Genomic DNA, 127,061 nt, shown 5'->3' with positions numbered 1-127,061 from the left:
CACGTATTCTCCGTCTCTCTTGGTTTGAAGGTTCTGGGGTCAGTGATGAGCCCCCTTGAGCATCACTGTTCCCTGCAGCCTTCAATTTCGAAGGCTTCTTTCCTTTTGTCTGCCTGTAGCCTTGGCTGCCACCTGGTGGCTACATACTCTGTAAAAAGGGCAGATTCAATAGTCTTTGAACTTGTGCTTCAGGTGGGGCTCTTCTTCCCAACTGCTGGGCCCAGAAACCTCTCTGTGGCATGGCCCCAGGCACTCCTCAGGTTGTACCAGCACCGCTGGTTGGTCTTCTCTTGGGCTTCAAGAGTAGCTGGGTCTGCAGTGTCCCCTCCTTGTGGCCCAGTGGTCAAGACATGAATATCACAGGACTATTTAAAAAAAAAAAAAAAGTTTTTTTTTATTGGTGAGGGCCAGGCTTGTGGGGGCTTAGGCATCCTGGATCTGATATCACCTCTCCTCTTTTCTCAGAAGTGTTCTGGGATTCCAGTGGCTTCTGCCCTGAGCTCTGGGACCCTGTTTCCTGGAGAAGGTCCCTGGGTAGCACAAATGGTTTGTACCTGCCTACTAACCTAAGTGTTGGCAGTTCAGATCCATACAGTGGCACTTGGAAGAAAGGCCTGGTGATTTGACACAGTAAAGTTTACAGCCAAGAAAACCCCATGGAGTAGTGCTACTCTGTAACACGTGGAGTGGCCATGAGTCAGAATAGACTTGATGGCAATGGGCTTGGTTTGGTTTTGGTTCCCTGGAGAGCTGCCTCCCTCCCCGGCCACCCCCCACCCCTCCCCACCCCTGTGGAGAAGTAGAACGGAAAGATCTTGATGAGAGAAGGGAAGGGCCCAGTATGATCCCTTATTGCTCATGAGCAAGTAGGAAGATAGTGGAGCCGGGGACACACGTTGGGCGTGCAGGTGCAAAGGTGCCCAGCTTGCTCTCTGCCCACCAGGCTCTCCCTGCATCCCGGTTTGGGGTTGTATCCGCCTGGAGGAAGGGGTGTCTTTTTATAATTCTCACAAAGGCACTGTATGGACTAGTGGAGGCCTGGGTGAAGCCATCACTGAGAATGGCGGCTGCCAGGGAGGCACCAGGAGTGCGGGAGGATGGTGGTACATTTGTGGCAATGTGGAGTTTAGGAGGAATTTGTGGGTGGTGCAAATGGTTGACGCACTTGGCTGTTAACCAAAAAGTTGGAGGTTCAAATCACCCAGAGGTGACTCCAGTGAACACAGCTCTGCTCCAACTCACATGAGGTCCCCATGAGTCAGATCTGACTCAACAGCAGCTCGTTTTGGGGGTTTAGAAGCACGTGGGACATCCTCAGGGAATGTACTAGAGGTGCAGTTCGATGTGCAGTTTAGGTCTGAAGCTCGGCTGAGCAGTGAGCAGCTGAGCCAGAGATTTTGCCTTAGAGTTAGGTGCCCACTGGGAGGCCATATAGCAGGGAAGCTAAGCGCCCAAGCCTGGGTCAGGCTGCCTGGATGCAGCACAGCTCTGCCACTTAATACTGTGTGACCTTGGGTAAATCACTTCAACTAGCAGAACTCCAGCTTCCTCATCTATAAATTGGGGCAATAAATGATATCTATTTAATAAGAGATGTTGTGAGGATTAACAGAGATAATACACATGAAACACATAGAATAGTGCTTAGCACACAGTTGTTGTTAGGTGTTGTTTTTGACTCATAGGGACCCTGTGTAACAGAGTAGAACTGCCAACCTTTGCTTAACTCTTGCACCACCAGGGTTCTTAGCACACAGTTTGTTGTTGTATGCCATCGAATAGATTCTGACTCATAGTGATTCCACATTACAGAGTAGAACTCCCCCATTGGGTCCCTTAGGCTGTAATATTTATGGGAGCAGATCCTTAGGTCTTTTCTCCCTTGGAGCCACCAATGGGTTTGAACTGCCAATCTTATGGTTAGCAGATGAGCACTTAACCATTGCACTACCTGGACTCCTAAGTACACAATGTTAGCTGCTGTTTCTGTTATTACTGCTACTACTATTATTATTACAGGATGAACTGAATTGGATGCAAGACTACAGTGTGTCAGAGCTAGCATGATCCTTAAAATCATTTAATCCAATTCACTAATATCACAAGGAATCTGAGTCCAAGGAAGGAATGATACCTGCCCAAACCACATAACCAGTTGGAGTGAGAATCACGCTAGAGGCTCTTTGTGGCTGATGGGTACAGAACATCCTGGGTTTATGTGCTCTCCTGGACCTCCCAAGGCACCAACATAATGGAGCTGGTTACACCAGTTAGTTCTGCATTGTTGAGGTCGGGAGAGTTATACACATGGACATTGTAAATGAATAACTGGACACTTGGCTTGTCCTGGAGCCCTTGTGGGGTAGCATTTAAGAGCTATGGCTGCTAACCAAAAAAGGTTGGCAGTTCGAACCCACCAGCCGCTCCTTGGAAACCCTATGGGGCAGTTCTACTCTGCCCTACAGGGTGGCTATGAGTCAGAATTGACTCAATGGCAACAGGTTTTGGTCTGGTGGCTGGTTCTAGCTATGAGTTTGGGGGTGTAGGTTGGGGTTAGTGAGGACAGGTGCTAGAAATGTGGGAAAAGGGTCAGGGAGAAAAGGAAGCTCCAAGGAGGAGATGGAAAAGGGAGAGAGAGGCATGGGGAGAGGCTGGTAGAACGAGAGAATCCTCCAGGCCCAAGAGCTAGTGAGCTGGAACACGAAGCTGGGGGAGTGCCTTTCCTCAAACCCAAACACAGTGGAGATTGGGGTGGTTGGTGCTTTTTACATGGAAGCTGACGGCCTACAATATGGCATACAGGATACCTTGTGATCAGAACCTCACAGTGAATCTACCAGGTGATATAACTGGGTCCATTTTTTAAGAGGAGAAAATAAACGCAGACTCAGAGAGGGAGGTGACATGCTCAAGGTGACATAGCCAGTTAGTTGCAGAACTTGGATTTGAACCCTGGTCTTCGGTAATTCTATGCCAACACGGGCTTTTCTGTGGGGTGTGTGCATGTGCACGTGTGTGCGTGTACATGTGTGTACAGAGTGGGTGGCTGAAGAAGGAAATAGAGTGTTGGCCATTGTTGCAGAGCTCACGATCTATTTGGAAAGATATATCTGGGAAGATGGAGAGGGAGTCCATCGACTATCTAAGAGGAATGGTAGACCTTTGCTGTTTCCATCCTCATCCTTCCCAGTAGCTTCTAAACCAACTGCAGCCTTGTTTTGACCCCAACATTCTGTTGAGACTATTCTGACCAAGGGCCCTGAAGTTCTGTCTTCTTGTTGTGAAATACAATGGTATATTTGACCCTTCTGCTCTCAATATAATAAGATAAGAGCCATTATCTCTGACCACTGGCCCCCAGCTCACCTGGATCCCACAGGCCTGTGGGCTTACCCCAGAGGTCACACCACTCTGAACTCCACAAAGCAGAGGCCACATCCTTCTTGTTTTATCATAGTGACCAAATGTCCAGTAGGCCTGGAATATGGGAGATGCCCAGTATTTGTTGAATGAATGGCATGGAGATATCACAGGGTTGATGTGAAGATTAAACAAGTTAGTACATATAAGAATGTGTATAGTAGACAACGAATGAACAACCGAAAAAAACCAAAACCTGTTGCTGTCAAGTCGATTCCAACTGGCTGCTAACCAAAAGGTTGGTGGTTCGAATCCACCAGCTGCTCCTTGGAAACCTTATGGGGCAGTTCTACTCTGTCCTATAGGGTCACAATGATTTGAATGAGCAACAGCTGTCATAATTTTCCCCTTTGATTTGCCTGCAATTTCTTGAGAAGTCACAAGATGACCACACTTGAGGCTCCCTGTGACTTGGTCTCATTCTTCCTTTCCAGCCCCTATTTGCCTAGTTCGTTGTCACACACTCGTTTGTGGTGGCGGTCAGGTGTAAAGCCATCGTATGAGGCCCGGCATGCTGTAGACCCAGGACCGTCGTGAACAGTTCATGTTCTGTCTACCGACCTCCGTCAGCTCACCCCTGCCATCTGGCCCAGCTGACAGCATTAAAAACTGGTTTGTTGTGGTTCGTTGCTGTTGAGTTGGCTCTGACTCATGGCCGCATTATGCATAATAAAACAAAACGTTGCCCTTTCCTGCGCCACCTTCATGAGTGTTGCTCTGCCTGAGTCCCACATTTCGGCCATCTCATCAAATCATCATCTCATTGAGGGTTGCCCTCATTTTTGCTGATCCTCTACTTTACAACTATGATGTTCTTTTCTAGAGACTGGTCTTTCCTGATGATGACTCCAAAGTAAAACAGCTGAAGTCTCACCATCCTCGCTTCTAAGGAGGATGGTTGTATGTCCTCTAAGACTGTTCTTTCTTTTGGCAGCACACGGTATATTCATACTTTTTGCCATCACAGTTTGGATGTATTTACTCTTCTGTCTAAAAACCAGTTTACCTTCCCAAAGATGCTTCTTTAACTGGGAGAGTCTGGAATTAGTCAGCAACCTGGCTAACCTGGGTTGGGGCCTAGTCTTGGTTGATGGATCACTTGAACCCATGGGACTCCCGTTTGCCTAGAAAGCACAGTCTCAGCCTCTCCTTCGCTGAAGCCCCTCTGTGCCCTTGGTCCTCTTTTTCTCTACCCCAGTTCTCACATCCCAGCTTGGGCTGGACTGTGACTGAGGGCCTGGTTCCTGGCCACTTCCTTGGATCCTTGCACTCTGAAATAGCCTATAGTTGGGTGACCCTAGCCACTGTGCCCCTTCCATCAAATCTCTGAAGCAATTAACATTCCTTAGGACAAACTCCCAGGAGTGCGCTCACTTCATTGAAGAATATGAGCTTTCTGGGGCTCTTATAAGATACATGCTGTCTGTGTGTTTCCCTAAGGGTTAAATTCATTTATACTCCCTCAAATCCACTACAGTTTAAACAGTGCAGGGGATTCTGGTTTGCTTTGAGGCCAAACACTTTCCAAAAGCTTGCCCCTAAAAGTATGTATTCCTGTTCCTTAGCCTTTTCCTGCATTGCTTGGAATGTCTACAATAGCCACCAGATGGCAGAGCTTATACAGCCCCTGAGAAGATCACCGCCAGGCCAGCAACTCCCCCTTTTCCTGGGCAGAGGGGAATCTGCCATGGCTGGGGGCCTGAGTAGAGTGAACATTGATGGAAGCCCTGGAGAGATGTGGGGGTGACCCTAGTGGATAGAGCCCTGGGTGGAAGGTCGACTGGGGCTGCTTGTCCAGGGCTCATTGCTCAAGTGAAGGGTTCTGAAAAGGGGAGCCAATAAAATAAATTCAAGAAGGGGATGAACTATGTAACCTTGGGATAGTTGGTTTTTCTCATGGAGCCTCAGCCACAGAGGCTGCGTTGTGGGGAGGGTGTACTGAGAGAATGTGGTGTGGCAAAGAGGAAGGAATGGATGAAGGCTTTGGGCTGAACAGACTTGAGCTAAATCTCAGCCGTGCTGCTTAGTATGCAAATGATAGATTCCTCTTTTTAAAATAGAGTCACACTAGCCCAAAGCATTAAACCAACGTTTGCCCTTAATCACAGGTCCACGCCTCTCTTTATAATGGCGTCTGGTGGAAACCACAGAGACCTGAGATTGAATATGATCAATCCTCAACCCTTTAAGTAGCCAAAGGATGAAGAAGAATGAATATCTTAGGTGCATATTGCTCTTTTGGGGTTGCTTCTTTTTACCTCTATAGCTACACTTGATGTTAACTTTAAAGTCACGTGTAAATGCTGATGGGAAGAAGGGGTGGGTGGCCTAGAAGGTGCACAATATGATTTGTTCTGGGATCCCAACCAAGCCCTACTCCATAATTTCCCATTTTTGCATTCTCAAGGAGCCCCCAGACACCTCTGACTTTTGACCCTTAGGCTCAGAAGACCAAGGTTCAATCTTACCTTTGCAACATGGTACCTGTCTGGCCTTGAGCGAGTCACTTCTCTCCTACGGCTTATCTCTGAAATGGTAATAATAATAAATATCCTAACCCTGTCCTAAAACTAGAGACTGGGTGGTGCAAGCTGTTTGTGATCGGCTGCTAAAGGTTGGCATTTCAAATCCACCCAGGAGCTTGGATGAAGAAAGGCCTGGTGAGCTGCTTCCACAAAGATTACAGCCAAGAACACCCTATGGAGCAGTTCTACTCTGTAACACATGGGGCCACCATGAGTCTAAACTGACTCGATGACAGCTAACAACAACATCATAGAATTGCTGTGAGAATTAAATTAAGATCATTTGTGTAAAAGCATATTGTAGATTTTAAGATGTTCCTCAAAATATGAGGTGTTTTAATCAACACCTCCTTTCTCCATGACCTTTAGAGTCCCCTAACCCTGTGCCTCTTCCTGCCTCCTTCTGCTGTCTGTAGAATCATATATTAAGTTACCGTGTACATTGGAACCAATGTTTGAATTTCCTGATTTTTCCCACTGCTATATTTATCTGAAACTACAGAGGTTGTTTAAGCTTTTTTTTTTTTTCTTATTAAACTTTGTTTTAATGGGTCTAAAAATTCTGTGACAGATTTTTAGTTTTCTTGTTTCTGTTTAAAAAGTACTGGTTTTAAAAACTAATAACTTAAAACTGCCACACAAAAAAAGAAACAAATTGTCCACAAAACATTCCTTTCCTTCTGAAGGTTTTATGATGTGTTATTGTCATTAACCAGTCTTTCACTATTAAACTTAAATGGCCAATTGAGATGAACAGTTCTGAGACCGTTCTTCCACCACTGATTAAGACTGGGGTGGCAGATGTTATGGGTAACATTCATTTAGCCTTCTGAGCTTTCTGAGTAGGCTTGGTGACCTTGCCAGCTCCAGCAGCCTTTCTGTCCACTGCCTTGCTGACACCTACAGAAACTGTCTGTTTCATATTACGAGCAGCAAAATGACCCAGAGGAGGATAGTTAGAGAAACTCTCAACATACATCGTGCCAGGAACCATGTCAACGATGGCAGCATCACCAGAATTTGGGGCCATCTTCTAGCGTCTTACCAGAACAGTCATCAATTTTCTCTTTGAGCTCAGCAAACTTGCAAGCAATATGAGCTGTGTGACAAGCCAGCACAGGTACATAGCCAGCACTGATTTGGCTTGGGTGAATCAGGATAATCGCCTGAGCAGTGAAGCCAGCTGTTTCCATTGGTGGGTCATTTTTGCTGTCACCATCCACAGTGCCACAAGGAACATCTTTGACAGAGATGTTCTCGACATTGAAGCCTACATTGTCCCCATGCAGAGCTTTGCTAAGAGCTTCATGGTGCATTTCAACAGACTTCAGTGGTGATGTTGACTAGAGCAAAGGTGACCACCGTGCCAGGCTTGAGAACACCAGTGTATACTCTGCCCACAGGGACAGTGCCAATACCACCAATTTTGGGAGGGGCAGATGCAGGGCCTTGTCAGCTGGACGTGTTGGTGGCAGGATGTAATCCAGAGCTTCAAGCAGCATGGTTCCACTGACATTGCCATCCTTACAGGTGACTTTCCATGCTTTGAACCAAGGCATGTTAACACTTGGCTCCAGCATGTTGTCACCATTCCAACCAGAAAGTGGTACAAATGCTACTGTGTCAGGGCTGTAGCCAATTTTCTTCATATAGGTGCTGATTTCCTTAAGGTTTCCTCATCTCTCTTCTGGCTGCAGGGTAGCTCAGTGGAATCCATTTTGTTAAGACCAACAATTAGTTGTTTTACACCCAACATGTAAGCCAGAAGGGCATGTTTATGGGTCTGCCCATTCCTGGAGATACCAGCTTCCAATTCACCAACACCAGCAGCACCAGTCAGGACAGCACAGTCAGCCTGTGATGTTCCTATAAGCATGTTTTTGATGAAATTTCTGTGTCCTGGGGCATCGATGATGGTCACATAATACTTGCTGGTCTCAAATTCCACAGGGAGATATCAATAGTGATGCCTTGCTCACTTTTTGCTTTCAGTTTATCGAAGACCCAAGCATACTTGAAGGAGGCCTTTCCTACCTCAGAAGATTTCCTTCTCAAATTTTTTGATGGTTCTTTTGTCGATCCCACAACATTTGTAGATCAGGTGACCAGTAGTGGTGGATTTGTCTGAATTTACCTGTCCAATGACAACAATGTTGATATGGGTCTTTTCCTTTCCCATTTTGGCTTAGACTTTTCAAGTTTTCACCAACACCTGTGTTCTGGTGGCAAACCCATTGTGAAAAAGCAGATTGTACAAATTTTAACACTTGGTTACAAAACAGACCATTCCTTTTTTACTAGACTTTCTTTTAGTAATTTTCTTAATACTTTCAGATATCTATTCTTCCATATGAATATTTTTTACATTGACTTTATATGTATACTTTCGAATAATATTATTGAGGTATAATTTACAACCAATAAACTGCACACATCTAAAGGATAGCATTTGACATATAAAAACAAACAAGCCAGTTGCCGTTGAGTCAATTCCAACTCATGACCACACCATGTATGTCAGAGTAGAACTGTGCTCCACAGGGTTTTCAATGGCTGATTTTTCAGAAGTAGGCCTTTCTTCCACGTCACCTCCAGGGGGATTTGAACCACTAACATTTCAGTTAGTAGCTGAGCTTGTCAACCATTTGCATTACTCAGGGACTTCGTTTGAAGTAAACACCGGAGCAATCACTGCATAATCAGAATACAGAACACTTCCAACCACCTGAAGTTTTCCCAGCTATTTTTCATTAAAAATTTTTATTGTGGTAAAATATATGTAATAAAATCTCCATTTAAACAATTTTTATCAATTTTATTGGGTTTTAGGTGAAAGTTTACAGTGCAAATTAGTTTCTCATTCAAAAATTTACACACAAATTGCTTTGGGACATTGGTTGCGATCTCCACAATGTGTCAGGACTCTCTCCCTTTTTCCCTTTCCACCCAGGGTTCTCTGTGTCCGTTCATCCAGATTTCCTGTCCCTTCCTGCCTTCTCGTCTTTGTTTTTGGGCAGGTGTTGCCCATTTGGTCTCCTATTCATTTTTCTATTTTTTTAAATTAAAAGAATTTTTTTTTATTGTGCTTTAGATGAAGGTTTACAAAGTAAATTAGTTTCTCGTTAAACAGTTAATATACATATGGTTATATTGTTTTGTGACATTGGTTGCCAACCCCATGATATGTCAACACTCTCCGCTTCTCGACCTTGGGCCCCCCATTACCATCTTTCCTGTCACTCCTGCCTTCTTGTCCTTGCCCCTGGGCTGGTGCTCCCATTAAGTCTCTCTTTTTTTTATGGTCCTGTCTAATCTTTGGCAGAAGGGTGAAACTCAGGAGTGACTTCATTACTGAGTTAAAAGGGTGTCCAGGAGCCATACTCCTGAGTTTTCTCCAGTCTCTCTCAGACCAGTAAGTCTGGTCTTTTTTTGTGAGTTAGAATTTTATTCTACATTTTTCTCCAGCTCTGTCCAGGACCCTCTATTGTGATCTCTGTCAGAATAGTCATCGGTGGTAGCCAGGCACCATCTAGTTCTTCTGGTCTCAGGCTGACGGAGTCTCTGGTTTATGTGGCCCTTTCTGTCTCTTGGGCTCATCTTTGCCATACGTCTTTGGTGTTCTTTATTCTCCTTTGCTCCCAGGTGGGTTGAAACCAACTGGTGCATTTAAAATGACCGCTTGTTGTGTTTAAGACCCCAGGCGCCTCTCACTGAAGTGGGATGCAGAATGTTTTCTTAATACATTTTGTTATGCCAATTGACCTAGATGTTCCCTGAAACCATGGTCCCCAAACCCCCATCCCTGCAACTCTGGCCTTCGAAGCATTCGGTTGTATTCAGGAAACTTTTTTGCTTTTGGTTTAGTCCAGTTGTGCTGGCCTCTCCTGTATTGTGTGTTGTCTTTCCCTTCACCTAAAATAGTTCTAGTCTACTATCTAATTAGTGAATACCCCTCTCCCTCCCTCCCCACCTTTGTAACCATCAACGAATTTTTTTTCCTGCATTTAAACTTTTTCTTGAGTTCCTATAATAGGGGTCTCAGACAATATTTGTCATTTTGCAACTGACTAATTTCACCATGTTATGAGACGTTTCACAGGTTCAATGTTGTTCTTAATCATTGTGTAGTATTCCATTATGTGAATATACCATAAGTTATTATCCATTCATCCGTTGCTGGGCACCTTAGTTGCTTCCATCTTATGCTACTGTAAACAAATGTCTCACATACTTCTGACATGTTATCAGGAAGGATCAGTCCCTGAAGAAGGACATCATTCTTGGTAAAGTAGAAGGTCAGCAAAAAAGAGGAAGACCCTCAATGAGATGAAATGACACAGTGGCTGCAACAATGGGCTCGAGCATAATAAGGATTTTGATAATGGCACAGGACCAGGCAGTGCTTTGTTCTGTTGTACAAAGGGTTGCTATAAGTTGGAACCAACTCAATGACAAATAACAACAAAAAGGTGAATCAAGTATGGTGACAATTTTTTTTGGTGAAATCTTTTTGCTTTCTGAGGAAATGTCATGTTCAAGGTAATGAACAGACAGAGAGCAAAGTTGTATTTTATTCTTGGCCACCTTGTGACCCTTTTCTGCCAGAGCTCCAAGAAGATATTCTGTGTCCTTGATTGACTTGTAATAGCTGATGAACAGAGGAAACAGTCATCAACATTGTATAAGAGTAGAGTCACCTGGGAATTTTAAGCTTTTGAAGTTTGCCTTTGGGCTCTGGAAAAGCAGATGGGGGCTTTGGTCAAGCTCTGGGGTAGGGCTGTCCAAGTACACTGTTGATTGTTCCAAGTGAAAGCAAACAGGTATTCAGAGTCAGGTTGTAGTGGTATACTATTGAATGCTGAGTATAAGTCTATTACTGTGGAGTGGAATCAGTGGAATGGTAGACAATATAGTATTATGGTTTGGCACTAGTGGATATTGAGGTTTGACAATCTTGCTTATGACCCACAAGTCTTGGATTAATCAGCACTTCTTGCCATTTGTCTTCTTTACTGCTAAGATTGGTGTATTATGGGGACTGGAAGTTGGGATGAGGAGCCCCTTTCCTAAAAGTCCCTAAATAATGGGTCGTAGGCCATGTAGGGCTTTAGGCTTGAGGGGACATTTGAGGAATTTAGGAAGAGGCATAGAAGGATCCATTTATATTTTTAAAGGTCCTGCACCTCCAGTATGCCCTATATCTGCAGAATTTCTTATCCAAAGCGGAGTTTGAAATCTTTGCTACAAGGCCATAGAGAGAGTAATCTTGGGTGTTATCAGGAATAAGGGACATAAAAATAGTCAATGAACACAGAGTAGACAGAGAAAAGAGGGAGAAGATCAGAAACTTCATGCATTAGTCCCTCAGGGGTACATTGCATGTGAACGCCCCATTTATAAGCAAATTGCATCCCACCAAGTTTACTGGGGGTAGTGGAGCTGTGAAGAAAGTTGTGAGGAGCAGTCAGAGGTTGTAGGGAAATGCCAAGGGGTTCTAAGAGGGACAAAACATGTGTTAAATTATTAAATTCCACCACTGGCAAGGTGAGGAGGGGGATGAGAAAGGATGTTGCATTGATAGTGGAGTGGGTTGCTCCTGTGTCAATTGGAAAGGTGACTGGATGTCCTTTCAGGGTAATTTGTACCTGAAAATTTGAGGACTGAGGAGAGCAACTTCCGTGGAGGGGAGTCATTGTTATTCCTTGGCATTCAGTGTCTTTCTTTCTTCCCTTTCCTTAAGAGTGGGGCATTCCCTAATCCAAAGTCCCTTTTCCTTGAGGTATCTACAAATGTCTCTATCAATATGAGCGGGTGCACCTTGAGACACTTGTGATTCCTTTTCAGGTTTCTCTGTTTTAACTGTAGAACCATAAGCTTGTGTTGTGTGTTTTTGGACATGTTATCCTCATAATGTTGGGCCCAAACCTGAAGTTCTATAATGGGGGCATTTTACTAATTGATATTATTTTTCTGGGGCATGTCTCACAATTCTGATATTAATTCTTTGTTAGTCATTTGCAGTCATTATACTTTCTGATGCTTGGTTTAACAGCCGTACTTTAATTTTTCCTCCAGCTTCAGGGATGCATGAAGAAAATTTGATCCTTAGTATAGCTCCTTGAAATAATAACTGAGAGAAGGTGTCCACTGCAGATAAATGAGCATCGTTCAGGGGCTGTCATATGTTGCTTGCTAATCTAAGGATGATGCTGGCATGCTGGACGAGGTTGTTAGGACTGTTCATTGTATAAACTATAATTTAAGACCTGCAAGTGCACGGAAGAATGGGGGCTAGGCCTGTATTACCTTTTTGCTATTGATTCCTGACTTAACTGCATTGTTATTTGAGACCAGAACCTGTATAAAATCAATTTTTTGAGATATTTTGAAAATTGCTTTGCAGTATAGGATGTGCTCAACTTTTGTGAATGTTAATTGTACTTTGATAAGAATGAATTCTTTCTAATTTTTGGATACTTTGTTCTATATATGTCATTAAGTCAAAGCTGTTAATTTTGTAGTTCAAATCTTCTACATCTTTACTAGTTACAGGTCTAATAATATTTCATCGAGATGCATTGAAATGGTGGATTTATTTCTGCAGTTTTATCAGTTTTGTTTTATATTTTGAGGCTATTTTTAATTTGCTTACATATTTAGAATTGTTACATCTTCCTGGTGAGTTGAATCATTCATTTATTTATTTTTAAATGCAATGACAGTTTTTTTAAAATAATTTTTATTGAGCTTTAAGTGAATGTTTACAAATCAAGTCAGTCTGTCACATATAAGCTTATATACACCTTACTCCATACTCCCACTTACTCTCCCCCTAATGAGTCAGCCCTTCCAGTCTCTCCTTTCGTGACAATTTTGCCAGTTTCTAACCTTCTCTACCCTCCTATCTCCCCTCCAGACAGGAGATGCCAACACAGTCTCAAGTGTCCACCTAATACAAGTAGCTCACTCTTCATCACCATCTCTCTCCAACCCATTGTCCAGTCCCTTCCATGTCTGATGAGTTGTCTTCGGGAATGGTTCCTGTCCTGGGCCAACAGAAGGTTTGGGGACCATGACCGCCGGGATTCCTCTAGTCTCAGTCAGACCATTAAGTCTGGTCTTTTTATGAGAATTTGGGGTCTGCATCCCACTGATCTCCTGCTCCCTCAGGGATTCTCTGTTGTGCTCCCTGTCAGGGCAGTCATCGATTGTGGCCGGGCACCATCTAGTTCTTCTGGTCTCAGGATGATGTAAGCCTCTGGTTCATGTGGCCCTTTCTGTCTCTTGGGCTCATAGTTGCCGTGTGACCTTGGTGTTCTTCATTCTCCTTTGATCCAGGTGGGTTGAGACCAATTGATGCATCTTAGATGGCCGCCTGTTAGCATTTAAGACCCCAGACACCACATTTCAAAGTGGGATGCAGAATGTTTTCATAATAGTATTATTTTGCCAATTGACTTAGAAGTCCCCTTAAGCCATAGTCCCCAAACCCCTGCCCTTGCTCCACTGACCTTTGAAGCATTCAGTTTATCCTGGAAACTTCTTTGCTTTTGGTCCAGTCCATTTGAGCTGACCTTCCGTGTATTGAGTATTGTCCTCCCCTTCACCTAAAGTAGTTCTTATCTACTAACTAATCAGTAAATAACCCTCTCCCGCCCTCTCTCCCTGCCCCCCTCGTAACCACAAAAGTATGTGTTCTTCTCAGTTTATACTATTTTGCAACATCTTATAATAGTGGTCTTATACAATATTTGTCCTTTTGCCTCTGACTAATTTCACTCAGCATAATGCCTTCCAGGTTCTTCCATGTTATGAAATGTTTCACAGGTTTGTCACTGTTCTTTATCGATGGGTAGTATTCCATTGTGTGAATATACCACAATTTATTTAACCATTCATCCATTGATGGACACCTTGGTTGCTTCCAGCTTTTTGCTATTGTAAACAGAGCTGCAATAAACATGGGTGTGCATATATCTGTTCGTGTGAAGGCTCTTATTTCTCTAGGGTATATTCCGAGGAGTGGGATTTCTGGGTTGTATGGTAGTTCTATTTCTAACTTTTTAAGAAAATGCCAGATAGATTTCCAAAGTGGTTGTACCATTTTACATTCCCACCAGCAGTGTATAAGAGTTCCAATCTCTCCGAAGCCTCTCCAACATCTATTATTTTGTGTTTTTTGGATTAATGCCAGCCTTGTTGGACTGAGATGAAATCTCATCGTAGTTTGAATTTGCATTTCTCTAATGGCTAATGATCGAGAGCATTTTCTTATGTATCTGTTAGCTGCCTGAATTTCTTCTTTAGTGAAGTGTGTGTTCGTATCCTTTGCCCACTTCTTGATTGGGTTGTTTGTCTTTTTGTGGTTGAGTTTTAACAGAATCATATAGATTTTAGAGATCAGGCACTGGTCGGAGATGTCATAACTGAAAATTCTTTCCCAGTCTGTAGGTGGTCTTTTTACTCTTTTGGTGAAGTCTTTAGATGAGCATAGGTGTTTGATTTTTAGGAGCTCCCAGTTATCTGGTTTCTCTTCGTCTTTTTTGGTAATATTTTGTATTCTGTTTATGCCTTGAATTAGGGCTCCTAACGTTGTCCCTATTTTTTCTTCCATGATCTTTATTGTTTTAGTCTTTATGTTTAGGTCTTTGATTCACTTAGAGTTAGTTTTTGTGCATGGTGTGAGGTATGGGTCCTGTTTCATTTTTTTGCAAACGGATATCCAGTTATGCCAGCACCATTTGTTAAAAAGACTATCTTTTCCCCAATTAACTGACACTGGGCCTTTGTCAAATATCAGGTGCTCATATGTGGATGGGTTTATATCTGGGTTCTCAATTCTGTTCCATTGGTCTATGTGCCTGTTGTTTTACCAGTACCAGGCTGTTTTGACTACTGTGGCTGTATAATAGGTTCTAAAATCAGGTAGAGTGAGGCCTCCCACTTTCTTCTTCTTTTTCAGTAATGCTTTACTTATCCAAGGCTTCTTTCCCTTCCATATGAAGTTGGTGATTTGTTTCTCCATCACATTAAAAATGTCATTGGAATTTGGATCGGAAGTGTGCAATGACACTTTTTTACCATAGATATTAGTTTGTCTAATATTAATATAGCCACTCAGATTGTCTGCAGTACTTTTCTGGCATATATTTATCATCCTTCTACTTTCAATGGAGTTCCTGGGTGATGGAACAGGTTAAGCACTCCATTGTTAATCAAAAGGTTGGCAGCTCAAGTCCATCCAGAGATGCCTTCGAAAGAAAGGCGTGGTGATACACTTCCGAAAAAGCAGCCATTGAAAACTCTATAGAACACAGCTCCACTCTGACACACATAAAGTCATCATCATTTGGAATTGACTTAGTGGCAATTGTTTTTTTTTGGTTGTTTTCAATAATTCTGTGGCCTTCTGTTTTGTTGTTGTTGGGTACCGTTGAGTCAATTTCTGATTCATAGCAACCCCGTGTGACAGAGGAGAACTGCCCCGTAGGGTTTTCTTGGCTGTGTGTAACCTCTACAGAAGCAGATTGCCAGGCCTTTGTTTTGCAGAGCAGCTGGGTGGATTTGAACCGCCAACATTTTGGTAAGCAGCCAAATGCTAAGTTGTTGTGCCACCGGAACTCCCCCTTGTGTTTTACAAATATCTTTTTGTAGGCAGCCTGTAACTGATACTTAAAAAATCCAATTTGATAATCTCTGAGTCTTAATTTGTGAGTTTATTCTACTCACACTCTTTAATTATTGATATATTTATGTATGTTCCTATCACCTTACTTTATGCTTTGAGTTTGTCCTACCTTTTAAATGCTTTTTTTTTTTTCTTGTTTCATACATGTTTTTGTGTGATGTATTGAGGTTTTTGCTTTTTTATGTTCTACTTTTCCTCTGCAGGTTTGGAATCTATACATTTTATTTCTATTCTTTAGTATCTACCCTTGAAATTTATTTTGCATGCTTACAGAGTCTAAAGTTATTTTGTGTCTTCACCCACCTGCCTCTCAAAAGATACATAGTCTTAAAAAAAAAAAAAAAACCAGTTACCATTGAGTTGATTTGAACTTTTGGCAACCCATGTGTGTCAGAGTAGAGCTGTGCTCTCTAGGGCTTTCAGTGATTTTTTGGAAGTAGATTGCCAGATCTTTTTCCAAGGTGCCTCTGTGTGGACTTGAACCTCCAACCCTTTGGTTAGCAATCTAGCACTGTTACAGTTTACAACACGCAGGGATTCCTACATAGCCCTTAAAAAAACTTAACATAGCCCTTCCAAACACTTTAATTTCAATCACTTAACTGTTTAACTGCTTAGCTTTGCTTAACCCAATGTTCCCCAAATGAATTTTATTATGAAACCCTTTCCCTTTCTAACTTAATACTGTATTTTATGCAAATAACTTTGTCTTCTACATTTGTTTGCTGGCCTCGCCCTCCCCCATGAGGTATTTTCATAAGTGTGCTATGGTAAATTTTTTTTTTTTTTTTTTTTTTATAGCAGCTTGTGAAAGAGGATCGGCATGGTGACACTTGTATGGGTGCCTAGTGAGGGGAGGAAGTGGCCAGCAAACAAATGCAGAAGGTGCTCGTTATTTGCATAAAAACACGTTAATGACATTTTTTGTTCTTTCTTTAAAAAAAATGTGTGCTTCTGCATTTCTTTTCTTAATGCTTTGGCTTGGCCTCCAGAACAGCCTCACGGTTCTGACTGTGGGGGTCCTGCTTTGTGGGAGTCACGGATAAATATATTGTCAAAGGGTCAGCAGTTCAAATCTGCCAGGCGCTCCTTGGAAACTATGGGGCAGTTCTACTCTGTCCTGTAGGGTTGCTATGAATTGGAGTCAACTCGTCGGCACTGGGTTTGGGTTTGGTTTTGGTTTATAGGTGTCTAATGGGGGCAATGGTGGTTCAGTGGTAGAATTCTCACCTTCCATATGGAAACCCTGGTGTTGTACTGGTTAAGAGCTACGGCTGCTAACCAAAAGGTCAGCAGTTCAAATCCACCAGGCGCTCACTGGAAACCCTAAGGGGCAGTTCTGCACTGTCCTATAGGGTCACTATATGTCGGAATTGACTCGATGGCAATGGGATGTGGGACACCTGGGTTTGATTCCCTGTCAGCAGAGGCTTGAGTGTTGGTATGATGCTAAACAGTTTTCAGTGGAGCTTCCAGACTAAGACAGACTAGGAAAAAAGGCCTGGCAATCTCCTTCCAAAAATTAGCCAGTGAAAACCCTATGAATCACAATGGTTCAAACTGCAGTGGATCATGGAGAAGGTGCAGGACCAGGCAGAGTTTCATTTCACTGGGTTTTAATTTATTTCAACTCATGGGGTTGCCTTGAGTCAGGAGCTGACTGATCCAAAGCTAACGACAATAACACAATAGGTGTCTAGTGTACTCTTACACAGTCTAGAAATATTTCTTGCATCACTCACTCCTAAAGTGTTTTGAAATCAAGATTGACTGTTGATTCTTATTCAATTTATTTCAGCATATATTAATATCAACATTTGTCTTTTATACTTTAATCTGCTAATTAATACTGGATAATCTTTCCATGCCTAGGATAAAACCTATTTACTAATATTTTGTATATGTGTGTTTGTGTACTTGTATATTTATGTGTGTATCCATAAATAAAATCTGTACATTGTTATACGGTAGTTCATATCTGTGATTATAGTTGAAATTAGTATAAAACAAAATACTGAAAAGAAAATATCCAGCAATATATGGTAAGATAGTATACTCTTAGTTAAATTTTTTATTGATTTTTATAATTTTTCTTGTGCTTTAAGCAAAAGTTTACAAATCAAGTCAGTCTCTCACACAAAAACTTATATACACCTTGCTACATACTCCCAATTTCTCTCCCCCTAATGAGACAGCCCAGTCCCTGCCTCCACTCTCTCTTTTCGTGTCCATTTCGCCAGCTTCTAACACCCTCCACCCTCTTATCTCCCCTCCAGGCAGGAGATGACAACATAGTCTCAAGTGTCCACCTGATCCAAGAAGCTCACTCCTCACCAGCATCCCTCTTCAACCCATTGTCCAATCCAATCCATGCCTGAAGAATTGGCTTCGGGAATGGCTCCTGTCCTGGGGCAACAGAAGGTCTGGGGGCCATGACCACCGGGGTCCTTCCAGTCTCAGTCAGACCATTAAGTCTGGTCTTTTTATGAGAATTTGGGGTCTGTCACTACTCTCCTGCTCCCTCAGGGGTTCTCTGTTGTACTCCCTGTAAGGGCAGTCATCGGTTGTAGCCGGGCACCTTCTAGTTTTTCTGGTTTCAGGATGATGTAGTCTCTGGTTCATGTGGCCCTTTCTGTCTCTTGGGCTTGTAATTACCTTGTGTACTTGGTGTTCTTCATTCTCCTTTGGTCCAGGTGGGTTAAGGCATGAATCTTAGATGGCTGCTTGCTAGCGTTTAAGACCCCAGATGCCACTCTTCAAAGCGGGATGCAGAATGCTTAATAGATTTTATTATGCCAATTGACTTAGTTGTCCCCTGAAACCATGGTCCCCAAACCCCTGCCCCTGCTACACTGGCCTTCGAAGCATTCAGTTTATTCAAGAAACTTCTTTGCTTCTGGTTTCGTCCAGTTGTGCTGTCCTCCCCTGTATTGTGTGTTGTCCTTCCCTTCACCTAAAGTAGTTCCTATCTACTATCTAATTAGTGAATACCCCTCTCCCATCCTCCCTCCTCCCTCTTGTAACCACAAAAGAATGTTTTATTCTCAGCTTAAACTATTTCTCAAGTTCTTATAATAGCGGTCTTATACAATATTTGTCCTTTTGCAACTGACTAATTTCACTCAGCATAATGCCTTCCAGGTTCCTTCATGTTATGAAATGTTTCACAGATTCATCATTGTTCTTTATCGATGTGTAGTATTCCATTGTGTGAATATATCATAATTTATTTATCCATTCATCCATTGATGGGCACCTTGGTTGCTTCCATCTTTTTGCTATTGTAAACAGTGCTGCAGTAAACATGGGTGTGCATATATCTGTTCGTGAAAAGGCTCTTATTTCTCTAGGATATATTCCGAGGAGTGGGATTGCTGGATCATATGGTAGTTCTATTTCTAGCTTTTTAAAAAACCAAAAACCAAACCCAGTGCTGTCGAGCCTCATAGTGACCCTATAGGACAGAGTAGAACTGCCCCCATAGAGTTTCCAAGGAGCATCTGGCAGATTCAAACTGCCGACCCATTGATTAGCAGCCGTAGCACTTAACCACTATGCCACCAGGGTTTCCAAAGAAAGTGCCAAATCAATTTCCAAAGTGGCTGTACCATTTTACATTCCCACTAGCAGTGTATAAGTGTTCCGATCTCTCTACAGCCTCTCCAACATTTATTATTTTGTGTGTTTGGATTAATGCCAGTCTTGTTAGAATGAGATGAAATCTCATTGTAGTTTTGATTTGCATTTCTCTAATGGTTAGTGATAATGAACATTTCCTTATGTATCTGTTTGCTACCTGAATGTCTTCTTTAGTGAAGTGTCTGTTCATATCTTTTGCCCATTTTTTACTTGGGTCATTTGTCTTTTTGTAGCTGAGTTTTTGCAGTAGCATGTAGATATTAGAGATCAGGCGCTGATCGGAAATGTCATAGGTAAAAACTTTTTCCCAGTCTGTAGGTAGTCTTTTTACTCTTTTAGTGAAGTCTTTTGATGAGCATAGGTGTTTGATTTTTAGGAGCTCCCAGTTATCTAGTTTCTCTTCTGGTGTTTGTGCATTGTTAGTAATGTTTTATATACTGTTTATGCCATATATTGGGGCTCCTAGCATTGTCCCTATTTTTTCTTCCATGATTTTTATTGTTCTAGATTTTATATTTAGGTCTTTGATCTATTTTGAATTAGTTTTTGTGCATGGTGTAAGGTATGGGTCTTGTTTCATTTTTTTTGCAGATGGATATCCAGTTATGCCAGTATCATTTGTTAAGCAGATTTTCATTTCCCCATTTAACCGACTTTAGGCCTTTGTCAAATATCAGCTGCTCATATGTGGATGGATTTATGTCTAGATTTTCAACTCAGTTCCATTGGTCTATGTATCTGTTGTTGTACCAGTACCGGCTGTTTTGACTACAGTGGCAGTATAAGATGTTCTAAAATCAGGTACTGTGAGGCCTCCCACTTTGTTCTTCTTTTTCAGTGATGCCTTTACTTATCTGGGAAATCCTGGTGGCATAATGGTTAGGTGCTACGGCTGCTAACCAAAGGATCAGCAGTTCAAATCTGCCAGGCTCTCCTTGGAAACTCTATGGGGCAGTTCTACTCTGTCCTATAGGGTCGCTATGAGTTGAAATCAACTCGCCGGCAAAGGGGTTTTTTATGGGTTTTTACTTATCCGGGGCTTTTTCCCCTTCCATAAGAAGCTGGTGATTTGTTTCTCCACCTCATTAAAAAATGTCATTGGAATTTGGATTGGGATTGCATTGAGTCTATAGATGGCTCTGGATAGAATAGACATTTTCACAGTGTTGAGTCTTCCTAACCATGAGCAAGGTATCTTTTCCCAGTTATGCAGTTCTCTTTTGGTTTCTTGCAGTAGTGCCTTGTAATTTTCTTTATATAGGTCTTTTATGTCTCTGGTTAGATATATTCCTAAGTATTTTATCTTCCTGGGGGCTAGTGTAAATGGTATTGATTTGGTGATTTCCTCTACAATGTTTTTTTGTTGATGTAGAGGAATTCAGCTGATTTTTGTATGTTTATCTTGTATCCCAATACTCTGCTGAACTCTTCTATTAGTTTCAGTAGTTTTCTTGTGGATTCTTTAGGGTTTTCTGTGTATAAGAGCATGTCACCTGCAAATAGAGACACTTTTACTTCTTTCTTACAATTTGGATGCCATTTATTTCTTTATTTAGCTAATTGTTCTCGCTAGGACCTCCAGCACAATGTTGAATATGAGTAGTGATAAAGGGCATCCTTGTCTGGTTCTTGTTCTCAGGGGGAATGCTTTCAGACTCTGTCCATTTAGGATGATGTTGGCTATTGACTTTGTATAAATGCCCTTTAATATGTTGAGGAATTTTCCTTCTATTCCTATTTTGCTGAGAGTTTTTATCATGTATGGGTGTTGGACTTTGTCAAATGCCTTTTCTGCATCAACTGATAAGATCATGTGGTTCTTGTCTTTTGTTTTATTTATATGATGGATTACATTGATTGTTTTTCTAATGTTAAACCATCCCTGTATACCTGGTATGAATCCCACTTGGTCATGGTGAAGTTTTTTTTTTTTTTTTTTTGAGATGTTATTGAATTCTATTAAGCCATGGTATTTTCAATTGCAATATATGCATGCGAAAGCTAGACAATGAATAAGGAAGACCGAAGACGAATTGGCACCTTTGAATTGCGACGTTGGCGAAGAATATTGAATATACCATGGACTGCCCAAAAGAACCAATAAATCTGTCATGGAAGAAGTACAACCAGAATGCCACTTAGAAGCAAGGATGGCGACACTGTGTCTTACATATGTTGGACTTGTTTTCAGGAGGGATCAGTTCCTGGAGAAGGACATCATGCTTGGTAAAGTACAGGGTCAGCAGAAAAGAGGAAGTCCCTCAATGAGATAGGCTGACACAGTGGGTGCAACAATGATACATAGGATTGCTATGAGTCGGAAGTGACTCGACGGCACCTAAAACAACAACAAGAATTCTGTTCTACCCCATGAATTCTATGGATGACGAAATGTTTTGGTCTTTTCTCAGATAAACATTTGGTAACTCTTCTATATTTGTACTTTTTATTCAACAGCTTTCTTTTTACCATCTCATTAATATCTACGACGGGAGTCATTTTCACGATGATACTAAAACTTGCCTTTAGGGATGTTACTAATATTTACCCAAGTAGCTCAGACCCAACCCAGTGCCATTGTAGAGTGCTACTTAAATGCAATTGAGGGGAAAGTCGTTCTTTGGCAACCTTGCAGTCAATCTAATGGGAATTAAAAATTATCCCTCCTATGTCCTTTATGTGTGTTTTAATCAGTAAAGGAATGTTGGATTAGTAGAGATGAGCACTTAGCTACATAGTAACGGGCTGTAAAGATAAGTGTCACCTTCTCTGGGAAGCATTTTCCACCTGACTTACCCTCCCCATCACCACATGGCTGATTTAACAGGCATTTCTTTATGCTTCTATTGCAGACTGGACAAATCTGTATAGTAGCGATTTTCACAATATCTTATAAACATCTTCTTACCCACTACACTGAAAACTTCTCTTAATCAGGAACTACCTTTAATTAGCTTTTATATCCATCATTTCTATCATGATTCCTAGGCCCCAATAAAGAGTCAATGAATGAATTAATAACTGAGTGTGTTGGAAATAAAGATGGAGAGGAGTGATTGAATTTGAGAGGCATTTAGAAAGCAGACTTGGTAACTATCATAGATTAAATTATGTCCCCCCAAAATACGTGTCAACTTGGCTAGGCCACGATTTCCAGTATTGTGTCATTTTCCTCCGTTTTGTGATCTGATTATCCTCCATTTTGTTATGTGTTGTAAATCCTAGTCTCTATGCCTATGGTTAGGGTCCCATTTGGGAGTTTACTGTCTGTTTAACTGATGAAGCAGGATTAGGCTATGTTAAGGTGGATTAGGATATGTTCGTTATCTTAATGAGGTAGCATTAGGGTGGGATGTAGTCTTAGGCTGGGTTCTCTGGAGAAGCAAAACCAGTAAAGCATACATAGCCACAGGGGCTGGTGAACCCAAAATTGGCAAGCTGGAGAGCAGTGATGCCATAGGCTGTGAAGACTGACAATCAGCAGGCAAGACATGTGCAAGTTGTTAGCCCAAGTCCCAAGAACTGGAGGCCAGATGAACCGAAGACAGCTGCAGGATCTGGAAAAAACAAAAGATCCAGCAAGGTGAGCAGGAAGGAACTAGGCATAGGGTGGGGAACAATGAAGGCTGAGGGGGCGGTGAGCTGCCACAGGCCCTGCCCCCTCTGGCTCCTCTCAGCAGATTCCATCATGAGGGTGATCTTGTATCAAATTTCAACAGGGAAGTGATCACAACATTATACAACTGCCAAAACACTGAGAATCATGGACTAAACAAGTCAACACACAATCTTAACCATCACAGATGTATCTTGAGTCACCTCCCTAAAAGAGATAAAAGCAGAGAGAAGTGAACACAGAGAGAGGGACCTCAGTACCACCAAGAAAGAAGACCCAGAGCAGAACATAGCCTTTGGACTTGAGGTCCCTGGGCTGAGAAACTCTTATACCAAGAGAAAGATTGATGCCAAGATATCTGGAGATCTCTAAGTGACTCCTGGCCCACAGATGTTGAGAGGAGACGAGAACCTTCCCCCAGACCTGACAGAGAAAGAAAAGCTTTTTCTAGAGCTGGCACCCTGAATTTGGACTTCTAGCCTCCTAAACTTAAAGAGACTAAACTTCTGTTTGTTAAATCCACCCACTTGTAGTATTTCTGTCATAGCAGCATTAGATAACTAAGACAGTAACAGACTGGATCCGGTGAGCGATGATGGGGGAAAATAGATGACCGTCCTGGCTCAACCCCAGTGGTTGCTGGAAACATTAATCAAGTTAAGAAAAGTTGGTTTTGTTTTGGTGGGAGGGAAGAGGCGAGCAGAGAAGGATAGAAATGTGATTGTGTACAGTCAGTTTAATGTGACTGCAATATATCCAAATACAGAAGTTCAGGTGCAGAATTCAAACTGAGGGAGAAGTCACAATAGGAAATGTAGACTTGAGAGATATTAGTGAAGTGACCATAGCATTTAGCCTTCCAATGGGCATATTTTTGAGAGCGAAAGGGGTTCTATTAATAACCACACCAGGAGAAGTACACAATTAAATATATGTTCACAGTGGATACAAACGCATTATTTATTTATGGAAGTTAGGAAAAAAGGTGAGGTTAGGCTAAGGAGAATGTGAAAAATGATAAGAGACTGAGGTCATTATCCTGAGGAACATCTTTGAAGAGGCAGATGAAGGATAAAAGTCTAATGTAGGTGACTGGGTTATAATCACAGAGAATCAGGCAAGATGATGTTATGGAAGACAAGAAGAGCTTCAATGAATATGAAGTAATAATAGTTGTCAAACGCTCTAACAATCAAGTAATAAAAGAACTTGGCAACTAAAAGGACTTTGGTGAACCTAGAAAGAGCAATTTAGTAGTGGATGGTAGATGAGTCCTTAAAGTCAAATTCCAAAATACACAAGACAATTCAATACCATAAAAGGTAGTCAATAGACATAACAAATGGGATAATTTATAAGCAAGGAAAAATAATAGAATACTCTGAAAATAAATTAGAGCAAATAAATAAAAAGGCCACAAATTATTCCCTTCCCAGCATCCTCGTCACTGATATGTGATATTACAGGTCCTCCCACCAAGAGGTGGAGTCTATTTCTGCAAGCCATTGCATCTGGGTGGCCATAAGACACACTTTGGCCAATGGAACTTTGGCAAACGAAACAAATGCTGAAGGTGGAAATGTGTTTGTACATTAGAGGTTTTCTCTCCCTTGATTCTCTTATGAGCCCTGCAACTACCCCCATATGTAGAAACCTAGGCCAGCCTGCTGCAGGATGAGAGACATGTGGCCCAGGTGCTTCTATTGCCCTACCCAATAGCTTTGAACCATCAGACATGTGAATGAGCCATCCTATATCATTCAGCTGCCAGCCAATCCTGCAGCTAACCACAGATGCACGAGAATCCAGAAGATATCAACTGAGACAGCCAAGACCAAAAGGATCTTCTAAACTCTGATAAACAAACAGAAAACAACAAAAGTCAGCAAGGATGTGGGGAAACTGAAACCCTCATCCATTGCTCCTGGGACTGTAAAATGGTACATCCACTGTGGAAAGTAGTTTGGAGTTTCCTCAAAATGTTAAACATATAATTCCCATATAACCTGGAAATTCCATTCCTAGACATATACCTAAAAGAATTGAAAGCAGGAACACAAAAAAATACATATACACCAATGTGCATTGTAACATTATTCACAATAGCCAAAATGTGGAAGCAATTTAAATGTTCATCAACAGGCGAATGGATAAACAAAATGTGGTACATACATACAATGGGATATTACCCAGTCATAAAGAGAAAAGATGTCCTGATACATGATACATCATGGATAAAATTTGAAAACATTATGCTGAGTGAAATAAGTCAGCCATAAAAGGACAACTATTATACGATCACACTTATATGGAAATATCTAGAATAACCACATGTATAGAGACCAAAGACTACTAGTGGCTATCAGGGATGGGAGGAAAGGGGAAAGAAGGAGTGCTTGGGGACACTGAGCTTCTGTTAAAGGTGACAGAAAAATTTAGACATGGACAGTGGTGACCATTGCACACCATGATGAAAGTAATTAATGTCACTGAGTTGTACATGTAAAAAATGTTGAAATGGCCTTTTTTGGGGGGGGGTTATACATACTTATCACAATAAAAAAAAAAACAAGTTAATTAAAATAAAACAAAAAGCAACAAAACAGACCATGTCAATACCATGTCAGTAAAACATGTGCGTCGTCAAACTTCATGATAGAGGATAAGCCCTACCCAAATCTAGTTCACCCAAAATTCTGAAACTAGTAATGCTTGTTAATAATTAAGAAGGCAATATGTAAATATTATATTAATAGTTGTAATGTCTTTGGCGTCATATATCATTTCTGGTGCTTGGGAAACCGTTGTTTTTGAATTCCGTTTGTTCACACAAAGCCTTTCCTCTGTTGGACATTCTGGAGTCTGACTACACTTCATCCAACACTGCAAGCCAAGGAGAGGGACCTTTACTTGTAAAGCTGTGCCCTCCAATAGAACCACATGGCCCGTCAGGAAAATTATTTTTTTTCACTCTCCAGGACCTCAGATGGAAGCTGATGTCTCAGTTCTCAGTTTGTGTCATTGGCTGTGTTGCTTTGATTCTGTCCATGCATGTAAGGTTAGGGGCCCACACAAAGAGAGTTGGACAGAGTTATTGAATCATCCCCTGACTCTTGCATATAGGATTCTGTCAGGGAATTTTAGTGTTTATGGGCACAGGAGGGATTGACTTGATCTTGGCAGAGAATTACCCAGTGGAGAAGTGCTTGGGGATTATAAGATGCAGGGATTTATTCCTCTATTCCATGCAGATAAGTAGATAAAATACAATCAGGGCACGTCTACACAAACTAAAAACATTTATCAAATATTAATATATCCAATGTCAAATGAGGAAATGCATTATGTTGAAAATAAAAACATCTTGGAGCAAATATATTACAAAATTTTTAAATGGAAAATGACCATCTAGGTAACCCATAAAATTAAATCTGTTTTAAGCCACTAAGCTTTTAGATGATTTGTTATGCAGCAAAAGAACATTAAAGCATAAATTTAACTTAAGTATGCCTTAAAGAAATAAAGAAGGGATAGAATTATGTAAACAAGAACAGAATATTATTAAACAAGAATAGACAGACATGAAAAATAAAGCTCAACTGGAAATAAAAATATATAGTCAACTCTGACAGGGATCACAATACAGGGTCCCAGACAGAGCTGGAGAAAAATGTACAACAAAATTCCAACTCAAAAAGAAAGATTTGCTGGCCTGACAGAGACTGGAGGAACCCTGAGAGTATGGCTCCTGGACTCCTTTCAGCTCAGTAATGAGGCCACTCCTGAGGTTCATCCTCCAGCCAAAGATTGAACAGTCCCATGGAACAAAACTAGACTAAAGGGGTGCACCAGCCCTGGGGCAGGACTGGAAGGTAGGAGGGAACAGGACAGCTGGTAATAGGGAACCCAAGGTTGAGAAGGGAGAGTGTTGACATGTCATGGGGTTGTTAACCAATGTCATACAACAATGTGTGTACTGTTTGATGAGAAACTAGTTTGTTCTGTAAACCTTCATCCAAAGGCCAATAAAAAAAAGAAAAAAATATATAGTCATTAATACAGAACTAAAATGAATCTTACTAGACTTAACATGTCTACTAAGGCATAACATCATAAAACTACAGATATAAGGGAATAAAAATCTTAAAGCTTCCAGAGAGAAAAACCAAACCTTGTAACCAGTAGGGAATAAGTATAACAAAAACTTCTCAAAGCCTTGGACACTAGTATCTGAGGAAGCAATACTTTCAAAACACTGAGGGAAAAATATCTTCAAAATAGAACTCTATATAAAATCAAATTATCAGACAAATATGAAAGTATGATAAATTCAGTATTCAGAAATTTTTTCTCCCATACAGTCTTCCCTTCAAAGCCACTGAATATTTACCACCAAAAGAAGGGATTACACCAGAAAAGAAGAACTGGGACTTCCAGTTTTGGACATGATGGAGTAAACACATTTAACTCTATTTCTCTTGCTAATTACAGCTAACAACCCTGGACAAAATATATAATATAAACATCAGAAGATGGTAAAAGATGGAGGAAAGGAGGTAGACTAACTAGGTACCTTAGGACTCAAAGAAAAATATAGTGGTAAGTTCCCTGTTGTTACTGTTTCTGCTATTTTGTTTTTGTTTGACTCTTAAATGCTCTATTCTGGGCACTGGAGAAATCTGCAACATGAAAATGACAGTGGTGTAGACAATAAATAAATAAGGCCCCAAGTAAAACTTGCTCTTTCTGGTCATAGGACCAGAAAAAGGCAGTGAAGCAGGACAGAAGATTTAAAATACAGTGGATTTCTCATCAGAAACAATGGAATTTGGAAGGAATTGGAACAACAATGTTCAAGTGCTGAAGAAAAAAAAAAGAATTATTAGGAATGAAGACGAAATAGAGACGTTCTTAGGTGAAAGAAAACTAAGAAAATCTGTGGTCAGCAGACATGTCTTAAAAGAATTGCTAAAAGAATTTCTTCAAACAGAAGTAAATGATGACAGAAAGAAATTTGAAACATCAGAATGAAGAAAGCAATGAAAAGATAAATATGTGAAAATATAACAATCTACCTTTTTCCTCCTGACTTCTAAAAATTATCTTGAATGGTAAAAAAAAAAAAAAAAAAAAGAATGGTAGAAAGTCAAAAATATAGCATTGTGTGATGTGATTCTCTATGTACATGGAGGGAATATTTAAAACAATTCTTTTATAAAAGGGAGAGGATAAAGGGACATAAATGATGGTAGGTTTTCTATGATCCACTTGAAGTGCTGAAATGTTGTAGACAATGATAAATTACAGATGTTTATTGTAATGTCTAAAAAAAAAATTTTTTTTTTTTATTGTAATGTCTAGAGTACTTATTAAAATGATTCAAAGACATATATGTATACAAAAACACTGTCGTTGTTAGGTGCTGTCAAGTGGGTTCCGACTCATAGCCACCTTATGTACAACAGAATGAAACACTTCCCGGTAATAGCCCATCTTCACAATCCTTATGCTTGAGCCCATAGTTGCAGCCACTCCATCTCATTGAGGGTCTCCCTTTTTTTCACTGACCCGCTACTTTACCAAGCATTGCGTCCTTCAGTAGGGATTGGTCCCTACTGACAAACTGTCCGAAGTACATGAGGGTAAGCCTTGCCATCCTTGATTCTAAGGAGCGTTCTGGCTATACTTCTTCCAACACAGATTAGTTTGTTCTTCTGGCAGCCCTTGGTACGTTCAGTATTCTTTGCCAGCACCGTAATTCAAAGGCATCAATTCTTCTTCGGTCTTCCTTAGTCATTGTCCAGTTTTCACATGCATATGAGGTGACTGAAAATACCCTGGCTTGGTTCAGCCCCACCTTCCTCCTCAAAGTGACATCTTTGTTTTTTAACACTTGAAAGGGGTCTTTTGGAACAGATTTTACCCAATGCAATATGTTCTTTGACTTATTAACTGCTGCTTTCATGGGAGTTGATTGTGGATCCATGTAAAATGAAATTCTTGACAAATTTAGTCTTTTTTCCGTTTATCATGGCATTGCTTATTGGTCCAGTTGTGAGGATTTTGTTTTCTTTACGATGAGGTGCAATCCATACTGAAGGCTGTAGTCTTTGATCTTCATTGGTAAATACTTCAAGTTCTCTTCACTTTCAGCAAGCAAGGTTGTGTCATCTGCATATCCTAGGTTGTTAATGAGTTTTTCTTCAATCTTGATGCCGTTTTCTTCTTCATGTAGTCCAGCCTCTCAGATTATTTCCTCAGCATACGGATTGAATGGCATGGTGAAAGGATACTACACTGACACACATATTTGCTGACTAAACCACAAAACATTCCCTTGTTCTGTTCAAACAACTGCCTCTTGATCAATGTCCAGGTTCCTCATGAGCACAATTAAGTGTTCTAAAATTCCCATTCTTCGAAATGTTATCCACAATTTGTTATGATTCACAGAGTCAAATGCCTTTGCATAGTCAATAGAACACAGGAAAACATCTTCCTGGTATTCTCTGTTTTCAGCCAAGATCCATCTGACATTAACAGTGATATCCCTGGTTCCACATCCTCTTCTGAATCTGGCTTGAACTTCTGGCAGTCACTGTCGATGTACTGCTGCAACTGCTTTTGGATGATCTTAAGCAAAATTTTACTTGTGTGTGATATTAATGATATTGTTCAATAATTTCCACATTCTGTTGGATCACCTTTCTTTGGAATGGGCACAAATACAGGTCTGTTCTCATTGGTTGGCCAGGTAGCTGTCTTCCAAATTTCTTGGCATAGACAGGTGAGAGCTTCCAGCACTGCACTCTTTTGTCGAAACATCTCAATTAGTATTCCATCAATTCCTGGAGTTTTGTTTTTTGCGAATTCCTACAGGGCAGTTTGGACTTCCTCCTTCAAAACCACCCTTTCTTGATCATGTGCTACCTCCTGAAATGGTTGAACATCAATTATTTTTGATACAGTAACTCTGTGTATTCTTTCCACCTTCTTTTGATGCTTCCTGCATAGTTTAATACTTTCCCCATAGAACACGTCTGTATTGCAACTCGAGGCTTGAGTTTTTTCTTCAGTTCTTTCAGCTTGAGAAATGCCGAGTGTGTTCTTCCCTTTTAGTTTTCTATCTCCAGATCTTTGCACATGTCATTATAATACTTTACTTTGTCTCCCTAAGCTGCCCTTTGAAATCTTCCGTTTAGTTCTTTTATGAGATCATTTCTTTATTTTACTTTGATGGCAGTGGGTAGTCTATGTTCCATTGTCTCTTTCCACAGATGTAGTTGATTTAATTCCTAGGTATTCCATCTGAAGAGGTCCATATGTATAGTTGCCGTTTATGCTGGTGAAAAAAGATATTTGCAATGAAGAAGTCATTGCTCTGGCAAAATTCTAGTGTGCGATCTCTGGCATTATATTTATAACCAAGGTCATATTTTCCAACTACTGATGTTTCTTTATTTCCAACTTTTGCATTCCAATCACCAGTAATTGTCAATGCATCTTGATTGTATGTTTGATCAATTTCAGACTGCAGAAGTTGGTGAAAATCTTCATTTTCGTCATCTTTGGCTTTAGTGGTTGGAGCGTAAATTTGATAATAGACATATTAACCGGTCTTCCTTGTAGGTGTATAGATATTATCATATCACTAACAGCATTGTACTTCACAATAAACCTTGAAATGTCCTTTTTGATGATGAATGCAATGCCATTTCTCTTCAATTTTTCATTCCCTGCATAGTAGATCATACAATTGTCCAATTCAAAACGGCAAATACCTTTCCATTTCAGCTTACTAATGGCTAGGATATCAATCTTTATGCATTCCATTTCATTTTTGATGACTTCCAATTTTCCTAGATCCATATTTAGTACATTCCACATTTCAATTATTAATGGATGTTTGGAGTTGTTTCTTCTCATTTTGCATTGTGCCACTTCAGCAAATGAAGGTCCCAAAAGTTTTACTCCATCCATGTCATTAAGGTCGACTCTACTTTGAGGAGATAGCTCTTCCACAGTCGTATTTTGAGTGCCTTCCAAACTGAGGGGCTAATCTTCCAGCACTATATCAGACAATGTTTTGCTGCTATTCATAAAGTTTTCACTGGCTAATTTTTTCAGAGGTAGACTGCCAGGTCCTTCTTCCTAGTCTGTCTTAGTCTGGAAGCTAGGCTGAAACCTGTCCACCATGGGTGACCCTGCTAGTATTTGAATTACGAGTGGAATAGCTTCCATCATCACAGCAACATGCAAGCCACCACAGTATGACAAACCGATGAGTTGTGGAAGAAGAACTGATGCCTTTGAATTATGGTTTTGGCGAAGAATATTGAATATACCCTGGACTGCCAGAAAGAGGAACAAGTGTGTCTTGGAAGAAGTACAGCCAGAGTGCTCCTTGGAAGCAAGGATGGTAAGACTTCGTCTCAAGTATTTTGAGCATGTTATCAGGAGGGACTTGTCCCTGGAGAAGGACATCACGCTTGGTAAGGTAGAGGGTCAGTGAAAAAGAGAAGACTCTTAAGGTGGTGGATTGACATAGCGGCTGCAACAACGGGCTCAAACATAGCAACGATTTTGAGGCTGGCACAGGACTGAGCAATGATTCGTTCTGTTTTATATAAAGTCGCTATGAGTCAGAATCAACCCGACAGTACCTAATAACAACAATGACAGTGTCAAGTCTGAACTCCTTATTTGTGTCTACCAAGCCCCTCATGGTCTGAGTTTTGTTCCTTATATGTGGTCCTGGCACCCACGCTTCTCTCTGAGAGTTGAAGTCCAGCTATGTTGAACAGCACCCAGTATCCAGTCAGCTCTAGGCTGTCTCGTTCTCTTTGTTCATTCAATTTTTTTCCTTCTGTGGACTGCCCTTTCCCACCTAGTCTACCTAGGGGATACCTTCTGGCATTTTAGGGCACAGCTCCACTAGATCGTAAGGCATGTATGTCTTGCTCAACACGGCAACCCCAGTGCTCAGAGCAGTGCCAGGTACATGGTTAGTGCCCCAAAAGTATCTGCTGAATGAATGAATGAATAGATGAAAACATCACCCGGGCTATGAAGCTTTTTCTGCATTTCTGCCTCACCTGAATTCCCCTCCCCCTTTCATCTTAGTAGAGTTCATTACTCTCTTCTTTTCTTGGTATAGATATTAGCATCATTTTGTATGTTGACTGCCTTAACAGTAATTGTTTTCTTGTCTCCCCACTACATGGAGGGTTCCCAGTATGTACCCAGCATAGGGTCTGGTACACAGTGGAAATTCAGTACTTGTGTACTAACTCAGTGAACAAGCAAAGCAGAGAGCAGTGGATCTCTGGAATCCCACATTTGGTGGACTCAAGACTGTCCTGTGCGCCACGTCCACAAACTTCTAGATTTTTATCCCAATGGTTCCATGTTCTGAAATATTTTATCTTTCAAATTTAATAATTTTCATTTTTCATTAAGTAATCATTAATCTCCACATTTTAATGGATTGAATGTATGTATATTTATTTCCTTTCATCATCTTGAGATAACTAGTGTTGCCGTACTGACTTATAATTTTAGTCAAAAAAGAACATTGCCTTGCACTGCCTCATTTGTAGACAAATGTATGGCTTTCTTTGGGCTTTGTGCAGTATTGATGACTTCATTTCTCATCTCTTGTGTCTGACATAGCAGGGGTCATCAGGTGAGCACTGGAAGAGGTGCAGGGGCTACCTCTGGGGGCCTCATGGGTCTTGTTTCCACCATCTATGTTGCTGGGGCTTTTTCAGTGTCCTCTAGGACCTGTATTGCAGCAAAGTAAATTCAACACAGCAGACATCTGTGCAGGAATGCCAAGAGAAGGAAAGAGTCACTACTTTGTCTCTAGCACCCAAAATGGGACCTTTTAGTTGCAGCAAGTATTAAAAGCCAGTCTTCACCCAGAATAAACAATTCTCTGAATTTCTTTATCTGCCATTGGCATGTCTTGTTGGGGTATATGATAGACCTTCATTCTCAATCAGGGGTAAAGAGAACAGGCAACAACATAAGGAAAGTTTCTAGCACACAAGAAGGGGGGCTGTAGGAAAAGCTTGACTCCTCTAGCCTGCTGGACTAAGACTAGAAGTGGCAGGGGTCAGGTGTGTGAATCTGATTTTTCCCCTCTAGGATGAAATCCTGGGATGGGGGCGTTGGACAGATTGAGGGGAAAGTAGAGAGAAGAGGGGATTTTGTTTTGCTTCCTTTTTAGAAGGAACCAGAGTGAAAATGGTAGTGAAGCAGAGAGAAGGTCTGAGCTAGAACCCTTGAGCCTCTCTTAGGCTCCTGGGTATAGTGTGAAAAGTCCCAAGTTTGTTACCCCAGGAAGGATATAGAATGATGGATGGGGGCAAACCGGCCTTGGATCAGAGGGGTTACATGATGGACAGTCCAGGCCTCAGAGGGATTCATACCATTAGCTACAGCCTGGATGGGACTGGGTCAGTGAGGGACACCCCTCTCCTCCATGTCCTGACCCTGTCAAGAGAACTAATCAGAAGTTTACCAACCATACCTTACTATTCATCAGCACAAGACATCCAAGGACAAATCAGACTAGATACCACAAAGCGGAGACTAGCTGAGGGCAGAGGGCAGAATATGGACCTAAGTTCTTTCCCCCCACTCCCCCGCCTCACCCCCCTTCCCCATCATCTTGTGGTTGTATGAGGTCCATGGTACACGCATCCTATCTGGGGAAGGAGCGTTGGCACGGGAGAGAAATATGAAAAACTAAAATTTCATGAGTTACCCAGAGAGACTACATAAACTAGAAGATTCTGAGTCAAATAATGACTTCTGTCTGAAGGGTAGAGGTAGACAGTGAGCGGGAAGGTCTAGAAGAGGGGACGTGAATCACTTACTATGTGTGGCATTAACAGAACATTGGAGGAGGCCAGTATTCAGTCCAGATGAAGTCACTACCACTGAAGTATTAACCCCTTGTCCGATAACAAAATCTGGCTTGAGAGACTGGGGTGGGGGCTTGAGGAGTGGAGGGCAGTGATGGGGAGGAAAATAGGGAGCTGTAGAAGAGACTGGGTCTACTGTTCAGGGCTGTAAATCCAACATCTAGTATATGCCTGTCTTAGCATAAATAAGTGAATAAATTGTGGGCAATGCCCATAAAAGAAGGCTGGGGAGCGAGGGCAGCAGTTTGGGAAGGTCAGGCTTGTAGATTCTAGTTCACGATAGATAATAAATACTAAAAACTCACCACTTTCTAATTATTTTACTACAGTTTACTATTGTCTATTCTCTTGAGGTTATTTACATCTATTGTATGAAAGCCTGACCTCGTGGACACACAACCTGTGCAGTCACACAGGGCCTGGTGCTCAGAAAGGCCCCTGCTTGGTTTAATGCTCTGCTGAATGGACTCGGTGGCAGCTGGTACTGGTCATCATCTTGAAACTCTTAATGATTTTTGGCTTGGGGGCCCCACCTTTTCATTTTGCACTAGGCTCAGCAAATTATGTAGCCAGTCCTGATTATACCCAGTTGTGAAAATACTATTTAATGGTATGCTACTTTGCATCTCTTCCAGTTTAGTGTTCAGAACCCTCATGTTGGCAGCTTGTATTAGGCCATGATGGATATTGAAAATGCTAGTGAGAATCGGTTGTTAAATGGTTTACCAGCACGCCACTGGATGGGCCACACCAAAGAAGCATAATGTTTACACACCCACCACCAACCTTCAGGCCCCTGAGATTTTTGATAGAAATCCAGTCTTATGTAGCAATTTACCATTTATTTTTGACAAAAAAAAAAAGAAAGCAATTACCTCAGCCTTGGCATTTTTTGGCATTATTTCAAAATCTAGATTCAAATCTTCCGTGATTAAAAACTGTCACATTTGAAACATTACATTCCAGGAGAATATTTTGGTATTAGATGTTCCGGCGGAATGAATGCTTGCAGCAATTGATAACCGGTTCGAACGCGCGCCTGTCTCCTCGGTCCAGGCCTGAGCCGCCCCTCCCACCGCTCCTCCTCCTCCCTCTGCAAGCACGGAGCTGCCCCGAGGGACTCAGAGAAGCGGTGGGCTGGGGCCCCCGTCCGAAGAGCGGGGCTGGAGGAAGCTCATCCTCTCTCTGGAGACGGCCGGCGTTCGGCGCTGCGCTGAGCGATGGAGTCGTCCTGGCTTGAAGCGCGCTGGGCGCGGCCTTTCTACCTGGCGTTCGTGTTCTGCCTGGCCCTGGTGCTGCTGCAGGCCATCAAGCTCTACCTGCGGAGGCAGAGGCTGCTGCGAGACCTGCGCTGCTTCCCCGCGCCCCCGACCCACTGGCTCTACGGGCACCAGAAGGTAGACGGAAGGGAGGGTCGGAGGAGGATGCTGCAGAACAAACCGGCCGGGCACAGAGAGAGGCGATGGTTTCCTTCCCTTCTTCCTGACCACAGCCCTCTCGGCCCAGCCAGTGGCTCTTGGCATCTTTTCTTTACTCCCTAGAGACCTGGTCCCCTACAAGAAAAGGGAAACGCCCTGCTGTGGACACTGGAGAGGAAGCTTTGGCGGCTGGGAGGGGGCTGTTTAAAGGGCCAGAAAGTGAAGAAGGAAGAGAGGTGCAACTCAGATTTGTCTCTAATTGACTCACTAATCTCTTGCATTTAAAATACTGCATTTTAAAAGAGTTTTTCACATATGTTGTTTTTAAAATAGTATGTTATCCTACATAATATGTGTTAATTGCAGAAAATATGCAAAGTCTGGACATAATTGTTGCCACCCTTAATCCATTCCAACCAGTGAAAATTAACTTTCTTCTAAGATGCTTGTGAGATAGGGAGCAGCCCCCACCAACCACTCAAGAAATATTTTTGATTTGTTGATGATTGGAATTTGTAGAGGAGTCCCTCACCCTTTTTTTCTTTCCTGTTATCCAAATCCACCCCCACCCCATTCAGTTTTTCATTCATTCTACCAATTTTCGGTGGCAGTCTTATGATAAGTACTAGGATTACAAAGAGAAGATGGATCTCTGGCCTCAAGGGGTTCAAGTCAGTTGCAGACTTAGGCCACAAAGAGAAAATGAAAATGAAAACAAGTGTAATGAGTGCTTTAGCAGAGGTTTAGGGGCAAGGGAATCCTGGAGGAAGGTGCAAGTCTCTGCTTATGCAGAAAGTCCTGAAGGGCTGAGCCCAGTCTTAAAGAATGGATGGGGTGGGAAGAGTGTTCTCAGGAGGGCATACAGCATGAGTCACCATGTGAAGTGAGAAATAGCATGCTCTGTCCAAAGAACTAAAAGCTTAAGTTTGAGAGTTGTGGGAAGAAATGTTACAGTGGCAAACATTGGGGCCTTCAGTGGTAGACAGCTGGGGTAGACAGTGGAGGTCTGCCTTGGGGATTCTTCCCAAAGAGAAAGTACAGGTACAATTTTTACCATGTTAAACCCTGTGATTTAACCCTGATCTTGTGGGTCTCATCAGGTAAGTTTCACATTTAAAATAAAAACAGACTTCTAGCAATATACTTTTTAAAAAATAGATTTGATTTTTTTCAAAGAGTCACAAAGGGCTTATAACAACAACAACAAAAAAAAACAAAACAAAAAACTGTAGTCCTTTGGCTCTCTCCCAATACTCCCGCCACTTCCCCACTTCCTAATCCTTCTCCAAAGCAAACACTTTCAACTCTTTCATCTGTTTCTTCTGCTACTTAAATATTTGTAAAATAATATTATTGTATTGTATTTCTTAATAATTTTAGAGGCACTGGGTTGGGTCTGGGCATCACTTCCTTATGACAGTTACCATATTTTACACAAATAGCACGTACTTTATGCATTTTTGCCAACCACGCAATCCCCTCCCTCGTTATTTTCCTAGGTGCTATGCACTTTTTTTTTTATGCACATTATGTGTAGGAGAGTTATTTACATAGGCATGTTATTTTTGCAAGTAGTCACACCTTGACTTCCACTGTCACAATATAGTTATCACGTATTTTTGTTTAAAAAAATTAGTATTTATATTATTTTGACTATATAAACATTTGCTGCTGATTTAAGTGGTTCCCTTTGATTTTTTTTTTCTGTCATAGAGCCCCCCTCCCGTGCATGTTAACTGCCTCCTTTTGTTATCTGCTTAGTTTTCAATATTTATTTGTCTTCTTTTTTTCCTGATTCATTTCATAATTTCTACGGGTGGCTTCCTGATAACAAATGAAGGAATGTCAGGTAAATTTTTTGAGCTTTGACTGGCTATAAATGTCTTTATTCTGTTTTTAAACTTGAATTATAGTTTAGCTGGGTATAGAATTCTACTTCGCAAATTGTTTTCTCTCAAAATTTTGAAAGTATTATTCTATTTTCGTTTAACTTTTGGGATGACTTTTGAAACTTCTGATAACCTTCTGATTCTTAATTCTTATCATATGACCTTTTCTCTCTCTTTAGCAGCTTTAAGGGCTTTACCTTGCTCTGGTGTCCTGAAATTTAATTTTAATATATATGCCTAGATATGGGCCTTATCTCATTTATTGTGCCTGACACTTGGTAGGCAAGCCTTTCAATCTGGAAATGAATGTTCATTAGTTTGGGGAATTTTCTATGTAAAATTTTTCTTTGTTTTAGGTTTCCCAAGAATCAGACACTGAAACAAGGATTTGAGAGCAAGTAGTTTTTTCTGGAGACAACGCCAAGAAACCTTGATAGAGAGCAAGGTGGCGAGATAGACAAGGGAAGGCAGCCAACATAGTGTTGGTTCTCAAGCAAGTTACCACAGTGGATAACTGGGGCTTAATCCCACTGAGAAATCTGGCAGCCAGTATAAGAGCCTTAGGGTTATCCTGCCTGAAGAGCAAGGGAACTGGAGTATTTTTACACCAACTCCTCTCAGTTATTGGTGTAAGGCTGCTTTTGAGGGAAATTATTTTTCCAGCATGTCTGTCCTGTTATATGGGCAGCAAAGTAGGTTCCAGTGGCCAGGAAAAGCCCTCAGGTAAATAAATGTGGGTGCTGGTTATGGCGTGCAAAAAAGTGGTAAAGATGAAAGGTTATGGGCAGCCACTAGCAATGAATACTAAAATTTCTTTGATATTTCCTCCCCTCCCCTATCCCCAAATCTCTTTTCTGTCTTTCTGGAATGCCTATTGATTGGATATTGAACCTGAATTGAGCCTCTATTTTTTTTGAAATCCTTGTTTTTTTTAATTTTATCATTCTACCAAAAACATTAAAATTTTTCTGGCTACCGTAATTTTAATTTCCAGGAGCTCTGCCTTATTTTCCATTTGTTTTTGCATCAGTTACCTTATGATACATTAAAAAATCCCCCTGAAACTTAATGATTTAAGACCACAACCATTTATTTAGCTAATGATTCTGTGGGTTGGCATTTTGGGCCGGGCTAATTTTTTTTTTTTTTTAAGCTAGGAGGTTTTGCTTTTATGAGCCAAGATCAGCTGATTTTGGCTGGGCTCACTGATGCATCTGCAGTCAGCTGCTGGGTCAGCTAAAGGCTGACTGTCATCTTGGGTACCTTAGGTCTCTTCCACCTGGTCTATTATACTTAAGCCAGCTGGCGCAGCCTTGTTCACATAGTGTCAGGGTCCCAAAAATAGCAAGAGGGCAAGCCCCAATGTGTAAATGCTTTTTAAGTCTCTGAGTCATGTTTGTTGTTCTCCCATTGACCAAGCAAATTGCATGGCCAAGCCCAGAGTCAGTGTGGGAAGACACTATCAAAGTGTATGAACACAGAGAGACCTTAATAAATCGGAGCAATTACTGCAGTCAATTCACTGCATTCCTCTTTGTTGTAGAATCCTGATTTTGCTTCATGAAATGCCTTATCATTTAAAAATAATAATAAAAAAAACCCCAAACCTGTTGCTGTCGAGTGGATTCCAACTAATAGCGACCATACAGAGTAGAACTTTCCCATCGAGTTTCCAAGGAGTGCCTGGTGAATTCGAACTGCCGACCTTTTGGTTAGCAGCCATAGCATTTAATCACTATGCCATCAGGGTTTTTTTTTTTTATCATATCTTTTATGAAGTATTAATAACAGGCGTAAAAAAAATTTTTTTATGCCTTCTGAATTATCTCTGTTTTTTTCCAGTTTCTTTTCTGTTTATGTATTCGTTACCTATTACTGCCTAGCAAATTACCCCTAAACTTAGCAACTTAAAACAGCAAAAAGTTATTGCCTCACACAGTTTGTGAGGGTCAAGAATTTGGAAGTGGCATTAGCTGGGTGATTCTGATTCAGAGTGCCTCATGAGGTTGCAGTCAAGCTGTTGGTTGGGGCTGCAGTCATCTCAAGGCTAAATTGGGGCTGGAAACTCTGGTTCCAAGCTCAATTAGATGATTGTTGACAGGCCTTGTTCCTCACTGAATAATGGCCAGAGGCTTCATTTCCTCACCACATGGGCCTTTCCATAGGGCTGCTCATAACTAGGGTGACCAACTAATTCCAGTGTACCTGGTTGTTTCTGGTTTTACTACTAAAAATCCTGCCTCCTGGAAACCTCCTCAACCCCAGGCAAGCCAGAACAGTTGGTCACCTTACTCTCTACATGGTAGCTTGCTTCCCCCAGAGCAAGAGATGAGAAAGAGAGAGAGAGAGAAACACTTGAGAAAAGAACACATGAGAGCCTCAAACAGAAGCTATAGTCTTTTATAACCTAATGTTATGGTCTTGGAACTTTTATACCATTGCTTCTGCTATATGCATTTGGTCACACAGACAAATCTTGGTACGATGTGGGGAGGGGACAATACCAAGAGGTGGGAATCATTGGTACCATCATGGAGGCTGGCTACTGCAGTGTGTTTGTTTTGCTTTATGTCTTTCATGTTGGAGGCCGTCCTTAAATGTGTGATGATCTTTGGCTGTTGTTTTGCATTCTAGAATGAGACACTAAAGAGGTTTGGAAGCCTGTGTACATGGGGAGAACTTTCCTGAAGTGTGATCTAATAGCAAGCCAGTTGGAGGACCTGAATTGTCAGTATCTGTAGACCTTTTTTCAGTTTATCCAGAGAAGGATCTGCCTATCTTCTATAGACGACTGCTGGCATTCTGGGAACAGGGAAAAGAATGGAGCTAGGGGTCTAATAATTTGTTATGCAGAGTTTCATTTAATCCCCCTGTTTTTTTTCCCCAGTGCTTCAGCCCTGTGTAGTAAATAATTAAATTTACCCAAAGAAAGGTCTGGCCTTTGACCCCAGTTCCTGGGAGGTAAATTCTAAATCCTAGAATTTCCTGAGTGATTGGAGTATCTTTGTTATACATTGTGGAACCCAAGATCACATCTGTTTATGTCAAAAAGGTGACTTACGGTGAGTCCTTGTTGTTGTTAGGTGCCGTCGAGTCGGTTCCGACTCATAGCGACCCTATGCACAACAGAACAAAACACTGCCCTGTCCTGAGCCATCCTTAAAATTGTTGTTATGCTTGAGCTCATTGTTACAGCCACTGTGTCAATCCACCTTGTTGAGGGTCTTCCTCTTTTCCACTGACCCTGCACTCTGCCAAGCATGATGTCCTTCTTCAGGGACTGATCCCTCTTGACAACATGTCCAAAGTATGTAAGACGCAGTCTCGTCATCCTTGCCTCTAAGGAGCATTCTGGCCGCCCTTCTTCCAAGACAGATTTGTTTGTTCTTTTGGCAGTCCATGGTATATTCAATATTCTTTGCCAACACCACAATTCAAAGGCGTCAACTCTTCTTCCGTCTTCCATATTCATCGTCCAGCTTTCACATGCATATGATGTGATTGAAAATACCATGGCTTGGGTCAGGCGCCCCCTAGTCTTCAGGGTGGCATCTTCGCTCTTCAACACTTTGAAGAGGTCCTTTGCAGCAGATTTGCCCAATGCATTGCGTCTTTTGATTTCTTGACTGCTGCTTCCATGGCTGTTGATTGTGGATCCAAGTAAAATGAAATCCTTGACAACTTCAATCTTTTCTCCATTTAGCATGATGTTGCTCATTGGTCCAGTTGTGAGGATTTTTGTTTTCTTTATGTTGAGGTGTAATCCATACTGAAGGCTGTGGTCTTTGATCCTCATTAGTAAATGCTTCAAGTCCTCTTCACTTTCAGCAAGCAAGGCTGTGTCATCTGCATAACACAGGTTGTTAATGAGTCTTCCTCCAATCCTGATGCCCCATTTTTCTTCATATAGTCCAGCTTCTTGTATTATTTGTTCAGCATACAGATTAAATAGGTATGGTGAAAGAATACAACCCTGGCGCACACCTTTCCTGACTTTAAACCAATCAGTATCCCCTTGTTCTGTCCGAACAACTGCCTCTTGATCTATGTAAAGGTTCCTCATGAGCACAATTAAGTGTTCTGGAATTTCCATTCTTCACAGTGTTATCCATAGTTTGTTATGATCCACACAGTCGAATGCCTTTGCATAGTCAATGAAACATAGGTAAACATCCTTCTGGTATTCTCTGCTTTCAGCCAGGATCCATCTGACATCAGCAGTGATATCCCTGGTTCTATGTCCTCTTTTGAAACCGGCCTGAATTCCTGGCAGTTCCCTGTCGATATACTACTGCAGCCCTTTTTGAATGATCTTCAGCAGAATTTTGCTTGCGTGTGATATTAATGATATTGTTCTATAATTTCCACATTCAGTTGGATCATCTTTCTTGGGTATAGGCATAAATATGGATCTCTTCCAGTCAGCTGTCTTCCATATTTCTTGGCATAGATGAGTGAGCACCTCCAGTGCTGCATCTGTTTGTTGAAACATCTCAATTGGTATTCCATCAGTTCCTGGAGTCTTGTTTTTTGCCAATGCCTTCAGAGCAGCTTGGACTTCTTCCTTCAGTACCACCAGTTCCTGATCATATGCCACCTCTTGAAATGGTTGCATATTGAGTAATTCTTTTTGGTATAATGACTGTGTATTCCTTCCATCTTCTTTTGATGCTTCCTGCATCATTTAATATTTTCCCTGTGGAATCCTTCACTATTGCAACTCAAGGCTTGAATTTTTTCTTCAGTGCTTTCAGCTTGAGAAATGCCAAGTGTGTTCTTCCCTTTTGGTTTTCTATCTCCAGATCTTTGCACCTGTCATTATAATACTTTACTTTGTCTTCTCGAGCGACCCTTTGAAATCTTCTGTTCAGTTCTTTTACTTCATCAATTCTTCCTTTTGCTTTAGCTGCTCGATGGTCAAGAGCAAGTTTCAGAGTCTCCTCTGACATCCATGTTGGTCTTTTCTTTCTTTCCTGTCTTTTCAGTGACCTCTTGCTTTCTTCATGTATGATGTCCTTGATGTAATTCCACAACTTGTCTGGTCTGCGGTCACTAGTGTTCAGTGTGTCAAATCTATTCTTCAGATGGTCTCTAAATTCAGGTGGGATATACTCAAGGTCATATTTTGGCTCTTGTGGACTTGCTCTGATTTTCTTCAGTTTCAGCTTGAACTTGCATATGAGCAATTGATGGTCTGTTCCACAGTCGGCCCCTGGCCTTGTTCTGACTGATGATATTGAGCTTTTCCATCATCTCTTTCCACAGATGTAGTCAAATTGATTTCTGTGTGTTGCACCTGGCTAGGTCCATGTGTATAGTCGCTGTTTATGTTGGCACAACTCAAAATGAGAAGAAACAGCTGCAAACATCCGTTAATAATCGGAACCTGGAATGTACAATGTATGAATTTAGGAAAATTGGAAATTGTCAAAAATGAAATGGAACACATAAACATCGATATCCTAGGCATTAGTGAGCTGAAATGGACTGGTATTGGCCATTTTGAATTGGACAATCATATCGTCTACTATGCTGAGAATGACAGCTCGGAGAGGAATGGTGTTGGATTCATCATCAAAAAGAACATTTCAAGATCTATCCTGAAGTGCAATGCTGTCAGTGATAGGATAATATCATATGCCTACAAGGAAGACCAGTTAATACGACTACTATTCAAATTTAGGCACCAACCACTAGGGCCAAAGATGAAGAAATAGAAGATTTTTATGAGCTGCTGCAGTCTGAAATTGATCGAACATGCAATCAAGATGCATTGATAATTACTGGCGACTGGAATGCAAAAGTTGGAAACAAAGAAGAAGGATCAGTAGTTGGAAAATATGGCCTTGGTGATAGAAACAATGCCAGGGATTGAATGATAGAATTTTGCAAGACCGACAACTTCTTCATGGGGAATACCTTCTTTCAACGGTGAGTCCTGGATAGCTTATATTAATGAGGTGACTCAGATTGGGAGCTAGCCCTGCCAGAAAGCCTAACCATGTGATTAGAAGTTTGAAACTTTGAGCCGTGTGATATCAGCCTGACCTCTGAGGAGGGGTGGAGGGTTGACGATTAAGTTCAGTCACGTGGCTAATGGTTCAATCAGTTATTGAACCATAATGCATAATGGAGCTTCAATGAAAACTTTGGACACTGAGGCTCAAGTGACCTTCCCTGATGAACAATATTCTGCTGGGAGGGTAGCATGTCTTGACTCCACAGAGACAGGATAATAGAAACTTAATGTTTGGAACCCTCCCTGACCTCACCTAACTTTCACTCTTTGCCCCATAATGCTGTTGTTTTTGGGTGCCACTGAATCAATTCTGACTCATAGTGACCCCATATGACAGAGTAGAACTGCCACCAGAGGGTTTTCTTCACAGTAATCTTTACATTTTCACGGAAGCAGAACACCAGGCCCTTCTCTCTTAGAGCTGCTGGGTGAGTTTGAACCTCCAACCTTTCAATTAGGAAATGAACAATTAACTATTGCACCACCAGGGCTTAGAATACTTTAACTCCACTTAGTCCCTTCATTCATTTTAATCGTGCATCTGTTTTAACCCTACAAGACACTATTACTATTTGGAATGGTGAATATTCGTTTATATTTACCCACGTATTTAAACTTTCAATTGATCTTTGCTCCTTTGTGTATTATCATGCTTCCATATTGGATTATTTCCTTCTGCCTGAAGTATTCTTTTAACTATTTATTTAAATGTTAGTGGTAAATTTACTCAGGTTTTTGTCTAAACATCTTTTATTTCACCTCACTTATTAAGGTTATTTTTTCTGAGTTTGTTATTCTAAATTGGAAATTATTTTCTTTCAGCACTTTAATAACATCATTCCACTGTCTTTTGGCTGCCAGTATTTCTGTTGAAATATCAGCTATCAGTCTTATTGTTATTCCTTTGAGAGTAATAAGTTTTTTTTTTTCCCTCTAGTTATCTTTAAAATTTTGGTTTTCAGAAATATTACTATCATGAGCTTATATGGCTTTCTTTGATTTGATCCAGTTCGAGTTTTGAATATGTGATTGGATATCTTTCATCAGTTTTCAGAAATTCTCAGCCATTTTCTTTTTAAATAGTGCTTTTGCCTCATTATAACTCTATTCCCTCCTTCTGGTGTTCCAAGAACATGTATGTTAGACTTTTCATTCAGACCCATATATCTCCTTTGTTTTGTGTTTTCTATTCTTTCTTCCTTTCTGTACTTCAGGAACCAGCCTTCCAATTCACTAATGCTTTTTTATGCCTTATCTGAAAAAAGTAAATGGAATTCTTAATATCAGTACAGGTATTCTCTGACTTACAGTGGGGTTCCATCCTGACAACTGAGTCGTGAGTCGATTCTGATGTAAGTCGAATACCTCAATTTTTTTTTTTTTTTAGTTTTCATTATTATTGCCTTTTATTATCAGTACTTTTATAAATCAGATCTTTATTTGTCTTTGGGGGTTGGAAACCTTACATATAAACTTACATGTTTAAAAATATACTCTGGTAGTGAAGAAGAGTTGAACGACATTGGCATTTTGTTAGTTGTGGTAATAACTCTACTTGTGGAAGATTCTGGATCATCTGGATTATTCCTGAGAGTGGGGATGGTGTTCTAGTCAGAAAATTAGTGAGAATTATTTGTATGATCCTTATCTTTTTTTCTTCATATATTTCACGGTAACATCTCACTTCTTACCAAATCTGTCTGTCAGCTTTGGCAAAGTGATCAGCATTTGGCTCTATATTTTCAAGCAACTGAAACCCCTGATTAAATTTAGAAAACTAAATGTATACAACAGTGTTTTGAACAGTAAATCATAAAGTTGAACATCAACAAATGAACATCTGAGAATGATAACATGAGCAAAACTACACACTGCAACATTGTATGTAGTGCATGTTACTAAGGATAGGGTGTACACAAAAAAAAGGACAGTTGTAATTGCAGCCATTGTAACTTGAATACTTCCTAAGGCAGGGATTTAGCTGTAATTGTATTTTTCAGCTCTAGAATTTTCATTTGATTATTTTTATGGAGCCTAAGTCTCTGGGAAAATTTTTCATTTTTTAAATCATTGTATCCTTCTTGCCTTCTATTTCCTTTAACACCTATAATGGTTATTCAGAAGTCCTTATCTAATAATTTCAGTATCTGGATCACCTGTGAGTCAATTTCTATTGTCGTCTTCTTTTTTTTTTTTTAATGGTTTTCAGTCGTTTGGTCCTGTGTTTTGTCATGCCTTGTAGTTTGATTGAATGAGTGGGGCTCATTGGCTTAATCCAGTCCATTTAAGGCCTAAGTCTCCAGTGTTCTAGCTGAGAGGCTGGAGTCATTATGAGGGCTGTTCTTCCCTGCAGGGTCTGGAAGCCTAATCCTCATTTATGCAGCACTGCAAGGTGCCAGAAATTTCATTCCGATTCTCCAAGGCTTTCTTTCTGAATTTCTAGCTTCCCACCTAACCCAGCTCCCGAGAATTTGGCACATGTTTTGAGGGTAAAACTGGAAGAGTATTGGAGTCAATTTTCTGCCTCTCCCTTTTCACTAGGATCACAGATCCTCAAGCCTTTGTTTTTTGTTCCTTCAACCCTGTTAAATCCTGAAATTGCTGCTGGTTCATCTACCTCTTAGTAGTGGCCATCTGCCCTGTCCTATGCCTGGAACTGGCAAATTTTCTGAGGGAAAAAGCGGCTGCAGATTGATGGCTCTTCTCTCTGATAAGATCCCCCTGTCTCTAGCATTTTATCTACTTAAATCCTAGTTATCCCAACAGTTCTCTGATTTTTTCAAAGTTTTTTCTTCCTGCTATTTTACCTGACTATTCCAGTTGTTCTTGGTGATTGGAAATGGAAGTTTGTATATATCTCTCACACATAGGTGGAACATAGAAAAACATTTTTAATAGTTATGTGTTTTTCATGTGTACTAGAAAAATATAGATATCATATCAAATTTGTGATTTCACAGTGATATAAAATTTCCTTTGAAAATACATTTATTTATATAAATATGAATCAATTTAAATATTAATTAAATTAAATAATAATGCAGATTTAACTTGGCCCACAAATGACTAAAGTTTGGGGGACATTGAAGTGAACTATATTAACCCCTGCTTTTTCCCTTGGTCACCAGGTATTACTGTTTTTGCTGTAGAAGTGTCTATAAACAAGCCCCTTTTTGTTTCATGATCACTATTACTGTTGTTGCGTGCTGTCAAGTCAATTCTGACTCATAGCAACCCTGTATAACAGGGCAGGACTGCCCATAGGGTTTGCTAAGCTGTAACTTTTATTGGAGCAGATCGGCAAGTCTTTTCTGTCATGGGACGGGTGGTGGGTTCAAACCTGTGAGCATTAGGTTAGCAGCAGAGCAGTAAACCTTTATGCTACTAGAAATCTGCTTATCATCACTACCTTGAATTTATTAAGCACATCTATCCATTCAAGAAGCATTTGTTAAACATCACCTTTGTGCCAGTTGTCAGCACACAGTCCCCTGCCCTCGTGGGCTTATGAACCCTTGGGGAAGTAAAATAAGTGAGTAGACCATTATAATACAACACAATACATACAATTCAAAGGGCAATCATAAAGTTCTGTGGGAAAGGCACAGATCTGAGTAAAGTCTTGAGGGATTGGTTAGAGTAATCAGCCAGAGTGAAGATAGATTCAGGCTGAGAGTTAACACATTGCTGAAAAAGGAGAGGATAATTTTTTAAATATTGTTAAATTGATTGTCAGCACAGACCTTCTCACCATCTCCTGAATGTATGAGAAATTTCTATTTTTAGTTCTATTACATAATTTTGTTTCATTTTGAATTTTTTCCACATCTCCATTTGGATACTTTATTCATTTTCCAAAAACCAAGTTAAATATTACTTTTTCTATGAGGTCCTCTGGTAGCGTTGGTTCTCTGTCCTTTATGCCCTTGGAGATATGTTTTTCTTATCTGTATTATAGCATGAATTATTACAATTCTGTTATAATGAATAATTTATACATCATGTGTGAAAGAATAATAGCACCTATTTTATTAGGTTGTTCAGAGGATAAACTTGTTTAATATTTGAACTCACATAGTAAGTGCTATGTAAATGTTTCTTGAATAAAACATAAGTTCCACTATTTGGTCTGTACAGGGTTAGGCAGGATCCTGTCTTAGCTCTGTGTCCTCAGCAACTGGTGCCTTGCTTCTTCCTCGTTCTAGTTCTTTCTCTACTGTTTGGTTTGGCTTGTTAGTCACACACCCATCAGTCCATTGTTAAAGCAAATCCCATTTTTTGCTGAAACCACTACTCTATTCTGTCATCTGGTAGACAACTTGCTTCATCGTATATGTAATTTTTTGATTACAGCTTTATTGAAATATACTTCACATATGCAATTCACCCATTTAAAAGTGTACATTTCAGTAGTTTTTAGTATATTCACTGTGCAACCATTATCACAGTTTTAGAATACTTCCATCACTTCAAAAAGAAACCCCGTACCCATCACCCTTCAACCACCCACATCTCCCCAGCCCTAGGCCTCCACTAATCTACTATATACCTCTATAAATTTGCCTATTCTGGACATTTTATATTAATGCCGTCTTTTATGACTGTTTTCTTTCACTTAGGATACTATTTCCAAGGTTCATCTATGCTGTAGCATGTTTCAGTACTTCATTCCTTTTCATGACTGAGTATTCCACGGTATGAATATATCACATTTTGTTTATTCATTCATCAGTTGTTGCTCATTTGAGTTGTTTCTACCTTTTGGCTATTATGAACAATGCTGCTATGAACATTCATGTACAAATTTTTTGTGTAGACGTTTTCATTTTCGTGTGTGTGTGTGTAGGAGTTGAGTTGCTGGGTCAAAAGGTAATTCTATGTTTAACTCTATGTTTTAGTTTATTTATTTTTTGGGGAATTGCCAGCCTATTTTCCACAGTGGCTGCACCATTTTACATTCCCATCAACAGTGTAGAAAGGCTTCAGTTTATCACATATCTTAACCAACACTTGTTATTATCTGTTTTTACTATTATTATTATTTTCGACATCATAGTAGATAGGAACTGGTATCTCACCGTGGTTTTGATTTGCATTTCTCTGATGACTAATGATATTGAGTATCTTTTCATGTGCTTGTTGACTATTTGTATATCTTCGTTTGAGAAATGTCCATTCAGACCTTTTCCCTTTTTTGTATTTGGTTATATGTCTTTTTATTATTGAGTTATAATATTTCTTTATATGTTCTAGATGTAAGTCCCTTATCAGACATGTGACTGGAAAATATTTCCTCCCATCCTGGGGATTATTTTTTATTTTCTTGATAGTGTCCTTTGAATTACAGAAATTTTCAGTTTTAATGAAGTCCAATTTACCTATCTTTCTCTTTTGTTGCCTGTGGTTTTTGTGTCAGATCTAAGAAAAAGAAAAAAAATTTTTTTTTTTTTTTTATCTAAGAAAGCATTGCCAAAATCAAGGTCAGAAAGATTTAATTCTATGTTTTCTTCCAAGAATTTTATAATGTTACTTCTTACATTTAGGTCTTTGATACATTTTGAATTATTTTTTATATATGGTCTGTGGTAGGGATCCAACTTTATTTGTTTACATGTGGATAGTCAGTTGTTCCAACACAATTTCTTAAAAAGACTAATCTTTCTCCCTTGAATTGTTTTGGTACCTGTCTTAGTTATTTAGGGCTGCTATAACAGAAACTTCACAAGTGGATGGCTTTAACAAACAAAAATTTATTTTCTCATATCAGTCTTCCCCTGGATCTAGGATGTTCCCAATCAGGGATCCTGGGTCCAAAGGATGCACTCCATTCCTGGTTCTTCTTTCTTCATAGTTATGAGGTCCCTCTCTCTCTCTGCTCACTTCTCCTTCCTTTTATCTCTTGTAAAATAAAAAGTATGACTTAAGTAAGGGTGGTGACTTGAGTAAAGGTGGTGACTCTAGATACACCCGACACTAATCCTGCATCATTAACATATAGAAATTAGGATTTAAAACACATAAAATGGGAGAATAATTATATAATATTAAAAATGGAAGACAGCTACATCAGATCACAGAAAGGAAGACAGTCACACAATACTGGGAATCATGGCCTAGACAAGGTGACGCATATTTTGGGGGGACACAGTCCAATGTGTGATAGTACCCTTGCTAAAAATTAATTGACCATAAATGTGAGAGTTTATTTTTAATGGTCTACTATGCTGGAATTGACAAATTGAAGAGGAATGATGTTGTAATAACAACAACAAAAAAAAAATTCCGGGAATTATCCTGAAGTTCAAAGCTGTCAGTGATAGGATAATATCCATATGCCTACAAGGAAGACCAGTTAATATGACTATTGTTCAAATTTACACATCAACCACTTAGGCCAAAGATGAAGAAATTGAAGATTTTTAACAATTTCTGCAATCTGAAATTTATCATACATGCAATCAAGATGAATTGATAATTACTGGCGATTAGAATGTGAAAATTGGAAACAAAGAAGGGTTGGTAGTTGGAAAATATGGCCTTGGTGATAGAAATGACGCCAGAGATTCATGATAGAATTTTGCAAGATCAATGACTCCTTCATTGCTAATACCTTTTTCAACGACATAATCCATGACTATATACGCGGACCTCACCTGATGGAATACACAAGAATCAAATCAACTACATCTGCATAGAGAAATGATGGAGAAGCTCAGTGTCATCAATCAGAGCAAGGCCAGGGGGCAACTGCAAAACAGACCATCAATCGCTTATATGTAAGTTCAAGTTGAAGCTGAAGAAAATGAAAACAAGTCCATTTGAGCCAAAGTACGACCTCGAGTATGTTGTTGTTAGGAGCCGTCTATTCGATTCTGACTCATAGCGACCCTATGTACAAAAGAACAAAACACTGCCCGGTCCTGCGCCGTCCTCACAATTGTTGTTGTGTTGAGTCCATTGTTGCAGCCACTGTGTCAGTCCATCTTGTTGAGGGGTCTCCCTCTTTTCCCTTACTCTCTACTTTACCAAGGATAATGTGCTTCTCCGGGGATTGATCCCTCCTGGTAACATGTCCAAAGTATGTGAGACGTAGTCTCGCCATCCTTGCTTCTAAGGAGCATACTGGCTGTACTTCTTCCAAGACAGATTTGTTGGTCCTCTTGGTGTCCGTTCTTCTTCGGCCTTTCTTATTCATTGTCCAGCTTTCGCATGCATATGAGGCAATTGAAAACACCAGGGCTTGGGCCAGGTGGACCTTAGTCTAAAGTGACATCTTTGCTTTTCAACATGTTCAAGAGGTCTTTTGTAGTGGATTTGCCGAATGCAATGCACCCTTTGATTTCTTAACTGCTGCTACAATGAGCTTTGATTGTGGATCCAAGTAAAATGAAATCCCTGACAACTTCAATCTTTTCTCCATTTATCATGATATTGCTTATTGGTTCAGTTGTGAGGATTTTTGTTTTCTTTATGTTGATATGCAGTCCATACTGAGTGCTGTAGTCTTTGATCTTCATCAATAAGTGCTTCAAGTCCTCTTCACATTCAGCAAGCAGGTTGTGTCATCTGCATATCACAGGTTGTTAATTAATTTCCCTCCAATCCTGATTCCCTGTTCTTTTTCATATAACCCATCTTCTCGGATTATTTGCTTAACATACAGATTGAATAAATATTGTGAAAGAATACAACCCTGAAGCACACCTTTCTTGACTTTAAACCACAAGGAATCCCCTTGTTCTGTTTGAACTACTCTCTCTTGATCTATGGCAGCCAACATTTTTCACCACTTGTGAGAGCAAGAACAATCACATAGCAAATGCTGTGTGATTGGTCACACTATGAAGAATTGCCAGCCTCAGGGTTTTTTGCAGGTTGGGACACCCACTATCATGTCAATATGTGCAGATAGGCACATGCAGACACACATATTCAGGTACCCCTTCTCGAGAGGTGGATGTAAATGAATCTTATTTTCAGTGATGGAGAGGAACTGTTTAAATGAGTCATTAATAATCTGCTTATAAAAAATAAATTCCTTCTCTGATGGTAGTATTGTACTCTGATTTACAAATGTTGAAAACTGAGAGTTTTATATTTGGGTTTGATTCAAGCTTCACACCTCTCTGTTGTAGGGGAGAAGAATTGGATTTTCTTTGTAAATGGAGTCAGCAGATTTATAGAGAGAGGCATTTGCTGTTAAGTCATGGGCAAGAATCACTGATCAATAACTTGAGAGAGAAAAAGGAGATGCAACAGTGAGCTGAATATTGGGGATGTCATGCTTGATCTACCAACTACTTGGATTTCCCCATATGAAAAAAAATCCTGACCCCCTCCTAATCTACATATGTGATGTTGGTAGATGAGACTTAGGAGTGTTGGTGACTCAGACGACTTCACCTTCTCTGTTGGTAGAACAGCTCACTGTATATGCCACTCAACAGTAACTTGGTCTGGGGGTACAAATATATTCATATTGAAAAGATAAATACACTAGGCTTGTTTAGGAAATTATACCCCAAGCTTAGAAATCCCAAAGAAAGCATGTTGACCGACTTCCAAAACAGGGTTCGGGTCCCTCTGCTGGTGTGACATACTCCAGGCTCTGAGCTCAGCTTGTATCTGTAAGAGGGACAAGTTTCCAGACTGGTGGACTTCTCTAACTTCCTTTATTTTTCTTACTGCAGTTTCTTCAGGAAGATGAAATGGAGAAACTTGAGGAACTTGTAGAAAAATATCCTTGTGCCTTCCCTCGCTGGGTTGGACCCTTTCAGGCATTTTTCTATATCTACGACCCGGAGTATGCAAAGACCTTTCTAAGCAGAACAGGTAAGAAAAGGGTCAAATCTCAGAGAACTAATCCTCCTAGGAGTGGTATGCCCAAAACACACAGGCAAAATTCTGAAGTACGCAAATGGTCCCGAAGCAAAGATTAGTATCAGGCGTTTAAGAGACTTCAAAGGAGGGATGGGGAGATTTCCCACCAATAATGAAGGAGATTCCCACATCATCCCCAATTTCTTGTCTAGCTCAGGGCTCCCCTTAAAGTCCAGTTGGCCATCACCAGATTTCCCGGGCCAGGGACTTCCTTTGCATCTTGGTTTTGTGACTTCAATATCAGCAACAACCCCCAGTTTTGTCCCCTTTCTTGAGCATATGTCTCCAGTGGGTATCTAGAGTAGCTCTTCCTCTGCTGGTTCAGTATGTAAGCCTGAATGCTAGACTGCTAATTTATTAGTCTTGGCCCAATTTTTGTTTTTCTTTTCTGCATATTTCTCAACTATATTCCCTTTTGGGGTGTGAGTCATCTACCTTCCCCATCCAACCCTTTTCCATAGGTGAATTATACAGTAGCACAAAACTAAAATATCCATTTTTTGCTCTTTTGATTTTGTAAAACCAAGGTCCCATATTTGAATCTTTCTTTCCTAAGCCATTGTTTCCATCACGCTTAATAAAACATAGTAAAATAAAATGGCCTTTTCTTGAAAGTCTCCATGTTTCCCAGTCCTCTGGCTCTGACTGGTCTCTTGTCTACCTCTTGAAGGACAAGAGCTGTAAAACACTTCCAGGTTTGGGTTTACGAGACCTCCAAGAAGCATTTGTATCTTACCCTCTACTGTCTGCTGGCCTCTGCTCTAATAGTTAATCTGCTGTCCAAAAAGGATTTGATATGCTTGCTGTCCCAAAGGTTCCTAGATAGCACAAACGGTTTGCATGTGACTGCTAACCTAAACTTTGGCAGCTCAATTTTACCCAGCGGTACCACGGAAGAAAGGTCTGCTGCTCTTCTTCCACTAAGATTACAGGCAAAAAAAAAAAAACCCTGTGGAGCAATTCTACTGGGTAACACATGGGGTCACTATGAATCAGAATCAACTGGACAGCAACTAACAACAAGAACATACTGTCCCAACTTCTGTGCTGGAAACTTTGCAACCTTCTGGAAACCTCTGTTTCTGTTGGAGGGGTATAAACAAGGGAAGAATCTGGGTTTGCCTACTTGCCTGCCTTGTGGGGATTGCTGTTCTCCGGTTCCTAAACCAGAGCTTGTAGTTCCCCAAGCCTGCCAACAGCTGCAGGGGGTGAGCACTGGGCTTCCTTTTGGTCACCTTTTGTAGTTTGTACAGGCAAATGCAGACTCTGACTGGTAGTTTCCTCCTAATGCTGTCTTTTGTTTCCTGCAGATCCCAAGTCCCAGTTCCCGAACAGGTTCTTGAGTCCATGTATTGGTATGTATGTGCAAATGAGAGGTGCAGCCCAAATAAAAGTGGTTTTCTCCTCTTGCCACAGTATAGCATTCTGAAGAAACTCAAATCTGAATCCAAAAGTATTAAGAGTAAGGTAGATCTAGACTGAAAGTTATCTAGAGGAAATGCCAGAAAGAAGGGAGCTCTAAGGTGTTAAAAATAATCAAAATGCAAAGAAATTGAAACATAAGGCTTATTCTGAACAGTTATTCTATATGCATATAGGGAAACCATTCTGATTCCAAAAAAAAAAAAAAAGCAAATGGCTAAAGTAGGCTAGTTACAGTTAGGCTTATGAAGGGAAGAGGAGGGAGAAGTATAGAAGATCACCATTGGCTAATGACCTATTGAACTCTATACTCCCCATTTTACTGAGACCACCTGATAATCAGGTTACAAGATGGCCCTGGCCCTACACTCACCTGCAGCCAGGATACCTTTTGACATCTAAATTTAGTAAGCCTTTCTTCAAATAGGAAAAAAAAAAAAGATTAACAATTTACTTTGGGTAAAAAAAAAAAAAAGCTGCTGGCGGGATTAAATTTGGGTCAGGAATTTTTATGTTTAATATTTGCTTTTATGGTTAAGAAAAACCTTAAAATCAAAGTAAGATGTCTGTATTAATTCTCTGACAAAGGTCAATATTGCACAACTTCCTAGAAACTCTCTTCATCCATTTCTCTCTCCAAAGTCTCATTCTCAAGGCAGCAGAGGAGTGAATCTGCTCCCTCTCTTTAAACTGCAGCCTTGCCATCCCTTTCTTCATTCTGTCCTTCCTTCTCTCCTTTCCTGGATCTTTTCCTTTCTTTTGGGAGTTTTGTTTGTGTTTTTCTTCCATGAGCAAAATCAGTAAAGCTTTGCTCTAAAGTACATTTTGACAATACTCATTGATCAGATAAATTGAGCCCTGTAGTTACATAATGGTATTATGTTGGGAAGAATATAGACTTTGGATTTAGAGCCACTTATATGTGAATCCTGCCCCGCACTGATTAGTTGAGTGTGATCTTGGAGAAGGCACTTAATTTCTCTAAGCCTCAGTTCCTCAACTCTGAAAATGAGGATGAGAGTCATATTGCTGGACTGGTGTAAGGATTAAATGAGATACATATTTTCAGGACTTAGTATAATGTCTGGCATTGTACCAGCTTGCATCATGCATGGTGAGCCTGCCATGTTGTAAGCACTCAATGAATGATGGCAATTATATATTAATAAACTTTAGAAGTCTGTTAAAAGCCAAATCCTTAATGATTTCTCTAGCAATAGAAGGTTGTGAAACCTTGGCTTTGATAAGTGTTTCTGCTTTCTGGCATTCACAGGTGTGAAACTCACAGACCAGGGCTCAGGGAGAGGATATCTGGTGACAGAGTAGATACGCTTGTCTAGCTCCTTGAGTGTTTTGTGTTCACACTGTAGCTTATGTCTCAGTTTGGGGTGGAGAGGAAATTAATAATTGTTGTATTTCTATTGTGAACTAAAGACTCAGCTGAGTGCCATATATAAGTGTCATAATTTAATCTGCACAGCAAGCAGTGAAGTATTTATTTCATACTTTATAGCTGAGAAAACCAAGCTTCAGGAAGATTAAGTAGCTTACTCAATTACTACATAGATAGTGTTAAAAATAATCAAAACTCAATGAAATTTGAATATAAGGTTTATTCTGAGCAGTTATTCTATATGTATATAGGGAGACCATTTTGATTCCAGAAAAAGCAAATGGATCAAACAAGCTAGGTGCAATGAGGCTTATAAAGAGAAGAGGAGGGAGAAATATAGAAGACCAACCATTGGCTAATCTTAACATGACTGATTGAACCCTTCCCTCCTCCTTTTACTGAGATCAACGGATATCAGTTTACAAGATGGTCTCTGCCCCTTCATCCAGCTATTTCTTTTTAAATTCAAATTTAGTAAGCTGGCTTCCAACAGGAAAGAAAGGATTTGCAACTTTGGGTAAAAGGAAAGCTGATGACAGATTAATTTTTGGTCAGAGATTTTTTTTTTTAAGTGAATATTTGGTTGTAAAAGAAAACCCCAAAATCAAAGCAAGATATCTGCCATCAATTTCTCTCTTTGAGAGTAGCAATTGATTTTAGGATTAGCATCCCTGTTGTATCAGACTTCAAAACCTGGGGTATTTCTCACAATGTTAAATATACTCATGCCCAGATATAAAGCTCACCTCAATCCTAATATACCTACACTGCTCTGATATTTCACTACTTCACAACCACCCATGTATCATGGTCACTCTTTGCTGTCTGTGTTCTTCACCTCTCCTTCTTCATCTCACCTAAGTAAATGGCGTGAGGTTGTGTACCTTTTATTTCTCAAGGACAAGGACTATTGAATCTAGAGGGACCCAAGTGGTTCCAGCACCGCCACCTACTAACCCCTGGATTCCACTTGAACATCTTGAAACCATATGCTGAGGTGATGGTCCATTCTGTGAACACAATGCTGGTAAGTGAAGGGATGAGGGCACGCTGGTGCATTGCAAAATGCCTCCAAAAGGGAATGCATTAGGCATATGCTTAGTGGATAGTGAAAATCAGAAGAGAGTTATTTCTAGAAATTAATCAATGTACAAGTACTGATTGAGCAACAGGTGTCTATGATAGCTTTTGCCAAGTTCTTTGGGAGATAGAAATTGACGGTCTAGGTCTCTGTATTTTAAGATCAAGGCAGTAAACTGGTAAGATTCAGAAGGTAAGTGCATAGGTGAGAGGTAAGGAAATGAGGAACAGTATTGGCAACTTCAGATATGAGAGGAGACTCAAATTTACCACGAAACATGGGCAGGACTTCAATGCCTGGATAATAAACCCATTGCCAGCAAGTAGATTTTGACTATAGCAACCCTCTAGGACAGAGCAGAACTGCCCCATAGGGTTTCCAAGGCTGAAATCTTTAAGGAAGCAGACTGCAGCATCTTTCTCCCATGGAGTGGCTGATGGGTTCAAACCACTAACGTTTTGTTTAGCAGCCTAGAGCTTTAACCACTGCACACCAGGGCTCCTTGCATGAATAATATAGATGAGAGAATTGTAATTAGAATGAGTTGGCCTGAGCAAAGATTTGGAGGTTGGAATGGACACGGCTTCTATCAAGGCCGTAAAAGACCTAGCAAAGATTAAGTGTCTAAACCCCTGAGACCATTGCCCTGAGAGAATCTTTAAAACTTAAACCAAAAACATCCCCTGAAGTCTTCTTAAAACCAAACAATAGTTTACCGTAACTGGTAGAAAGTGTCTGCCTTGAGCGTTATGTTGTTTAAGAAGTATCTATACAGGATCAGGAAACCCTGGTAGCATAGGGATTAAGAGTTCGACTGCTAACCAAAAGGTTGGCACTTTGAATCCAGCAAGTACTCCTTGGAAATGCTATGGCACAATTCTACTCTGCCCTATAGGATCGCTATGAGTCAGAACCGACTCAACGGCAATGGGTTTGGTTTAGGTTTGTTGTTGTTAGGTGCTGTCGAGTCGGTCCCGACTCATAGCGACCCCATGCACAACAGAACTAAACACTGCCCGGTCCTGAGCCATCCTTACAATTGTTGTTATGCTTGAGCTCATTGTTGCAGCCACTGTGTCAATCCACCTTGTTGAGGGTCTTCCTCTTTTCCACTGACGCTGCACTCTGCCAAGCATGATGTCCTTCTTCAGGGACTGATCCTTCCTGACAACATGTCCAAAGTATGTAAGGCGCAGTCTCACCATCGTTGCCTCTAAGGAGCATTCTGGCTGTACTTCTTCTAAGACAGATTTGTTCGTTCTTTTGGCAGTCCATGGTATATTCAATATTCTTTGCCAACACCACAATTTAAAGGCGTCAGTTCTTCTTCCGTCTTCCTTATTCATTGTCCAGCTTTCACATGCATATGATGAGATTGGAAAAACCGTGGCTTGCGTCTGGTGCACCTTAGTCTTCAAGGTGACATCTTTGCTCTTCAACACTTTAAAGAGGTCTTTTGCAGCAGATTTACCCTTTGCTTTCTCGACTGCTGCTTCCATGGCTGTTGATTGTGGATCCAAGTAAAATGAAATCCTTGACAACTTCAGTCTTTTCTCTGTTTATCACGATGTTGCTCATTGGTCCAGTTGCGAGGATTTTTGTTTTCTTTATCATTTTTTTTTATGTTGAGGTGCAATCCATACTGAAGGCTGTGGTCTTTGATCTTCGTTAGTAAGTGCTTCAAGTCCTCTTCACTTTCAGCAAGCAAGGCTGTGTCACCTGCATAACACAGGTTGTTAATGAGTTTTCCTCCAATCCTGATGTCCTGTTCTTCTTCATATAGTACAGCTTCTCGGATTATTTGCTCAGCATACAGATTGAATGGGTATGGTGAAAGAATACAACCCTGGCGCACACCTTTCCTGACTTTAAACCAATCAGTATCCCCTTGTTCTGTCTGAACAACTGCCTCTTGATCTATGTAAAGGTTCCTCATGAGCACAATTAAGTGTTCTGGAATTCCCATTCTTCCCAGTGTTATCCATAATTTGTTATGTTCCACACAGTCAAACGCCTTTGCATAGTCAAGAAAACACAGGTAAACATCCTTCTGCTATTCTCTGCTTTCAGCCATCATCCATCTGACATCAGCAATGGTACCCCTGGTTCCACGTCCTCTTTTGAAACCAGCCTGAATTTCTGGCAGTTCCCTGTCGATATACTGCTGCAGCCCTTTTTGGATGATCTTCAGCAGAATTTTGCTTGCGTGTGATATTAATGATATTGTTCTATAATTTCCACATTCAGTTGGATCACCTTTCTTGGGAATAGGCATAAATATGGATCTGTTCCAGTCAGCTGGCCAGGAAGCTGTCTTCCATATTTCTTGGCATAGACGAGTGAGCACCTCCAGCGCTGCATCTGTTTGTTGAAACATCTCAATTGATATTCCATCAATTCCTGGGGCCTTGTTTTTCACCAATGCCTTCAGAGCAGCTTGGACTTCTTTGTTCAGTACCATTGGTTCCTGATCATATGCCACCTCTTGAAATGGTTTAACATCGACTAATTCTTTTTGGTATAATGACTCTGTGTATTCCTTCCATCTTTTTGTGATGCTTCCTGTGTCATTTAATATTTTCCCCATAGAATCCTTCACTATTGCAATTTGGGGCTTGAATTTTTTCTTCAGTTCTTTCAGCTTGAGAAACGCTGAGCGTATTCTTCTCTTTTGGTTTTCTATCTCCAGCTCTTTGCACATGTCATCATAGTACTTTGTCTTCTCGAGCGACCCTTTGAAATCTTCTGCTCAGTTCTTTTACTTCATCAATTCTTCCTTTTGCTTTAGCTGCTCGACGTTCGAGAGCAAGTTTCAGAGTCTCCTCCGACATCTGTGTTGGTCTTTTCTTTCTTTCCTGTCTTTTCAATGACCTCTTGCTTTCTTCATGTATGATGTCCTTGATGTCATTCCACAACTCACCGGGTCTTCGGTCACCAGTGTTCAATGCATCAAATCTATTCTTGAGATGGTCTCTAAATTCAGGAGGGGTATACTCAAGGTCATATTTTGGCTCTCGTGGACTTGCTCTGATTTTCTTCAGTTTTGGCTTGAACTTGCATATGAGCAATTGATGGTCTGTTCCACAGTCGGCCCCTGGCCTCGTTCTGACTGATGATATTGAGCTTTTCCATCGTCTTTTTCCATAGATATAGTCAATTTGATTTCTGTGTGTTCCATCTGGCGAGGTCCATGTGTATAGTCACCATTTACGTTGGTGAATGAAGGTATTTGCAATGAGGAAGTCGTTGGTCTTGCAAAATTCTATCATTTGATTCCCAGCATTGTTTCTATCACCAAGGCCATATTTTCGAACTACTGATCCTTCTTCTTTGTTTCCAACTTTTGCTTTAAAATCACCAGTAATTATCGATGCATCTTGATTGCATGTTTGATCAATTTCAGACTGCAGCAGCTGATAGAAATCTATTTCTTCATCTCTGGCCCTAGTGGTTGGTGTGTAAATTTGAATAATAGTCCTATTAACTGGTCTTCCTTGTAGGTGTATGGATATTACCCTGTCACTGACAGTGTTGTACATCAGGATAGACCTTGAAATGTTCTTTTTGACAATGAATGCAACACCATTCCTCTTCGAGTTGTCATTCCCAGCATAGTGGACGATATGATTGTCCGATTCAAAGTGGCCAATACCAGTCCGTTTCAGCTCACTAACGCTTAGGATATTGATGTTTATGCGTTCCATTCATTTTTGACAATTTCTAGTTTTCCTAGATTCATACTTCATACATTCCAGATTCCGATTATTATTGGATGTTTGCAGCTGTTTCTTCTCATTTTGAGTCGCTCCACATCAGCAAATGAAGGGACCGAAAGCTTTACTCCATCCACGTCATTAAGGTCAACTCTACTTTGAGGAGGCAGCTCTTCCCAGTCGTCTTTTGAGTGCCTTCCAACCTGGGGGGTTCATCTTCCAGCACTATATCAATGTTCCGCTGCTATTCATAAGGTTTTCACTGGCTAATGCTTTTCAGAAGTAGACTGTGGGGTCCTTCTTCCTAGTCAGTCTTTGTTTGGAAGCTCAGCTGAAATCTATCCTTCATGGGTGACCCTGCTGGTATCTGAATACCGGTGGCATAGCTTCCAGCATCACAGCAACACAGAAGCCCCCACAATACCACAAACTGACAGACACATGGGAGGTTTTGGTTTAGTTTGGTTTATACGGGACCAAGTGACAACAGCAAGATAGGAACCTTAGGGGGCAGTGATTTTAGTTAATGATGGAAGAACAACTCAGAAAAGGAGGGTGAGAATGATTGCACAACTGAGAGAATGTAATCAGTGTCAATGAATTATACATGTAGAAATGGTTGAATTGGTGTATGCTTTGCTTTGTATATTCTCAAAAACAACAAAATAAAAAAGAATAAATGTCTAAATTAGAGTCAGCAGATGCAAGTTTCCTCCCATAGGTGATGAAGGATCATTAGGAGCTGATCTGCACCCTCCAAAGGGAAAGGTGGACATTGCAGAGGAACATCCCCATGGGCATGTTCTATTCCAAAACTCCACTTGTATGTTAGTTTCAATTTTTAAATCGTATTTATTTTAAAATTGGGCAAGTGATTCATTAATATGAATTCATCATAAACATTTCAAACGTCACACACAAAGCCAAAGCCTCCCTCCACTCTTTTCCATTTTCCCAAAGAGAATCACTGTTGCCAGCTTCTTGACTGGGTTTTCAGCCAAGCTCGCAGAAGCAGATTTAACCTGAAGTCTGCTGGGTGGAATCGCAGTGACACTACCTGTGTGTATTCTCAATGCAGAGAGCTAGATGGTACAGGATAGAGAGGGAGGAGAGCATCCTCTTCCAATTCTGATGCTGTTCAACTCTAAGCACAATTTTAAAACATCCAGTGGTTGTATCTTTATTTCTATACCCCATTTCTGCCTTCCTCATTTCTCAGTCTCACACTTCTCTGAAATGCCTTTGACAGTTTCTTCATCTGCTGTATTTATTTCCAAGTGCCTCAAGCTTTAAATCCTGGCCTTTGCTTTCAGTTCTTCTAAACTCACCATTTTTATTCAATAAAACTTACCTAATTCAGGGTGAAAAGTATCTGATTAAACAATTGACATATGCTGTTGTTGTTAGGTGCCGTCAAGTCAGTTCTGACTCACAGCGACACTATGTACAACAGAACGAAACACTACCCAGTCCGGCGCCACTCTCATGATCGTTGTTGTGCTTGAGCCCATTGTTGCAGTCACTGTGTCAGTCCATCTTGTTGAGGGTCTTCCTCTTTTTTGCTGACCCTCTACTTTGTCAAGCACGATGTCCTTCTCCAGGGATTGATCCCTCCTGAAAATTTGTCCAAAGTATCTAAATCTAAGTTTTGCCATCCTCACTTCTAAGGAGCATTCTGGCTACACTTCTTCCAAGACAGATTTGTTCATCCTTTTGGCAGTCCATGGTGTATTCAACATTTTCCGCCAACATCGTACATAATTTAAAGATGTCAGTTGTCTTTGGTCTTCCTTATGCATTGTCCAGCTTTCACATGCATGTGAAGCTATTGAAAACACCATGGCTTGGGTCAAGTGCACCTTAGTCCTAAAAGTGCCATCTGTGCTTTTTAACACTTTAAAGAGGTCTTTTGTAGCAGATTTGCCCAGTGCAATTTGTAGTTTTATTTCTTGACTGCTGTTTCCACGGGCGTCGATTGTGGATCCAAGTAAAATGCAATTGACAGTAAATGTTTAAAAATATCTCTGCTTTTTATTGAGGGTCTCTGAGTCCTAAGTAACTAGCCAGTGCCTATAAGCCTTCAACGAATATAGGTTGAACAGAACATAAACATTTAGATTTATTTGTATTTTTACACCAAGTGCTTGTTATTGCAAATATATTTTCAACTGTGGACTTTATGGCAGCTTAATAAAGTCAAGCAAAACATTTCAGGTAGTATGAGTGAGTCTTTTTGTGGGTAGGTAGAATGGTCTTTACAGATTTCATTATAATACTTTCGTCTTCTTGAGCCACCCTTTAAAAATCTTTTCACCTCTCTTATTTCATCATTTCTTCCATTCACTTTGGCTACTCTTCGTTCAAGAACAAGTTTCAGAGTCTCTTCTGATATTGCTTTTGGTCTTTTCTTTCTTTCCTGTCTTTTAATGACCCTTTGCTTTCTTCATCTAAGAAGTCCTTGATGTCATCCCACAATTCATCTGGTCTTTGGTGATTACAGTTTGATGTGTCAAATCTATTCTTGAGATGGTTTCTAAGTTCTACCCAAGGTTGTACTTTGGCTCTTGTGTACTTGTTTTAATTTTCTTCAGCTTCAACTTGAACTTGCATATGAGATTTCAAAGGGTGGCTCAAGAAGACAAAGTAAAGTATTACAATGAAATGTAAGAACACGCTCAGCATTTCTCAAGCTGAAAGAAATGAAGAAAAAATTCAAGCCTCAAGTTGTAATAGTGAAGGATTCTATGGGCAAAATATTGAAGGATGAAGGAAGCATCAAAAGAGGGTAGAAGGAATATACAGAGTCATTACTGAAAAGAATTGATCGATGTTCAACCATTTTAGGAGGCAGCATACAATCAAGAACTGTTGGTATTGAAGGAAGAAGTGCAAGCTGCACTTAAGGCATTTGCTAAAGACAAGGCTCCAAGAGTTGACGTAATATCAATTGAGATGTTTCAACAAATGAATGCAACCCTGGAAGCATTCACTCAGCTATGCCAAGAAATTTGGAAGACAGTTACCTGGCCAACCAACTGGAAGAGGTCCATATTTTTGTCCATCCCAAGGAAAAGTGATACAATGGAATGTAGAAATTATTTAACAATATCAGTAATTTCTCACAAAAGTAATATTTTGCTAAACATAATTCAAAAACAGTTGCAGCAGTACATCGACAGGGAACTGCCAGAAGCTCAAGCCAGATTCAGAAGAAGCATGGAAAGAGGAATATCACTGCTGATGTCAAATGGATCATGGCTGAAGGCAGAGAATACCAGAAAGATGTTTACCTGTGTTCTATTGACTATGCAAAAGCATTTTGACTGTGTGGACCATAATAAACTATGGATAACATTGTGAAAAAATGGGAATTCCAGAACACTTAATTGTGCTCATGTGGAACCTGTACATAGACCAAGAGATAGTTGTTCAAACAGAACAAGGGAATACTGTGTGGGTTAAAATCAGGAAAGGAGTGTGTCACGGTTGTATCGTTTCACCATACTTATTCAAACTGTATGCTGGGCAACTAATCCGAGAAACAGGGCTATATGAAGAAGAATGCAGCATCAGGATTGGAGGAGGACTCGTTAACAACCTGCGATATGCAGATGACACAGCCTTGCTTGCTGAAAGTGAAGAGGACTTGAAGCACTTCCTGATGAAAATCAAAGACCACAGCCTTCAGCATGGATCACACCTCAACATAAAACAAAAATCCTGACCACTGGACCAATAAGCAACATCATGATAAACGGAGAAAAGGTTGAAGTTGTCAAGAATGTCATTTTACTTGGATCCACAATCAACACCGATGGAAACAGGAGTCAAGAAATCAAAGGACGTTTTACATTGGGCAAATCTGCTGCAAAAGACCTCTTTAAAGTGTTAAAAAGCAAAGATGTCACCTTGAGGACTAAGGTGTGCCTGACCCAAGCCCTGGTGTTTTCAATCACCTCATATGCGTGTGAAAACTGGGCAATGGATAAGGAAGACCAAAGAATTGATGCCTTTGTATTATGGTGTTGACAAAGAGTATTGAATATACAGTGAACTGCCAGAAGAACGAACAAATCTGTCTTGGAAAAAGTACAGCTAAAATGCTCCTTAGAAGCGAGGATGGCGAGACTCTTCTCATGTACTTTGGACATGTTATCAGGAGGGAACAGTCCCTGGAGAAGGACATCATGCTTGGTAAAGTAGAAGGTCAGTGAAAAAGAAGAAGACCTTCAACAAGATGGATTGACACAGTGCCTGCAAAATGAGTTCAAGCATATCAATGACTGTGAGAATGGCACAAGACCGGGCAGTGTTTTGTTCTGTTGTACAACAATATGTAGAATGGGCACAATAGTCCCTGGGTGGCACAGATGATTAAGTTCTTGGCTACTAACCAAAAGGTTGGTGGTTCAAATCCACTCAGAGGTACCTTGGAAGAAAGATCTGGTGTTCCATTCCAAAAAATCAGGCATTGAAAACTCTATGGAACACAGTTCTATTCTGACACACGTAGGGTATGTCAGAATTTACTTGATTGCAACTGTTTTTTGTTGTCATTGTTGGTTTGTTTAGAGTGGGTATAGGCAGTAGCTTGGCTTAGAACCAAATCCCCCAAGTTGCTCTTTTTCACAGCTTCTCTCTGTCCCCCATTTCTGAACCCAAAAATGCCTTTGAAATGTTGCAAATTTAGTGTGATTTTGGTGGTTGAAAGTAGTAATAGGGTTTCTAGCAATGTGGGGACTGAAGCTGGAAGAACCCCTGAGGAAACTCTGTATAATTACGGGTCTTGTATCAAATCATCCCTTGTAATGAACTGTTTTAAAGCAGAGTTATGATAATAATTGAAAGGCCACAGATCCTTAACTCAGCCGTTTATAGGTTAGACAGTTTCCTCCATGCTCTTTCCCATCCAGCTGGGTATATTTTCCCCTTCCTCATGCCCAAAGTAGGCAGCTGACTTATTTACTTATATGACCTTTGGTTCCTGATGGGCCAGGTTTGTCTTCTTTAAAGCATAAGGCAGAGAACGTGGAGGAACCATCAAAAAAAGGCAGTTTGATGACAGTGATGATGCTGATCTTGACTTCCTGTGCCAGGATAAGTGGGAGAAGATGTTAAGCACTCAGCACGCAACTGTGGAGGTCTTTGAACACATCAACTTGATGACCCTGGACATACTCTTGAAATGTGCTTTCACCCAGGAGACCAACTGCCAGATAAACGGGTTAGTGACAGGAGAACAAAAAAGATACTTGTGAACCATTATTGAAGTCACTTATTAACACATTGTCTCAACTCTCTCTTCTAGCACCAATGACCCTTATGTAAAAGCAGTGTTTGAACTCGGCAAAATCATCTTTTACCGCATGTACAGCTTCTTGCATCACCATGACAGAATTTTCAATTTCAGCCCTGAGGGCCACCGATTCCAGAAGTTAAACCAAGTGCTACATCAGTATACAGGTATTTCTTGGATTTGGGCTGCCCAAGTCCACACACTGTCACGGTCATAGTGTGTCTGTCTAGAGGGTTAGGCCTCCATGTGAAAAAAGAAATAATTGTTGTTTTTAATTGAGCTTTTATATGGACACTGCTCAAATGAAAGACAACTTGAGTCCTTTGGAAGAGGACGCTGCATCCAGGGTAGTAGTTAATCTTATCAGAACTTTTCTATATATTATAAAGTTTTGTTATCCACAATTGTTATTGATAGAAATATGATAAGTGGGCATTTAAGATTTCAAAACATGCATGACATAGGGCTTTTTGCACAGTGATTGAGGTAATAATGACAACATGGAATGAATAAGGGGACAGAGTAAACATGAAGGTGAATTTCAAAAGAACCTTGATTCAAAAATAGATTTAGCAAAACATAAACATAAAAATTGAAATAGATTAAGCTTTCCAAGCAATTCAACATTACTTTTCATGAATGCCATGATACATCCAGAGTCATCATTATTTATTAAAAAGCTCATCTATTCCAGTGATTTGAAATACTGTCTTTATCATATTCTAAATTGGCATATGTACTTGAATCTGTTTCTGGACTTTCTATTCTATCCATTGGTCTATCTATTCGTGTACTCAAATCACACTGCTTTAATTATAGAGACTTTGTAGTATGTTTTAATATACTACAGAGCTTGTTCTTTCCATTGTTTTCTTAACTATTTTACATATTTATTTTTCCATATGAACCTTAGTATCAACTTGTCTAGCTCCAGAAGAAAGTGTTTGGTATTTTTATTGGGAATACATTAACTTTATAAATTAACCTGGGAGAAACTGACATCTTGTTGATGCTGAGACATCCTATCCAAGAGCAAGGGTTATCTTTCATATACTCAAGTTTATTTTTGAATCTTTCAGGGTTTTTTTAGAAAATTTTCCTCATATAAGTATTATACATTAATTAAGTTTATTCCTATATACTTTATCTTTTTTTGTTGTTGTTACTGTTGTAAATTGGGCTTTGTCTTCCATTAGATCTTCTAACTGTTTATTGTGCATACAAAATCTAATAATATTTGCATGGTAAAAGAGTTCGGCAAGGTAACAGAATATAAAATTATTGTTTGAGGTAGTTCTGTTATTAATTCTCTAGGGTTTTCCAGGTATACTGTCGTGTCATCTGCAAATAAAGATGGTTTTACTTCTTTTCTAATTCATATGTTTCTAATTGTTCTCTCTTGTCTAATTGCATTGGCTAATACCTCCAGTAAAAGATTAACTAGAAATAGAAATCGTGGACAGCCTTGCCTTGTTATTGCCCTTAGTGAAAATATCTGGAATTTCCCCCCTTTAAGTAAAACAATGGGTTTGAACTGAGGTGTAAATGAATAAAGAAATGTTGTTGTTGTTGTTAGGTGCGGTCGAGTCAGTTCTGACTCATAGCAACCCTATGCACAACAGAACGAAACACTGCCCGGTCCTGAATAAATAAATGGATAGGTAAATTTACATTTATATAATATCATGTTCAGGAAGTATCCAACTGTATGAGTTACGTATTTCTAAAAAATAAAATAAACCACTTGCAAAACCTAGTAGCTTAAAACAACCATTTTATTTGTTATAATTCTGTGAGTTGGCTGGGCAGGGATCACCTGGGACAGCTAATTTCTTCTTCATACAGTGTTAACTGGAATGATTTACTTGGTCACAGTTTGGGCTGGAGGTTTAAGATGGCCTCACTCACATTTTTTATTCCTCAGCTGGGACAGTTGGAATGCTGGGTTCTTTCTCTTTCTTCTTATGGCCTGTCTCTATGTGCCCTCCCTCCACCTCCTACCCCCACCGTCCCGCAGAATAGCCTGGACTTCTTTAGATAATGGCTCAGGACTCTAGGCAAAAAAGGAAAGTCCAAGTCTTCTTAAGGCCTAGGTTCAGAAGTCTCAGAATATCACTTATGCTATATTCTCTTGGTCTGAAAAAGTCATAAGACCTTCAAAGATGTGGAGAAATAGGCTCCACTTCCTGGTGGGAAGAATGAAAACATCACATTGTAAAGGACCTAGGACACAGGAAGGCACAATTTATTGAGAATATTATTGTAAGAATCAACCTCACTATTTGTCTCTATTTTCTTTAGTGTTTTCATTAGAACTGGATATTGAATTTTGTCAAAGGCTTTTTCAGCATCATTGAAAAGAATCCTGGTTTTCCTCCTCAGACTTGTTAATACAGTGTATTATATTAACCGAGTTCCTAATATTGAGCCTCCTTTGCATCCCCGCTTGGTCATGGTTTATTTTCTTAATGTGAGTTTAGAAACTATGCATTAATATTTTATTTATGATTTTGCATAATATTCCTAAGTGATATTGGTCTGCTATTTTATCTTTTCTCTCTCTCTCTTTATTCAGACTTATATACCAGTGGTACACTTGCTTTATAAAAAAATTGGAATGTTTTATTTCCTGTGCTATGAAACAGTTCAGGTAGCATTGGACTATGTAGTCTCGAAGGTTTGGTAGACTCGCCCTTTGAAATCACCTAGGTCTGGTGCTTTTTTGGGGGAGTAGGGGATAAAATTACCTTATATCTTTCTCCATTTCTTCTATGGAAATTTGAAGTTTGTTTAAGTTTTCTATCGTTGCTGGGGCTAGTTTTGGCATATTGAATTTTCCTAGGAAATTATCCATTTCATTTAGGTTTAAAATTTGTTTGCATAGAAGTTGACTTTAAAAAAAAATTCTCTGTATTGATGTTTTTCCCATGTCATTTCTTATTTTGTATATTTTTGTGCTTTGTTCCTTTCATTCCTTTTTTAAATTAGGTAGTATTTTGTCTACTATTGAAGAACCAGGATTTTGATTTATTGGTTTAGTCTAGTGTTTTTCTATTCTTTAACTTATTAATTTTTGTTATTTTTTTTTCTGCCTTGTGCTTTATTTGGCTTATTTTGTTGTTGTTGTTCTCTAGTATCTTAGGGTTTAATGTATTTATTTTCATTTTTACTGCTATATGTGTTTAAGGCTATGAATTTTCCCTTGGTCACTGATTAAAAATATCCCATATATTTTGATAAATAATCTTTTCATTATCATTTTTTCAGAAATTATGTGATTTATGCTTGTATTCTCCTTTCACCCAAGAATTGTTTGATAGAAGATTTATGAATTTCTAGGTTTAAGAGCTTTTTGGTTTTGAATTTTTTTAATTTCTAGTTTTATCTCCTTATGATTAGAGTATTATTTGTAATATTTCTCCTCTGTGGAACTTATTAATGTTTTCCTCAGTTTAATATATGATTGACTTTTGTTGAGAAGAAGGTTTATTCTCTATGGTGCTTGATTTTTCTCCCCATATGCTCTACCTTATTGATTACTTTGTTTAGGTCTTCAATATACTTACTTACTTTTGTTCACTTTAACTGTCTTGTATTGAGAGTCATATGTTAAAGGCTCCTTTTGTTAGTGTGATTATGCCTGATCCTCCTTTCATCTCCTGTAGTTTCTGCTTTAAATGGATGCTGCTGTGTTTTTTGGTGTGTATATATTTATAACTATTATATATTGTGTAATTGTGGCTTTTAGCTTTAAAAAGTGACCTTGTTTGTCTCATTGAATACTCTTTTTGCTTGAATTCTGCTTTTTCTGATATAAAGATTGCAACCCTTGCTTTCTTATCAATTCCATTCGCCTAGGATAACTTTACCCATTTTCTTTATTTTTAGCCATTTTGAATTACTTTGTTTTAGGTGTGTCTCTTACATGCAGCATATAGGTGGGTTTCCCTTTATGGGTCAAAAGGAGAATCTTTTTATTTTGATAAGTGAGACATTCCCATTCCCAGTTTTTGAAATGACTGTTATATTTGGTCTCAGTGATTTCATAGTATTGTTTTATGATTACTGTGTTTCTTTATGTGATATGTCTTCTTTGCTTTTTTCAGTATAATGTCTTTTGATATTTAAGGTTTATATTTTTGTTCTATGGGTACCATAGTATTTAGTTCTTTTGTGGGCTCATTAATCCCCCCTTTCCTTATTTAAAATGTTACTGTCATGTCAGTTTTAAATTGTGTCCTTTGGTTCCCACTTATTACCTATAGAATTAAGGAGCCCAGTGGTGCAGTAGTTAAGAGCTCAGCTGCTAATGGAGCCTCCTAGCCTCTCTATGAGAGAAAGATGCAGTAGTCCACTCCCAGGAAATCCAAGGGGCAGTTCTACTCTGTCAGCAATTTTATTCTACTTTTCTCTTTATTTCTCCCTATTTTTAGTTGAATTTACCTTTACTTTTAATGTTTATGTATTATTCTTCCACCCAGGTTCCTGTTCTTAGATCTAGAATTAAATCTGTTAAATGCCCACTTCAGTTCTTTTAATGAAGCTTTTCTAGTAATCTCTTGGTTAGATGAAGCTCATTCTCTACAGATTCCTCAGGAAGGGCTCGTGAGCACAGTTCTTGCAAGTTTAAAAATGTTTTTATATAGCTTTGATACTTGCAGGATAGTTTGGTTGGCTATAAATTTTTAACTTACACATTTTTTTCCTTGAGTTTCTTGAAAATATGCTCTGGTGTTACCTTGGTTTTTTTATTGTTCTTGAGGATTATGATGCTAGCCTAATTTTCTTACCCTTGAAAATTATTTGGTCTTTTTGCCTGATGACTCCGAGGAGTTTTTTTTTTTTTTTTTTTTTGCTGTCTTTAATGTCTAATGCTTTTACTAGGATATATTTTAGAGTTGGTCATTCTGTTTCAGTTTTTCCAGGCATAGGGCAGGCCTTTCAATATGTATATTTAAGTTTCTTATTTCCAGAAAGTTTTCTTGGATTATGATTTTAAATATTCATTCTGATTCGCATTTTTGTTCTGTGTTTTATTTCAGGCCCTTCGATTATGCATGTGTTGGAATTTCTTTGCCTGTTTTACATTTTACCCAATTTCATTTGATAACTTTTCCATGAAAATAAGGTATTTAGACTGAGGAAGAAATGAACGATTGATCACTTGCATCTAAATTTGAAATCACCTGTGTTATATTGTCTACCTAGTCATCTAAATAAAGGAACCCTGGTTGTGCAGTGGTTAAGCACTCGGCTGCTAACCAAACGGTCAGCGGTTCGAACGCACCACCTGCTCTGCAGGAGAAAGATGTTGCAGTCTGTTTCCATAAAGATTACAGCCTTGGAAACCCTATGGAGCAGTTCTAAGTCCTATAGGGTTGTTATCATTCGGGATCGACCCTATAGCAATGGATTTAGTAACATAAACTATGTTTTTTGTCTCCTGTGTTTCTCTTTGGAGCTTTGATCACAGGGTAACCATTTGATGGGAAAATAAATACCTGTAAAAATTTCATCGATTTAAATATAATGTACCCACTCCAACCTTAGGAAATTAGGCAAAATCTGAAGCTATTCGTGGGCCAAGGTTTGCCATTTATTTGACTTTATTGACTTTGCTGTCACTTTGGTAATGGGGAACTGTTATTCTACCCCAGAAAAGATAGTCCAGGACAGAAAGAAATCTCTCCAGGATGAGAAGAAGCAGGATAATACTCAGAAGAGGAAGTACCAGGACTTTCTGGATATTGTCCTTTCTGCCCAGGTAAATCTGCCAAATTTTTGAGCTTCCTCAAATAGCTAATTAATTATGTAGGTGTGTGGTTCAGTAGGAGTGTGGTGGGGAGATGCGGCAAAATTGATTGACTAAATTTAACAATAATTTGAATTGATGAATTGGATCCATGTGGTTTTGGGGAAAGACAGAATTCTGCAATTCTATCACTGGAAAGAATCAGATAAGACTAAATTTTTATTTGATAGGATTTAGGTATGTCAAGGTAGATCAGAGAAACACAGGAAACTGGGTGACAGTATAAGCTGGTATAATGATGAGGATGAGGCACTGAAAAATCTAGATAAATCTGGAAGGCTGAAGAGCTTTTTAAGGCCTGATGATTGAGGGTGACTCTTTGCAAGGCCTGAATTTCTTATCCAACCTTGGTTTTCTTTATGCCCTAGCTATCGTTGTGGCTCATACAGTATATTTGTTGAACTGAATTAAAGTTGAAACTCCTATCTGAAACCCTAATTTTCTTTAAGACCACTATTTTGGTTGGAACTCCAAACATCTATAAACTGACATTGCAGAAAACTATCTCTACTGTATTTTCTAGGCTGAAAATGAAGACAGCTTCTCAGACACTGACTTATTGTCTGAGGTGAACACATTCATATTGTCAGGGCATGACACCACAGCAGGGGGCATCTCCTGGCTCCTCTACTGCCTGGCTCTGAACCCTGAGCACCAGCAGAGATGCCGAGAGGAAATCAGGGACATCCTGGGGGATGGGTCTTCCATCATCTGGTAAGATCTACATCCCTAAACATTTCAGCCCAGTCTTCTCCTGAGATTTTGCTTTATTCTTTCTTCTGGTACCTTGTGTATTAAGTTTTAAGTTTGACCCAAAGGGAGTCTGTGGGTGTCTTGAATGGTCTGTCAGGTGCAGCATGTGGAAGTAAAACTCACATAGGAAGGCCAGGAAACAAATCAAATTTAATACTTATAGGTCCAGAGTGGAAACTACAGCACATCTCAGTGCAGGGCCACACAGAAGGTTGTACCCCAGTACAAGGCAACAAGTTGGAATTGTAGGAGAGAGCTCATGTATAGCATTCATGGTGAGGTCTCAGGGTTAGTGCATGGTAGTCTTATTGGTTAGTTTAAAACATTTTTCATGCATTAGTGCAGGAAAAGGGAGAAATTATAATTATGGGCATCCATATGAGGCATAGCCAGGAGGGGCAAGGAGTAACTGTGGCCATTGAGAGACTGAGTTACAAGATGACAACGAGTTCTCTATCATTGGAAATCGTATGGGGCATGGTTGGGAGGATTAGTTAGAGACTACAACTGTTGAGAGACTGTGTGACAAGATAGTATTGGATATGTCAAAAACTGGGTGAAAGGGAAACTAGAAGGAATTAATGGATGCTGAGGCAACAAACGGTGTAAGTCACAGATTGGCCTTATGACATTGGTAACCATAGAACGTCAAGACATATATAAGTGAAAGCAGAAGTATCCAGTTTTTCAAGAGAGCCCAATATCCCTTTGTCTTTTGCTAAAGAAGTTCACCCATCCATAAATGACCTATTTCATTGTTTTTCTAATCAGTGGTGTGTAGATGACCATTTTTTTTCTTTCACCCAGGGTCTGGTGCATTGCAAATGGGGGCTTGATCCTGAGGCTTCCATTTAAAATTTGAGTGGGGTTTGGTTCAAGTGGGACTTCTCTTCTGAGAGACCCAAATGAGCAGCTCCATCCGTGTGGACATCCTACCCTGACACCTGCTACCAACTTCAGTTATCAGGACTGGCTTTGGATTTGGTGTGTGCGTGCGTGTGTATGTGTGCGTGTGTGTTAGGTGAAAGTTTACATGCAAATTAGTTTTTCATTCAAAAATTTTTTATACAAAGTGTTTTGTGACATTAGTTGCGATCCCTGCAATGTGTCAGCACTCTCTGCCTTTCCCTTTCCACCCTGGGTTCTCAGTGTCCATTCATTCAGTTTTCCTGTTCCTTCCTGGCTTCTCATCTTTGCTTTTGGGCAGGTGTTGCCCATTTGGTCTCATATATTAGATTGAACTAAGAAGCACGTTCCTCACACATGTTATTGTTTTAAAGCCCTGTCTAATCTTTAGCTGAAAAGTGGACTTTGGGAGTGGCTTCGGTTCTGAGTTAGCAGGGTGTCCGGGGGCCATAGCCTCAGGGGTTCCTCCAGTCTCTGTCAGACCAGTAAGTCTGGTTGTTTTTTGTGAATTTGAATTTTGTTCTGCATTTTTCTCCCACTCTGCCTGGGACCCTCTGTTATGATCTCTATCAGATCCATCAGTGACGGTGGCCAGGTACCATCTAGTTCTTCTGGGCTCAGTCTGGTGGAGGCTGTGGTTCATGTGGTCCATTAGTCCTTTGGATTTATATTTTCCTTGTGTCTTTAGTTTTCTTCATTCTCCTTTGCTCTGAATGTGCTGGAACCAATAGATGTATCTTACATGGCTGCTTGCAAGCTTTTAATACCCCAGACACTACTCACCAAAGTAGGATGTAGGACATTTTCATTATAAAGTATGTTATGTCAGTTGACCTAGATGTCCTCCGAGACCATAGTCCCCAGCCCTCAGCCCTAGTAACTCAGTCCCTCAAGGTGTTTGGATGTGTTTAGGAAGTTTCTATGACTTTGCTTTGGTCATGATGTGGTGAATTCCCTCATATTGTGTGTTGTCTTTCCCTTCACCAAAGTTAACACTTTCTACTGTGTACTTAGTGATTTCCCTTCCCGAATCTCCTCCCTAGTAGCCATCAAAGTTTTTTTTTTTCTGTGTGTAAACCTTTTCTTGTTTTTTTTTTTTAAGTAGTTTCATATAATATTTATCCTTTTGTGGTTGACTTACTTCACTCAGCATAATGCACTCCAGGTTCATCCATACTGTGAGATGCTATGAGGATTCATCATTGCCCTTTATTGTTGTGTAATATTCCATTGTTTGTGTGTACCATAATTTGTTTATCCATTCATCTGTTGATGGACATCGAGGTTGTTTCCATCTTTTTGCTATTGTGAATAATGCTGCAGTGATCCTTGGTGTGCACGTGTCTATTCGTGTGACAGCTCTTATTTTTCTAGGTTATATTCCTAGGATTGGGATTGCTGAATCATGTGGTATTTCTATTTCTAGCTTTTTAAGGAGGTACCTTATCCATTTCCATAGTGGTTGTAGCATTTTACATTCCTACCAGCAGTGCATAAGAGTTCAAATCTCCCTGCAACCTCTCCAACATTTGTTATTTTCTGTTTTTTTGATTAGCGTGTAATGTTGGGGTGAGATGTTATCTCATTGTAGTTTTGACTTGCATTTCTCTAATGGCTAGTGGGACCCCTGGTGGTGCAGTGGATAAGAGACCAACTGACTGCTAACCATAAGGTTAAAAGTTCAAATCCACCAGCTGCTCCTTGGAAACCCTATGGGGCAGTTCTACTCTGTCTTATAGGGTCACTATGAGTTGAAATCGACTTGACGGCAACTGGTTTTGGTTTAATGGCTGATGATGGCTAACATTTCCTCATGCATCTGTTAGCCACCTGAATATCTTCTTTGGTGAAGTGTCTGTTCATATTCTTGGTGCATTTTTTAATTGGATTATTTGTGTTTTTATTGTTGCAGTGTTGAAGTATTCTATAGATTTTAGAGATTAGACCCTCGTTGGATATGTCATAGCCAAAAATCTTCTCCTATTCTGAAGGTTTTCTTTCTATTCTTTGGATGAAGTCTTTTGATGAGCACAAGTGTTTACTTTTTAGGAGCTCTGAAGTTATCTAGTTCATCCTCTGGTGTTTGTGGATCTTTAGTTATGGTCTGTATTGTATTTATGCCATGTATTAGGGCCTCAAGTGTTGTACATAATTTTTTTTCCATGATCTTTACCATTTTAAGTTTTATATTTAGGTCTTTGATCCATTTTGAGTTAGTTTTTGTGTATGGTGTGAAGTATGGGTCATGTTTCATTTTTCTACAGATGGACATCTGGTTTTGCATGCACCATTTGATAAAAAGACTGTCTTTTCCCCATTTAATGCACTTTGGTCCCTCGTCAAAGATCACAGACCACAGGTGGATGGATTTACCTCTGGGTTCTTCATTCTCTTCTATGGTCTATGTGTCTGTTGTCACACCAGTACCAGGCTGTTTTGAGAACCATGGCTGTATAGTAGGTTTTCAGATCAGGTAGTGTGAGGCCTCCCACTTTGCTCTTTTTCTTCAGTAATGCTTTGCCTATCCTGGGCCTCTTTCCTTTCCATATAAAGTTGGTGATTAGTTTTTCCATATCATTAGAGAATGCTGTTGGTATTTGGATCGAGATTGCATTATATCTGTAGATCACTTTGGGTAGGATTGACATTTTCACAATGTTGAGTCTTCCTATCCATGAGCATGGTGTATTTTTCCATTTACTTAGGTCTTGTTTGGTTTCTTGCAATACTGTTTTGTAGTTTTCTTTGTATAGGTCTTTTATGTCCCTGTTTAGATTTATTCCTAAGCATTTTATCTTTTTAGGGGCTATGATAAATGGTATCATTTTCCTGACTTCCTTTTAGAAGTTCTTATTGTTGTTTCTAGGAATCCAACTTGTTTTTGTATGTTGATCTTATATCCTACTACTCTGATGAATCTTTCTGTCAGTTCCAGTAGTTTTCTTGTAAAATCTTTGGGGTTCTCTATGTATAGGATCATATCATATATGAATAGAGATTGCTTTACTTCTTCTTTTCCAATTTGAATGCCCTTTATTTCTTTTCTTGTCTTATAGCTCTAGCTAGGAATTCCAGCACAATATTAAATAGGAATGGTAGTAAAAGCATCCTTGTTTTGTTTCCATTCTCAGGGGGAAATGCTTTCAGCCTCTCTATGTTTAGAATGATGTTGGCTGTTGGTTTTGTATAGATGCTGTCATGGATTGAACTATGTCCCCCCAAAATATGTGTCAACTTGAGTAGGCCATGATTTCCAGTATTGTGTGTTTGCCCACCATTTTGTCACCAGATATGATTTTCCTATGTGCTGTAAATCCTACCTCTATGATGTTAATGAGGCAGAACTCAATCTACAAGATTAGATTGTGTCTTCAGTCAATCTCTTTTGAAATATAAAAGAGAGAAGCAAGCAGAGAGACAGGAGGACCGCATATCACCAAGAAAACAGTTCCAGGAGCAGAGTGCATCCTTTGACCTATAGTTACTGGGCAGAGAAGCTCCTAGACCAGGGAAAGATTGATGACAAGGACCTTCCTGTAGAGCAAACAGAGACAGAAAGTCTTCCCCCAGAGCTGACGCCCTAATTCGGACTTCTAGCCACCTGAACTGTGGAAGAATAAATGTCTGTTTGTTAAAGTCATCTACTTGTATTTCTGTTATAGCAGCACTAGATAATTAAGACAGAATTCAGTACTGAGAGAGTGGGGTGCTGCTCTAACAGATACCTAAAATGTGGTAGCAGTTTTGAAACTATGAATGGATACAGGCTGGAAGAGTTTTAAAGTGCCCAATAGTAAAAGCCCTAGATTGCCTTGAGGAGACCGTTGGTGGAATTATGGAAATCAAAGACAATCCTGGTGAGGACTCAGAAGGAAGTGAGGAAAACTGTTACACTGGAAATGGTGCAGACAACAATAAGCAGAGAAACAGCAGCAGCAAAACCAGGAGACAAGTGCGAGAAAGCACTGGAGCCAACCCACAGAGTGAGAGAGCTGAGAGTCTTTGAGAGGAGGCTTCCTGGCAGAGTAGCATGCCTACAGGCACTTATCAGTGGAGCTAGGTTGCTGAACCACAGAGTAAGAGGGCTGAGTGCCTTTTGGCCGAAGTTTAATGGTAGGGTTGGGTGTCTCCAGGCACTTATCAGTGGAGCTAAAGAGCTTTGGAACACTTGCTCCAGCAGGGCAGACTTGGGCAATTAGCCCCAAGGGGCTGAGAGGCCACAGAGCCAGGAAACAGAAGACAAAGAGACAAGAACAAAGGAAGCAGAGCTGCCTCAGTCTCAAAGGGTAGGGCCACAACCTCTGGGGTCTCAAACAGTAGAGTCACCACTCAGATGGACTAGGAGAATGGGGCTGCCCAAAGCTGAGGGAGCAGAGTTGCCATTCCAGTGGGCCTGGAAGGTGGAGCTGAAGCTCAGGGCCAAAGTCCTCCACTTGGAATCTGGAGAGTATGGCCAATACCTAGAGTCTGGAGGGCAGGGCCATTGCATAAAGGGTCTCAGAGAACAGAAGATTGTTTCAAGCCTTGAGGGCTAATGTAATGCGTTCTGCTGACTTGATTGGTACCTGTTATCCCTTCTTTCCCTCCAATTTCTCCCATTTGTAATGGAAATGTCTAGCTTGTGCCTGTTCCACCATTGTACTTTGGAAGCAGATAACTTGTATTCTATATTTCACAGATGAAGAGGAATTTCTGGATTTTGGACTTGGAGCTGTTTTAAGCCATTTGCTATGATACGATGGGGTGAATGTGTTTTACACATGGCAAGAACATGAATTTGGGGGGGGCAAAGGGTAGAATGTCATGGATTGAATTGTGTCACTCAAAAATATATGTCCTTGGCAACGCCATGATTCCTGTATTGTGTGATTGCCCACAATTTTGTCATCTGATGTGATTTTCCTATGCGTTGTAAATCCTACCTCTATGATGTTAATGAGGCAGGATTAGAGGCAGTTATGTTAACAAGACAGGACTCAATCTACATATTAGATTGTGTTTTAAGTCAATCTCTTCTGAGATATAAAAGAGAGAGGCAAGCAGAGAGACAGGGGGACATCACACCACCAAGAAAGCAGTGCCCAGAGAAGAACATTTCCTTTGGACCTGGGGTTCCTGCATAGAGAAGCTCCTAGACCAGGGGAAGTTTCATGACAAGGACCTTCTTCCAGAGCCGACAGAGAGAGAAAACCTTCCCCAGGAGCTGATGCCCCAAATTCAGATTTCTAGCCTCCTAGACTGTGAGAGGATAAATTTCTGTTTGTTAAAGCCATCCATTTGTGGTATTTCGGTTATAGCAGCACTGGATGATAGGTAGTTGGAAAATATGGCCTTGGTGATAGGAACAATGCTGGAGATCGCATGATAGAGCTTTGCAAGACTAACAGCTTATTCACTGTAAATACCTTTTTTCACCAACATGAACAGTGACTGTACACATGGACCTCACCAGATGGAATATACAAAAATCAAATTTCCTACATCTATGGAAAGAGATGATGGAAAAGCTCAATATCATCAGTTAGAACAAGGCCAGGGACCGACTGCAGAACAGACTATCAATTGCTCACATGCAAATTCAAGTTGAAACTAAAGAAAATTAGAATAAGTCCTCGAGAGCCAAAGTATAACCTTAAGTATATCGCACCTGAATTTAGAGACCATCTCAAGAATAAATTTGATGTGTTGAACACTAATGACCAAAGACCAAATGAGTTGTGGAATGACATCAATGACATCATACATGAAGAAAGCAAGAGGTCGTTAAAAAGACAGGAAAGAAAGAAAAGACCAAAATGGCTGTCAGAGGAGACTCTGAAACTTGATCTTGGATGTTAAGTAGTTAAATGAATGGAAAAAATGATGACGTAAAAGAGCTGAACAAAAGATTTCAGAGGACTTGAGAACACAAAGCATTATAACGATATATGCAAAGACCTGGAGATAGAAAACCAAAAGGGAAGAACACACTCAGCATTTCTCAAACTGAAAGAAATGAAGAAAAAAAAATCAAGCCTCAAGTTGCAATATTGAAGGATTCTACAGGGAAAATATTAACACATGAAGCATCAAAAGAAGATGGGAGGAATACACACAGTCACTATACCAGAAAGAATTGGTGGACGTTCAACCATTTCAGGAGGTAGCATATGATCAGGAACTGATGGTACTGAAGGAAGAGGTCCAAGCTGCACTGAAGGCATTAGCGAAAAACAAGGGTCCAGAAACTGACAGAATACCAGTTGCGACGTTTCAACAGATGGATGCAGCCAGCACTAGAAGTGCTCACTCATCTATACCAAGAAATTTGGAAGACAGCTAACTGGCCAACCAACTGGAAGAGATCCATATTTATGCTTATTCCAAAGAAAGGTGATCCAACCGAATGCAGAAATTATCAAACAATATCATTAATATCACGTGCAAGTAAAATTTTGCTGAAGGTCGTTCAAAATCGGCTGCGGCAGTATACCGACAGAAATTCAAGCTGGATTCAGAAGAGAGTGTGGAACCAGGGATATCATAGCTGATGTCAGATGAATCCTGGCTGAAAGCAGAGAATACCAGAAAGATGTTTACCTGTGTTTTACTGACTATGCTAAGGCATTCAACTGAGTGGATCATAACAAATTATGGATGACTTTGTGAAGAGCGGGAATTCCAGAACACTTAATTGTGTTTGTGAGGAAACTGTACATAGATTAAGAGACAGTCATTCGAACAGAACAAGGGGATACTGTGTGGTTTAAAATCTGGAAAGGCAAGTATCAGGGTTGTATCCTTTCATCATACCTATTCAATCTGTATGGTGAGCACATGATCTGAGAAGCTGGACTATATGAAGAAGAATGGGGCATCGGGATTGGAGGAAGACTCTTTAACAACCTGCGTTATGCAGGTGACACAACCTTGCTTGCTGAAAGTAAAGAGGACTTGAAGCACTTACTGATGAAAATCAAAGACCACACCCTTCAGTATGGACTACACCTCAATATAAAGAAAACAAAAATCCTCACAACTGGACCAATAAGCAATATAATGATAAACAGAGAAAAGATTGATGTTGTCAAGGATTTCATTTTACTTGCATCCACAATCAACACCCATGGAAGCAGCAGTCCAGAAATCAAAAGACACATTGCACTGGGCAAATTTGCTGCAAAAGACCTCTTTAAAGTGTTGAAAAGCAAAGATGTCACCTTGAAGACTAAGGTGCGCCTGACCCAAGCCATGGTGTTTTCAATTGCCTCATATGCATGTGAAAGCTGTACAATGAACATGGAAAATTGAAGAAGAATTGACACCTTCGAATTGTGGTGCTGGTGAAGAATATTGATTATACCGTGAACTGCCAAAAGAACGAACCAAAATGTTCCTTAGCAAGAACAGCGAGATTATTATGCCTCACATACTTTGGGCATGTTATCAAGAGGGATCAGTCCCTGGAGAAGGACATCATACTCGGTAAAGTAGAGGGTGTTAAAAAAAAAACAACAGAATTCCCTCAATGAGATAGATCGACACAGTGGCTGCCCCAGTGGGTTCAAGCATAGCCACAGTTGTGGGGATGGTGCAGGACTGGGCAGTGTTTCATTCTATTGTACATAAAATCGCTATGAGTCAGGACCAAGTAGATGGCACCTAACAATAGATGACTACTACAGAGGCCTTTTATTATGTTGAAGAATTTTTCTTCTATTCCTATTTTATTGAGAGTTTTTCATCCGAAATAGGTGATAGACTTTATCAAATGCATTTTCTGAGACGATTGAGATGATAATATGATTCTTTTCTTTCGTTCTATTTATGTGGCAGATTACGTTGATTGATTTTCTAATGTTAAGCCATCCTTGCATACCTGGTATAAATCCCACTTGGACATGGTATATTATTTTTTTGATACAATGCTGAATACTATTGGCTAGAATTTTGTTGAGAATTTTTCGCCTATATTCGTGAAAGCTATTGGTCTTTAATTTTCTTTTTTTTGTGGTGTCTTTGCCCGGCTTTGGGGTCAGGGTTATGCTGCCTTCATAGAATGAATTCAGGAGTATTCTTTCCTTTTCTAGGCTCTGAAATAGTTTGAGTAGTCTTGGTATAAGCTCTTATCTGAATGTTTGGTAGAATTCTCCAGGGGAGTCTCCTGGGCCAGGGCTTTTTTTGGTTGGGAGTTTTTTCTTTCTTTCTTTTTTTTAATTACCACTTCAATCTCTTCTCTTGTTATGGGTCTGTTCACATTTTCTATCTCAGCTTGTGTCAGTTTAGGTAGGTAGTGTGTTTCTAGAAATTTGTCTATTTCCTCTAAGTTCTCAAATTTGTTGGGGTACAATTTTCCATAGTAGTCTGTTATGATCCTTTTTATTTCAGTTGTGTCTGTTGTAATGTCCCCCATTTCAATTCTTATTTGGTTATTTGCTTCCTCTCCTGTTTTCTTTTGTCACTTTGGCCAGCAGTTTGTCAATTTTATTGATCTTTTCAAAGAACCAACTTTTGGTCTTGTTGATTCTTTCTATTATTTTTCTGTTCTCTGTTTATTTCTTCTCTTATCTTTATTATGTCCATTCTTCTGGTGACTGTGGGCTTCTTTTGTTGCTCTCTTTCTATGTGTTTGAGTTGTAGGCCCATTCTAAAAAGAACGTGGCCCACTCTTTTTAGATGTGTGCATTTATTACTGTAAATTGACTTCTGAACACTGCTTTTGCTGTGTCCCTAAGGTTTTGGTATGATGTGTTTTCACTTAATTCTAGAATTTTTTTTATTCCCTCTTTGATTTCTTCTATTACTAAGTTGTTTTTAAGCATAGTGTTATTTCGATCCCATATATTTGATTTTTTTTCCTTGCTGTTCCTGTTATTGATTTCTACTTTTATGCCACTGTGTTCAGAAAGAAAACTTTGTATTTTTTTTGATGTTTTGGATTTATTTGAGGGTTGCTTTGTGGCCTAAAACTTGGTCTATCCTGGAGAATGTTCCCCATGTGTTGGAAAACAATGGATACTTTGCTGCTGTTGGATGGAATGTTCTATATATGTCTGTGAGGTCAAGTTGGTTCACTGTGGCCTTTAGATCTTCTGCATCTTTGTTGAATTACTTGATGTTCTGTCCTTCACCAAGAATGGTGTGTTGAAGTGTCCTACTGTTATTGTGGAACTGTTTCTCTTTTCAGCTATTAGAGTTTGTTTTATGTATTTTGGAACCCTGTTGTTGGGTGTGTAGATATTTATTAAGGTTTTGTCTTCTTGGTGGATTGTCCCTTTAATTATTATATAATGTCCTTCCTTGTCTTTTACAGCCTATTTTATCTGAGATTAGTATTGCCACTCCTGCCCTTTTTTGGTTACTGTTTTCTTTATATATTTTTCTATTCTTTCATTTTTAGTATATTTGTATCTTTGTGCCTAAGGTGTGTCTCTTTGAGACAGCATATTGATGGATCACGTTTTTTTATCCATTGTGCCACTCTCTGTCACTTTGCAGGTTCATTTAAGCCATTTACAGTCAGTGTGATTATTGATAGGTATGAATTTATTGCTGTCATATTGTTGTGATTTTTTTTTTGTGGTGCTGACATTTCTTCATTCCTTTTACTTTACTGTGCCGAGTTCCTTTTGTTTGTGGATTTACTTTTCTTTTGTTATTATAGATTTTGTGTTTACTGAGACTTTGTGTTTTTCTTCTTCCTTATTACAATGAGTAGATTTGTTAACTTTCTTTGTGGTTACCTTGAAATTGAAATTTACCCTTACCTTCCTAAGGTCAAAGCAGTTTATTATTTGACATCGCCTTGACTTCCTTTCCATCTGAAAGTTCTATACCTACACTGTTTATTGCCCCTTTTTTTGTTTTGACATTGTCATCATTTCATCCCTGTTTTAAGTCTTTTAGCTTTGTTTTATTACTGAGAGTTCTTTAACTAGGTTTGTCCGTGGCTGATGCTGTCCTCTGTCCTAGACTCTGGTTGCTGTCTGTTGTTGGTTCTGTAACCATAGAACTGCCTTTAATATTTCCTATAAATTTGGTTTGGTTTTTACGGATTAGTTTCTGTTTATCTGGAAATGTCCCAATTTTGCCATTGCATTTGAGAGAGAGTTTTACAGGATATGTTATTCCTGGTTGGCAGTTATTTTTCTTCTTTCAAGGTTTTATATAGGTCATCCCAATGCCTTCTTGCCTGCATAGTTTCTGTTGAGTAATCAGAGTTTAGTCTTGTTTCTCATTTGTGACTTTTTGTTTTTCTTGAGCTGCTTTCAAAATTATTTCTTTGATTTTGGCAAGTGTGATTATGACTTTCTTTGAGACTTTCTTTTGGGGCCTAGCTTAAATGGTATTCGGTGAGCTTCTTGGATGGTCAGCTTTTCATTTTTCATGCTATTTGGGAAGGTTCCTGCAAGCAAATCTTTAACAATCTCTGTATTTTTCATTTTCTCCCCTTTTATGGAACTCCAAACACATGCTAATTTTTGCTCTTGATTGTGTCCCACATAATTCTTAGGCTTTCTTCATTCGTTTTTCTGATTTTCACTCAAACGGAGTGGCATCCATGGATTTGTCTTCAGTCTTCCTGATTCTGTCTTCCGTTGTTTAAAATTTGCTCCTAAAACCTTGAGTTGTTCATTTCTGAAATTTTGTTATCTTTTGGGTTTCTAGTTGCTGTTTTTGTATGATTTTTAATTATTTGTTTATTTCGATGTTTTGTTCTTGTATTACTTTCCTGAATCTTTCTATTGCTTTGTCTGTGTTTTCCTTGATTTTGGCTGTCTTTTTGTTGGTTTTGTCTGTGTTTTTCAAGAATTTGTCCATTTTTTCCTTGACTTTGTCTGTGTTTTTCTTGATCTCTTTCCTAATCTTTTGAAGAGCCCTTAATATTAGTCTTTTGAATTCCATATCAGGCAATTCCACTGCCTTTTCTCCTACAGGAAGGTTAACTGACTCTTGATTTTGGTCACTTGCTGGAGCCATCTTGTCCTGCTTTTTTTGTATGTTTTGATATTGTCTGCTGTCTCTGAGACATTAAGGTGTTATTTTCTTTGTTTATTGATGGCATGTTCATTTTCTTTTTTGTCTACTTCGTTTTGTTTTGATACATCAGGGAGGGCGTGCCAGGTGTGCTTTGCTGCTTGCTCATCTGTGGGCACAATAGCTCTTGCCATGTTTTCAGGGCAGCAGCATACAGGGTGAGCCCACTTCATGTACACTGATTTGGCAAGGTGTCTGAGGGCAGACTAGGTGGGCGTTATCTGCCTCCTGATGTTGGCCCAGTGGTGTGGGAGCATTCACAGCCCTTTGCCAGATAGGCAGGGGTGTCAGAAAAGGAGTGGTACAGGCTCGCTTGCCTCCAGCATTTGGTTGAGTGACATGGGGGGGCAGTGCAGGCCAAATGTGGCTGTAGGCCTGTGCCATGAATGCTGTAGCTGCAGCATGTCGAGAGCTGGTGGGTAGAGGGAGTGGGGTATGGGGCTAGGTGGAGGGATCAAACAAAAGAAAAGCAATAGAAACAACAAAAAAAGGGGGAGTAGCCTATGGATGGGGTCTGGGTGGACCTGGGGGCTAATGGGAAGTGGGGGAAGGTGGTATACAGGGCTAAGTGTGAAGTAGAAAGTGGAGGGCCATTGGCTCTCTAGCTATGGCCCTGGGGGGGAAGCGGAGTGGTGGCTTATGGGGCTAGGTAGGAGGGAAAGAGAAAAAATGAAAAATGGTGTGGCTGGGGCTGATGGGAGGGGTGAATGAGATCCAGGGTATCCGTGGGCCAGTATATCTCTACCCACAGTGGTGCAGTGAGGCACAGTGGGAAAGGGTACAGGTGGCATACAGGGATAGGTGGGAGGGAGAAAGAAAAGGTAGAAAGGGGAAAAAGAAAGAAACAAAATGGTGCGACCAGGAGCCATTGGGTGGGAGCAAGGTGGGTGGGTGGGTGGGTGCCTCTCTAGCTAAGGTGGCATAGCGTGACCTGGAGGGAATGGGTACAGGTGAGGGTATGGGTCTAGGTGGGAGGGAGAAAGATAAAGAGGAAAGGGAAAAAATAAATAAATAAAATGGCATGGTAGGAGACAGTGGATAGGGTGTGGGGGGTCCTGCACTGGTGACGGGCCAGTAGTTCTCTACCTATGGCGGGCCTGGCAGGAAGGGGTAGAGGTGATATATGAGGCTTGGTGGGAGGAATAAAGAAAAGGAGGAAAGGGGGGAAAATGGTGCAGTGGAGCTGGCAGGTGGGGATGGGGGGAACTGGGGCTAGTGGTGGGATGGTAGCCCTGTACTTGTGACAGTGCAGCATGGCCCCGTGGGAAGGAGTAGAAGTGGCATATGGGGCTATGTGGGAGGTAGAAAGAAAAGGCAGAAAGGGAGAAAAAAATGGCATTGGTAGGACCCAGTGAGTGGGAGAGGGGTGGACCAGTGTTGGCATTGGGCCCGTGTCTCTCTAGCCAAGGTGGCATGTCATAGCTTGCTGGGAAGGAGTAGAGGTGGGGTACATGTCTAGGTGGGAGGGAGAAAGAAAAGGAAAATAATAATAATAAAAAATATGGTGCAGCCGGAGCCAATAGGTGGGGTGGGGCAGACCTGGGCTGGGGGCAGCCAGTGTCTCTCTAGCCAAGGTGGCATGGCATAGCTTGGGAGGAAGCAGTAGAGGTGGGATGTATCGCTAGGTGGGAGGGAGAAAGAAAAGGAAAATATAAAAATAAAAGTTAAATTAAAAATAATGGCACGGCAGGAGCCAGCAGTGGAGGTGGGGCACACCTAGTTGGTGCCAGGCCAGTGTCTCTCTAGGCTTATCTAGCCCAGGCAGTGCAGCATGGCCCAATGGGAAGGAATAGAGGTGAGGAATGGGCTAAGTGGGAAGGAGAAAGAAGAAGAGGAAAGGAAAATAAAATTGTGTGGCAGGAGCCAGCAGGTGGGGGCAAAGCAGACCTGGGCTGGTGGCAGCCAGTGTCTCTCTAGTCAAGCCAGCATGGCATAGCTCAGCAGGAAGGGGTAGAGGTGGGGTACAGGGCTAGATGGGAGGGAGAAAGGGGGGAAAAAAAGAAAAGAAAAAAAAATGGCATGGCAGAAGCCAGCAGGTGGGGGCAGGGTGAACCCAGGCTGTCAGTGGGCGGGTAGCTCTCAAGACAAGACATCAGTGTGGCCTGTCAGGAGGGGCAGAGGTAGTGTACAGGGCAGAAGGGTGAGGTGTGGGAAAGCGTGTGCTCTGTCTCCTGTTGGGAGCTCTGTGAAGTTGCCTTCCTTTACTCCATATCCACGGTCCTTGATAGCTGTACTACAAGATGGTAACACTGTGTCGTGTTAGTTTGCAGGGGGCCTCCACGCTGTATCTCTCCTAATTCTCTGTTTTTCCTTAAGTTTTTTCTTTCATTTGGTGTTTGATCTATTTTTTTTATCCCTTCATTTGATGCTTAGGGTTCTAGGATTGATATTTGTATCTGTTTTAATTACTTTTTTGGGTCTTTGCTAGAGACCCATGATGCGTCTGTCTAGGGTGCAATATTGGCTCTGCCTCCTGGACTTTGAACATAGTGCTAAATAATACACACTGTAGTTCAGTTTAGCAAGTAAATACTGAGGACAATTTTTATTTATTTATTTTTTTATTGTACTTTAGATGAAGATTTACAGAACAAACTAGTTTCGCATTAAACAGTTAGTACACGTATTGTTTTATGACATTGGTTAACAACCAGTGTCATAAAACGACATGTCAACATTCTCCCTTCTCGGCCCTGGGTTCCCTATTGCCAGCTTTCCTGTCCCTTCCTGCCTTCGAGTCCTTGCCCCTGGGCTGTTATGCCTTTTTAGTCTCATTTTGTTTTATGGGCCTGTCTAATCTTTGGCTGAAGGGTAAACCTTGGGAATGACTTCATTACTGAGCTAAAAGGGTGTCTGGGGCCATACCCTCAGAGTTTCTCCAGTTTCCATCAGGCCAGTAAGTCTGGGCTTTTTTTGTGAGTTAGAATTTTGTTCTACATTTTCCTCCAGCTCCATCTGGGACCCTCTATTGTGATACCTGTCAGAGCAGTCAGTGGTGGTAGGCCGGGTACCGCCTAGTACTAGACTCAGTCTGGTGGAGGCCATGGTAGATGTGGTCCATTAGTCTTTCAGACTAATCTTTCCCTTGTATCTTTACTTTTCTTTATTCTCCATTGCTTCCAAAAGGGTGAGACCAGTGAAATGTCTTAGATGACCGCACACAGACTTTTAAAACCCCAGCCACTACTAACCAAAGTAGAAGGTAGAACACTTTCTTTATAAAATATGTTATGTCAGTTGAGCTAGATGCTCCCCGAGACCATGGTCTCACAGCCCTCATCCCAGCAAATTTGGTATCTCCTGGAGTTTGGATGTGTCTGTGGAGCTTCTGTGACCTTGCCTTGTATAAGTTTTGCTGGCTTTCCCAGTGTTTAATTTTTAGAAGATCCCAGTTATCTAACTTACCTTCTGGTATTTGTGTGTTGTTAGTTATGGTTTGTATCCTGTTAATGCTGTGTATTAGGGCCTCTAGCATTGACCCTGCGTTTTCTTCTGTGATCTTTATTGTTTTTGGTGTTATATTTAGGTCTTTGATCCATTTTGAATTAGTTTTTGTGTGTGGTGTAAGGTATGGGTCCTGCGTCATTTTTTGCAGGTGGACATCCAGTTTTGCTAGCATCATTTGTTAAAAAGACTGTCTTTTTCCCCATTTAATGGACTTTGGGCCTTTGTTGAAGATCAGGTGACCATAGGTGGATGGATTTACATCTGGGTTCTCAATTCTGTTCCATTTGACCTCTCTTATTCTTGTTTGGCTAAATGTGAAAACGATAAAGAAACCTTTGCCAGCTGAGAAAGATAAAGACCAGAGAATCTGTTAACAGTCATTTATTTTAATGAGAGAAATTGCCAGTAATATTAAACAGAATTTTTTTTTTTTTTTTTTTTTACTTTATAATATGGTCTTATTTTTGAAGGAAATTTGTGCATGGCACTCTGAGAACTTATAATTCTTCTGGACATAAAACCACATTGCAAAGAATTTCTGGAAAAGCTGGAAAGTTGTTCAGATTCTCCCATTTGGCTCCTCGTCAGCCCTTTTCTGCATTGGTTTAGAATTCTTCTCTTCATTTTGCACCAGGATTGAGATGGACAGGATTGTTTTTCTTAATTATGCAAAGTGCCAGGCTAACAGAATTACTCTTTTATTCCGGGCATAGGAGTCCCTCGGTGGTGCAAATGGTTCAGCGCTCAACTACTAAACAATTAGCAATTTGGACCAAGCCCGAGGGACCTTGGAGGAAAGGCTAGTGAGCTACAGCCACAAAATCACAGAGTAGAAAAACCCATGTAACACAGTTCTACTCTGTAACACATGGGGCTGCCCTGAGTCGGAATTGTTTTTTTTTTTTTTTTCCATCTTCTTCTTTCATTTTATTCTTGGCTTGATGTGGAAAAAGTTTAAAATTAAAATTTCACATTACTAACCAGCTAAAGTCTGCATTCAAAATGGTAATCAGAAAAACATAGAAATAAAATAAAGCAAATAGAAAGGCTAAATGTACGCAGTCATTTTATTGAGCCAACCTAAATAATGGAGCAACTTTATTCTTCTGCCACTGAAACTTCAAACTTACCCTGTGAGGTAAGTTTTTCTCATCTCTGGGATGAAATTTGAGTAAGTTTCATAGAGTTCGCACACACTTAAATCATAAGAACAGCCTCATTTCAGTAATTAAACTATATGGTCCAGTGTAATAATAAAAACTTATAATTTTTATCCACTTGGAGCTTCTCTCTCCATCCCAGCTGAGTATTTCTTTGGGCTTAGAAGCCAGCGATGGGTGAGAGGGTTGTTGTTGGCTTCTCCTTACTGACCAGCTGCCCTCTTACTCAGTAGCTGCTGTTTCTGACCCTTCCAGAAATGTTCCTAGGAAGAAGAAGGGATTAAAGATAAAGAGGCTGGTACTATTGTGATCTTGCCCTCTGAGCTCGGTGGATATTAAATGCTTATCTTTTCTCTCAAGGGGTACTTCTATAGGTTTCTTGGAGAGTCCCTCACTGGAGTTTCCAATGGTGATTCTCAGGACATGAGTGATGTTTCATTTGGTTGGCCACTTTTGACTCCCTTCCCTTGGCAACTTTCTGTCTCCAGGTTATTCCCTTAGACAAAGTCCTTCTTAAGCTGGCTGTGGAGCTCTCCCTCTTGCCAGTTCATTGGCCCTTAGGACAAACTTGCACGTTCTTACTTTGTCCCTGGGAAAAGGCTCCTCTCCCCCAGTGCTGTCTGGCCTCTCTCTGTTCCGCACCATTGCCTCTCATATTGGTATTGGTGCTCCCCCAACACCAGGGAACACATGTCAGATCATCTGAGGGATCCTCTTGAAGCCCCTTGGCTTTAAGTAAGATGTGTAACACTTCCTCCATTCTCTGTGGCACTCCAGCATTCCAGCAATTCTCTTTAAAGGGATTTTTTTTCTCTCTCAAAAGTCTTAAGCCTCCTCTCTTCCATCCTTGCTGCTGCTGCTGTTGTTATCTGCCATCAACTCAGCCCTGACTCATGGCCATGATGACTTCATGCACAACAGAACAAAATGCTGCCCCATTGCCCAGTCCTGCACCATCCCCATGATTGTTTGAGGATCGGACTATTGTGATCCATACCGTTTCCATTGGCTGACTTTTGGAAGTAGATCACCAGGCCTTCTTCCTAGTCTGTCTTTGTGTAGAAGCTCTGCTGAAACCTGTTCAGCATCATAACAACACATGAGCCTCCACTTATAGAGGGATGTTAGCTGTGCATGAGGTACATTGGCCAGGAATCAAACCTGGGTCTCTACCATGGCAGGCAAGAATTCTACCATGGAGCCACCAGTGTCCCCCTTTAATGCTTAAGCATTCCTTATACACTCTTGACTTACATGATGAGCTAAGGGCTGAAATACTAGTTTTCGGAAATCTCCTTAGCAAGCTCTTTACCAGTAGTTTAGCACCTCACTTTATAATGAGTATATTTGGTATCTGCTTGGTTCCTCTAAATCTGGGGCATCAGCTGATCTTAAGGCAGAAAGAATCCCATTTTAATATTGTTAAATGAACCAGTTAGCAAACCATCTTTAACCTGAGGGTGATATTTCCCAGGAACAAACGTCTAATAGCAATTTGATCAAATTTACAAACATGACATGGAGTCTGAGTTCCCTCCCTCCCTCATCCTCACAGGGACCACCTGGGCGAGATGTCATATACCACAATGTGCATAAAGGAGGCGCTCCGATTGATCCCTCCAATCCCATCCATTTCCAGAGAACTCAGCAAGCCCATTACCTTCCCAGATGGACACTCTTTGCCTGCAGGTCTTTGTATTCTTTTCCTAAGCAGTTCCTAGAGACCATGGAATCCTGGGGACCACAGTGATAAAGATCAATGGGTTTCTTAGCTTTTGGAGAAGACAAAAGATAATGCTAAGTATATCTGGTTTAGGGTTGGGCACTTAAGAGCTCAGTTTGCCATGCCTTGATCAGATGGGAGTTTCAGGTATTTCCCTAAATTCACATAGCCAGTTGCAGTAAGGCTAGGCCCAGAAACTGTGTTTCCAGAATGCCAGCCCAAGGTCTTGTCCATTGTGGGACATTTTTTCTAAGATAATCTTTATTTGGCTGAGTTTGAGACCCAGGTTAATCTTCATGGGAAAGGAGAACCATTACCTTTATTAAGGAGACCAAAGAGGTCCTTTGGGCTCGTCATCATCCTAATATTACCATTATATGTGTACAGCAGTTAAAAGTTTAGATAATGCCTTCACACACATTATGTTTTTTTTTTTTAAATATAGTGCTTTATACTTCACAAAGCACTTTCAAAATTCTTTTCAGTGTAGCCAAAAACCCACTGAGGAGATCCCAATGCACAGATGTGGTTAACTGACATGAACAGAGCTAGAACTGACTCAGAGGTCCCGTGACTGGAGCCTAGTGCTCTTGCCAAAACACCACAGGTCTCTGAGCAGGGTGTGTGGGAGGCAGAGAGGCCATGTGAGTTGCCCTTTCCCTTGTCTGTTTCAATGTTCTATTAAATATTGCCCTTGGAAGCAAGCCAACTGGAAAGCTTGTAGAAAACAGCCTGTCAGCTATTGTGACTTTGTTAACAGATCTAGAATTCATTTACCAGAATTATTTCTGGTAACAAAATAACCCTCAGATTCTCTCTCTTCTGCTTATTTTTCCCCACCAAACTACATGGACATTTGCTAAAAATTTCCCACTTTCCATATATGAACACCACTAACAGAAATTTGTCACTTAATCTGGATGATTGCAGTTCTGTTCTTATGTACCCCAACTGTCTCCATTGGGTTCTTTATAGTCCATTAACAGATGTTTTAAATAATTTCCGGAGGTAGCAGAAAATATAAGCATCACTTATCACTTTAACACGATGCCAACAGCTCCTTAAGACTGAATTATGAATGAAATAAATCATTGCTTTGAAAACTAAGGTACCAACCCAAGCTCATGTCCCCGTCACTGCTGGCATCAGTTATAGCACAGAGAGTTCTACCAGAAGCTAGCACCTTCCCTTCTAGAAGAAAAGGCATGCTGACGAGTGGTATAACAGTAGCCCACAACTTGCTCTTTCTCCTATAATCTTTTTTATTTCTCTTCTTTAGGGATGAATGTGGTTCTAAGTATTTGGGGTCTTCACCACAACCCTGCCATCTGGGAAAACCCAAAGGTAGGACTGTCTCACACAGAAATACTTTAAAGAACTAATGCTGTGAAATTCACTTTTTGGTGGTTAAGCATGGAAGTGTCTATATAATTAAAGAAAATGGCACAAAATAAATGTAAAAAATAAGAATGAAAACTTCCCGTAAAGGAAAAGTATCCTCTTCTATTCCCATTTTATATTTGCTTTGAATGAACAAATTGTCATAAGACCACACAATCCACCCTAAATTGTCACAGTCTGTATTTCATTCATCCACTTACCGAGCTCTACCAAGGACTTACCTAGAACATCTGCAAAGGTATAGACTGTCAATATATTCAGCAAGTCAAACTCTCTTTTGCTGCATGTGTCAATCAGGATTCTAGAAGGAAATAGATGACACACTCAAGTTGGGAATTTGAGGAAGGTTTTATAAAAGAACTATTTGTAAAATTATGAGTGGAGTTTAGGAAAAGCAAAATGGGGCAAGTAGGTGCTAGGCATGCTTATACCAGCTTCGATGGGACATGAAAGGGAAGGTTATAGAACCCAGAGAGAGTGAGCTGTGGGGAGAAGGCCATCAGACAGGAGCTGTGGCCTTTGGAAGAACATGCAGCCATTCTGAGGCAGGCTTGTAGGGAGGAGCCTGGAGAATAAATACCCTGAACTCTCTTTCCTGCCCACCACATCTTCTGCCAATACCTTTTATTATCCAAACCCAACAGGAAACCATATGTGTCAGCTTCCTGGTACACAAAGCAAGGGGAAAAGAGGGGAAAGAGAGGATCTGGAGAGGCAAAAGGAAAATGTGCAGCATACCTGAGTTACTCAATTCAATGTCCTCTACACCCTAAACATTCACAACATGCTCCAGTGCTGCTTTTTACATAAGTGGCTAGGGTTTAAGATCTGTAATGTGTAATGAGGAGGCTGGCCACGTCTCAATGACGATTAATTTTATAGTCATATTGGGCTTGTCTTCTAAATGGGTGCTCTCTTACCTCGGAAATGAAAATAATCTTACAGGCGGTAGTATCTGTTCTCTCCTTAGTCTGGGTAGTCAAGAAGTCAATTGGAAAGCCAGACAAAATCAGCAGGTACAGAGTGGTGCTGTCCAGTGTGGCAGTTTTGGCTACCGAACACTCGAAATGTGGCTAGTGAGAATTGAGATATGCCATAAGTGTAAAATACACAGTAGATTTTGAAGGTGTAGTATGAAAAAAATCATGTAAAATATTTTATTATTGATAAGCAGATGTTGATTACATGTTACAATGATAATATTTTAGACATACTGAGTTCAATAAATTAAATTATTGAAATTAATTTCACCTATTTCTTTTTCCTTTTTGAACTGTGGCCATCAGAGGATTTTAAATTACATACACGGATCACATTATATTTCTATTGAACAGCACTGAGTAGTAGCTTAAGAAACGTGTTAATGGTGTTTGTGGGATGGTAGTGGGGTTGCATTCTCATTTCAGGTCTTTGACCCTTTGAGGTTCTCTCCGGAGAATTCTGATCAGAGACACCCTCATGCCTTCTTACCATTCTCAGCTGGACCAAGGTGAGAACAATTTGAAATTGTTGAAAATACACGAAAATATTTATTCGGGAACAGCACACTCCCTTTAGACTCTCAGTTTGTAAATTCTTCCATGGAACCTCATCTTCTCACTTGATCATGAAGTAGATCTTGGTGCCTATTTGAGCTCCTAAAAAGGCCAGTTAGTTTCACAACGGATAGTGCCAGTCTCTGTCATCCTATGTAGCCATGCCTCAGATAGCTGTCCCACAATGCAAGCTGTTGGTTGAAGTTTGGCTCAATGCAGTCCACCCCTAATGCAGGAGAAACAGTCTATGAGTGTCTCCAACTGCCACCTTGTTACAGGAAGGGCATCACGTTGAAGCTTCCCAGCTCACTTTCTTGCAGGGAACTATGTAAGACCAAAGTCCAAAAGTTTCTATGACATTTAATGTAAAAACGTTGCTTTGCCTTGTACATTAGGCTTCTTTTTCCAGTATCAAGGCTTCAAAAGTAGGCGCATTTAAAGACTGAGAGGGAATACCATTTCTTCAAGTATCACTTCCTTTCTGCCAATGTCTGCAGGGACTGCATCGGGCAGCAGATTGCCATGATTCAGTTAAAGGTGACCGTGGCCTTGATTTTGCTCCACTTCGAGGTGACTCCAGACCCCACAAGACCTCCCATCTTATCGCCCCAGATTGTCCTCAAATCCAAGAATGGGATCCACTTGTGTCTGAAGAAGATACCCTAATGATAGATCTCATGGTACCATGATTAAATATATTTTGTTTTTAAATTACAGCTAATGATTTAATCAAATGGAGAGGAATCCAAGTGTGGTGGAAGGGACGGGGTGGGTGAGGTGGGGGTCTCTGTGGAGCCGCAGATAATCCAAAAACATTTTTAAGTAACATGAGGAGTCACCTAGATCTATTTCTGTATGGCTTTGGAAGATTTTCAGATCTTTTCTGTTTGATCTGGCTATAATTAACACTACACACCAAACACGTTGCTAGATGACTTCCATGTTTTCTGTTGTTTTTTAAAACATTGTTCTCAGAATGCACAAATAGTATGTGAATGCATGGTCATTGTAAAAAAAAAAAAATCCAACACTAGGAAAGCATGTAGAGTAAAAGGTGAAAATCCTGCTTTACATAGCCTGTACCCCCTCCCCTGACCAGTCCCACCGTCTTTCCCAGTGTGGTGTGGGTTCTTTCAGATTTTTTCCTGTATGTTTTAAATGTATATATATATGTATGTATTCTTATAGATGAGATAGTATCCATATTGTTCTTACTTTTTTCACTTAATAAAATTTCTTCTCTTATCATGGCTTAATAATATTCTGTAATATAAAAAAGCTACATAAATTATTTAAATATTCTCCTATTGAGTATTTAAGCTTTTTGTGGTTTTTAAAACTTGCTTATTGGCTATTTGTGTTTCTCTTGTTTTCTCTGTGCATCATTTATGTTTAGTTTTCAGCGGGGTTGTCTTTTTCTTGTATGCATTCTTTATACATTTTAGGTAATAATACTTTGATTTAATTTTTCCCGTGCTTTTATTTTTTAAACAAAACTGTATTAAGTGTGTATTTTACCATACAGAGCTGTGTATGAACTCTTTTTTATGGCTCCTGAATTTTGACCCTTACATAAGAAAGCCTTCATTTTTAATATTATAAAGATATTCTACATATTTTCCTGGTGCTAAGAACTTTTGCGGCACCTAAACAGGACATTCTTAATGATTTCTAGACTCATCATTCATTTGATATTTAAATGTCTACTATATGTCAGATAAGGAGCCTTGATGGCATAATGGTTAAGTGCTCAGCTGCTAACTGAAAGGTCGGCAGTTCAAACCTACCGTCTGCTCCATGGGAAAAAAGACGTAGCTATCTGCTCCTGTAAATATTAAAGCCTTGGAAACCCTGTGGAACATTCTACTCTGTCATATAAGGTCACTGTAAGTCAGAATCAACTCAATGGCACATGACAACAACAACATGTCAGATACTGTGATAGGCCTTAGGGATTCGGTGGGTTAATAGACATGGTCCTTGCCTGCTTAGAGCTTATATTCTAAGGGGGAAGATGGATAACAAACAGATAATTACAAATTGTATTAAATTCCGTGGAAGAAGTGGGCTGAGCCTAGATAGTAACCAGGGGAACTTCCTCTCGGTTGGGTTGTCTGGAAAATCCTGTTTATGAAGGTGACACATAAGTCGAGATCCGAAATTGAAAATGAGTCAGCCATGCAAAGGTATTTCCAGACAGAGGAAACAGTTGTGCGAAAAGCCCTGAGATGAAAAAGAACTTGGTGTGTCTTGGCCTGAGTTTCTCAAGGGTAGTGAGAAAAAGGGAGAGAGGCATGAAATGGAGCCAGATCACCACAACCTTGTAAACCACAGTCAGAAGTTTAGATTTGCTTTTAGGTGCAGGGGGAATCCTTTGAAGGGCTTTCACCAGAGGAAGGACTTAGAGGTTTGGATCTGGTATGTGGATAAAGAATAGGTTAGACAGGAGCAAGAGCGGAAACAAGAAGACAAAAGATTAGTTAGGAAGCTATTGCAGTAGTACGGATAAGAGATGACAGTGGCTTGCCAAGAGTTGTGGCCAAGGAGTTGAAGGGAATTGAATGGATGTGAGATATACTTTAGGGGCATGGTAAAGTAGATAGGACTTGTTAATCAAATTGGAATAGGGGGTGAGTGACCAAGGCTATCCCATCCTACCACGGAAACACTTTTAATAATGCTTGTGATCAGTTGGCTCTCACCATGTGTCCATCAGTACTTTGTCTTGCTGGACATTTTGAACATCCTCCTTAAAGGTGTTTGACAACTTCCTCCTTAAAGTGTGATGCCTGGAAATGAACAAAATAATCCAGGATAATGGTATAAGCCTATTTCTCCTGGCATACAAGTAGGGACATCAGTGACATTTGATGAAACTAGAGTGCATCTTTATTCAACAGTCTGGGAACCAGAGTGCTACTGAGAACAGCTACAGAAGTTAAAGGTCCCCAGCTTTCTCTCCAATCTCAAGAAGACTTCTGACAAGGCCTCAGCATTGCACATTCAAGTAGAATACAATGTGAATATCGCCTCTTGAGTGTTGCAGTAACACTTCCCTGGCAACCTTCTCTAAAATATCTAATGACACTGATCTTTCCTTACCCCACCCCCATATTGTACGAATTGCTATCCTAGTCACCAGGTATTGCCCTAAGACCTCTATCCCTGAAATGTGCTGAGATCCACCTGCGGGAAGCAGCTGTACTGAGTCACCCACGCTTTCTCTTTCTCATTTGGAACCAGTGATATTTGTTTGTGAAAGCTATGTCTGCCTAACTAAATCTGACTGTACACTGGTCCCAGCTATCATCCCAGATTGACCCTCCATAATTCTGTGTACCCATGCCTGGCACAGTGCCTACCATATCATAGGCACTCAATACATTTATTTAATGAATGAATGAATTCATGGATGGATGAATTAACAAATGAACCAGGACCACAATTAACCTTTATCCTCAGCCATTATATTGACTCCCAACCAAAGAACAGTTATTTATGGTTGAAGAAAGCAAACATTTCAGCTCTGATTCACAGGCCCATGACATCAGTCTCAGTTGGAGTTCGTGACTTGGCCTAGCTCATCCCCACTGCTGGAGACATAGTTCAGTATTCGTTTATTCTTTACTCATTACATATTTATTGAACACCTCCTATGTGTCAGGGACTGTTCTATGCAATATACCAATGAAAAGACAGATTCTGACCTGATAGAGCTTATATTCTAGAGGGGGACACAAATAATAAAGAAGTAAATGAACAAATCAGTATACTAGTTAAGTTGATTCAAGCTGTTATAACAAAAAAAATTCAGTGGCATAACACAAGATAGTAAGAGAAGTTTATTTTTCACTCACTTAACTGTTCAGCACACAACAGTTCAATACACAGCTCTTCCTGGTCAAATGGCAGGCTTCCCTGTGGAGACTTTGGGACCCAGGCTCCTTTCATCTTGTAGCTTGTCTATCCCCTAGAGTTTTGGGTCTTTCCATATTCAGCCAGCAGACAGAAAAAGAGAACGTGGAGAAAGCATACCTGCTTCTTAATTTCCTTAGCTCAGACTTAATGCATGCATATCACTTCCAAGCACATTCTTTTGCTGGGAACAAGTCATGTGGATGGGACTAGAACTGGAAATGTGCTCCATGGCTGAACAGCAATGACTCCACATTATGGAAGGGGGAACACAAATCGTGCCACTGTCTGCACCAGTCTTTCTCTTTGGTCACCAAATATGTGTGTATACTTTTTTTCCAAAATTGTAGAACACATTGACTCCCTCCTCAAGGAAGACAACTGAAAGTTCTATCCAGCTCCATGTCCAAAATCTCTGAGTGATGCACATTTCTTTTCATCAGGCCTGGGTGTGAGTTCTTGGGCTCCAGGGACCTATGCACAAGTTATCTGCACTCCTTACCCATATACCGTGATGCATCAGAAACAAGATAATTGCAACAAGATTCCCAACTGTATCCCAATGAAACTACATTTCCCAGATGCCCTTGCTATTAGGTGTGGCTGTGTGATATGCTTGGACCCATGGGATATGAGCAAAATTGATGTGTGCAGTTCTCCAGCTTAAAACCAAGCTGCTTGCCCTAAATTTCCTTTTCCCCTTCCAAGGGCTGGAAAGCAGATATGGCAGCACCTCAGCTTTGACATACAGATGACAAGAGTATTTTAAGGGATGGTAGATAAAGATGGAAGGAAGCCGGGTTCCTGAATAATTTCGTGGAGCAGAGCTGCCACACCAGCCTAGACTATCCAGATGATTATGTGAGAGTGAAATAAATATGTATTTTTAAGCATTAATTTCGGTCTCTATTTCCACAGTTAGCCTTCACTCTAACTAACTCGTGCCTTCAGTACCAAATAACAAAAAACCTCTATTCAATTGTCTTAAACAGTAAGAACAATTTATTTCCCTCCATAAAATAACCCAATGAAAGGCCACCCTCGGGATCGCTAATTCAGCAGTTCAGTGGTGTTATCTCAGATCCTTTCCATCTTTCCACTCTGTCTTCCATGTGTCAGTTTCATCTCTTATGCAAGACAGTAGGTACAGTTCCAGGTCTCATGTGTATATAGAACATTGTTCAGAAATAGAGAAGGAGTTGTCTATTTCTTGGTATCTCTTTTTATATACAAGCAAAACTTTCATAAAAGACTCACAACAGACTCCTTCATATTTCATGGGACAGGACTGGGTAATATGGTACTTCCTGGACCAATAACTGGTGAGAGGAATGGAGTTGCAGTGATTAGCTTTGACTAATCTTATATTTAATCTTGAGTTAAATGGGTGAAGGGTGAATACTGAACAAATTCATTTAACAAACTGATTTTATTGCCAGCATCATCAAATGACAGTGGCACCTGAAGCTGAGCCACATGGTATCCCTTTTCATAGTTTGACTCCTCAAGCATTCTTGGATTCTTACAGAATCCAACAAATTTTCTCTTTTGCCTAGTCTAACTTGTGTTTTTCTCACTTATAACCAAAATAGCCATGATTAAAAGAAAATTTGTTAGAGTTGCACTTTTAAAGGGGGAGCCTGTGGTGGTTCAGTGGTTAAAGAGCTCAGTTGCTAACTAAAAGGTGAGTGGTGTGAACCTACTAGTGGCTATGCAATAGAAAGATGTGACAGCCTGCTTCTGTAAAAATTTATAGCCTTAGAAACCCTTTCAGGTAGTTCTACTCTGTCCTATAGGACCTCTGTGAGTCGGAGTGGACTCGACGGCAATGGATTTGGCTTTGTTTGTTTTAGCACCGTTCTAGGCACTGTGGGTGATTTAGAGACGGAGACTCTACTCTGATTTTGAGAAGAAGCTCAGAGTCCAACTGGACAAAGTGACTTACACATGCAATTGGTAGTCAATTGAATATGTTAATACGGCAGGATTCCAGGCCAGAAGCTACCTAGTATATCTGCTTTAGATCAGTCCTGCCTCCCTGGGAACAGAGAGGAAGATGGAAACTCCAGGGATGAATCAGCTGTGCTTAGCATTATTTAGTGTGAGAGGGGAAAAAGAGTGAAGAGAAGGAAGGCAAATATATAAGACTAGATCCCTCGGAGGAAAACAACAAAGCCGTAGGTTAATGTGGGGGAAGAAAGGGGAGAAGGTAACACACCTGCTTAAAGAGACCTCCAGAGTTTCTCGGAGGGCATCTGAGGAGTCCTTTACACCAAAAGCACCAGGGCTCTTCCCTGTACCTTGACTTCAATTTATATCTCTACCCTTTGCTAAAACGGTGTGTAGCCACAAACCAAGGAACAGCTGTTCTTTCTCTGTAACCCTCTCTTCCTAGAAGGTGTAGTATATCCCCTGGGGGTCTAGCCTCTATTACCCTCTCCACTTGGGTAAGATGAGACAAGGAATGCTAATTGTTAGGAAAGAATTCTGTGGCTGAGGGAGTGGGTGAAAGATGGGCAGGTAGCACAGGAAGAATGATACTAGAGCCAGTTGAACTAAGACTCAAACTACACATTTTGCAATGACATAATAGACCCTTCCTCACGTGCATCAAGTCCTCAGTTTATCAAAATTTCTGTTCCAGGTGCCTCAAATCTCAGCAAGGTTCATGTGTTATAAGCCTCATGATCTGGGCTCCCTAATCTCAGGTTGGATCCCCATTCCCTGCAGCCTCCAGCTTGGTGGAGCCTGGTTTTAGCCAAATCATTTCTGTACCTTCCAGAAACTTTCTTGAGTTCTTTTGAGAGCTTGCACATCTCTTTTCTGTTCCCAAGCTGTATCCTTTCCACTGGCATTTAAACATCAAGTCTGTCACATTAAAAACAAGTCTGTGATCTCTAAAATCTACATGATTCTGTCAAAACTCAACCACAAAAAGACAAACAACCCAATCAGAAGTGGGCAAAGGATATGAACACACACTTCACTAAAGAAGATATTCAGGCACCTAACAGATACAGGAGAAAATGCTCTCGATCATTAGACATTAGAGAAATGCAAATTAAAACTACAATGAGATTCTATCTCACTCCAACAAGGCTGGCATTAATCCAAAACACACAAAATAATAAACGTTGGAGAGGCTGCGGAGAGATTGGAACTCTTATACACTGCTGGTGGGAATGTAAAATGGTACAGCCACTTCGGAAATCTATCTGGCGTTATCTTAAACAGTTAGAAATAGAACTACCATACAACCCAGAAATCCCACTCCTTGGAATATACCCTAGAGAAATAAGAGCCTTCACACGAACAGATATATGCACACCCATGTTTATTGCAGCTCTGTTTACAATAGCAAAAAGCTGGAAGCAACCAAGGTGTCCATCAATGGATGAATGGTTAAATAAATTGTGGTATATTCACACAATGGAATACTACGCATCGATAAAGAACAGTGACGAATCTGTGAAACATTTCATAACATGGAGGAACCTGGAAGGCATTATGCTGAGCGAAATTAGTCAGACGCAAAAGGACAAATATTGTATAAGAGCACTATTACAAGATCTTGAGAAATAGTATAAACTGAAAAGAACATATTTTTGTGGTTACAAGGCGGAGAGGGAGTGAGGGTGGGAGAGGGATTTTTTACTGATTAGTTAGTAGATAAGAACTACTTTAGGTGAAGGGAAGGACAATACTCAGTACATGGAAGGTCAGCTCAACTGGACTGGACCAAAAGCAAAGAAGTTTCCGGGATAAACTGAATGCTTCAAAGGTCAGCGGAGCAAGGGCGGGGGTTTGGGGACTATGGCTTAAGGGGACTTCTAAGTCACAAGGCAAAATAATTCTATTATGAAAACATTCTGCATCCCACTTTGAAATGTGGTGTCTGGGGTCTTAAATGCTAACAAGCGGCCATCTAAGATGCATCAATTGGTCTCAACCCATCTGGATCAAAGGAGAGTGAAGAACACCAAGGTCACACAATAACTATGAGCCCAAGAGACAGAAAGGGCCACATGAACCAGAGACTTACATCATCCTGAGACCAGAAGAACTAGATGGTGCCCGGCCACAACCGATGACTGCCCTGACAGGGAGCACAACAGAGAACCCCTGAGGGAGCAGGAGATCAGTGGGATGCAGACCCCAAATTCTCACAAAAAGACCATACTTAATGGTCTGACTGAGACTAGAAGAATCCTGGCGGTCATGGTCCCCAAACCTTCTGTTGGCACAGGACAGGAACCATTCCCCAAGACAACTCATCAGACATAGAAGGGACTGGACAGTGGGTAGGAGAGAGATGCTGATGAAGAGTGAGCTACTTGTATCAGGTGGGCACTTGAGACTGTGTTGGCATCTCCTGTCTGGAGGGGGGATGGGAGGATAGAGAGGGTTGGAAGCTGGCAAAATTGTCACGAAAGGAGAGACTGGAAGGGCTGACTCATTAGGGGGAGAGCAAGTGGGAGTATGGAGTAAGGTGTATATAAACTTATACGTGACAGACTGACTTGATTTGTAAACGTTCACTTGAAGCTCAATAAAAATTAAATATATATATATATATAAACAAGTCTGATCGTACCCCTCATCACATTCTACATACTCCTATCTTTCATATTTCATATTTTCACAGATAGACTGTGAATTGTATATAATCATGATCCCAGTCTTTTCAGTTCACTTTTTCCTCAGCTGACTTCAACCGACTCCTCTAAACCAGTTCTAGCTAAGCTCAGCATTGGCCTCCATGTGGCTAAATCCAAACGACATTTAAAAGCCTCATCTCCTGAATGAGTTGGGCTTTGGTCTAAAAGATAAAAAACTAAACAGCTCCAAATCTACTACTGTAAGTTACCAGATTTCTTTTTATGTAAAAGGGTTAAAAAATGAGCAAGTGTCTCTCCCTTTAAAGTAGACTGCAAGTGGGAGGGAGAAGGCAGGAATCCTAGGATGTACTTATTTCTCAAGGATTCAGTTACTGGCTCTTTACTGGGTACCCAAGTGCCAGGAAGTCATAAAGGCTAATGGCAGATACAAAATGTTATATGAATATAGAAGAGGAAGAGGTGGGGAGATATGGAGAGGCCAAGAAGGGTTATGAATACAGCCTTGAAGAGTAAGAAGGATTGACAAGTAAAGACTAATTTTGAGTTTGAAGGAAAGAATACTGAGGGCAAAGAGTCTTCCTGTCTGATGGGTTCCGTTTTCTCCATGTATTAGAAAACCAGATTACATGATTTGTGTTGGTTAAGATAGCTGTTTGAGGGCCTGTTCTCACAGCTGGCCTTACAGAGCTCTAATTTGTGTCACCAATAAATAGCTTTTTAATTTAAAAAAAAAAAGCCTCATCTGGTTGTTGTCACTGCAGTATTTAACATATAGTTGAGTCATTTTTTTGTTTGTTTTAACCCGCTCTGCCCATCTCTGTCTTTCAATCGGTGTATTTAACCACTTACATTTCATTTAATTATTGTAATTTTGGGATTCGAGTCTGCTATTTTATTATTTGTTTTTGTTTGTTTCCTGCTTTTCATTCCTCCCTTTCCCTTTTTCTGCCTTCTTGTGAATTACTTGAAAATTTTTTAGCTATTCCATTTTTATTTATCCATAGGGTTTTCGTATACAGGTAACGCATCACTTAATGTCCACGATACGTTTTGCGAAATAGGACCTCATGTGATTTGGGAATTGTGCAAACACCATATTAAAACCATATGTGATCCCACTTCCAGTCATCCTCATTGCTGCTGCTGTCATGCTGCTGCAGGAACTGCTAGCAGAGGCTAGAGGAAGGGAGCAGGGTGGTGGCTGAGAGGGCAGCAGTGGGAGCTGAGCAAGAGGAAGAGAGTGAGGCGGGAGCAGAGTGTCCCCAGCCCCACCCACTGTGGGCCAGACAAAGCCCTAGAGCCTGTGCACAAAGCTGTGTCCTCACCTGCCTGTATTCCACCTATGGTCCTGTGTTGCAAGAGTCTAGGTTTGGGGTCTTTAAAACCATTGGGAGAAATAATAAACAAAAGGATAACTGCTTTTCCCTTTAAAAAATAAAACCTTATAGGAACAAGGACATATATGTGACGCATAACTGTATACCTATTTGACTCTTTGGTAGGTGCTCTAGAAATTACAAGAAACATCCATAACTTACCACTGTCTACAAGTAATGACATTTTACCACTTCTAGTGGAAGTGAAAGTAGAAAACTCACCATCATTTAAGCCCTTTTATGAAAGAATTGTCTTAAGTATTTCCTCTATGTACCTTGAGAACCACATCAGACAATGCTATATTTTTGGCTTTCAACCATCCAACATAATTTTTAAATCTCAGGAGGAGAAAGAAAGTCTATTACATTACACATATATTTATATTTTCATTGCTTTTTCTTCATTCTGAAATTCCAAGCTTTCTTCTGTTATCATTTCCTTGAAGAATTTGCTTTAGCAATTCTTTTAAGACATGTCTGCTGGTGACAAATTTTTAGTTTTCCTTCACTTAAGAATGTTTCAGTTTCATCTTCATTCTTAGCAATTCCTTTTCTTCAACACCTGAGAATCTTTGTGCCGCTTCCTTCCAAATTCCATTGTTTTTGATAAAGTAAGTAATCCAATGTTATTTGAACCTTCTATCCTTGTTAGCTTCCTTTTTTTTCAGCTCGTTTGACTAGAAAGAGCAAGCTTTTCTAGAAGCTTCTTTTTTTTTTTTGTCTACACCCACTGGCATTTTCATGCCACAAGTTTTTCCAGTGCCCAGGACAGAGTATATAGGGGTCAAAACAAACAAACAAAAAAACAGCAAAAACAATAACAACAAGGAACTCACTATTTGGTATTGTTCTTTAAATCCTAAAGTCCCTAGCCACCATTTGTCTGTCAGTTTGTTGTAGTGTGATACCTTGCATGTTGCTGTGATGCTAGAAGATATACCACCGGTATTTCATAGTGGACAGGTTGCAGTGGAGCTTCCAGATTAAGTCAGACTGGGAAGAAGTATACCTTGCCATCTACTTCTGAAAAAATTGACCTGTGAAAACCTTATGGATAACAGTGGAACGTTGTCTAACATAGTACTGAATGATGAGCCCCTCAGGTTGGAAGACACTCAAAATACTACTGAGGAAGAGCTTGGCTCATCAAAGTAGTGTCAACCTTAAAGACATAGGAGTAAAGCTTTTGAGGCCTTCATTTGCTGACGTGGCACAACTCGAAATAATAAGAAACAGCTGCAAACATTCATTAATAATCAGAACATGGAACATGAGATATGAATCTACGAAAATCAGAAGGTGTCAAAAATGAAATATAATGCTTAAAGATCGATGTTCCAGGCATTAGTGAGCTGAAATGGAAGGATATTGGTCATTTTGAATTGGACAGTCTTATGGTCTACTATGCCAGGGATGACAAACTGAAGAGAAACATCACATTTATCATCAAAAAAGAACACTTCAAGACTATCCTGAAATAAATGCTGTCAGTGATAGGATAATATCCATATACCTACAAGGGAGACCAGCCAGAGTGCTCCTTGAAGTGAGGAGAGTGAGACTTAGTCTCATGTACTTTGGACATGTTATCAGGAGGGACCAGTCCCTGGAGAAGGATACCATACTTGGTAAGGTAGAGGGTCAACGAAAAATAAGAAGACCCTTGATGAGATGGATTGACATGGTGGCAACAATGGTGAGCTGAAACATAGCAATGATTATGAGGGTGGTGCAGGAACTGGCAGTGTTTCATTCTATTGTACATAGTGTCTTAGTCAGAACCAACTCAATGGCACCTAACAACAACAACAACAATAAGGAAGACCAGTTAATAAGAATTCAAATTTATGCTCCAAGCACTAAGGCCAAAGAGGAAGAAATTGAAGATTTTTACCAACTTCTGCAGTCTGAAATTGATCAAACATGCAATTAAAATGCATTGATAATTAGTGTTGATTGCAATGAGAAAGTTGGAAGCAAAGAAGAAGGATTGGTAGTTGAAAAATATGGCCTTGGTGATAGAAATGATGCTGGAGAAAGCATGATAGAATTTTGCAAGACCAATGACTTCTTCATTGCAAATACCTTTTTCAACAACATAATGGTAACTATGCACGTGAACATTGCAGACGGAATACACAAGAATCAAATCAACTATATCTGTGGAAAGACATAAAGAAAAGCTCAATATCAATAGTCAGAACAAGGCCATGTGCCAACTGTGGAACAGACCATCAACTGCTCTTATGCAATTTCAAGTTGAAGCTGAAGAAAATTAAAACAAGCCCTCGAGAGCCAAAGTACGACCTTGAGTATATCCCACCTGAATTTAGAGACCATCTCAAGAATAGACTTGATGCAGTGATGCTAATAACTGAAGATCAGATGAATCATGGAATAAAATCAAAGACATAATACATGAAGAAAGCAAAAGGTAATTTAAAAAAGAGGAAATAAAGAAAAGACCAAAATGGGTGTCAGAAAAGACTCTGACTCTTGCTCTTGAACATGAAGTAGCTAAAGTGAAAGGAAAAAATGAGGCAGCAAAAGAGCTGAACAGAAGATTTCAAAGGGCAGCTCAAGAAGACAAGGTAAAGTGCTATAATGAAATGAGCAAATACTAGAAGTTAGAAAACCAAAAGGGAAGAATATGCTCAGGACTTCTTGAGCTGAAAAAACTGAAGAAAAAATTCAAGCCTCGAGTTGCAATATTGGAGGATTCTATGGGCAAAATATTGAATGAAGCAGGAAGCATCAAAAGAAAATGAAAGGAATACAAAGAATCACTGTACCAAAAAGAATTGGCTGACATTCAACCATTTTGGGAGGTACCATAAGATAAAGAACTGATGGTACTGAAAGAAATTTAAGCTGCACCAAAGGAATTGGCAAAAAACAAGGCTCCAGGAACAGACAGAAAATCAGTTGAGACAAATGGGTGCAATGCTGGAAGCACTCAATTGTGTATGCCAAGAAAATTGGAAGACAGCTACCTGACCAACTGACTGGAAGAGACCTATATACGTGCCTATTCCAAAGAAAGCTGATTCAATAGAATGTGGAAATTATTGAACAGTATCATTAATATCATATGCAAGTAAAACTGTGCTGAAGATAATCTTAAAAGGTTGGAGTACATCAACAGGGAACTGCCAGAAATTCAAGCCAGAGCCAGAAGAGGACATGGAAAGAGGGATAACATTGCTGATGTCAGATGAATCTTGGTTGAAAGCAGAGAATATAAGAAACATGTTTACATGTGTTTTACTGACTATGCTAAGGCATTCAATTGTATGGATCATAACGAATTATGGATAACTTTGGGAAGAATAAGAATACCAGAACACTTAATTGTGCTCATAAGGAACCTGTACCTAGACCAAGAGGCAGTCATTCAAATAGAAAAAGGGGATACTGCACGGTTTAAAATCAGGTAGGGTGAGCATTAGGGTTGTATCTTTTCGCCGTACTTATCCAATCTGTAGGCTGAGCAAATAATCCAAGAACCTGGACTATATGAAGAAGAATGCAGCATCAGGGTTGGAGAAAAACTCATTAACAACCTGCATTGTACAGATGACACAACCTTGCTTGCTGAAAGTGAAAAGGACTTGAAGCACTTACTGATGAAGACCAAAGATTTCAGCTTTTGGTATTTATTACACCTTAATCTTTTTTTTCTTTAACATAAAGGAAGCAAAATTTTGCACAACTTGTGCCTACAAGAGACACATCTTAGAAACAAAGACATAAATTTACCAAAAATCGAAGGTTGGAAAAAAATATATCAAGCAAACAGCTACCAAAAAAGAGCAGAAGTGACAATAGTAATCTCAGATAAAATAGATTTTAAAACAAAACCCATCATAAAAGACAAAGGAGGGCATTTTATAGTAGTTAAAGAGACAATTCAACAGGAAGACATAACTATAATAAATATCTATATACCCAATGGCAGTGCCCCAAAATACATAAAACACACTCTAATAGCACTGAAAAGAGAAATTGACAGATCCACACTAATAGTAAGAGACTTCAACACACCACTCTCAGTAAAGGACAGAACATCTAGTAACTCAACAAAGATACAGATCTAAAGGCCACAATCAGCCAACCTGACCTCGTGGATATATATAGAACACTTCACCCAACAGCTGCGAAGTATACATTCTTTTCCAACTCACATGGAATGTTCTCTGGAATAGGCCACATGTTAGGCCACAAAGCAACTCTCAACAAAATCGAAAACACTGAGATAATACAAAGTATCTTCTCTGATCACAACACCATCAAAGTAGAAATTAACAACATGAAGAGCAAGGAAAAAAAAAATCAAATACATGGGAACTGAATAACATCCTGTTTAAAAACCACTGAGTAATAGAAGAAATCAAAGATGGAATAAAAAAATTCCCAGAATCAAATGAGAATGAAAACACATCATAAAAAAAACCTTTGGGACACAGCAAAGGCAGTGCTCCAAGGTCAATCTATAACAATAGATGCACACAGGAAAAAACAAGAAAAGGACAAGACCAAAATGTTAGCTATACAACTCAAACAAATAGAAAGGGAACAGCAAAAGAAGTCCACAGCCACCAGAATAAAGAAAATAAATACAGATCAGAGCAGAAATAAATGAAATAGAGAATAGAAAAACAGCAGAATCAACAAAACCGAAAGTTGGTTCTTTGAAAGGATCAATAAAATAACCAAATTGACAGAAGAAAAACAGGACAGGACACAAATAACCCAAATAAGAAATGAAATGGGGGACATTACAGCAGACACAACTGAAATAAAAAGGATCATAGCAGAGTACTATGAAAAACTATACTCCAACAAATTTGAAAACTTAGAGGAAAAGGATAAATTTCTAGAAACACACTACATACCCAAATTAGTAAAAGCTGATGCTGAAAATCTGAACAAACTCATAACAAGAGAAGAGATTGAAAGGTAACTTAAAAAAAAAAAAATCCCAACAGCAACAACAAAAGAACAGCCCTGGTCCGGATGGCTTCACTGGAGAATTCTATCAAACATTTACAAAAGCCCTTACACAGTACCTCTCAAGCTATTTCAGAGCTTAGAAAAGGAAGGGATACTTCTGAATTCATTCTATGAAACCAGCGTAACCTTGATACCAAAACCAGGCAAAGACAACACCAAAAAAGAAAATTACAGACAGATACCACTCATGAATATAGATGCAAAAATTCTCAACAAAATTCTAGCCAATAGAATTCAGCATCATATATATATATCTTGGTGTATTTTTTTTTCATATAATATATATATATACATATACGAAAAAAAATACACCAAGATCAAGTGGGATTCATACCAGGTACGTAAGGATGGTTCAACATTAGAAAATCGATAAATATAATCCACCACATAAAAATAAAATAAAAAGATAAGGAAAGACACTATATAATGATTAAAGGGTCAATATACCAGGAGGACATAACCATAATAAATATTTATGCACCCAATGACAGGGCTCCAAAATACATAAAACAAACTCTAACAGCACTGAAAAGAGAGATAAACAGCTTCACAATAATAGGAGAGTTCAACACACCACTTTCAGTGAAGGACAGAACATCTAGAAAGAAGCTCAGTAAAGACACAGAAGATCTAAATGCCACAATCAACTAACTTGGTCTCATAGACATATACAGAACAGCACTCTACCGAAAGGCAGCTAAGTATACTTTCTTTTCCAATGCAACTGGAACATTCTCCAGAATAGACCAACTATTAGGCCACAAAGCAAGCCTTAACAGAATCCAAACAATGAAATATTACAAAGCATCTTCTCTGACCACAAAGCCATAAAAGGAGAAATCAACAACAGAAAAAGCAAGGGAAAAAAAAAAATCAGATATATGGAAACTAAACAACCGCTTGCTCAAAAACTACTGGGTTATAGAAGAAATTAAGGATAGAATAAAGAAATTCACAAAATCAAATGAGAACAAATACACATCCTACCTGAACCTTCGGGACACAGCAAAAGCAGTGCTCAGAGGTCAATTTATAGCAATAAATACACACATCCAAAAAGAAGAAATGGCCCAAACCAAAACATTAACCCTACAATTCGAACAAATAGAGAGCAGACAAAGAAGCACTCAGGCACCAGAAGAGAGGAAATATTAAAAATGAGAGCAGAATTAAATAGAGAACATAAAAACAATTGAAAGAGTTAACAAGACCAAATCTGGTTCCTTGAAAAGATCAACAAAATCAATAAACCATTGGCCAAACTGACAAAAGAAAAACACAAGAGGAAGCAAATGAGCCAAATAAGAAATGAGATGGGTGATATCACAACAGACTCAGCTGAAATTAAAAGAATCATAACAGACTACTATGAAAAATTGTACTCCAACAAATTTGAAAATCTAGAGGAAATGGACAAATTTCTAAAAACACACTGCCTACCTAAACTAACACAAACAGAGGTAGACAACTAAATAAACCTACAACAAAAGAAGAGATTGAAAAAGTAATTTAAAAACTCCCAACGAAAAACAGCTATGGCCCTGACGGTTTCACTGGAGACTTCTACCAGACATTCAGAGAAGAATTAACACTAAAGGTATTTCAGAGCATAGAAAAGGATGGAATACGCCCAAAATCCTGCTATCAAGCCAGCATAACCCTGATACCAAAACCAGGTAAAGACACCACAAAAAAAGAAAATGACAGACCAACATTCCACATGAATATAGATGCTGAAATCGTCAACAAAATTCTAACCAATAGAATTCAACAACATATCAAAAAAATAATTCACCATGACCAAGTGGGATTCATACCAGGTATGCAGGGATGGTTCAACATTAGAAAAACAATCAATATAATCCATCACATAAATAAAACAAAAGACAAGAACCACATGATTGTATCAATTGATGCAGAAAAGGCATTTGACAAAGTCCAATACCCATTCATGATAACAACTCTCAACAAAATAGGAGTAGAAGGGAAAATCCTCAACATAATAATGAGCATTTATACAAAGACAACAGCTAACATCATCCTAAATGTAAAGAGCATGACAACATTCCCCTCAAGAACGGAAACCAGAAAATGATGCCCTTTATCACCACTCTTATTCAAAATTGTGTTGGAGGTCCTAGTGAGAACAATTAGCTAAATAAAGAAAAAAAAAAAAAGAAATAAAGGGCATCCATATTGGTAAGAAAGAAGTAAAAGTATCTCCATTTGCAGGTGACATGCTCTTACACACAGAAAACCCTAAAGAGTCCACAAGAATACTACTGAAACTAATAGAAGAGTTCAGCAGAGTGTCGGGATACAAGATAAACACACAAAAATCAGTTGGATTCCTGTACATCAACAAAGAGAACATTGAAAAGGAAATCACCAAATCAATACCACTTACAATAGCCCCCAAGAAGATAAAATACTTAGAAATAAATCTAACCAGAGACATAAAAGACCTAGACTAAGAAAATTGCAAGACACTACTATAAGAAACCAAAAGAGACCTACATAAGTGGAAAAATATACCTTGTTCATGAGTGGGAAGACACAACATTGTGAAAATGTCAATTCTACCCAAAGTGATCTACGGTTACAATGCATTCCTGATCCAAATTCCAATGACATTTTTTAATGAGATGGAGAAAAAATCACCAACTTCATATGGAAAGGGAAGAGGCCTCAGAAAAGTAAAGCATTACTGAAGAAGAACAAAGTGAGAGGCCTTGTAGTGCCTGATTTTAGAACCAGTTATACCACCACAGTAGTCAAAACAGCCTGGTACTGGTACAACAACAGATACATAGACCAATGGAACAGAATTGAGAATCCAGACATAAATTCATCGACCTATGAGCAGCTGATATTTGACAAAGGCCCAGAGTCCATTAAATGGGGAAAAGACAGTCTCTTTAACAAACGATGCTGGCATAACTGGATATCCATCTGCAAAAAAACCCCAAAAATAAGTCACAAAAACTAACTCAAAATGTATCAAAAACCTAAATATAAAATCTAAAACAATAAAGATCATGGAAGAAAAAGTAGGGACAATACTAGCAGCCCTAATACATGGCATAAACAGAATACAAAACATAACTAACAATGCACAAACACCAGAATAGAAACTAGATAACTGGGAGCTCCTAAAAACAAAAGGCTTATGTTCATCAAAAGACTTCACCAAGAGAGTAAAAAGACAAACTCCGACTCACAGTGACCCTGTAGGACAGAGTAGAACTGCCCCATATGGTTTCCAAGTAGCGCCTGGTGAAATCAAAGTGCTGAATTTTGGTTAGCAGTCATAGCTCTTAACCACTATGCCATCAACCTACAGGCTGGGAAAAAATTTTTGGCTACGACATATCTGATCAGGGTCTAATCTCTAAAATCTTCAAGATACTGCAAAACATCAACAATAAAAAGACAAATAACCCAATTAAAAAATGGGGAAAGGATATGAACAGGCACTTCACCAAAGAAGACATACAGGCGGCTAACAGGTACATGAGGAAATGCTCACGATCATTAGCCATTAGAGAAATGCAAATCAAAACTACAATGAGATACCCTCTCACCCCAACAAGGCTAGCATTAATCCAAAAACACAAAATAATAAAATTGGAGAGGTTGTAGAGAGACTGGAACACTTGTATGCTGCTTTTGGGAATGTACAACGGTACAACCACTTTGGAAATCAATTTGGCACTTCCTTAAAAAGCTAGAAATAGAAGTGCCATATGATCTAGCAATCCCACTTCTTAGAATATATCCTAGAGAAATAAGAGCCGTCACATGAATAGATAAATGCACACCCATGTTCATTGTGCACTGTTCACAATAGTAAAAAGATGGAAACAATCTAGGTGCCCATCAACGGATGAACAGATAAACAAATTATGGTATATTCACACAATGGAATACTATGAAACAATAAAGAACAATGAATCCTCGAAACATAACATGGATGAAACTGGAAAGCATTATGCTAAGTGCAATTAATCAGTAGCAATAAGGACAAATATTGTAGGAGACCATTATTGTGAGAATTCAAGAAAAGGGTTAAACACAGAAAACATTTTTTCATGGTTACAAGGGTGCAGAGGGAGGGAAAGAGATATTCACTAACTAGATAGCGGACAAGAATTATCTTAGGTGAAGGGAAGGGCATACAACACAGAGGAAGTCAGCACAACTGGACTAAACCAAAAGCTAAGAAGTTTCCTGAATACAACCAAACACCTCGAGGGACAGAGTATCAGGGGCAGGGGTCTGGGGACAATGGTTTCAGGGAACATCTTGGTCAATTGGCATAACAAAGTTTATTAAGAAAATGTTCTGCATCTCACTTTGGTGAGTGGCATCTAGGATCTTTAAAGCTAGCAAGCAACCATCTAAAATGCATCAATTGGTCCCAACCTCCCTGGAGCAAAGGAGAATGAAGAACACCAAAGACACAAGGAAAATATGAGCCCAAGAGACAAAAAGAGCCACATAAACCAGAGACTCCATCAGCCTGTGATCAGAAGAACTAGGTGGTGCCTGGTTACCACCAATGGCCGTCCTGATGGGGAACACAACAAAGAGTCCTTGACAGAGCAGGAGAAAAGTCGGGTACGGAACTCAAATTCTAGTAAAAAGACCAGACTTAATGGTCTGACTGAGACTAGAGGAACCCCAGAAGACATGGCCCCCGACTTTCTGTTGGCCCAAAACTAAAACCATTCCGGAAGCCAACTCTGCAGATGTAGGCTGGACTATAAGCCGTAAAATAATACTAGTGAAGAGTGTGTTTCTTAGTTCAAGCAGCTACCCAAGACTAAATGGGCAGCTCCTGTCCACAGGCGAGATGAGAAGGCATAAAGGGATAGGAGCTGGTTGAATGGACATGGGGAGTCCAGAGTGGAAAGGAGGAGTGCGCTGTCACATTATAGGGGTAGCAATTAGGGTCACGTAACAACGTGTGTAAATTTTTGTAGGAGAAACTAACTTGAGCTTTAAACTTTTGCTTAAACACAATTTAAAAAAAAAAAAAAAAGAGCAGACTTACTGGTCTGACAGAGACTGGAGAAACCCGAGAGTATGTGCCCTGGGTACCCTTTTAGCTCAGTAATGAAGTCACTCCCGAGGTTTACCTTTCAGCCAAAGATTAGACAGGACCATAAAACAAAATGAGACTAAATGCGCACACCAGCCCAGAGGCAAGGAGAAGGCAGCAGGGGACAGGAAAGCTGGCAATAGGGAACCTAAGGTTGAGAAAGGGAGAGTGTTGACATGTTGTGGGATTGCAACCAATGTCACAAATCAATGTGTGTACTAATTGTTTAATGAAAAGCTAATTTGTTCTGTAAACCTTCATCTAAAGTACAATAAAAAAAATACAAGCAAGAAAAAAAAAACACACACACACACAGACATAATGTAATCATATTCAGATGAGGTCTGTTATAATGTGGTCAGCTAAATGATGAGATCTGATGTAATGTAATCATCTCCACGGTAAGATCTGCTATGAGCAGCCGATCAGTTGAAAAGGGAGTTTCCTTGGGGGTGTGGCCTGCCTCCAGTATATTAATGGATGTTCCAGCAAGGCTCCTTCTCTTTCTCTGGGTTGCTCACTGGCTCTGGATTCTGCACCGCGCTTATCATCTTCTAACCTCCAGTTTTTGGGATGTGGGCCAGCAGCCTGCCATCTGATTTGCCGATTTTGGGGTCAGCCTCTGCAATGACTAGAGTCAGGAGAAGCCTCCAGCCTGTCGTCTGACCCATGGATTTTGTGACTTGCCAGCCACCACAGCTTCCTGAGCCATTTCCTCGAGATAAATCTCTTTATATATATAAAGAGATTCACTGGTTTTGCTTCTCTAGAGAACCCAGTGGAAGAACACTCGCCTTGCTAAAAAGAGTCCCTGGGCATAATGACGCAGCATGACTTTTGTTCCTCGTTGGCTAAATATCTCATCGCCGCAGTCAGCTAAGTCACCTGTAGTTACCTTTGAAAAACATGGACAGCACCTATCCCTAGGGGAAGGTAGATTTCGAGTAAGTGAAAGTGGACATAACAGCTTTAACAATGGAAGTTCCTGGCACTGGTCCTCCTTGCTACTCTACTATTCCGTGGGCTCTGGCCTCACTAAGGGAGGGGCATATGCTGGAATCACAGGGAGCCCACCTGGCTGGCATGGCTGTTCTCCGGGTCATGACAGCATGAGCCAGCATGGCAGGGGTGAGGCAGGGAACCATCCTCACTGGAACAGCAGCATCCATGCCTACAGCTCAAGAAAAACCACCTACAGAGAGGAGGAAAGAAAAGGAAGAAGACAAGATGGAAAAGGTGAAGTTTCGACAGAAATGCTTTCCTTCTTTGAATCCAGAAGCTGGCAAAAAAGCATCAGCCATGCAGACCTGCTGGGACCCCTTCCAGAGTGTGGAAAAGCCCACCAAGTGCCAAGCAACACTCCAAGGTGCTGGTCATCAAAAAAGTTTCCAAAGAGGATCCTGCTGCTGCCTTCTCTGCTGCTCTCACTTCACCAGGATCTCACCGTGTAAACAGAAACAAATCATCAGCCACACTCCCAAGTGTCTATAGGAACCTAGTTCCTAAGCCTGAACCACCTCCTTCCAAGCTCAGCGCATGGAAAACTAACAGGATGGCGTGCAGTTCAGGATCCCTTTGCTCTAGCCGCAAGTCTGTGTTGACCAGTCTGATCTCCGTTTCCAAACCAGTGGCACTGGGTCTTGGTACAGTTCTCAGCTCTCCCAAAGAGAGGCCTTCTGGCACCACCCTGCCTTATTTGGAGACCAGTGCCTCACATCTTACCAAGTTGACCTGCTGAAGTACCCACAGAAGGAGTATGTCCCTGAAGTCTGAAGAATAAGTGGAATGGAGACTTCTCAGAGAACAGAGGCAGAGACAAGCTGGAGGATTTGGAGAACAACAGTACACCCAAACCAAAGAACAGAGAGGAAAGCTGTTTTCAGTAAGCCCTCGCTCTCCCTGTAGTGCAGGAAGGGAAGGTCCTCTCGCACTCTGGAAGCTGAGCACTGGTTATTGTAAGCAATGGGATGGCAGGAATACCAGGAAAATGATGAGGATTGCCTCCCCCTCGCAGAGGATGAGCTCAAAGAGCTCCATATGAAGACAGAGCAGCTAAGAAGAAACAGCTTTGAGAAGAGCAGCTTCTTACAGGGCCGCAGTTCCAGCATGTTCTCTCCTTGGAAGAGCACTCCTGAAGTCGAGGACTCAGAAACCAGAGGCACTGAAACATCAGATGATGAGGCCTGGAAGTGGGAATACCAACACACAAGGTTAAATGTGACCCTGTGAACTCCACTTGTGTGTTTAGGGAGTGTGCATAATAAATCCTTCTTTTCCTTTTCTTATGTTGTTGCTGAATACTTTGTGCACAATGGAAATAATCATATCCCAAAGAGAGAACGTTTGGCTTGTTTAGCTTTTGTTGCTCTTCCCTGTTTTGTGCTTAATGGAGAGAACTTCCTGTGTGGGCGATGCACAGGTAGAAGCTGGTGGTGCTGGGAGGGGACATGGATCGCAGCAGCAGCTTCTATTTCCAGCCCTCAGGGCACCCACTGCTGTGTCAGGCAACCATTATCATTGACAGAGTGGCTATTGGAGTTATAATTGTATTAAATTAATGCTAATAATTTGGATATTTTGTTTTTGGCTACATGGGTAACTTTAGTGCTTAACCAAGCAAATGTGCTTTTCTTTCTTTTTTCCCCCTTTTCAGTACAGCTGTAAAATATTTGGATATAGGAAATATGGTATTCTTGCAGCCTTTATATTCAGAGTGGATTGTAAAATAAAGATATTTGTGAGATTGCAAGGGACAAAAATTCATACAACTGGACCAATAGGCAACCTTAAGATAAAGAGAGAAGATACTGAAGTTGTCAAGGATTTAATTTTACTTGGATCCACAATCATTGCCCATGAAAGGAGAAGTCAAGAAATCAAATGATGTAGTGTGTTGGCAAATCTACTGCAAAAGACCTCTTTAAAGTGTTAAAAGGCAAAGATGTCACCTTGAGGACTAAGCTATGCCTGACCCAAGCCATGGTATTTTCAATCACCTCATATGCACGGAAAAGCTGGACAATGAATAAATAAATGCAAGTTGAAATTGATACATTTGAATTATGATGTTGGGGAAGAATATTGAATATACTGTGGACTGTCAGAACAAAGAGATCTGTCTTAGAAGTACAAGAATGCTCCTTAGAAGCGAGGGTGGCTTTGTATCTGTTTTCAGGAGGGATCAATCCCTGGAGAAGGATATCATGCTTGGTAAAGTAGAGGGTCAGCAAAAAAGAGATAGACCCTCCATGAGAGGGATTGACACAGTGGCTGCAACAATGAGCTCAAACATAGCCAAGATTGTGAGGATAGCCCAGGATCGGGCATTATTTCTTTCTGTTGTACATAGGGTCTAACAACAACAAGGTTCCTAGCCAGTCCATCTCCTTTTCTCCACCTTTTACAGTCTTCTTTGAGAAGTTATTGATACCTATTCCCTATTGGTTACAAGGTTTCGTTTTTCTCTCTGGACACTTTAAGATATTTTAATCCCTTGTATCTGCAGTTTTATAACGTTAAGCCTTAGTAGAGATGTTCAATCCGGTAATATTCATTTTAGTGCTCCACATCGATGACTATATATTTTTATATCCAGTTGAACTTTATTTTTTTTTAATAATTTTTATTGTGCTTTAAGTGAAAGTTTACAAATCAAGTCAGTCTCTCACACAAAAACCTCTATACACCTTGCTACACACTCCCAATTACTCCTCCCCTAATGAGACAGCCCACTCTCTCCCTCCACTCTCTCTTTTCGTGCCCATTTTGCCAGCTTCTAACCCCTTCCACCCTCTCATCTCCCCTCCAGGCAGGAGATGCCAACCTAGTCTTAAGTGTCCACCAGATCCAAGAAGTTCACTCCTCACCAGCATCCCTCTCCAACCCATTGTCCAGTCCAATCCATGTCTGAAGAGGTGGCTTCAGGAATGGTTCCTGTCCTGGGCCAACAGAAGGTCTAAGAGCCATGACCACCGGGGTCCTTCCAGTCTCAGTCGGACCGTTAAGTCTGATCTTATGAGAATTTGGGGTCTGCATCCCACTGCTCTCCTGCTCCCTCGGGGGTTCTTTGTTGTGTTCCCTGTCAGGGCAGTCATCAGTTGTAGCCGGGCATCATCTAGTTCTTCTGGTCTCAGGATGATGTAGTCCCTGGTTTATGTGGACCTTTCCGTCTCTTGGGCTCGTAATCGCCTTGTGTCCTTGGTGTTCTTCATTCTCCTTTGATTCAGGTGGGTTGAGACCAACTGATGCATCTTAGATGGCTGCTTGCTGGAGTTTAAGACCCCAGATACCACGCTTCAAAGTGGGATGCAGAACGTTTTCTTAATAGATTTTATTATGCCAATTGACTTAGATGTCCCCTGAAACCATGTTCCCCAGACCCCTGCCCCTGCTACGCTGGCCTTTGAAGCATTCAGTTTATCCAGGAAACTTCTTTGCTTTTGGTTTAGTCCAATTGTGCTGACCTCCCCTGTATTGTGTGCTGCCTTTCCCTTCGCCTAAAGTAGTTCTTATCTACTATCTAATTAGTGAATGCCCCCTCCCATCATCCCTCCCTCCCCCCTCTCGTAACCATGAAAGAATGTTTTCTTCTCAGTTTAAACTGTTTCTCAAGTTCTTATAATAGTGGTCTTATACAATATTTGTCGTTTTGCAACTGACTAATTTCACTCAGCATTCCAGTTTCCTCCATGTTATGAAATGTTTCACAGATTCCTCACTGTTCTTTATCGATGCATAGTATTCCATTGTGTGAATATACCATAATTTATTTATCCATTCATCCATTGATGGGCACCTTGGTTGCTTTCATCTTTTTGCTATTGTAAACAGTGCTGCAACAAACATGGGTGTGCATATATCTGTTCGTGTAAAAGCTCTTATTTCTCTAGGATATATTCCAAGGAGTGGGATTGCTGGATTGTTGAACTTTATTTTTCATATCTGTTCTTGTTTAATGCAGCGTTCTATCCCTTCTCTATTTCTCCGAGGATTTGAGGCATACTTACATTAAGTTTATGCTTTAATATGTTCTTCCTGCATAACAAATCATCTCAAAAGTTAGTAGCTTAAAACAGTTTAGATTCTATGGGTAAGCTAGATGGCCCTTTTTATATTTAAAAAATTTATAATATATTTGCTCCAAGATGCTTTTATTTTCAACATAGTGTGTTTCTTCATTTGATATTAGTATTTGATAGATGTTTTTAGAAGTGTCCTGATTTATTTAATCTGCTTCTCAGCATGGAACAGAGGAGGAAATTTCTGTATCTTATAACCCCCAAGCACTTCTCCACTGCGTAATTCTCTGCCAAGATCAAATCAATCCCTCTCGCCACCATAGACACTAAAATCCCCAATAGGATCCTGTGTTGGGAAGAGCCAGGGGGTAATTCCCTAACCCAGTCCAACATCTGTTTGTCTGACCCCTGAATCTTACATGCATGGACAGAATCAAAGCAGCACAGCCAAAGACACAAACTCAGAACTGAGACATCAGCTTCCATTTGAGGTCCTGGAGAGTAAAAAGAAACAATACCCTGGCGAACCATTTGGCTCTGTTGGAGGAGGCAGCTATGCTAGCAAAGTTCCTTCTCCTTGGCTTGCAGTGTTGGACAAAGGGTAGCCAGAATGCCCAGCAGAGGAAAGGCTTCATGTGAATAAATGGAATTCAAAAATTCTACTCTTCCCAAAACACATGAAATCTTTCATGACACCGAAGACATCATTGCTGTTATTGTTCTTAGGTGCCGTCAAGTCAGTTCCAGCTCATAGCATTCCTGTTTACAACAGAAGAAAGCACTGCCCAGGACTGCACCATCCTCACAGTCATTGCTATGCTTGAGCCCATTGCTGCAGCCACTGTGTCAACTGGTCTCTTTGAAGGGCTTCCTCTTTTTCTTTCGCTGACACTCTACTTTATCAAGTATGAATTCCTTCTCCAAAGACTAGCCCCTCCTGATAACATGTCCAAAGTATGTGAGATGAAGTATCACCATCCTTGCTTCTAAGGAGCATTCTGGCTGTACTTCTTCCAAGACAGGTTTGTTCATTCTTCTGGCAATCCATGGTGTAGTCAATATTCTTTGCCAACACCATTATTGAAAGGCGTCCATTCTTCTTGGGTCTTCCTTATTCATTGTCCAGTTTTCCTACGCGTGTGAGGCGATTGTAAACACCATTGCTTGAGTCAGGTGCACATTAGTCCTTTTAGAGACATCTTTGCTTTTTAACACTTTAAAGAGATCTCTTGCAGCAGATTTGCCTAGTGCAATGCATCATTTGATTTCTTGATTGCTTCTTCCATGGGCATTGACTGTGCATCCAAGTAAAGTAAAATCATTGACAACTTCAATATTTTCTCCATTTATCATGGGGTTGCTGATGTCGTGCGGGTTTTTGTTTTCTTTATGTTGAATTGTAATCCACACTGAAGGCTGTAGTTGTTGATCTTCAACAGTAAGTGTTTCAAGTCCTCACTTTCAGCAAGCAAGATTGTGTCATCTGCATAATGCAGATTGTTAATGAGTCTTTCTCCTATCCTGATGCCCCGTTCTTCTTCACATAGTCCAGCTTCTCAGAATATTTGCTCAGCATACAAATTGAATAAGTATTGTGAAAAGATAAAACCCCAATGCACACTTTTCCTGATTTTAAGCCACCTAGTATCCCGTTGTTCTGTTTAAACGACTGCTTCTTGGTCTATGTACAGGTTCCTTATGAGCACTGTCTTAATTATCTAGCACTGCTATAATAGAAATACCTCAAGTGGGTGGCTTTAACAAAGAGAAATTTATTTCCTCACAGTAATAAAGTAGGTTACAAGTCCAAATTCAAGGCGTCAGCTCCAGGGGAAGGCTTTCTTTCTCTGTTGGCTCTGGAAGAAGATCTTTGTCATCAATATTCCCCTGAACTAGGAGCTTCTCTGCACAGGAACCCTGGGTCCAAAGGACGTGCTCTACTCCCGGCCCTGCTTTCTTGGTGGTATGAGGTTCCCCTCCCCCGCCCCCGCTTGCTTACTTTTCCTTTTATCTCTTGTAAGATAAAAGGTGGTACAGGCCACACCCCAGGGCAACTCCCTTTACATGAGATCAGGGATGTGACCTGAGCAAGGGTGTTTCATACCACACTAATCCTCTTTAACCATAGACAGAGATTATGATTTATAACACATAGGAAAATCACAAAATGGAAGACAATCACACAATACTGGGAATCAAAGCCTAGCCAAGTTGACATATATTTTTTGGGGGACACAATTCAGTCCAGGACAAGCACAATTAAGTGTTATTCAGCATGCATTCTTTGCAATATTACCCATAATTTGTTAAGGTCCACATAGTCTAACGCCTTCGCATAGTCAATAAAACACAGGTAAACATCTTTCTGGTATTCTCTGCTTTCAGCTAGGATCCATTTGACATCAGCAGTGATATCCCTTGTTCCATGTCCTCTTCTGAGTCTGGATTGAGTTTCTGGCAATTCTCTGTTGATGTACTGCTACGACCACTTTTGAATAATCTTCAACAAAATTTTACTTGTGCATGATATTAATAATATTGTTTGATAATTTCCCATTCTATTGGATTAACTTTCTTTGAAATAGGCATAAATATGGATCTCTTTCAGTCAGTTGTCAAGGTAGCTGTCTTCCAAATTTCTTGGCATAGAAGAGTGGGCACTTCCAGTACTGCATCCATTTGTTGAAACATCTCAGTTGATATTCTGCCAGTTCCTGGAGCCTTGTTTTTCATCCATGTCTTCAGTGCAACTTGGCCTCTTTCCCTCAGCACCATCAGTTGTTGATCATATGCTACCTCCTGAAGTGGTTGAGAGTCGGCCAATTCTTTTTGGTACAGTGACTCTCTGTATTCCTTCCATATTCTTTTGATGCTTCCTGTATTATTCAATATTTTGCCCATAGAATCCTTCAATATTGTAATCTGAGGCTTGAATTTTTTTCTTCACTTCTTTCAGCTTGATAAATGTAGAACATGTTCTCTTTTGGTTTTCTAACTCCAGGTCTTTGCACATGTCATTATAATACTTTACTTTGTGTTCTTGAGTTGCCCTTTGAAGTCTTCTGTTCAGCTCTTTTACTTCATTTCTTCCATTCACTTTAGCTACTTGACATTCAAGGGCAAGTTTCAGAGTCTCTTCTGACAACCAATTTGGTCTTTTCTTTTTTTCCAGTCTTTTTAATGACCTCTTGCTTTCTTTGTGTATGATGTCCTTGATTGATTCCATGACTCCTCTGGTCTTTGGTATTAGTGTTCAGTGAGTCAAATCACAATTCCTGAGATGGTTTCTAAATTCATGTGGGATATACTCAAGGTCATACTTTGGCTCTTGTGGGCTTGTTCTAATTTCCTTCAGATTCAACGTGAACTTGTGTAAGAGCAGTTGATGGTCTGTTCCACAGTCAGGCCCTGGTCTTGTTCTGACTGCTGATATTGAGCTTCTCCATAATTTCTTTCCATAGATGTAGTCAATTTGATTTCTGGTATTCCATCTGGCAAGGTCCTCCTGTATAGTTGTGGTTTATGTTATTGAAAAAAGATATTTACAATGAAGAGGTCGTTGGTCCTGCAGAATTCTGTCATGTGATCTCCAGCATCATTTCTATCACCAAGGCCATATTTTCCAACTATTGATCCTTCTTCTTTGTTTCCAGCTTTTGCACTCCAATCACCAGTAATTATCAATGCATCTTGAATGCATGTTTAATCAATTTCAGACTGTAGCAGTTGGTAAAAGTCTTCAATTTCTTCTTTTTTGGCCTTAGAGATTGTGGGTGAATTCGAATAATAGTTGTATTAACTGGTCGTCCTTTCAGGCATATGAACATTATCCTATCACTGACAGCACTGTACTTCAGGATAGATCTTGAAATGTTCTTTTTGAAGATGAGTGCAATGCCATTCCTCTTCAATTTGTCACTCCCAGCATAGTAGACTATATGATTGTCTCATTCAAAAATGTGGTCCATTTCATCTGTGTTGATTTCCAGTTTTCCTAGATTCATACTTTGTACATTCCACTTTCCTATTATTAATGGATGTTTGCAGCTGCTTCTCATTTTGAGCCATGCTAAAGACATTAAGACTATTAATATAATATTCACACATTGCCTCCTTAATAACTTCCAGATCCTAACAAGTGTTATTAGTGTCAAGACTTTGGATGAACTAGATTTGGGTAGGGCTAAGCCTATATCATGAAATTTGACGGTGTACATGTTTTACTGACATGGTACTGATATGGTCTTCTTTGTTAGCTTTTGGGGGGAGGGTTAATTTTTTTGTGGCGAGTATGTATAACCAAAAAAAAAAAAAAAGCCATTTCAACATTTTTTACATGAACAACTTAGGGCATTGATTACTTTCATCATGGTGTGCAACTATCACCAATATGCATGTCCAGATTTTTCCATCACCCTTAACAGAAGCTCAGTGCCCCCAAGCACTGCCTCTCTCTCTCTTCCTCCCATCCCTGGTAACTGCTAATAGACTTTGATCTCTATATATTTATCTATTCCAGATATTTCATTTAAAAAAAAATTTAAAAAAACCTGTTGCCATCGAGTTGACTCTGACTCATAGCTACCCTAGTGGTGCAGTGACTAAGAACTCAGGCTCCTAACCAAAATGTTCACAGTTTGAATCCACCAGCCACTCCTTGGAAACCCTATGGGGCAGTTCTGCTCTGTCCTAAAGAGTCACTATGAGTAGAAGTCAACTCATCAGCAATGGGTTTGGTGTTTTGTTTTTAATATTTCACATAAGTGAAATATTATATTTATATAATAGTTGTCTTTTTATTTATTTATTTGCTTGCTGTAAGTTATTTTCAGAGTATTCTGTTACTTTTCCTTTTCCTGTGAGTTATCTCATTTATTATGTCTATTGGCTGCTTTTTACGTTACATAATTGTCTCATGTGTTTTGAAATTGGACTTTGAGGACTCATCTACCATTCACTACTAAAATTTCTCTCTCTAGGTTAAGTAAAAGTCCCTTTAGTTGCCACATCCTTATATTACTTGATCGTTAGAGCATTTGACAACTATCATCACTTTTTCCTCATTGAAGCTCTTCTTGTCTTCCATAACATCATTCACCCCTGATTCTTCCTCTATGATCATAACCCTATCACCTACATTAGTGCTTTATCCTTCATTTGCTCCTTAAAAGATGTTCCTCAGGGTAATGACCTCAGTCCATTCTCATTTTGCACATTCTCCTTAGCCAAACCTCAGCTTTTTTCTCTAACTTCCATAAATAATTAATTCATTGGTATCCACCGTGACCATATGTCCCGCTTATGTACTTTTTCTGGTTAATTATTAATAGAACTCCTTTCACTCTCAAAGATACACCAGTGTGGAAGCTAAATGATGTGGTCAATGATAATATCTCTCAAATCTATTTTTCCAATTGTGACTTCTCTCCTGAGTTTGAATTCTGCATCAAAACATCTGTATTTGGATATATTGCAGTCACATTAAGCTAAGTGCACAAAATCAAATTTCTATCCCTCTTCTCTCCTCTCTGACCCAAACAAAATCAACATTTTTTTAAACTTGATTAATGATTCCAGGAACCACTGGAGTTGAGCCAGGAACGTCATCTATTTTCCCCATCCTGGCATACCAGACCGAGTCAGTTACCAAGTCTACTTTCTAAATGCATCTCAAATTCAACCCCTCTTCTCCGTCTTTATTCCAACACATTTATTTATTGATTCATTTATTGATGCTTTAATGTGGCCTAGGAATCATGTTAGAAATTGAAGATATAAAAGATAATTAGGCATGGCTCTTGCTTAAGAGGTGTTTTTAGTCTTGCTTTAGAGGTGTTTTTAGGGTAGCGGGTAATAAGGTAAGATGGTGTTTACAAGATATTGTGAAAATTGCTAAGATACAGATTTGCCCAGGGTGCAATAGGAGCATAAAGAAATGCCTGTTAAATCAGCCATGTGGTGATGGGGAGGGTAAGTCAGGTGAAAAATGCTCTCCAGAGAGGTGACGCTTGTTTTTACAACCCCTTACTATCAAGCTGGTCCCCTTCATGACCATGTCAAGCAAAAGCATCACTTAGAATTAAAAAATTTTGTGAGGGGTTTTCTGTTGCTAAGTGCTTTCTCTACTAATTCAACATTCCTTTACTGATAAAAATACACACATGAAGATTACAGGAGGGAAAATTTTTTAACTCCCATTACATATTTACTGCAAGGTTGCTAAAGAGTGATCCTCAGCTCAATTGCATTTAAGAAGCACTCTAAGTAGGTAAATGTTAGTAACATCTCTAAAGGCAAGTTTTAGTATCACCAAGAAAATGATTCCCCTCAAAAAATATTAATAAGATGGTAATAAAGACAAGTGTTGTATAATAAATATTAATATAGACACAGGCAGAGTTATCAAAAGGATTCTCTGGGAAGAGACCAAAATAATTTGTCATCCATAGAATTCATAGTGTAGAACAGAATAAGATACATAAAGTTCTAAAGTAGATACTTGGATTTGAGTACTACTGTTTGTAAATCTCTTATTGTAGCCAGCCACTTCTATGTACAATGAATTGAGTTTTGATTCCCTTGTTCAGTTTCCCATCTCACACTTCCAGTGCTGGTGCTGAGCTCAGTTAGCTCAGAGAACATCAAACAAGGCTCATTAAAGGACCTTAAGTTTTTTTCCCTCCTCACTTTTTGGAGAGTTCAGAGATGTCATAAATGACAGGTAACTTGTCAAGAAGGCAACAACAACTTTGGAAGTCCCAACATTTACAATTCCTACTCTATGACTTAATAAACCAAAATGCTTATGAAATGAAATCTATAACTTTCAGTCCCTTGGCCATTTTCTCTACCTTCTGCACAAAAAGAAACACAGAAAAAAAAAAGAGTTAACTTTGGTGAAGGGTAAGATATTACACAACACTGGGGAAGCCAGCACAACTTGTCCAAGGCAAGGTCATGGAAGCTCCATAGACACATCCCTGAGTGACCAAGTTACTGGGGTAAGGGCTGTGGGGACCATGGTCTCGGGGAACATCTAGCTCAGGTGGCATAACATAGTTTATAAAGAAAATGTTTTACATTGTACTTTGGTGAGTAGTGGCTGGGGTCTTAAAGCCTGTGAGCCACCATGTAAGATACTCCGCTGGTCTCACCCTGACAGAAGCAAGAGAAAATGAAGAAAACTAAAGACACAAGGAAAGATTAGTTCAAAGGAATAATGGACCACAACCACCAAAACCTCCACCAGACTGAGTCCAGTACAACTAGATGGTGCCCAGCTACCACCACCGACTGCTTCGGTGGGGATTTCAGTAGAAGGTACTGAACAGAGCTGGAGAAAAATGTAGAACAAAATTCTAACTCACAAAAAATGACCAGACTTATTGTCCTGACTGAGAGTGGAGAAACCCCAAGAGTATGGCCCTCGGATACCCTTTTAGCTCAGTAATGAAGTCAATCCTGAGGTTTGTGCTTCTGCCAAAGATTAGACAGGTCCATAAAATGAAATGAGACTAAAGGGGCACACAAGCCCAGGAGCAAGGACAAGAATACAGGAGGGGACAGGAAAGCTGGTGATAGGGAAGCTAAGGTTGAGAAGGGACAGTGTTGACATACCTTGGGGTTGGTAACCAGTGTCATAAAACAATATCTGTACTGTTTAATGAGAAGCTAGTTTGTTCTCTAAAACTTCATCTAAAGTGCAATAATAATAAAAAAATTTAAAAAGGAACAAAGATCCAAACTTGAAAACTAACAAAAAATTGAACAAATATAAAAGGAAGAGAGAGAGAGAAAAAAAAAAAAAAAAAGCCAAAAGCTACCAGAAAAAAGGAAACAATAAAGATCAGGACAGAAAAAAATGAAATAGGAAACAATAGAATCAACAAAACTAGAAGTTCATTTTTTGAAAGGATCAATAAAATAGACAAGCCACTGGCTAGACTGACAAAATTTAAAAAAACAGAAAAGGCAAATAACCAAATTATGAAATGAGACATTACAACCGATCCAACCAAGATCAAGAGGATCATAACAGAGTACTATGTAAAATTGTACTCCAACAAATTTGAAAACCTGGATGAAATGGACAAATTCCCAGAAACACACATACTACCTAAATTAACACAAATAAAAGTAGAAAATCTAAAGAGACGCATTACAAAAGAAGAGATTGAAGATGTCATCAAAAAACTGCCCACAAAAAATTCCCAGAACCAGATGGCTACACTGGGAAATTCTACCAAGCATTCAGAGAAGAGATGACACCAATTTTACTCAACTTCTTCAAAAACATAGAAGAGGAAGGAATGCTACTGAACCCTTTCTATGAAGCTGGCATAACCCTGATACCTAGAACGGGCAAAAATGCCACAAAAAGAAAAAAGTGACAGACTCATATCCCTCATGAACATACCCCATTGCCATTAAGTCAATTCCGACTCATAGCAACCCTGTAGGACAGAGTAGAACTGCCCATACAGTTTCTAAAGAGGGCCTGGTGGATTCGAACTGCAGACCTTTTGGTTAGCACCTGTAGCACTTAACCACTACACCACCAGAGCTTCCAGATTTTTCAGCTAAATTCTAGCCAAGAGAACTCAGTAACATATCAAAAAAATCACACACCATGATCATGTGACATTCGTACCAGGATTACAAGGATGGTTTAATACCAGAAAATCAATCAATGTTTTCCACCGCATAAATAAAACAAAGGAAAAGAGCCATATGATCATACCAATTGATGCAGAAAAGGCATTTGATAAAATGCAACATCTTTCCTGATAAAAACCTTCAGCAAAATAGGAATAGAATGGAATTTCTTAACATAATTAAAGGCATATATGAAAAAACAACAGCCAACATTATACTCAATGAAGAAAGACTGAGAGCCTTTCCTTGGGAACAGGATGACCATTAGCACCACTGTTACTCAGTATTGTATTGGAAGTACTAGCCATAGCAATAAGGAAAGAAAGAGAAACAAAAAGATCTAAATTGAAAAGGAAGAAGCAAAAATACCTTTATTTTCAGATTAAAAGAGCCTATACATGGAAGACCCTAAATAATCCACAAGAAAATTGCTAAAACTAATAAAGAATTCAGCAAAATTGCAGGGTACAAGATCAACACACAAAAAGCAGTTGAATTCCTTTACACAAACAAAGAGTACTCTGAAAAAGAAATCAATAAATGACACAATTTACAACAGCCTCCAAAATAATAAAATACCTAGGAATTAACCTAACCAGGAACATAAAAGAATTATACACTGAAAATTATAAAACATACTTAAAAAAAAAAAAAAAAGCTGTTGCCATCTAATAAATT

At 40.0% G+C, this 127,061-nt stretch overlaps 1 protein-coding gene and 2 pseudogenes across 1 annotated transcript; 2 read left to right on the top strand and 1 right to left on the bottom strand.

Moving 5' to 3' along the window:
- Positions 1–6,652: 6,652 nt before the first annotated feature.
- LOC100672620 (elongation factor 1-alpha 1-like) lies at positions 6,653–8,393 on the bottom strand (annotated as a pseudogene).
- A 26,646-nt stretch (positions 8,394–35,039) lies between these two features.
- On the top strand, positions 35,040–93,349 carry LOC100672903 (cytochrome P450 4X1). Its single transcript, XM_003411193.1, has 12 exons — positions 35,040–35,216; positions 51,836–51,977; positions 53,336–53,380; positions 55,740–55,867; positions 64,731–64,858; positions 64,943–65,097; positions 70,588–70,694; positions 71,266–71,456; positions 89,580–89,713; positions 91,027–91,091; positions 92,555–92,637; positions 93,181–93,349. The coding sequence occupies exons 1-12, from the start codon at positions 35,040–35,042 to the stop codon at positions 93,347–93,349; spliced, it is 1,524 nt and encodes a 507-aa protein (XP_003411241.1).
- A 19,177-nt stretch (positions 93,350–112,526) lies between these two features.
- LOC100673187 (vasculin-like protein 1) lies at positions 112,527–115,194 on the top strand (annotated as a pseudogene).
- The last annotated feature ends 11,867 nt before the right edge of the window (positions 115,195–127,061 follow it).

Source organism: Loxodonta africana, chromosome 3, assembly GCF_030014295.1.
Source record: "Loxodonta africana isolate mLoxAfr1 chromosome 3, mLoxAfr1.hap2, whole genome shotgun sequence".
Lineage (NCBI taxonomy): Eukaryota > Metazoa > Chordata > Mammalia > Proboscidea > Elephantidae > Loxodonta > Loxodonta africana.
The sequence above is the reverse complement of the archived record's forward strand: the minus strand, read 5'-3'. Positions and strand labels throughout refer to the sequence as shown.

What these genes read in the sequence shown, in the direction of transcription:
- LOC100672903 (XM_003411193.1), top strand. Translation starts at nt 35,040, where the DNA reads ATGGAGTCGTCCTGGCTTGAAGCGCGCTGGGCGCGGCCTTTCTACCTG. An exon ending in ATTCTGTGAACACAATGCTG is followed by an intron (nt 55,868 to 64,730) that starts GTAAGTGAAGGG and finishes TTCCTGTGCCAG; the next exon opens with GATAAGTGGGAGAAGATGTT. An exon ending in ACCAACTGCCAGATAAACGG is followed by an intron (nt 64,859 to 64,942) that starts GTTAGTGACAGG and finishes TCTCTCTTCTAG; the next exon opens with CACCAATGACCCTTATGTAA.